Source organism: Cheilinus undulatus, linkage group 3 (assembly GCF_018320785.1).
Source record: "Cheilinus undulatus linkage group 3, ASM1832078v1, whole genome shotgun sequence".
NCBI classification, from domain to species: Eukaryota; Metazoa; Chordata; class Actinopteri; order Labriformes; family Labridae; genus Cheilinus; species Cheilinus undulatus.
Genome location: NC_054867.1, coordinates 25,930,678 through 26,036,539, shown reverse-complemented (window position 1 = coordinate 26,036,539; position 105,862 = coordinate 25,930,678). Strand labels below are relative to the sequence as shown.

Sequence of the window (105,862 nt, the reverse complement as noted above, 5' to 3'; positions counted from 1 at the left end):
TCAAATTTGCCAGAGGATATTTATTTCTAAATCTTTTTAGAACTTTCATCTCAGTTCCTTAAATTAGCCTAAAATTTCTAGGCAAAACAAAAAACTGAAACATTTGTTCTTAACCACAAAAAAACGTGAAAATGACATTTTTGATCCCTCGTTTATCTTAAGGCAAACTACTGCATTCCTTTATGCATTGAGGTAGCACAGGGGGGGAAAGGGGTACTGATTACCCGGGCCCACAGTATGGAGGGGCCCTTGAGAGGCCTGCAATGAAAAGTGTGTTTTATTTATTTTTTTCTTGGTAATTAGTGTCATTATTGAATCAAAAGTGACTAAATGAGTCACTGAAATTGGTATCAAATAGAGTACATAAATACTGGTGGGCCCCTGCTCCTCCCTTAGAGATGTCCAAATGATGTTGTCTACCCCTGTGAAATTTGCAAGTAAATTTAACCATAGTAAAAATATTGCTCATAAATGGGCTCATATATTTGTCCATCAGATTTATTTGGACTTTTTCCCATTCAAAGCTTGCCGCAAAATTTCCCACTTTTTACTGTTTTCTGCAAGGGTTGCCACTGAAATGATGAGTATATGTCGCTATTGATGTTGAATAATGGTGTGTGTGTGTATAAAAGGGTGTGTGTGTATTCATTTGAGTTTTTGTAATTTTGTACTATTAACAACAGTGGAGTTGTTTAAACATGCTGGCCTTTAAATGGTTAAATTCCCCAAAATATGATTAATATATGTATTACTTTTACAGCAGTTTTTGTGAAGCAGACATTTTTTTTCCCTTAGGGACAAATGTGTTAGGATATTAGGAGGAACTCTTAAGGGTTAAAGCTCCAGTCAGTGTTACATATGTAGGACGTTTGATTTTTAGTAGAAAAATAGACAGCCAATGTATGACACCTAGTTAACGCTTAAACGCATTATATGGACCAAAACATCTAGGCTGTCTACTTCTTTGCCAGTGACAATGATGGAGGATGTTTAGCTTGTCGAGTTCTTGTACCAGTATTCCTGCTTAAATAATGGACTACTTTGCATTTTATTGGACATGGAAATTTAGCTACTGTATCAGCACTTCCTTCTATGTTTGTCGTGAGAGGTGTTTTTTTTAATTAAATAACTTAATATGAACTGGTGGGTCATCTAATAATTCGTTTGGTATCCTTTTTCTGTTACAACCATTTTTTTCTGTCTCAGTGCATATGAACAAGGCCACCCATGAAGGGGAATAGAGAGGAGAGCTTTCTAGGGCCGAGCCAAACTGGAGGCCCATGGAGGTCAGCAAAATCATGGTCCATTATAAAGTGAATTTGTGTACATATTCTATCTTTAACCTTGCATAAAAAACTCATCCATTTTCTATACATCTTATCCCTTTGGGGGTCACGTGTCATGTCTGTCTGCTAAGTATCTGTTTCTTTATTAATTCCTCATGTTTCATGTCTTGTATTTCCTGTTTTATTTTGAAGATCACTCACCCTTGTTCTGTTTCAGGTTTGTGTCCCATCCCTTCCCCCCGTACTGTTCCTGATTGTGCCTTCCCACACCTGTGTCTCATCACTCCCCATTACCTCTTGTATTTAACCTCTTGTCTAACTCAGTCTCATTGCCAGTTTGTTGAACCTTTTAATCACGTACCAGCACTCTATCATAGTCTCATATTCTCGTTAGTTCTGACCCTGTTTGTTTATCGACCTTGCCTTTTTTGCCTCACGTTTTTTGGATACCTCTACCTTGTCCTACTACCTACCTGTGTACTGAACCTGACTTGTTATTAAACAACATTTTTTGGAACTGTCTTTCACCTTGAGTCTTGCATATGGGTCCTATCTTTGGTATTGTTCATGACATCACGATGGGCTGGAGCCTATCCCAGCTGTCATTGGGTGAGAGGCGGGGTACATCCTGGTCTGAGCACCAGTCAATTGCAGGGCTGATGCGTAGAGTGCATCTACGGCCAATAATCTTTTAACCTAGTTGCTTGGAGTGTTCCTTTGTCTCCATGGTGTAATGGTAGCCAGGAACACTGATACACCAGTAACTGGACCTTCCAGACACAGTTGTCTTTATGCTACAACCACTCCAGACACATTCACTCAGGTGATCTCCATTTTACTAATTGTGAGAGTACTAGCACCAATTGGCTGGACCTCAGTTGAATAAGCTCACTTTAAAGGGGTCAGTATTTATGCAGTCACTTACTTTACCTTGTATATTTTAGTTTAATCGACATTACTTTGTAGAAATCTGTTTTGACTTTGACATTAAAGCGGTTTTTAGTAAAAACTTTCTATCAGAAAAAAAACATATTATATTGACCATAGTTGATTTAAGTATCATATGTATGTGTCTTAGTAGGACTTTTTAAAGAAAAAAAAAATCAGAATGCTAAATTCTTGTAATGCAAATCCATGTCTTTATTTTAGTGTATCACGATGTTAAGAATTTTCTTTAAACAGGCCAAGTTTGTGTCTCGGCCTTAACAGTATAACCTTCAGGTCATGAGTCATCAATAGTAATGGTGGTGGGCGGGTACGTAAAAAACAGACCTGAAATTTTTTCACTGGTAGATGTGTGGATTCTAAGGCACTTGCCTAACTGACATGACATTTACCTTGAATGTGAGAGTGAAACAGCCTGCCTGTAAAAATCATTAGAAAACTACAATCAGTTAGTGAATAAAATATATTTGGACTCACCAGAACAAATGTCATCAGTTCTCAGTAATTCAAACAGAAACATCGTCAAAGGTTTTTAGAGCATTTATGGCCACAAAGCTACAAAAAAACCTGTGAACCACAAAAGTTTACACACAGTTTGGTAGATGACCACATGACCTTTTTGGCTTTTAATTTCTCTGTCTTTGGCTTACCTTAAACTGGAATATGGAAAACTAATCAGCCTGCAAAAGAGGGGCACAAAATTCTTCTTTCTAAAGTGTCACTCATTCCTTCATTAGGTCAATTCAGATTGGTCATCATCCTTTAGCTTCAGTGAACTACAGTAATTGAGATCTTGTATTTAAATGCAGACTTCTACTTGTTACTGAAGAAATGTGTTTTGAGATCTCTTTGTATATACAGTATAATCAGACCTCTGCTTATTTAAGTGGCTTTGATTTCAACATCTTCAACATCCTCCTCTCTCCCTTACAGGCCTCGACTAGCTGGTTTGATTATGTTTTCCACATTAAAGCACTCTACACTAATCCGCACAGACCTGCCCACAGATCTTACAGGGTCGCTGATAAACCCAGAGAATGGGCCCTCCCCAGTTGTAGTTCATTAATAGTGTCAATGTTTGTGTTTTAGGTCAGTAGCATTGGTGCTAGCATCCTGGCTAACAGTTACCTTATTTTGGAGCTGAAAAGTGTGTCCTGCTATTATTGGGTTCTGATGTTGATATTATCTATTTGTTCCCCTTTTTAACCACTCATTTCTTCTGTCTTTTTTCCACTAATATTTGCCACTAATATTTTCATAATTTTTTGCATCTGTTTACCCCCTTTTTTTGTCACTTGGAACAATTTTTTGTCACATTTTGACCCAGTAACATCACTTCTTGGGCCCTTTTGCCACTTTCAATTTTTTTGGCCATTATTAACCCATTTTAATTTGGTCATAAGAAAAGGTGGTTGCATTTTTAAGAAGACAATATATTAGGAAATAAATAAATAAATACATGTGTTGCTTTGATAAAAGTAGTTATCATTCAGGTAAAAAAAACATCAAATGTGTCAGATTGCACATCATCTTTGCACAGCGCTTAAATTACCATGTGTATATATGTTGTGAGTTAAATGTGAATCTGATAACCAATATTTTGACATCTATATTTGAGGAAAAAACATTAAAATGTTGAATATTAAATCAGGTTTTATTTTTTATTTTTGAAATGTGACCTACTCTACTTTTAGAGCTACATTAAGGAAATATCTCAACAATTTAAGTGGAAATTGTTTTATTACCTAATATTGTTAAATACGCACTGCTTCTTTCCTTGTTGTGAGTGTGTGAATAAAAAGCGGTTGTGGTTTTCTTGCAAAAGCACACATCCTGTAAGGTGTGAGCAGTTCTCTGAAAAACTTCATCTGTTGAATCGCATCACAAAGCATAAACAAGTGGCATGCCATGTTCTTGTTCATTATATCGGCAGTACAGAGACAGAGACAGTCATACTTGCTTTAGGCTTCATCAACATGGGAGACTGCTGTAATTGGACATTCAAGAGTAAGTGCTTATAGATAAAGAACTGAAACTGACTTTAATGTAAACGTGATCATTCTTGATGTGTCAGGTTAATGCGGCATTGAAAGTGCAGTCATGGCTGTTGTATTTAAGAGCTTTATCTGCTCAGTATTCATAATAATAAGTAACCACAATGACTTTAGAAGAGTTCAGGTCAGCATACAAAGAGAGGCAAAATCAGCTCATCACAGGTGGAAAGAAACTGTCACAACAGAGTTGAACTTTTTTCTCTTCATGTTGCAGTTTTAAAGATTTCCATTCTCTTGTATAATGTGCAAATAACCAGGGGCTGCTTTACTATAAGACAAAGGTAGAAATTGCCTATAGGGCCTTGGGATCCAAGGGGCTTCAAAAATGTAGTCTTTGTTGGTGCACATCAGATATAAGGTACATGGTTTCATTGGTTTGTATTTTGAATATCAATAAGGAAACAAAAGTGAATAAAGTAGCATCAGAATAGGTTTTGACTATCCAAAAACATCCCTAGGAAGGACATCGGGCCCAACAGCCAGGTCCAAGCCTGTCTTCATAATAAGCGAATTATGTTAGGTAGGTCCTAGACATGTTGAAACAACATGTTGGTGGATTACTGTGAGGTGAACTGGCATGCAATAAATAATAATCATGACTTGTGGCTAAAGAATAGATATTGAACCAATACTGAGCATATATTTTATTTTAAGAAGTTTCACCTGGCTTTGGGGCACATTAAAATATTGTGGTGAGTTATGATGCACTTCTAAGAGCTGATGAGGTACTGTTGGATATTTTGGTGTTTATATTTTATGTATTTCACTGTGGTTCTCAAGAGATGCTTAAAATATTCGTTTACTCACTATGATTATTTTTAGATAATTGGTCTCTGCCTGCATGTGGCCTTCAAATCACTAAAAAACATAATGGCACATTACCAATCTCCTTGTTTTTGACCTACAAAATTCTGATTTTCAAACTAAATTACAAGTTTCCACTAAAAGCAGGCGGTTGGTTTTTGCTTGGAAAAAATCTTGTAAAAAAATAAATCATGGGACGATTTGAGGAGTTGATGATTTATGCAGAAGCAACATGAAATATGTATGCATATAGTGTAAACCCGGATTTTGTTTCTACTTAAACTTTTTAGTAATCTTTACTTATTCTTCCGAGTTTTGTCAAAAAAAGTTGACATTACTAAATCAGATTAGTTGTTTGTGCTATTCAGCTGAAAGATGCAATGCAATGATCATGTTAAGTTGAGATAACATAATATATTTAGTTCTTTAAGGGGAGGGGCTATTTCAAAATTTTCAAAAACCATGGGTGAGACTGTCAGTGCATCTGATGGGACTGGCAGACAATGCTTCCATCATGACTCCCACATGTGGATGCTTTCCCTCACCGTGCCTCCTCTCCACCATGGAGGGAGTAATTGGCTGAACCAGTTCACTGTCTGGATCCAGGAATGTCTTGAAAGGAATCTTCACTACTGGGAGATAGGGCAGAAGTCTGCATTTACTGAGTGCTTTCTAGTTTTATACTGTAGCAAGCAGTGATGAGAAATGGCTCCCAGACAAGTTGAACAAGTTTGACAAGCTCTGACACAGGAAGCAGTAGCAGCTGTTATTTATAGCCTAACCCTAATCACAGCTGTAGTCACGCATAGACAGTGTGGTCTGCAACATTGACCCCCTCACTCATGGTGTCACACTTCAAAAAACACTTCTCACTAAAAACACGAACTAACAGACTAAATGCAATTAACATGAACATTACAGAGCGGCGCAGTGGTTAGCGCTGTTGCCTCACAGCGAGAAGGTTGCTGGTTCGCTTCCCGAACAGGGCCTTTCTGTGCAGGGTTTGCATGTTCTCCCTGTGCACGCATGAGTTCTCTCCGGGTACTGCGGCTTCCTCCCACCACCAAAAACATGCTCATTAGGTTAATTGATCACTCTAAATTGGCCGTAGGTGTGAATGTGAGCGTGCCTGGTTGTCTGTCTCTATATGTCAGCCCTGCAATTGACTGGCAACCAGTCCAGGGTGTACCCCGCCCCTCGCCTAATGACAGCTGGGATAGGCTCCAGCCCACCCCCGACCCGGAATGGAACAAGGGGTATAGAAAATGGATGGATGGATGAACATTATAAAAACAGTAGAAGAACAAATTCTTACACACGAAGCACTCCCAGAAGTCCCTGCTCCAGGTGACTGCTTCCTGGATCACCACAATATATTTTTATGTAAGTTAAACTTAGCATTGTTATTTCATACAACTTAGACTTCATTTATGTCAACTAATGATTTTTAGTAAAGACTACTAATATACACTTAATATGCCTTCTGCATAAAATTAAGGTTCTATGTTAAAACAACTTGACCTCTCAAGTATCAGCTTGTGTAAAAACTAAAGTGGTATAAGGCATTCGGTTTACTCGTGCTTATAAGTAATGTCAACTAATTCAGGTTTAGAGTGTACACATGAGTGAAAAGCATTCTTTTACTCTGTCTGTCACTGCTCTTATCTATTCCAATCTAACTCAATGTTAATTATCATATATATATATATATATATATATATAACATTTTATATCATTATTATATGTTTTTTTTTACTTTTACAGACACAAAAATAAGATGTACAGTGCTTAACAAATGTATTAGACCACCCTAACCCTAACCAAAGTAAGGTTTATGCCCCAGCTGCCCTAAACTAACAGCATTGGTAATTACCAAAATCATTTTTTATGTTCTGCAATGGTTACCACACCAATATGTAGAAGCTCTAACCCAAATGATATTTTTAATGCTAAAATATAATTATTATTGTTATCCATGAATTTTCATATTTACTGATTTACAAAAAACCTGAAAAAATAGTAAAGCACATTAATATTTCTTGATGAATATGTCAAATTATAGTTATTTACTTGCATTCCTGAAGAGAAAAATGAGTTTTAGTGGTTGAACGTTGTGCTAGATTAATTTCTGACTACTCAGAGAAGCCCAGTGAGCCGGCTCAAATTTGTGTGAATTCAGTTTGAAATCTCTCATTCCTGTTCAGAATGGTAAAACATGGAGAGCTGACTGAAAATGAAAGAGTCCGTATTAAAGCACTTCATGATGCTGGATGGTCTCTGAGACAAATATGACAGGTGGTCTAATAAATTTGAAAGTCTCAATTCTACGTATTAACTAATGAAAATCTGCAATATAATAATGCAAAGAATAATTTAATAATAGATTTTAATAAATTTCTTTTACACATACACACAGTGGTATACTATTCATTTATCCACTGCTTTTTTAAGCAGTGCAGCGAGCAAAGGATAACCTCCCTGTGTTATAAGCAAAGATATTTAAAATAACACAAGCACTGATGTGTTTTATCGTAGTTCAGTCAGATACTTCAGTGTACAGCTGAAAAAAAAACCATTAAAATTTTCACTACCTCTTTAACATTTATAGCCACAGACACAGAAACGGAACAAGAAATCGTTCTGAGAAGGGCTGAAACAAAGGGCTTTTTAGACATGTAAAAATCTTATACTGGCGTGTTTTTTCAGCAACAAACTTCACAGGCATGTTTTGGTGACCTCTGAGACCAATATAAACTTCTCTTAAAAGGGTAAAATATGTCCCCTTTAATACTTTTTTTGCCTTCACTAACTTAGAAGAGGAGATTTTAAAGTGGGTATACTTTATGGAAATTAAAAAATAAGTGGGTGTACTCCTAGGCCAGTGATCATCAACTGGCGACCCGAGGGCCACATCAGGCCCCCCCAAAGCTTCCCATCTGGCCCCGACCAGATGATTAAAATCAGACATATGATGAGGAAGAAAGAGTGGGGTTTAGGGTATCCTTTGTCCAGTCTTAAATAGAACCAGTAAAAACTCCATGTTTTATCAGTTTTTACAGATATCCATCTGTCAGCCATTACAAGTAAAATGATGTATGATATACAGACTTAGAAGTCCAGTCCTGATTCATTCTGCAGTTCTTCATGTCAGCTTTCCACTTCAGGCTCTCAGAGAGTGCCTGCCTGAGAATTAAAACAAAGACCTGTTTCATGCACATTTTTTTCACCAATCACGCCACACATATTAGCATCAAACCCTGTGATAATAACATGGAGACCCAAGAAATATGTCATCAAAAAACCTCATTGCCCACTTGTGGCTGGCTGTAGTGTAGGCAATAGGGTTAATTCCACTTTTAATGCCGAAAAATTCTGACAATTTTGAAAGTAAATACAAATATATATATAAAGTAATATGGTAATTTGCCTTAAATATTTTATTTAGTTTATTTTAGTTTAGTTGACAGTTTGGCCTCCACAGCATATGTCAAAACAATATTGTACAAATGTAGTTGATGACACTGCCCTGGTTTTGGATTGACGCGGCTTTGAAAGAAGAAATCTTGACTGCATGAAGCAATAAGACAGGAGCATCTTTAGGCCTAACTGGGCGGACTAGCATGGCTTTTGCACAGATTTAAAGAATAGTATTATTGGGGAGCAGGTGGCCTAGTGGTTAAAGGCGCTCCCCATGTACGAGGGCGGCTCGGGTTCAAATCCGGCCTGAGGCCCTCCACCGCTTGCCTTTGACCCTGTTTCCAACTCTATCTAATAAAGGCACAAAAATGCCCGAAAGTAAATTAAAAAAGAGAACAATTTCAGTATTTGAAATGAAGAAATATCTCTCTAATCCTGTAAACGTACAGTTGACTTCTTTGTTATTATTAAAGCGAGCTGTTGACGCTTTACAATTAATACATTTAAATACAGAGATCATTACTACCTGCCACAGTTAGAAATCTTTTACAAAGCTACTGTGGTGACAATAAAACATGATTACATTCCTCTCACAAACTTTTTTAAGTAACTGGAGCTGTGACAACAATCAGTGAAACACTAAGGTTTGATACGTTGTTTATGGTGGTACTGTGTCTCATTCTGGTGTATTTAATAACAAATTAGGCATGCTGTGGAGTTAAACTAGGAGCACTGTCTGTTAAAGCCCTATAAAGTGTAGGAAAACTATGATTTAACAATCAATATATTTTTTTACATACTACTATTAATCATGTTCAGCTGAACTCTATTTAAAATGAATTATTAGACAACAAATCTCAGCTTTTTCCATTTGTTGTTGATGTGTAGTGAATTTTCACTGTGTTGGTTTAATAATGCACTTTGGTTAAATCACGTCAGATAGTCTAAAGTACAAGAGGTCACAACAAAGCTTTGTTTTGTTTTATGAGGGAGGAAACGCCTCCTATATGGTTTGCTGATGGTGTTTGTTGCAACCTAAACTTGCTCATTACTGCACACACACTTTTTGCATATGTGTGACTGCAGTTGTCTCCGTAAAACCACACGTTGTTCTGCAGATTACTGTGCAGATCCACTAAAACGACAACATGAATACATAACCTGATGTATTTGTCCTTATAATTTGCTCTACTGACCTGTTTTCAATGACTTTACTACACAGAGAGGACCAAAACCACACTTGACCCTGTCTCTCTTTCACTCAAATGAACCTCCCTCCCTGCCAGTCCACATGGCATTAAATCACGCTGAAAGACAACTTATATTTTTCTGTCCTCTGCATTGAGATTGGAAACTCTCACTGTCTCAGCTGTTTTTTTTTTTTGTGTTTTCTTTGTAGAATAAAAGCTTGTACAGTGTGTGATAGTGTTCCTAATTTTTCTGTACTTGCCAGTTACCTGATATCTCTCTCATAGGTCGACATATACATTTTATTCCTTGTAATTAATTGAAATTAATAATTAATTAATAGGTAATTATAAGACCTTTAAATATGCTTAGAAATGTAAGTAACTCTCTAAGAGTTTAAAACTAAATAAACCCATTTTATTTGAGACAACCTGGGCTTTTATTAGTTCACCATGCATATACCATGTCATTCACATTAATAAGATGTTTATTTGTTTATATTTATTTATAAGACTTTATAAGCCTTAATTGAAGGATAATCAATGTACTTATTATTGACTTGTGAGAGACTTGAACAGGCATAAAGGGAAATTGCTTTATCAATAGCTTATAAAAACAAATACAGTAAATACACAGCAAAAACTGGAGTGTTTAATTCTTAGTGTCAAATATTTCAAAAGTGTCATATTAACTCCATTCTGAGCGCACTGGTCTTCAGTACTGCAGTAATTTGACAGTGTTGATCCATTCAGAGTTACTACGACTCTGTAGAGAGTCAATTGATCTAAACTCTGCTCACAGCCATTTCAAATGTGGGGAAAAGAGTTAGAGTTAGATGTATTTATGTGTTTTGATGTTGTCTGCTGTACAGTGATCACTGTTGGGATTCCTTTGCTCATGCTTCTGTTGGGTTATTATAGTTTGTAAGTTAAACACTTCTGCAACATGAGTGAAGTTGTTGACTGAGTCGGTAACTTCCTGTCTGTGGTAGAGGATGGTAAATAATAAAGATAAGAGTGCATGGTCTCAACTCAGGGCAGCTGTCACTTTACTATAGTTACCCAATGTGAGGTAGCAGTTTTATAAGGTATAGAGGGCTTTGCACTGTGTAAATAGTTAAAATTAAAAATAGTACAAACTTACAACCAAAGTGAAAAGAAATAACACAATGTTGTCTTAAGAGTAGACTTTAATGTGTAAAAACACTGTTTTGGAAATTACAACTACAAGAGAGTCAAAATTTTAACTCTGTCCAAAATGTTAGCTGAGCTCGAAAGCTGTGAGAATAAAACTCACACTATGGGAGTGAACTGACACTGAGGATTTTGCTTTGTAATGACCCTAATCATTCTGATAAGTGTAAGTAATAATCTAAAATACATTTATACTGGCAAGTGAGCACTTACTAGAAACTTGTAAACAGTGTTTAGACTACTTACTAACATTAGTAAGATGTTAGGGAACACTTGAATCCCATCACAGAGGGTTTTCTATCAAACCTGGAACTTTGGAGACTCTTTGGGGGATTTACAGATTAAACCAACACCAGTACATCTGACATTGAATGCCAGCTTAGCCTCTATGCCAACCGCTATATTGTTTTCCCATAATGCTTTTTGATGGGCTTCGTGGCAGGCTGTTCCATTGTTGCCCCATTCTGTGTTGAACTGCACGTCTTCCTGAGCAGATCATGGTGGAGACGGCCTGAGTAGCTCATAATGGAGAGAAAGAGAGACAGAGAGCCTGTGAGGTGGCCGTCTGTTCTCAGACAGGAACTGCTTTAAGAAATGGCAAAATAACTTCCACTACAAAGAAGTGCAAGGAATTTTTTTTTTTTTAATATGCAAATATTGTGAATTTTTTTTTTCTTAGAACGATTTTATTCCATTTTTTTTGTCACCAAGACACAGGAGAACAAGTTTATGCAAAATAAATAAATAAAACTCATAGTTATTACTGTTTACTATGTTTCACACATAGAAAAGTTTTCATTTCCATTAAGTGTTTTCTTTTGTCTTTACAGTCCCATAACTTTTACAAAAATTCAAGTGACATTACAAATATTCATAAAGCCCTGGTCATCCTGAAAAACAAGATGTTTAGATCTTGACTGCTCACCACAGGATTGATGATTTACCAGCGTTATAAGACAGTAAGTCCAGGTTAGACAAAATGTTCAAAGAAGTTTAAGGCTTGAAGGATTAAAGAGTTACCCTCAAATTTCAATTGTTGCCAGTGTCTTTTATTCAGTGATGCAACTATGAATTTTAAATGCCCTCATATATGAAATCTGCTCTAAAAATGAACAATTAGCAATTAGGGTAAACTTCGATTTGTTGTGTGCTGAGTGCCACAGTGGTGCATTGGTTATCCCTCTAACCTCAGTGTGTGGGTGGCAAACATTTCCTGTGATTTTTTTGTTCCGTTTCTTTTAGAAAGTCCGAGAGAATTGTACTAAAGGTGTCTGCAGGCTATCTCTACATTTTTAAAAAATTTAATATTCATTCTCTGTTTTTCTCCAGGCTTTCCCCACCTCTGTAATCCACTCTGGGTGATCACAGGCATCAGTGCAATACTGTTCCTCTCGCTATGTCTGAATATATATTTCTGTGTGTCAAGATGTCGGTCAGGTAATAAACCCATTTGCTTTAAAGGAAATGACTGCAAAAAAATTGATGTAGTGTATCTGGTGACGCATTATTTCATATACTGTATTCTGCAACAGGAAGATGGACATGCAACCCGAGGAAGAGACAGAGGTATGGCATTTAGTTACTTCATCCCATAAAATAAAAATATAATATTCTGCACTTAAAGAAGCCATTGCCAAACTAGAAATTAAACATTTTCCCCTCACATTTTAGAAGAGGCCCAAGGCAGATGGAGGAAAATCCTATTTATGGAAACTTGGGCTTTGTGCAGACAAGTAAGGGCCTTTTTTTTTTTTTTTTTTTTTTTTACACCAGTGTGTCTGTGTCTTTGCTTTTATCTGAGTCTACTGACAGTGTGATGTCGTTTTCCACAGGCACGACTTTGTTCCCCGACACTGATCCTCCACAGAGAGTCAATTCTGACACACAGGTAGTGTCTTTAAACAACTGAAAAATAGATTTTGCCTGTACAAGTTTGTGTACATGACTTACCTTTACAGCAACACTCTTATGACAGAAAGAAGAAGTCACAAGTAAATGCAAATGATGGATCATTTTTGATCATGTTGGATAACTTTTCTAAGCTAAAAAACTGAACCTCTGAAGCTGGGAAAAGATGTTACATAATAGGTTTCTCTATCTCCTGCCAGTCCAATACTCAGGACTGCTACGCCAACCTGACCCTGAAGCCTCCCAGGCTGCATTCTGGCTGCAGCTCTCCTCAGATCCAGTTTTCCGACGAGATTCTGTCAGAGGAGCAGCTGGAGATGGAGAAAGAAGATGAACCTTGCACGGACGCCGTCTCCACCATGTCTGATCTTTATGCTTCTGTGCAAACTCAGCGCACCAAAATGGTCCATGCAGCAGACAGTGGGGAGGAATATGCCAACCATCTCTGAGAGAAGCATGACTGCTGATGCTGAGGAGCCAAAAATAGTCTTTGTACAGTTTGACCTACAGCCACAGGATGGCACTGTTAGTTCTTTGTCTTTATGTCAGAACCCACACTTTATTTTCAAGTATCTATGAAGAGAGTCACATCCAAACTTAATGCATTAAACTCATTTTATGTGAAAGTTGGACTTTGTACTTACCCATGACTCATAATATAGATCACTGCTGCAGTGTCAGTGTGAGTGAACATTTCTTAATGTTGTTTCCATACTTTATCATCTTAGGATGTGTTGGATTAATCAACATAATGCCCAAACACGCTTTGGGACCTTAAAATATACGTTCAGTGAAAGATGTTTTGTAATAATAATCTAAAAAAGTTATGACCTCTGTCCTACCCAACTAAAGTAACACTGAAAACACTCACATGCTAGTGACAGGGAGCACTCTGAAAATTTTCCTACATGTCCATAGATAGATATGAGGTAATTAAACGAACTGCTTACTCTCTAATTCTCTGAGATAGCATCAAGGTTTTTACACATTACTCTACCATAAACATTCCTCTTATTTTTGAGGTTATCATTTAAGGCATAAATCTATCAGAACTGACCCATTTTACACAGCACCACATCTTCCTCATTGCATCAACACATACAATGAATGTGTTGGAGTCTTGCAATATCAGTCAGTTGGTCTTCGTGGAGGACAGGTCATTTAGTCTGTACTTGGATTACATAACATTATTTATGGTGGCAGTTAAGTAAGCGTTAATCAGTCTAGAAGATAATAGGCTTTTATAATGATTGATGACTAGCTGCAGGACAACTGAGAGATTGTCCCCCCACACAACATGATAAGTCACTTTGGAAGGAAATGCACTCTTGCTTTTTCCATTTTGATCTCAGATTGGTGAGGAGTTTCTGAAGAACTGTAAAATAAAATATCGAACACAATGCTGTTTAAATAATTAGGGATTTGAGTGTGACAGGATTCAATTGCCAAACTCCACAGGTAATAAACACAACAATACAAAACTAAAGAAACAACCGCATAAAGAAAAAAGAGACATGCATTATATTAAAGATTTAGTTCATAAAGATTGAAAGTTGAAGAGCTGTAGACCACCGTTTTTTGTGTGCTTAAATGAAAATACACTGTAAAAACTAACAGCAATTTTAATTAGAAACACTGAGTTGAACTAACTCTGTTTTTTAACCTGTTATAAACAACTATTATAAACAAGTTACTTTTTAAAGCTAAATAACTCAGTTAACTTACGTGCTCTTGTTTCAAACAAATTAAGAATTTAGAACTTGCAACTATTTTCACTGCAACAGCAGAGATGGTTAAAAAAGTTGAATTTTGTTTATCTAAAAAATCCAATACAGCTAGTTTAACTCTATTTTTCTGATTTGTTAGAACTCATTTTTAGTTAAAAGTTTACTTTACTCAAACAATAAAAGTATTTTTGTGTCAATGTACTCAAATTATTCTAATATCATCCCTTAATCTGCATAGTTTTCTCAGAATATCTCTGTGCATTAGACTGCCTTTTTGCACCATGAGTGAAGTTACCCACTCAATTAAAGAGATCCTGTTTGAACCATTGTAAGTATTTTCTTTGGTCATTGTACTCAATTAATTTGACAATCTATGCCTATAGTCTTTACATACTTTTGCACCATGAGTGAAGTTGCTGACTCAGTTAGATGGCTAGAGAAAGTCCCACCTGTGGGGAGCAACCATGACACACAATGGATGGTAAACTGAACATGACGAAGAGGACTTACTGGTCCAGTGTACAACTTTCAGGTTCTGTCACTTGTAGTTACTAGAACTGGCCTACCTTGAGTGGCATAAATGTTCAAGATTGAAGTATGTGATACAGGATTACACTCAAATGTGAATTTATCCAGTTCTGAACACTTAAAACAATACATTTCAAAATTGTATTGCACACTTAAAACAATAAAGTTAGCATCAACAGTGAATACTTCAAAAGATTAAGTTAGTGTTATTCAAAATAAACATGTTATTTGAACTTACACTTGTCAAGTTTAGTTTATTTCTAATTTTTCCACATTTTTAAGTAAGCTTAACTCATTGTATTTTACAGTGTAGTGTATCTGAAACTTTTGTTACCATACTGTATTACAGCATACTTAAATGCAGTACAGTGCACTTAATCACAGCAGGTTAGTATTGTCCTAAATCATGCATTGTTGTTTTGCATTTACAGGAAGTGACGACAGTTTAAATACCTCTGTTTTCTTCTTCCACTTCTTTTATTAACAGCAGACACCTAACAGATGTTAGGTGATTATAATAGAAATCTGATGGCTATTTTCTCTCACTATTAAATTGATATAAGTTGAATTTTGTTTTAACATTATTGGCTTCAATAAAATGAACTTATTTTGCAGTAAATGCATTTTTCTTTATTGAAATGTGCTGCCATTGCTAATAGCATATTAGCTAGGTAGTGATTGTACTGTTAGCTAGCGTGCTGGCATGCTAACAGTACAACATCACCAACATGCAGTTTATTGATGGTGTGAAATCTTAGTAAAAATCTTAGTGAAAATAAAGCATAATGTAAATAAATAAGCTTGTCTAAATTAATCACCTAGATATATAAAAGAGATTTATTTTATCTACTCAAAATAAACCTCTCATCATACATAGGGAGTCCATGGAGTCCAACATCTTGGCTTTTTGCATCTTGCATGTAAAACTACAGAAGCGACCAATGAACAGAAACCCATATTCTCCAATTCTACACACGGTACCTTTAAAGGTAGAAGGAGTTGCTCTGTCTTAGCTCCAGGTAAGTCATTCATCCCATTTGTACCAAAAATAGAGTGTAGAGTACCTACAAAATGTTCAGAGTTATAAAGTTTTTCCATGTTCCCAACGTCCCACCAGTTAGCTGCTTGCTAACTTGTTAGCAAGGTCAATATAGGGTCAACAGGGACTTGGGGGCATATTGCCATCTACTGTAACAGACTCGGAAATGCTCCTGTCAATAAATTGATACCCCTGCTGTACATGCTGGGGCAATAACAGCAGTACTGTTAAATTGCCTAATTGAGCTAACCATCGCTTGACTTTACCATGCATGTGATGAAGAAATAACTGAAGTCCATATTCTGTGGCTGGTTCAAGTGAGTTTTATTCCCTGCACAATGGAGAGAAGAAACTCACAGTGTGGCTGGTAGGGGTCTCTTTCTTCTGAGCAGGTTTGAGAGGAGATTTTTACGCAAGTTTGGATGTAGCATCAGCCTGATCAAAGAGGCTGACAGGATCAAAGGAGATTGGCGAGACAGCATTAGGTTACATGCAGCACAGGATACAGTCAATAGAAAGATATACAATCAACACCTAACATTTGCATTTCTATGTTGTTTCCTGGTCAAATTGGCTGGGAGACTAGACTGACGAAGAGGTTTGAAGAGTGATCAGATAAAAACGATCTGACAGGGAACATTTGGTTTCTTATTACATCACAAAGTGATACATGGGTTCACTGAAAGAGACATAAAGTTCTACTTCCACACATGTAAACATACTCATTATTAGTCATTTTTAGCCTTATATGTATGTATATGTATGTCTATACGAAGTATAACCATATAAACATATGATTTGTATCAGGCAACAGCTGTCTTTAGCTGTCAAACATGCTAATGTCAGCTGCTGATATGAGGTAACAGTTGACTGATAGGTATTATAAACTCTTGGAAGTGTTAAACAATAGCCAGTAAATATGCAGCTGCTGCAGTGTCAATGATGAAGTGGTTGAATGCTAGCATAGCTACTGTCTGCTGGCAGCTTATGTGCTATCAGAAAATTTCTTTCTCATCCATTTTCTCAGCATCTTTCAGCTATTTAAAAGCTGTGTAATGATAAACATATCTGATGCTATGTCTGCTCTTCCTACCTTTTTCTGAAGAAAAAACACAACGTTGTGAATGTAGTGAATGGACACATTTTTTCCCATCATTCCAGATGATGAATCATGCAGTATTTTGCAATCATTAGACTTTACTTCTGATGTAAGGATGACATAGTCCGTAGGAAAATGTCATTGAAACTAGTGAAAATATTGCTATGAGTGATATTAAAGGCACTGGAGTAACCATGCATGAATCATTATAACTTTGATGATATTGTTACCTTTTCTTGTGCTACCAAGTCAAATTGTTTTGTTTCAATACACTGTTCTTCAATTGTAATTAAATCCCTCTAAGGCTGCAAAGCAGATTAATTTGCCAGACTTTCATCAGGCAAATCGGTCGGTGTAGTGGTCAGCCCAAAGGTAACTAGAATGGCAGCAGTTGTAGCAGAACTGGGACACTTTTTTGTTTGTTTGTTTGTTTGTTTGTTTTTACAAAATAAAGAGCAAAGATCAAAACTGAAAGTTTTTCATGACAGAAAAGAGGTGTTTTCATTCTTCTGCTCACCTGTTTCACCATTAGTTTACATTCATTACTGGTGGGGTTAAGTTGTACTGTAAGCCGGTATATACAATGGCTTTCACCAGGGTAGCGATTAGCCTGAATGTAGCTGTAGGAAAGCAGTAGTTTATTCAGACCTGGACCACATTTCTTTTTTAGAACAAGAGCAAAGAGCCAAACCAAAAGCTTCTGTTAGCAGAGAAGATTTTGCACATCTCTTGATAGGCTGTGGCATGAGTTTTAGCCACCGACAAGCTCTGCTGGTCAGATACAACGGCAGTCCTAGCCAGTATAGGTCAGGTTAGTACTGAAGCTGCAAGTCTACTACAAACTAATGGGGAGGAGATGGCCTAGTGGCCAAGCTCATGTTCTGAACAAAGTTAGTAAACATATTTAACATTTACTAAAACCCCACATGTTGGCATTGTGACCATTAGCAGGAAATCTTAATGTTTAACTTAACTCAACTTTGTTTGTTGAGTATAACGTCAGTGAAATTCAGGACTTGTTTGAACTGTGTGAAAGGCCTTTTTAAACGTGAGAAGTATTGTTTCTGAGCTTTTGAATTAAAATGTATTTAGATAATAGTGTAAATAATTTGCTGTTTTCAGCTTGAATCTGAACTGAAATCTCTCAGGACTTCCAGAAGAAGTATCAGAGGTCAGTTTGGTTCTTCACTTATCAAACAGCCCAGCAAAGTTAGTTATCATGGGTCCAATTTCAAAGTTATCAGAGTCACAGCCGGGTGATGTTGGTGATAAAGCTAAGATACGAAAGCGGAAACGGGTACTCTGTGTCCCATGACCTCTTGACAATGTATGTCTTATTAGGTACTGTATTCAGGAGAGGAAACATCTTTAGATTAAATCAACATAAATCTGCACTCTGTGACTTATACACTTTATACAGAAAACAGTTTAGTTAGACAGTGAATAAAACTATGCTGTCCTGTCATGCATGATTAGATAAGACACTTTGATGAACCTATCAGTTAATAAAAGACTCTATGATGACAATTCTGTAACCTTTGTATCCAATGACAGGTCTAATAATTCAGCCATCCTGATGAGCCAGCGCAACACTTGGTTTCCCAGCTTCTCTTTCCTTAAGGACTTAATAAACCTTTTTGTGGAGTGGAACTTGATGTTTATGAAGTCGTGCATCATATAAGATTGAAGTATAAATAAATAAAATGGGTTAAAACGTGATCATAAAAATGGCAGCACTTATAGCATACAGATATTCGTATTGACAGAACATTTTTTCTTTATGGAAGGTGTTATCGGTTGTTGAGATGCTTGATGTTTTACACTCTTTTATTATCAGTTGTGGGAGAGATTGTACTATTGGTGCTGGATATCAAAGACACAGAGGTCTAACCACTAAATACTCAACTGTGTTTTCATATTTGTCATCCTGTTTGCCGCCCTTTTGTTGAAGCAGAATGACCTGTCTGCATCTCTGCTCATTATGTAAAATCCTCTTTGCTAAATCCAACATACTTAAAACAAATCGCTACATCTACAGTTGAGCACAAAGATCAGTCTACATTAGAGTAACATGAGTTTCATTCAGTAGTTTCTGAACTAACTATTTGTTGCTTAATCCGCTTAATCTGAGGGGTCAAATCATCAGTATTTAATATTTTCAATGAAGAAAGAGATAATTTTGTACTTCACCATACACATGAACCTGCACACTGTAGGGGCTCCACTTATACTATTGTGAGCTGCATAGTTTTATTTATTGTCTAGCTAAAATGTTTTTTCTATAAAGTGTACAAGTCAAAGAATCATCAGCTCCCAAGATGCTCTGGGACCTCGTGTCTCTATGCAGAGTATCGGCTCTTAACATGTGGAGCGTCTCACGGAGACTGAAGTGTACCCGTCTGTAAATCTTCATTGGGAAGATGACCAACGTGAGGAACCAGATGATGGCGGGATGTCCTCAGCTGCTGAACAAAAGGCCAGAGCCAGCAATGCAGATGATAAACTGGAGAAACTGCGCCACACGAGGAAGTCTTGCAAATAAGTCAGTCGTGCAAACACAAGCAGCAAGTAACAAGCAGCAGGAAAAGTGAAGGAGCTGAGATGGTGAAATATGGAGCAGCAGTTTTGGCAGATCCAGACTCAAGTTGCTGAGATGAGAGCAGCAAGCAGCAACCCTCCAAGCAGCAGCAAGGAGAAGAGGAAGGTGTAGAGGAGCAGTACTGCCAAAGCAAAACAAACTACAATGAGCACCAGGATGAGAGGGGTGAGTCCAGCCACCAGATATTCAAGTCCTGCCATCCCCACCTAAAACTTCTGCCACTGTCGCCAGAAGATGATGTCGAACACTTCCTTACCACCTTTGAAAGGATGGCCCAGGTCTGCCATTGGTCTAGAGAGGAGAGGGCAATTTGACTGGTTCCCCTTTTGACTGATAAGTCACGTAGTGTATATGTGCTAATGGATATTGAATTATCTGAAGATTATGATAAAGTGAAAGAGGCTTACAGACGAAGATTCCCTCGACATCCATCCAGGAGAGACACTGTGTGAGCTGTATGTTCGCCTTAAAGACAAACAAATGAGTTAAACCAGAGACCTCCACCATCAAAGACATCTCTGATGAAGTTGAGCTTCAGAGACAAGACCCCACACTTAAACAGTGGTCTGGTAAGGTGTCACAAGTTCAGGGGTGCATTCAGGCAAGTGCAGGCTGTCTGGAAGATGTAGCTTTACATCACTGAAAATTGTATCCTGTACCAACGTCAGGGTAAAACTCAGACCTTAGCAGTAGCACAGTCACTCAGGTACACGGTAATGGAGTTATGTCATTCAGTTCCTTGGGCAGGGCACATTGCATTCATGCATGGCAATACTTTTCACGTAGGACCAGATAGGTTTAGATATTTTTTCCCTTCATAAATAAACTCATCACATAGAAACTGCATTTTGTATTTTCTTGGGTTGTCTTTGAGAGATGTTAAGATTGGTTTGGTGATCTGAAACATTTTAGTGTGATAATTATGCAAAAAACTCAGGAATCAGAAAGGGGACAGATACTTTTCACGGCATTGAATATTACATGAGTTAATTTAATCAAAAGAAATGGTGACTTGACTGACGGATTAAATTGTTTAAATATCTTTAATAATTTTTGTGTTTCAATAATATGTCCAAGTATACTCTATGAAAAGTTATCAGTTTCAAGAGCAAGAAATATTCGACAGTTCTATTCAATATTATTACTGACCTCACTGTTCTTCTCAAAATAACTGAGTAAGAGGGGCAGAAGTGATTGATGTCGTTCTCCAATGGTTCTGATTCAAACGGTGCAGTTTTGGTGGGCCCAGTTACTCTCAGTCTGACCAGACTTAGGACTACAACAAGACTACAAAGTCATTTTAAATGAAATTATTTTTTTTACATACATGGCAGTTACAGAGGCAACACCTATGCACACTGTAAGACTGAACAGATGAAGGCTGTTAAAAACAATAGGTTGTGTTAACTTAAAAATCCACAATAGCTATTTCAACTGTATTTTTCTGAGTTGCTGAACACATTTTTAGATTTAGGTAAACAGCACTCAATCATTGTAGTTATTTTTGTTCCCGAATGCCTATGGGCATTAGACACTTTTGCACCATGAGTGAGGTCTCTGACTCAGTGGGACAACTTCCACCTGTAAGGGGCAACTGGAATAAACAGTGATGGTAAAGTGAAGATGATGAAAGGGGACATTGTGATTCAGTGTACTTTTCACTTAATGTCATTTGTAGTCACTTTAATTAGACTACCTTGGTAGGCAATGCCTACTAGGCATTAATATTCAACATTGAAGTATGTGATAAAAAATAGGGAAAATTGCAGTTAATATAGAACATATAGCTTTATGAAAAGTAACCAACATAACCTGACATTGATATATGAGTAATGATTACTCAAAAAAATCCATTCCAACCACACAAAACTATAACGAAATCAGTTTTAACAAATAATTTGAGCAGTGTGTACTTAATCCTTTTTGTATGGTTGACAAAATATTTCAAAGAAATTTACTCAATTTAATTCAGCAATTCTATTAACTGAATTTATGTAGACATAATTAAAAATATAAGTTAGATTTACTCATGATCAATTATTTGTTTTTCTTAATTCTGCTTTTTAATCTACTCAATATTTTGAGTGTATAAATGTTTCACTGATTTACTAAAGTGAAGTGCACTACAATAATTTAGAGTGAAAGCAGGTCCGTATCAAAACTGGAAGTCAGTTACCCACTGAGACAAAAACTGGTTTAAATGTTAAATAGTAGAATTTTAGAATGAGATTGAAAGAGTGCGATTAATCAAAATTAATTACAGAAATCTTGAGATTAAAAATGCTAATCTTTTGACAGCCCTAATTATATTATATTATATTATATTATATTATATTATCATTGTCAGTATGATTATATTACTGCACTTTAACCTTAACGTTTGCATTTGACTTCCACGGTAATATTTCACATCATTATCTTTGTATTTATACCCGTAAAATAAAGATCACACTTTTCTGTAGTGTTTTACCAGATGAATATGTGTCTTTCCCCACTTACATTGCACATATTACATCTTATACCTTTATCATATTGGATTATTCCACACTATCTTGTGTTCATATTAATATTGAATAACTCACAGCTCTTAACAGTATCACATTTCATCATCATCAGAGAATGGCAGTTTTATGTACCTTCTTTTTCTTTCATTTTGATTTCCTTGTATTTTTTAAAGGTGTTGTGGGTTTGAAGTGTAAATTTCATTAACTGACCACAAGGAGGAAAAATATGATCAAATAATGTATGCTAATTACTCTCACAGTTTAAGTAGCTTTGTTACTTCAGTTGGAACACATGTAAAAGTTCTCTGTGCTCTTACTTTTACAGTTTTAAGAATAAAATCCACAGATTAACACCATCCTGGATTGACTAGTCTCATCTTCACTTCTTCTGTTTCAAAAGCTAATTTAAATTTGTAAAGGCATATAGACACATGTCCTTTATTATTATGTTACTTTAATTATCAAATCTACCAGTAATGCTATCTTTCTCAAATTATCAACATATGCAATTAATTGCAATAAATTAATTGCAAAGTATATAATTAATTTTATTAATCGCCTGACTACACTATATTGTTTTAAACGCCTTTCCTTTGTCTTGTGTTGTGCAGTGCCAGAGTCTCCTTTCTGGGTATCAATAGCAGTATTATCAAATCTAAACCTCTTTTTTAAATGTGTTTCATATTGCAGCATAATAAAAATGACCACATTTGCCAGATGGTTTAAAAATATAAGATAAAATGTCAAGAAAAAACAAAAAGTGTATTTTCAAAATAATTTATTTCAAATTGAATTTATATAATACAATATTATACATTATTATGCATATCCTTCTATAAGTTACTGCCATTTTTTCAATTTTAAATAGAAAACTTTTAATGCAACAGAAAACATCTTCAGCTACGATTTAAGAAACAGTCCGCTCAGCCCCAAATATATTCACTTCTTCCACAGATAAAATGATCAAACTAGCATTTACAACACTTTCAAACAGCAAGGATAAATATCTACATTCTGAAATAGTTTAGTTGACAGTGATTTTTAAGAAAGGAATGACTATGAATAACTTTCTTTAGCTCAGCCTTTGGTCTCAGGGTTCTCCTTTACGTTTTCATCATTGTTCATGGTGACCTTCACATCTTCTACTCTCTCAAAGTCAGAGGGTACATCAAAGAAAAGTTCATCATCGAAACAGTCTTCATCAGACGGGGACGCCAAGAACGGCAGGTTCATGATTAAGCCAGTGATCAACCCACCAATTGTAGACGCTGCGATAGTGGAGAAGATAGCTGCCACCTGGAAGAGAGCTTGTTCCTGTGCTGTACGACCCAGGCCGGGTTTCAGCCCTGGGATCAGTTGCTGCAGCTCCAGCAGCTTCGGATCTCCCACGGGTGGGGCACGGTGGGAGAAGATCTGGTACATGCTGGGCCCGTAGGTTTCCTCGCTAGCTAGAAGAATGGCACAGATTCCTGCTGTGGATGATATGAGGCCGGTGAGCCCATGGAGGTTGTGAATACCACACTGGTCTTGAATCTTTAGGCGTCGGGCCATGAAAGGGGTCAGGTACCTGTATCCGAAGAAGCAGGCGGTACAGCCCATGATACCAAGAGCATAAGCAGCAGCAGGGGAAATCATCATGTCCACAGAAGCTCCCACTGTCACACCACCTGCCAAGGTTACATTCTGAATGTCAGCCATAGTGAGCTTGCCTCTTTTGTTGAATACGGCAGAGAGGGCAAAGGCCGTCATAGTGGATGAGCTTAGACCGATAAAGGTGTGGAGGATCGCTCTGTGTTGATCATCACCTTTAATGGTCAGAGCAGAGTTGAATGAAGGCCAGAACACCCAAAGGAACAGGGTCCCCAACAGACACAGGATGTCAGATTGATAACTTGTGATTTCTTTGGCATGCCCCTTATTCAGACTGGGCCGAAACAGCACAAACGTGACCCCAAGACCAAAGTAGCAGGCATACAAGTGAATCAGAATGGACCCCCCTGCATCATTGATCCTGATGTACTTCAACACGGCCCACTCTGTCACAGCGAAGAAGGGGACCTCCAGCAGAGCCATGACCAGCAGCTGAACCGGACTGGTCTTCCCGATCACAGCACCAAAAGAGATGAGGATCACAGCACAGGCGAACTCTGCATTCAGCAGGTTGATGACTCCCAGGTGAATTTTTCCGTTGCTGAAGAACTGGAAGAAGCCTTGAATCAGGATGGCCCACTGGATCGTGAATGTAGCAGTGAGAAAGTTAAAGACCATCCCACTGAAACCGTAGAACCTGAAGAAGGCCAGCAAGCAGCCGAAGCCTACGAAGATCATCACCTGCACATCTGCAAAGTATGGATAGTCTCTGTACAGGGAGTTATCCATTGGGTTGGTTTGGTTGTTTTGCAGCTTAGCGTTTGCATTGTCGTCGTAAGTGACAAACACAGCGTAAAGAGCTAAGATGGTAACCTCCAGCACTGCTATGAAGACTGGCAGGCGGACCCTAAGACTTGTAGACGCACTCATGGTGATCACAGCTCACATATGCTCCCCCTTCTGCAGAAACACCACCATTTATACCTCTAGTTTATCAGATAAGAGATGCTAATGGCATTGGGCAAGGAGCATAACCCCACCCAGGACAGGACACTGTTATTTAACACCTCAGCACATCAGTACGGACTGTACTTTAAACCTTCACAATCCTTGAAATTCTCTTTTCTCTGTTTCTCATCACAGTTGTATCACACATGGAGTGTATGATTGTAAATGTCAGTGGCATGATTCCAGGTACAAAGGGGAAAAATTAAAATATCACTTTTTGACTTTATTTGACAACACTAACCCTCAGTAGTTCTTCAATGTGAATTTTCTTGCCTTACAATTAGTTTGAATTCAATTTCTGACTTTCTCTGCCTACAAGAAGTGTCACTAATGTGTGTCTTACAGTTGAAATGTGATAATACACAGTGACAACTGTTTATTTTCTCTTTTTACATCAAATTAAAGCTTAAACACAGAGTTATTTCTTTGACATTAAAGCTTCCACATGTTCTCAATTCAAAATGTTATAGCCTCTTTAATGTTTAGATTTTACGGACAAAGATTTGGTGATTGAAAATAATGATTTTGTACAGAAAAATGTCAAAAGTGAGATCTTTATTTTAAAAATACTCATTTATGTAACATTAGTTAACACAATGTATATATTGATCAAACCTGAGAGAGAGTGTTCTTGCCATACTTTGTCGTTTAATCATTTACCTGATATTAGAACACTATCCATCACCTTGGCTTCATCATGATTACATTTCCCCAGTCATTAAATACTGATAAGGAATGTGGATCATTGAGTATAACTCTTAACTTATCTCTAACATTATATAAATAAACTGATTTTGGCAAGTTTATTTATCTGAACAGATAAAACAACACTTCAAAATATAAACTCAAATGTTCAGAAACACGAGGAACAGTAAAATGCAGCTATCGCTCAAAGATTATTTGTAAGAAAACTATTGAAAATCTGATAACTGCCCTCATATCTCCAGAGATTTTCACTCATAAAAATACCACGTCAGCTGTGGCAGACAAACTAGGCAGATTTTTAAATGAACTTTTAGCTGGGTTGTAACACTTTTAAGCTTAGAAAAACTACTTTAAGAATTAATGCATGACCTTTTGCCTCTATGTGATAGGGGTAAACTGCAATTACTTTATTATGAGAAAAGATATATTGGAAGGAAATGCATACCCAGACACTAAAATTAGGGAATGGGCCATTATTGTGTTTGCTTTTTTTGCTGAGTCTGCAGTGTTGGTCAAGTACTTCTTGCTTTTTACAAGATTGCTAGAATCAGTCTTAGTGGACGCTTCATATTTGACTAATGCATTAATGAACATCAGTATTCAAGGACTGGCTGAGCATTCACAAAGTGTTCAGACCCCCATCACTTTTTCAGTGCAGCCAGGTGCTACAATTCACTTTCCCCTCATTAATCTACACTCAGTACCTTATCATGACAAAGTGAAAATTTATCCAAAGAAAAGAAGAAGAAATATCACATTGCCATGAGTATTCAGCTCTGCCTACAGAGCTCAGACAGGGTTGTTGCAAGGCACGGATCCCGGAAAGACTACAAAAATGTCTGCTGTTCTGAAGGTTCCCAAGAGCAGAGTGTCCTCCATAATTCTCAAATGGAAAAAGTCTAGCACAACCGGGACTCTTCCAAGAGCTGGTCTCCCAGTCAAACTGAGCAGCTGGGGGAGAAGGGCCTTTGTAAGAGAGGTGACCAAGAACCCTACAGTCACTCTGAACTCTAGAGCTCCAGTGTGGAGATGGGACAAAGTTCAAGGAGGACAACCATCACTGCAGCACCTTATGGCAAAGTGGCCAGAATGAAGCATCTCCTCAGTGCAAAACACATGGACTCCATTTGGAGTTTGCAAAAAAGCATCTGGAGGACTCTCACACTGTGAGAAACAAAATTCACTGCTCTGATGAAAGCAAGATTGAATTCTTTGGCCTCAATTCTAAACATGATGTCTGGATGAAACCAGGCACTGCTTATCAACTTCCCAATACCATCCAATAAGTGAAGCATGGTGGTGGCAGCATCATGCTGTGGGGGTGTTTTTTTTTTAGCAGTGGGGACTGGGAGACTGGTCAGAGTTGAGGGAACACTGAATGAAGCAAAGTACAGAAATATCCTCAGTGAAAACCTGTTCCACAGCACTCACAACCTCATACTGGGCTGAATCTTCACATTCCAACATGACAATAACCCTAACGACACAGCCAAGACCACACATGAGTACCTTAGGGACAACTCAGAATGTCCCAGAGTCACTCTACCAAAGCTCTGACCTGAACACAATTGAAAATCTCTGGAGATACCTGAAAATGGCTGTCCACTATCTAACCTAACTGAACTTGAGAGGATAGAAGAATGGCAGAAAATCCCTCAATCCAGATGTACAAAGCCTGTTATGTCATGTTCAAAAATACTTGAGTCTGCAATCGCTGTCAAAGGTGCTTCAACTAAGCACTGAGTAAAAGTTCTGAATACTTATGACAATGTGAAATTTATGAGTTTTTATTTCTTTTTAATAAATTTGTGAAAATTTCTAAATTCTGTTTCCAGATTTTCTTAGTGGGGTACTGAGTGTAGATTAATGAGAGAAAAGGTGAATTTAAACGCTTTTGGCATTAGGCTGCAACATCAAAGGATTTAAGAAAGTGAAGGGGGTCAGAATACTTTCTGAATCCACTGGATACAGGCAAAGGTGATTTTACCAATGGGTAAAGGTAGGCAGAGGCATATAAGGCCTCAAGCTCCAATGTTTAATCATTAAAAACATGCATCAAATGTTTGGGGTATGTCTTAAACTGCTCTAAATGATTTAGAAGTGTATTTCGAGTGTAACTAAGGGGCCATTAAAGAATAAAATTGGATCAAAGTAGATTCTTATTACACAAAAAGTCCCTGGAGAAAACCCCTGGAGCCAATAACAAGGCCCAAGCTCATCAAAAAACCCTCAAAATGTGATTATACCAAGTTAATCATAGTTTGGTTGATCCACACACTGTAGAATTATTGAAACAATTAGTTGATTGATTACTGCTTGGTGAAATGACATGCAATTAAAAAATTTCAAGGAAAAGATATTGCAACAATATTGAACATATATTTTTATTTCAAAAGTTTTACCTGGCCTAGAAAATGTTGAAATATTATGATGTGCTACACCTTTAAGTAAGGATGGTCCTCTAAGAGCTGATGAATCACAGTTTGCTGTATCAGCATTTCAATTTCACATTTGGGTGTGTTCTGTAGTTTTCTGACTTTGATAGCAAAAACAGACGCCTCAAAATATGTTGTTCACTTGCTGTGATTGCCTTTAGCTGAATGAAGAAGGACCTGATACTAGTCTTTGCTATGGGCCTCCAAATCACTGAAACTGTTCACATGCCTTGCAATTTAGTATTAAAATGTATTTGAGGCAATGTTTTGTAATATCACATGCATTATGGACTAAAATGGATCTGATGTGAATAAACATTTTTCACCTGGGCATGACTAAAGTTAAGTGAGATCAAGATTGACAGGCTTAAGAAAACTTTTTTTTAGCCATGTTGCTAAATTTCATACACTGTTATTATTGAGGCGGGGTATGACTTAATAGCCAAAGGTGATTTTGATTCGGCAGACTTTAAGATGTCTTTTTTGATGCATTTAAAGACCTAGACATGCTTTAAGTCCATAGCACCATGACAGCGACTGAAAACACTGCAAACAAAAGAGGAAAGAACTAATGGAAGCGAGAGCGAAACCGTGAAGGGGAGCGTGACGAGGAATAAGACGAACTCCCATGATGCTTTGCACTGCCAACGTATGCAAACAGGAACATGGCTACCGGTGTTTAACAGCAACAGTCCATCGTTTTAATACATTTTTTCGGCCTTATTAAGTCTATGAAGGTAAAATATATTTTTCGGAGCCCCTGCCAGAGAAGAAAAATCTTCGTATAGTATACCGGCAGAGGCAGCAGACCCTCTGAAAACATCGTCTTCATTTCCATCAATCACAGACAGGTAACGGATCGCTCCACAGCTAGCTTTAGCATTGCCACTAAACGCTAAGTGCTAAATAATTTCTCTTTATAAAGAAGGTACTGGTATTTTGTCATCTGGAGAATGACAGTGAAATGAAAGGTTAAGACGAACATCCCAACGCCACCGTAATGGTTCTGACGTCCAACGATAAATGTAGACTAAAAACCCTTTTGACATCTGTAGCTAGTGTTGGTGATAAGCATTGACACGACTGCATTTTTGAAACGAAACCCGAACTTCTTTTAAGATAAATGATTTAGGTTAATTTACCTATCTAACTTAAATCAACACGACCTGGCGAACAGTTGAGACATGTTAAAGTCATTATTTCACCATTATTGTAACACTTGCTAAAAGGCCTTGCGTTGAGAAAATACAAATCCATTTAGCTATCCATCTGATTAGCTTCACCAGGAAACAACCATGCTCTGGGAGACAAATGTAAACAGACAACAGGCCACATTCCTGGTCTGAAGATTGTGTGACAAGTCAGCATTTAATTGTGATTTTTTTCTGTACTGATACTGCCCTCAGTTTAGTCTTAATGTCTGTATGGATACAGAGGGCCTCTCTGTCAAAACATTACACCTGCCTGAGAATTCACTCAGAGGCTGTGCTGTTTCAGTGACCATTGGATAATGATGGTATTTTACAGCACAAGATTAGTGTGTTATCAAATATAGTATGAAAGTTTCTTTGGCTTGGGTCAGACAAAGTAGTTTTCACATGCAACAATAAAATTTGTGAAACTGAGCCGATTTGTTTTCCAAGATGTAAAGGACGTATCCAAAATCCTCTGTTTTCAGTGTTAGCAGACATTTCAAAATTGAGGTAAATCTTTATTGATAGAACAAATCTATTACATATCTATTCAAGTTGTCCCATTAGCCTAAGTGTTAAAATTTTACACAAAGGTCATCAACTCCCCTAAATTGGTATTTAGTGCAACAGTGGAGTCGCTGGGCAGTTTTAATGTCATAATCAGTGGGGTCTATCACTTCAAGAAGCCAACCCACTGCACACTGGGCATAATATCTGTGTATTTAATCCTGATTTTCTTCTATTTCTCCTGTACCTGTTTGGTCTTTGATGTAGGTTTTACCACCTTAATTATTTTGGGTTCTACTGTAGCCAAAATATGGGTGGAACTTCTGGTGAAGTAGTGATAATAGAAAAAAAGACATTTTTGTCAAGGGCATAATAAAGTGAAGTCACGCCAATGGCAGTTGCTTTGAAAGGAAGTTATCCTCAATTTAGTAATGTACTACTTAGTTTTTTAAATTAAACACCCAGCTAATGTGGATATAGAATTTTACATTTACTGAGTTGACACATTAGAGACTAGATTTTTCAGATGTAAGGCGCTCTGCAAGTTATTCTGGATCCAGGGAGCGAAATAGGTAAAGGACTAGTTAGTGAAATAAGACTTTCAGCAAACCCACAAACTAAAGAGAGTAATCGTTGATGCTCGTACTGGCTCTATATTTCCTCTCAAGTATGTAAGGCAGTGTCCCAAGTCCTTCAACAAAATCTGATCAACCTTTATACTATGCAAATACAGATATGAAGGTAGTAAAGGTAGCTACCTTAACAGAGGCAATGTCAGCATTTTGTCCTCTCCATGAAAAGGTGGATGAATGATGATGGCATTCTCTTTGAGGTGGGATGGATACAATTACACATTTAATCCTCAAATTGCTCTAATAATCAGGATTAACATACTATGCAAAGTCTTGACAGAGGGGACCGGAAGTCACACCCACATTTCATGCAAAGTATCATAGGGGCTAGGAATAAGGTGAATACTGTGTTTACATACATTTGCTTCAATGTAATGTAAGATGATTTTAATATTCAATATAAGTGATATACCAGTGTGTTGGTTTAATATGGGCTCTGCTGATTTATTGCTTTAGCAGGAGTCAGCTTGATTACTATTTTAATTTTTAATATCAGTATTGACCCTAATTTACACAATTGGTGCATGTGTATTAAATCAGACTTTTTAATGTATGGCTATAGACTTTCTATAAATATGAATACAACGTTGGTTTAAGTCTTTAAATTAGACTAGTTGATGAAAACAAAAAATGGGATAAAAACAGACATGGACAAACATGTCTACTCTTAAACAGATATGCTCAAAGACTGAATTGCAGCAATCGACGTAAGCAAGCAGCAACAAGAGGCTGGTACAATTATGGTGGAAGACATTGCGTGGATGCTGCTAAAGCGCTAGTTTTATCAGAACTTGACAACATTTCTTTGTTAACAGAAGAACAAAGAACAGCAGTGAGTTGTTTTCTTTTCAAAAACGTCAAAAGTCCTGTACTGATGTGTCTATAGTCCCCATGGTTCACGTTATTCCTCAGTAGCTGCGCACGCCAACCTTGGTTGCAGCTCTGTCACGTGTTTTGTTGCTCTTATTGGCCCCTAAAGATGTGACAGAATGCTCATCCAATTACCCTCCGTGTTTTTTCAAAGCCACTGCCCTTTCCCAAATGCCGTCTATGCAAGGTTTTCCAAATGGATGTGTTAAACAAATCCATCTGTGTCAGGTTAGCGTTTAAAGGGACTAGGACAGATTCCCAAATTAGGACTGACCCCTGTTAATATGGAAAAAAATAGTGTTTCAGATCTATTTTAGTGCAGACTCTTGAAGAGTTTGTCTAGTAAGACAGCGTGCTTTGTGAAAAGTTAATTCAACCTTTCCTTAAGATGTTGCTTGGTAACAGGAAAACTGAATTAAGGAGTGTTAATCCCTTCCTTATTTTTTGAAGAGGTCTGTGGTAATAATTTGCTGCTCTGTTGACTTGATGTTTTACCTATGATCTTCTACAACAGTTTTTCAGTTTGGGTCAACATGGCGAGTCCAAGGACCAGACGAGTTCTGAAGGAAGTGAGAACCCAAGAGGGGAATAATGTAAGTTGTTATGGCAACTAACTCATGGCCTATGTTCATTTTTTTGTTGAAATAGTGCCACCTCACTGAAAACTCAAAATTCACATAGCAAGTAGCAGGTGTTTGGGAGGCTCTTCATGTCGCACCTTCCCACTTCCATAAGAATTTCAAGCTTTTATCCATGTTCAAACAAACAGAGGGAGCCATTTTCGCTGTGAAATTCAGTGCCAGTGGACATCTTGCTACCCTGAATCTTTGGCAGTAACAGGAGAACAGATTAAAAAAAAGCTCCCAACTTAAAAATAAATGCATGTATAAACAAATATACAATTAGTTCCTTTTATCTTTGTGAAGTTCTGGAGAAGAATACTTACAGTTTCTGTGTTGTGGGATAAGACTTTATATAATCTTTACGCACAAAAGTGTCAAAATGCATCTCTGTGAATTGAATTGAAAAGCTGAGTGAATGACTCTAATGTTTTAATATTTTATTTCAGCTATGTTTTGAGTGTGGGGCTTTTAATCCTCAATGGGTCAGTGTCACCTATGGGATCTGGATTTGTCTGGAATGCTCTGGAAAGCACAGAGGTCTGGGAGTCCATCTCAGGTGAGAGCAGGGGGATATTTTATGAAGCCAGACTTTAGGGGATTACATTGATGGCTTCATGTGTATTGGCATTAGTGTGTATAAAGGTAAATGACATGATGTACATATCTTTGTGTCTGGATCTATTGTTTCCTTTTGGAAAAAAAAACAGTTCATGGCATTTATATATTTGTTCTATGAAGTCTAGTCTATTTGAATATGTTCCCTGTATATTTGAATAACATAATTACTTCCATATTTTGGCATCTCAAACCCCAAAAATGTCAAGTGGCATGACTGGCGCTATTAAAAATGGCATTTTAATTGTGATAAATTATATTTAGAGTACTTAAGCCTGATTTTATGGAAACTTTAACAAGTGTTTCAGATGGTGAAACTGCAAAAAGTGTCAATGTATGAAATAGATATGAAATAGAACAGAAGTATTCAATATTCAAAGCTCTAGAAATATTCACATTACTTCTAATAAGGTTAATGAGGTATTACACATTTAAATAGTTTTACTGAGGTGAGTGCATATACTTTCCATGTCAGGTGGTACAACAAAGGTAAAACAACTAAATTTTGTTACCATAAGTTCTTGATTTTAATTTAAAAATATGTGTCGACTTTCTAACAAGAATAAAAGTAACTGCATTTGTCAAAGTATTTGACTTTTTGATTTGCAATTAGTTGCAAATTTCAGGTGGCGCAACTGCAAATCAGTAAGGCCTTATCTGTCATTGAACTATGTACTGTTCAAATAAACATGTAAACATGCATTAAAAGGAAATAAAATAAAGGACTTTACATTGCTTTATGATGAATTTACCCTCTAATGTTAAGTCAAACTCTGTTTGGGTTTGCCATTTACTATCACTGATCTATCACAGCCTATATTAACAAACCCTCTGCTCTGTCTCTAGTTTTGTGCGCTCAGTCTCCATGGACAAGTGGAAGGATATTGAGCTTGAGAAAATGAAAGTGGGAGGAAATGGAGAATTTCGTCAATTTCTTGAACTCCAAGATGATTATGATCCCAACTGGAACCTACAGGAAAAATACAATAGCAAAGCAGCTGCTCTGTTCAGAGACAAGGTGAGATGTGAAAATTTTCTGTTTTTGACAGTGAAACTAGAATGGAAAATTTAGAATGATTATCGTCTAATATATCAGTATGTTTAGTTTAAAGATGTTTACAGCATTGTTTAGCTTTAAGACCTCTGTGAGGTTTCTAAGGGTTGCTCCACATTGGGGACCTGGGCCCAGATGTGAGTACACTTAACCCCAAAGCCTGATTCCATTTGATCAGTGTAAATACAAGTGTACTGTAGTAGGGAACAGTGCCGGAGTCCACTTGAAGAGGTCATCTGGGGCACATACTCCTGAGAGAGAGGAAGAAAAGAACACAGTTGTGCCAAAGTACGAAGTAAGAGTACAGGGCAAGCAGAATTTTATAGGTAATCCTTAATGTCTCCTTGAACTCTGTAAAGTCTCTTAGAAATCCTTGTATCCATGCAGCATGGGCCCACTTTATCTGAGCTGCATGCTAGATGTGGAAGTAGGAAGAGGGTCATTTTTAGTGTCTTTAAAATAAAAATACATCCATTGTAGTCTGCAGGATGGACTCCATTATCTACATGGGGCAGAAAGGATTTGATTGCCATGGCTGCCTCTTCTTCCTTGTTCTTGGTGGATTTGGAGACCAACTACTTACATATATTTATAATCACTTATTGTGTCAGACTGTATACATGAAGCAAGTGTGCTGATCCATAAAATAATGTTACTATTGTAAAAGCAGATTGTGCTGGCCCAGTACAAACCAACCTTGCTTAAAGTGAAAGCACTTTCCCTTACCCCCCTCTGTCTCTGTACATGACAGGTGGCAACTCTAGCTGAGGGTAAGGAGTGGTCTATGGAGACTTCCTCTGCCAAAAACTGGACATCTCCTCAGCCTAAATCTGGCCTTTCATCCTCTCACCGGTAAAAGTGAAAGATGTCTTTAATATACTCAAGCTAAACAGATTGTCGGACAACAGAACAGGCATATAATCATTTAATCTATGTTTCTGTTTTTTAGCTCTGGAGGAACTGGACAAAGTTCAGCAAAATCTGGTGACAAAGCTTTTGAAGACTGGTTGAGTGATGATGTTAATTCATATCAGAGGTGAGAGCCAAGCACAGATTCATAGAACATGCCAGCATTATATTTCAATATAACTTTCAATTTAAATTTTTTTAAATACATCTGCAGTGGAGGGGGATACAGTGGGAATCAAGAGAATCGCTATGTTGGATTTGGCAACACGGTGACTCCAGAGAAGAAAGAAGAAGACTTCATTAACAATGCCATGTCTTCAATTTACTCAGTAGGTCACTTTGTGGAACTTTTAGCCCTGAAATGCACTTTAAATTGTACACTTCTTTCCCTGTGACACCTTTTTCTTTGTTTTGGCAGGGTTGGAGCAGTTTTACTGTAGGCGCTAGCAAGTTTGCCTCATTGGCTAAAGACAATGTAAGTGTATCATACAAAACCATTAAGAGGCTTGGTCACAATTTAATGACCCTTACATGGTTTGGTCACAATTTAATGACCCTTACATTAATTAAGGAAATGTTTTTCAACTTTTATCCTAATTCAGACAACTAAACTGGCTAACCAAGCAACCTTAAAGGTAAGAGAGTCATTGTTAACCTGTTACCAGGACTGCCTTGAAAGATTGTTGTGTTTAAGCCCAGTTCAGACCAAAGATTTGTGACAGGATGAGCTGAAAATTGCAAATGCTCACAACAGTCTACTTTGCAATGCTTTAAAAGCATACCAGTTCACAATTTTTCTGTTGCATTGACTCCAACAGTCACTCAGTTTCAAGTTGATTATTTTGAAAATTGTCTTAGACATGGCTGAACATACAGTGCAACATACGAACAAACAGCATTCCTAAGAACAGAATGGCTAATGCAAATTAGACAGATAAACGTTCTGCACTTCAGCTTTTTTTTCTGTATCTTTATCATCATGTTAATGCGTACCATTAGGCATTATTATTCCTGCAGGAGGCTGATGCAGCACTGGCTTCCCTCTGCATCTCTGTTGTAGAGTGGTAGCGGAATTTCACAGCACATAAATACCCCAAAATGCTTTGTGAGCTCAGCATTGTTATATAAAAGATATCTGCTGAAAACAATATTTAAACATAGTCAAGTTTAGCTGCTACAGCCTTACATTTCTCATGCATTAGTCAGTATAGTGCTGTGTGTCCTGTATTTATGCACAGCTGTTGGCTAAAGTTCCTTTGTGAAAAGTTTATTAAAAGAATGAAAGGTAGATGTAATAATTTACAAAATGTACAGCATCATTTGATCAAACTAAATATTGAACAAATATTTGTTGCCATTTAAAGCCTTTTAAATCAAATCTAATCAAACTTTATTTATATAGCACATTTCATACACAGGGCAACACAGTGTGCTTCAGGGACAAGATTTCCGTTTCCCTTTTATCAGCTTGCAGTGTTCTAAAAACAACCTAGGTTTTGTCTACTTAAACTGATTTATGATGTTGCTAGATACATTAAGAGATGAACATGATTGTTGTGGTTTCTTTGGTTGATTCTGTGATTTATGTATACTATTTGATTACTTTTTTTAATACAAGTACTGTATTTCTTCTATCATGGTCTGAACTTGGCTTTAGGAAGCATTTACACTGATCTCTCTTTTTTCTGTCTGCAGTACTTTTTAAGAGAATTACACACTGTGTGCCATTTTGCTTGATATATTTCTTGAAATGTAATGTGAACTTTCAAGCTGTAATAACTGTTACTACTTCAATATCTCTTTGCCTTCTGTGGATGTAGTTAAGGGGCTATAAAGCACCCCCAGAACCGGTAAAGCAGATAATAGTAGCATGGCGCTTCTTCTCATCATGTTTTATTTTAAACACATTTCACATTTTTATTTTAATTTAGCTTGTCAGTTTTTGTTTTTGTTTCTCTTCTCAGTTAAAAAGGCAAAATGGTGAATTCACATACGTATGCTTGGATGTATTAAAACATAGCATTGTGCTTGTTTTGATATCAGCACTTTTAAGTTTCTGGACAACTTTAAAGACAGTTTGTAGCTGCACTGTGGGATGGGGAGAATTGGTTAATCATTCATGCATGACATTTTGGTGTAAACTGTTTCTAGAGTTCTTGAGGTGTTGTGGTTTGCTTAAAAATCAGCATACTATTTGGACCAACCATTGGAGAATCATAAATCTAGTAAGAAACATTGGACAGGTAGTATATCGTCATGTACAGGCTTTAACTGTACGCTGATGATGCCACTTTGTTGAACCATTGCACCCTCTAGTGCTCACTCAGTGTCATGGTGAATGGGAATGATCAGCCACCTCATGCAGAACAAGCAGCTCAGTGTCTTGCTCTACTGTGAATGTTAAACTGTGTTTCATTCAAGTCAATTTTCCCCTTTGACTTCCAACTAGGCCACAGAGTTAGGACAAACAATAAATGAGAATGTTATCAAACCCACCCAGGAAAAGGTAACATTGATGTTTGAAGTTGTCAACTTGGTGGTGGAATAGAGCTCTTTAGACACAAATTAACAGCTTCAGATGTGAATGTGCTATTTTCTACACTGCTCGTCTGTGCCAGTTTATCTGCTTTATGCCAGCTTACATTAAACGACAATAGCTGTGTTTGAAGCATGCAGAACAGAAGTCAGAGCTTTGTTTTTTCCAAGTTGGTGACTCAGCTGTGGGATAAGTAGGAGCCTACAGCTGGGAACTGTTTATTTGGGATCAGGTATGAGTCAGTGTAAACTTTCTGTGCAGTCACTAGACTAGGCTTGTGGCCTGTCTGAGTATTTTTAAGAGCCAAAGCTTTATGAAGATATCTTGACTTAAGCCAAGTAAAACAACAGTTTAACTAGATTTTGCAGCATGTTCTATGTAGATTAAACATTTAGTCTTAATATAAAGTCCACATGAAAGTCATCTTTAAGGCTGTGCCACAAACAGTTTTATTTTATAAGGTAACTTAATAAGTCATTTCTATTTATAGTATAAACTGCTGTCAAAATGTAGCAAACTGCTGTCTTGGTTTTTGACCAGTTAGATTTTCCTGCAGACTTCTGTGAATGATTCAACTAAAGTGTGGTAAAGTTGATAGTCAACCCTTATTGCTCACTGGGTTTGTAGATTCAGTTCAGTGCGACTGATAGAGAACATGAAGATGTGCAATAATAAAGATATAGGGAAATTAGATTATACATTTTTTTGAAATCTCCTTCACTTTTCTATTTATTGGTTAACTTTGCAGGCTTGGCTTATAAGAAGCAGACTGCCCAATGACTTAGAAACACTGCTTTAAACAAAGGTTTCTGTCTTCTAATGTAAAGCCGGCATTGGTGCATTAAGCTGTCTTTAGTATGTGCTGCTGTATCTATGCTTTTAATCTCTTGCAAAAATTGTTTTAACTGCATTACCTTTAAGCTGTTTTTATCTTGACGAAATCCTTTTGCTGCGCTCAGACTGAATGTTGTTAGGGATGCACAATATCATCAGAATAATATTAATATTGAGAGACAATAGCTTATGTATCAGCAGATATTTACTCATGATATATTGACTGTACACATCAATATACATCGGCATTGTTAGGAGTATTAATTTTAGTAGCTTGTTTTTATTGTCAGTGTTTAAAATACCTTTCGCATATAATGTGCGAATAATCCAAAGAACCACACCAAATTGGATATATCTTAATTAGCCTGTGTTTAACAGAGGTGGAAAAAGTAAACAGCTATTGTATTCAAATGAAAGTACAGTTATTCTGGTTAAGATTTACTTACTTAAGCGTACTATTCTATAAATCAAGTAAAAGTAATAAGTGTTTTGTTCAAAGTTTACTTTAAGTGCCGAGAAGCTACTGAGGAGTTGTAAAGTAAAATATGATCAACAAGAGTTGATCTCCAACCAGGTTGTTCAGGTAAAGTTACACCTCTATAATAAAGTAAAATACACAGGATATTCATGGTGTTATTCAAACTCATATAGAGTAAAATATAACACTTTAAAGTGACTATATTGGTCCACCCATTGGTCTTTAATATTTTACAATGTGACATCTTAACATCTGTGGCAAGGTGTGTCTCTTCTGGTAGGGAGGCAATGTCCTAGCAAGGCAGTGTATACTGATGAAGAACTTGCACTCTAAGTCTTTTAGGAACACCTAAAGTTATAGGTGGGAAGGCTTACTCTGTGGATAACTTTACTCATGGTGCAAATGTGTCCCATGTCAAAAACAACAATCCATCAGAAACATGAGCGAAAGAGCCCCAACAGGGGTCATTGTACGACAGGCAAGATCCAAACACAAATAAAACACATCTAAACACTGTGCCCAATGGCTTAATGGGAAACTCTTAAATAATCTGCACTGCTAAAGAATTCCAGCCAATCATGGCTCTGTACAGGACTGTTCTTTGTAAAAATAATTTCTTTATCTATATTTGAAAAGAATGCATATATAATTTATTGTTTAGTTAAATGTAGTTTAATTATGTTTTATGTTAGTTTCTGAAACAAATAGACTTTCACGATTACAGGAACAGGTAAATACTAGTGAAGGAGAGGTGAAAATACAATACAAGAACTTTATTTATCCCCGAAGGGAAATTCAGTCGTCTGGGAGTCTCATCTGTTTACTTTAGTTAGAGCTTTAGTTAGAGCTCAATCCCAATACACCCATCACTTAACCGTATGTTATGTGCATGGGTTAGGGTTTCCTGATACCTGATGGATAGTGTGAAGCGCTTAGTCTACAAGACCCTTCAAACAGAGATTTACCAGAGGAATGCTCTAAATGGAGTGATATAGGAAATCTCCCAGAATGCCTACTGAATCATGAGAAAGTGTTGAAAATTGCAACAACAATCTAATATCATGATTCATGGTTGTTTAAATGCACATTTTTTTAAATTTTGATTTGCCATTTACAAAAAAATCACTTATAGTAGAGATGCCCAGTAATGTTATGGTGTTAGTTTATGTAATGCTGTCAACAACTACTGATGATGTTGCAGGAACTTGAAGGTTTGTCCCATTTCATTAGGGAGGATGTCACCATTGCCTCTTATAGTTCTGTTTCAAGGGGCAAGGGGGCTGTCAAAATCAAGGGATAGGAATAAAAGTTAGAAGCTAGGTGTTGTTTTTTAGAATAATCAGTTCAAAAGGTGTGCATGTACTTTTTCAGTGTTAGCTAAATTAATTTTGAAATATCAGCAGATTGGATATAGGCTAAATCCAGTATTGTGCATCCCTAAATGTCTTCTCTGATTATCAGCAACTTTAACAAAATGCAAATCACTTTTCTCACAATCAAAATCAAATTCAGGCTCATTGTGTATTCTATTATTGTTAGGACATCATTTCTCTCAGTTTGTAATAATGATTTGGCTTGTTCAGGTGAAAGATGGCAAATTGCTAGATGAAATGGCCGTCAGCATGTCTGGGCTGGCAAACAAGGTAGGATGGGCAGACCTCTGCCACACTGAACCGTTGCAAAATCAGTCTTCTTAAGAAGGAAGAGCAGCTGAGTGGATAAGTTAGATAAGTTAGATAGTCTTTTAGTGCTGATATGTAGAAGCTGCACAGACTGCATCATAACCTCTAAGGAGACTGGTTTTGCTGCGATAATGAATGTTTGAACAATTCTAACTATGTGTGATCTCTGTTTTTTATTGCTGCCATTTATAATCTGGTGGTGAGTACTCAGGAGTTAGCCTCTATTATGTAAAATGCCAGAAGACAGTTTTGTTTTAACTAACCCTTGACTTTAGTTTTAATGTTAATTCAGCAGAGTGATTGATGTTTTGTGGATTCATTTATGTTAAATGTTCTAAAATACCTTCAGTTATCAAGTTTAACAACTTTAATTTAGCTTTTTTCTGTAATAATATATCAGTCGTTTGTTTTACTAAGGCATGATTTTTAACAGTTGAAGCAATAACTGCATATATCTATCTAAAAACCCTCTCCGTCCTTTAGGTTCAGGGAGCTGGAGCAAAATTGACAAATCTTTTCTCTGGAAAAGCCGATGATGGGTAATAAATGCAACTTAATGGAGTTCAAATCTACTGGCCAGATTGCTTGTAATATTTGATCACACAAAACAAAGTGCTGAAGGATTTTGTATCTGTATGTGTGCGCTCAGGTCTGTTGGAGAGAGTTACCAGAACATGGATGCCACTGAGGGATATCAAGGCAGTTCTAGCCAGCCTATGGGAAAGGACTTTTGGGAAACCTTTGGCAGCAACACCTCCTTAAAGGCTAAGAAATCCCCCAGCAGTGACAGCTGGACCATCGCTGACAACTCTGCAAAGAAGAGCTCTGACAGTTGGGACAATTGGGGCTCTGAGGCAGCATCCAACAACAAAAACAGCACAGGGGATAGCTGGGAGGCCTGGGATAACAACTGGGAGAATGCAGATGCTAAGACAAAGAAGAGTCCCACAAAACCTGCCGAGGAAACTTGGGATAATGCAGACTGGTAGTGACCTCACAACCTTACGTCTCCTCTCCTGTTCCCCACTGTTGCATTTCTCCTCCATCTCTCCTCATCTCCCTGGCACTTCAAGGGAAAGAGCCACATCAGTCTGTTGATCCATTCAAAATACATTTATAATAAACCCATGAGATAAAGACAGGCAAAAGCTGAGCTTGTTATGAAATGAAATTCTTAAATGTAAAACTATAGTGACATGAGATTTATTTTATTGTAAGTAATCGTCACAAAGAGTCCTGATAAATCTGTGTAAGTACGATCATGAATGACTGCTCTGTCACCTTGTGTTTGAGAATAAGCCAGTGATAATTCTGTATCATGGGGGTAATTGTACTGGTTTCCAATTCACCTCATAAAAACATGCATGACAGAGAAAGTCTTACATTGTAAATATAATTCCTTGTAGATACATTGTAATTAACACTAACAACATTATTTACTGGGTTCATTTAAATTCTGGCCCTGGATCTTTTGCACATTTTCTAAAATAACATTTATTATTGAAATGTGCAAACTGTCAAAGGTCCTAAAAGTAGAGATTTGTTGTTACAGCATTATCAGTAACCATGATTTGAAATTGATACAACAGGAACCTTAGAAGTAAAAATGTTTATTTTATAGAATTTATCAGAAGATTCTCCCTCTAGTTAAATTTATATGTGTAGAGTAAAATAAATACTACGCTCATGGTGACTGTAAAGTTTTTGGGTTATGTTAAGTGGCATCAATCAGCTGCTGAAACCAGTTTAGACTAGTCCAAACAATGCTCAGCAGTGTGATTCCATTCTTTTACCTTTCGTAAAAGAAGAAGGTTAAGACCAGACCAAGACTTCCATACAAACTTTCCCTCTGAATGTTCAGAGGTCCAGGTATTCTTTAAAGGAATGTTTTTTTCTGTATGCAACTCCTAAGATAATTTTTAGCAATGAATGACACTGTATATTTCTTACAGGATAGCTAAGTCTAATGTATCATTATCTTAATGATCTGCATGGAGCAAGCTAAAATTTCCCTGGAATTTAACAATTTTCAAGCATCATAAATAAGATTAGTGTCCCAAAATGAGCTGAATATCATCGATGGACTAGGAGAGAGGAAGAGATATATTTTTTAATGTTTTATGTGTTTCTTTTCTTATTTTTCTGCCCTGAAAGCTGGATGACTATTTTAATTGTGTTATGTCTGTCAGCTTTCAAATGAGAGCTTACATTGCAAGGATGGGCTTTATTCCTTTGTCACGTGTGATATCAGACATGCTCACACTGGGCCATGCATTCAAACTCACATTCACTTATGGCAGCATAGAAACAGCATGTACTAGCCCGTTTTAAAAGATGCTGGCTCAACTGATGTCACTGTTATCCAAGTCCCTGTAAAGAGATTAAAAAACATGTATTTTAAGTTTGTTGTAGGACAGGCCACTGTGTTACGAACAACCATGCCAAATTTGAGTCATGACAAACATCTCTAAGTTTATAAAATTAAGCTTCAAAATCATGAAAAATGAAGTGGTAAAATCTGCTCTAGGATGGTGTGGGCGTGTCTGCTCAATGAGCTGGAGCCACGCCCAATAATGAGAATCACGACCCTTTAAATGAAAAATTAAAAAAATGCTTTTTGTTCAAAGTTTGGATTTCACTTTACAGGGACTTTAATAATTGTCTTCTTCATGATAAAACATTTGAGAATTTTTGATAACTTCCTTGTTAATGCATCATGGTCAACACATGTAATGAAGCTCTGATATTACACATTTTCACACCATTATTGTGAAGATTGAAATGTACAGAGCTCTTAAACACTCACTGAATTAACTCAAGCATGATACTGCAACTGCACTCATACATGCAGTTTTATCATTTAAAAATATTTTAACAGGAAGAATATGTTAAATTGTGGATTTTATCAAGAACTATGTGTCTAAAATTTGAAATGAACAGCTTAGGTTAAGGATGAGGAAAAAGTTGCAACAGCAACCCTTCTTTTGTGGCCTTTATTTCTGTGTAAGTTAAAACTTTATCGTACTCTAAATGCCTTTAAAGTTTCATTACTTAGCACATTTAATAACCTGCAGAAGTCTTTGTAACAGTGCAGACCCCAGAAACTAAATTTAGACACACAAAAACAGGTAAAGCTTTGAATTGTTGTACATTTGTTTAGATCAAGCCGAATATCAAAGCATTTTTGACAAGCTGTGAGTGCATCTAAAACTTTGAGGCTTGGTGTTTGTCTTCACTGACCAGTAGCCCATTCTAACTGCTCACAGAGCAGTGTACCAGTGCAATACAGCTGCTGGATTCATGTTTGTTATCAACGTGTTTTAACACTTTTGTTTTACGTCTTTGTCGTTGGGCCTCATGATTGGTGAATATCCAACTTTACTCCAACAGGTTATATCATGTGAAAGATAACATTTATTCCATGCCCACTCTCTACCTCTGAGGATTTTTGGTTTACTGCCATTTTTTGTAAACTCTGAGCATTGTTTTGTTGTCGACTTCAGAACAGTAGGCTTGATTTGACTTTGCTAAGGTCTACAGTGTTGATTTGTTCTTAGTCACAACACAAAATGTAAAAAACAAAGATCACTCCTGGAACAATTGTGTTGCTGATCCTTGCAGTCGTGTGCTTGTGTGTGTGGTGGTGTGTTACACACTTTGAACAGCTGTGATTGCTGTCTGCTAATTCTGATGTCAGTGTGCCTATGTGTCTCTGATGCAGTGAGGTGTACATGTCAATTTACCAACACAGATAATGTCAAATGATACATTTTCGGGCTCAGTTTTCTTGTATTACTGAAGCTTTATGAAAGTTTTTGTTACTGGAGGACTTTAGGCCAGTGTTCTAACAGTCCTTTGCCTGTATTCAGCCAAAAAGTTCTGATGCACCACAACTTTTTATCTGTGAACGTCTTGGTTAGATTGCTGATGCGCTTAGTTCATAGATAAACTATTGACTGATTGCCATCTGACATGCATATGGTGATGATTCTTTTTTAAAGAATTTTGATGTTATCTCATTCTGAACTTTAACTTTCCAGAGCAGCGGTTGAGCTCAGTGTCTGTGCCTGTCAAACATGTCAGACTGGGATATGTTCGTGTTTGTTGATCCAACTATTATGTCAGAAATACTATTTTTGATGTAATGCATGAGATGTAACATGGAACTAAAAACATTGACCTTGTGTTTAATTTGCGAACGCAGTTTCCCGCTGTGAATTTGAGTGCAGTTGTCTGCTTTACCCCTTCAAGTTTCACCAGCAGCCATCCTATGAGGTGAGCCAGTGTTACCTATTCAGCTGAGGCTGTGGATGTTTTCCTGTACAAATGGTTTCTGTGTTCAATAAAAATGTATTGTGTTGTGAATGCAATGGAATTTCAGTAACTGTCTTGTGCATCAGGTGCTTTTATTAATCCTTTTTAGAGGGAGAAAGTTCATTTCCTTTCTACAGTTTAAATAAAAATTGTTTTGGGTCAAAGAAGTTGACCCATACACCATGAGAATTTTTCAGTAATGCTTAATGTAACAGTAGCCAATACGTGGTGTTCTACCACTTTTGAAATTGTTTTTAAGCAACTATAAGCCAATAAGAACAGGGCTGTTCTTCTGAACACAACAAGCCAAATCACATATGAGTTCATGCCAGACTTGAGTAACAACGACCCTTAATTATATTAATGAAATAAATCACTATCACACAAAAGTTTAATCTGAAAGGGCATGAATTACACTACTTTAAAAACTTAAATACAGGAAATACATATTTGATCAATGAGAAGGAGGGGTAAGGGTAATAGTGGGTTATCTGGGAATGTCATAATATGAACCAAATGGAGTGACAGTGGGCTATTACCAGAAATGTAAGTTTTGGCATCTTTGTAATATTTTGCAAATTCAAGAGTAACACTTTATCGGCCACAAAACAGTCACTAAGTAAAATTATATATCCTGGATCACTGAGGTTCATAGACTGAGAAATACAGATGTACACAGCCACTTTGACATATCTCGCCTTTCAGATATTCAAGTTGGTAGGTTAAGATATGCTTCATATTCTAATTACCTTTAAAAAAGAACAGCTTTCACAGCTTTCATTAATGGCTGATGAGGTAGATAGCCTATCATTGCTAAGGACTTGGGTTACCCTATCTGATTTCAGGGGAGCTCCAGTTGTCCCCTACTACTACCGACTCCACCTCTGGTCAGGATGAGAATGCATCTCCATGCAGCAGAGAAGGTAGTTGCTGACAACACATTTCCACATTCAGGCACAAAACAAAAACAAACAACATAAAACAAGCCAAACTTTATAGGATTGTTGGTGCAAAACAAATGTGTGAATCAGACTTTGAGCTGGAGCAGATAGCAGAGCAAATGTGCACCATTTATGCTTCCATTCGTTGCTGTAATTTTATTTCCCCACAATATATTTGATTTTGTTTTGCAAAATTAGGTATCCATTTTTAGATGTGAGATAATAACTGTTAAAGAATAGAAATATATCTGTATGTTTGCATGTTTACAGATACAGTATACAAATAGCTATACCTATAAACATTGGGTTCAAAATAATATGGAAGAAGTCTATATAAACACAAACAACTTCAATTATTTTGACTTTATTCATCAAGGTAACATAAACTGAGATATCATATTCATTTTGGTTGCCAATATGTTTATCATACCTTTCATCTCCGTTTAGTCACAAAAAAGCATGCCAATTAATTCTTGTCAATATGTTTGTTTATAGAATTAACACAATAGCATCACCTAGTGTTCAAACTAAGAAGTAAAATACAGTTGACCTCAAGCTACATGTTCCAGTTGGGGCCATCTTTCCTTTTAGAATTTGCTCTGGGCTGTGGGATGCAATACAAAAACATTCATCATTAGTTTCCAACTGTGTTAGATATAGAATCATCCAAATGAAGATCATACACAGAACATATACTGGATGACACCATATAAATTTTAAAAAATGAACACAAACACTTCTGAACTGTACTGGCATGGATGTGGTGGGACTGGCACACTTATACATCTATTGTGGTCTTGCCCTATGGTAGAAAAATTCAGGACCCAGGTAGTCGATGCCCTACAAGTGTTAGTACATGAACAATGGATGTTTGTGTACCTAAACGCTCTGATGTGTGCATCTAGATCTACACAGCACATTGCTGCTTTAGCTTTCCTATCTGCAAAGAGGACAATACTTATGAATTGGGAGACTCGTAATCCAGACTGCTTTAACATACTTTTTGGACTTGCTGTCAGTGGAGAATGTCGCCTAAACTTTAAGTGGTAATAGCAGGCTGGATGCATCGTGGACTATTTTCAGAGAAAAATTAAATAATGGAATGACAATCTGACTGCTCTCCAATTATGTACGCACACCTGCATATGTAACACAATAATGATGATATGTACCAGTGCTACCCCCCTCCCCTTCTTTGTTGTGGTATGTATGCCATGTGTTTTGTTGATGTCATTGTTCTGTTTTGTCTTTTTAACTTTGAAATAAAATTTAAATGGGATAAAATAATTTGCTCTGGGCTGATTTAAAATTAACCACAGACCCATGGGCCATAGTTTTGGACACCCCTGTCCTAGATGTTAGCATGATTTTTTTGTTGCTCAACATAAAGCTGCATGTTGTAACATATCTGCAAATTGTTGCGTGATATAATGTAATAAATGTTTGTGGAAACGGGGCAGATATAAGATTATTCTTCATTCTGCTTCTTTTCATTCAAAGTGGAAGATTTTATGTTGGATATGAATTGTTTTGTTTTATTGAATGAGATAAACATAAATAAATTAAATATAATAATAACATAGAAACACCAGAGGCTAAGATTTTACCTCACTAGATCGATACGTAAACAACCTGAGCTACTGCCCTCTTATTTTGGATCTGGTATTTTTCCACTGATATTCTCATTTTTTTCTGAGTTTTTCCTTGAATGATAAAAAGCATCTTGAAAGAAAACAGAATTCTTAAATAGAAATTTAGTTTATGAACAACCAATGTAACCCTGTATGTCACTTCTTGTTTTAACAGGGAAATTATTATAAGGCCTGTCAAAAGTCTTTCCCGTCAATAGCCACAAATAAGGCAGTCACACTAACATTGACCTTGTAAGAATTTAACTTTTGTTTGGGATGCATTTTTAATTTTCACCGCTTATTTGGGACTAGTGGGACCTGATAAGAATAAAACCTATGTTCTGTCTTTAAACAGTAAGTAGTTTTCACCACAAAATATTGTCTACATATCAGAGCAATAGACCTTTCTTACTGCACAATACAAAAAAGAGTTGTTTTTACTTGTAGGAGGACATTTTGACAAAGAATATGTTTTTTCACTAAAAGTTATTGAGGTCTTGGAAAATTAAATTTAAAATTATTAGAGACTAAAAAAAAAAAACACAAAAATCCCCTCAATTTCATGAAAATTTCCAAGGAAATTACTAAAAATTTCTGTGAAAATCCCATAAAATTTCTATAAAAAATTTCTTTAAGCATACCCCATATTTTTCAGTGGAAACTTACAAAAATTCCCCATAATCCATGGAAATATAATGAATATTCCCAAACAAATTCCCCCCCAACATCCAATCCAAAGCCCCAAAATTTCCATTTAAATTTAGGCAGAATAGTTTCCAATTTAAATCCAAAGCAATTAGAAAATAACAACAACAACAAAAACAACAACAACAACAACAACAACAATAATAATAATAATAATAATAATAATAATAATAATAATAATAATCCCCCAGCATTCCTAAAAAAAATTACTTTCATTCCTATAAAAACTCAGGGAAATTATAAAAAAACATTCTAACAGCATAATTTTTTACCGTGTTGTAGGAGAGCCTAAATGTACTGTCCTCATCCGTACATCCAGGGTCTAAGGAGGTTAATGTCTCATTATCCCTACAGTACTAGCTAATATTTGAAGATGACACTTTGAGTGTACATTAACGATGGAGATGAAGGGCATGGTTTGTTAGCAGACGGCGACGTTTACACTGTGTCCCGCCTACAAGGCGTGGAATCGTGTCTCCTTCCCAAAAACTATTTGACTGGAAAGAGAGAGAGGGATACTGAGAGCATCATCGATGGCCCAGTCACAGGGTGAGTAACACCGAACACTAGCATTAGCGCCTAGTTTAGCCGCGTTTAGATAAATAATATACAGCTATATTTAAAGCAGGACCAGTCGGGACACAGTGTGAACAGCTGCCGAGAGACAGGCTGCATCATGACTGCAATGGAGGAACAGACAGGGACTGGCTGGATGACTGAATAACATTAGCCACCTTCAGAGTGGTAGCGTAACAGCGAGTGAGTCTGCTCTTTATTAATTTTGAAACAGCGAGTATTAACATGTACGTACTGTCTTTGACACTCGCTGTTTGATAATCGAGTATTCTAATCCCCGGTGGTAATTGATTTTGCTAAATGTTTCAAATGAAGCCGTTGCTGCATCAATTCAGCTTGAGTCCTCTGGTCACGAAAGCTGAAGCTGAGCCTGATCGATAACCTGTTATCAGGCCTTAAACCTTTTAAAGTTACGGTAAAAGTAGCGTGTATTGATGATTTAACAGCGACTGTAACGGTCATTGAGTTGATGGTTAACGGTCCATCTTCTCATACGTTAACAGGCTGCTGTCACGTCAGGCTAATGTACTGTATATTTCTTTAAATATGAGTAATTTAACATTCACATAAGTTTTATTGAATGCCAAATCTGTGTTTCTTCTCAAATAAAGCAGTCCAAATTTTAAACGAGCAAAACGAGAGGGGGCGCCACTCCGCATATTCAACAAGCTAACTAGCTATGATAAAAGTTAGACGCTTCTCCGCTGAATATTTTATTTGAAGCATCCTTGACAGCCAAAGCACATTATAATAGAGATAAAATGGCGTCAGAAACATCCGGGTCGTGGCGAAAAGTAGCCGGTGGGGGACAGAAGAAGTTGGGAGTGTTTTGAAAGGAAGCTCAGACCACCACAGCGTGGGATCTCTATTCAGGCTCGAGCTCCTTTAGCAGTTGTTGCTATGCTACCGCCACCACCACAGCGCGTGCAGTCTAATAACTGTTGCTAAGTGGAAAAACCTCCCAGTACAGGAGCTCAGTACCCACTCATACACCAGTTAGATGACAATAGTGTCAAGCCGGAAACACTGGCTGTATGAGAGAGAAAACAGTGTCCATCACTTTTTATGACTGAATGCACCTCTTGTTTTTCCTCTGTTAGACAAGTAGACTTTTTGTATGGCTGTATGGTTAACCTCGACATCGCAGATATTTGGATGGGCCATATGCTGCACAAGGTGAAGTACTGTTGAGTGTATATCAGCCCAGCTTATTATACCCAAGATCCAAGTCTCATGTTTAAGTTTATATAAATGCAAAATCTCACTTGAAGGAAGGTCGTAAATATACTCACAGGATTTTGAGAAGATAGGCAACTAATTTAAGACAATGTAAGACATAACTTAGGCTACAGAGGGTATTGGTGAAAATATTGTTAGTAACCATGTCAGTCTTATGTCAACAGAAGAAGGTCCTGCAATGTATGGACTTTATTTTAACTTTGTGGACAGTTAAGAGTTCTGTGATCTGAGATCAGTGGAATACACATTATGTGATCAGTTATTAACCCTCTATGAATAAGCCTGTAACCTGAGATCCTCGATTTGGGGGCTGCTGGTCCTTCCAAAGTTGAGTCTTTATACTAAATGTGACTGGGTGTTTTTCATCAGGGCTCCTCGACTTTGGAACAACCTACTCGAAAAGTGCAGAAAAAATGTCTTGATGTCTTCAAGTCTTATTTGGTTTTTTATTTTCTCACTTTGTTGTACTTTATTTTTCATTTCTTAGTATTTTCCATTTCCTCTTAATCTTTTACTTGTCTTTATTCCCTGTTAACGTCATTTTATTTGATTGCCCCTTTGGCTGTTTTTAATCGTTATCGTCTTTAATGCTTGTATCTCTTTTATTGCTTCTCTTCTTTATACTGCTTTGCTATCATATTTATTAATATCACTGCCTTTTACATTGTCGAGCTTATTTTGTCTTGCCTCCCCCCTTTATACTTAATTGTTTGTTAACGAGCTCTCTTTACTTCTCTTGGCACATTTTACTGCGTTTTCTTGTTTTTATCTTGCTTTTTGTTTTTATTCCACTTTGTTTCTTTTAAGTTTCTCAAATCATGAGTGGGTGCAGCTTCAGCTCATTCAACCGACTTGCCCACACCATCCTAGAGCATATTTTTACTGCCTCATTTCATGACTGAAATCTGGCTTGGTTGATAACACAGTGGCCTATCATACAGCAAACCTAAAATAAAGATCTGTTGTTTTATGACTTTACAGGAAGCTTTACAGGGAAGCCTGCATGTGGAAGATACAGGTACTACTTGCAACAATGTGGTGCAAGTGTAGTAAAACTCTCTCCTCCTGATTTCTAGTCTATTATCTGTAAAAGCACCCATATTCTAAAAATATTGGGACAGTAGTGTTCAGTTAAATTAGCTACAGTTAATGTAACTGCAGTATGTTTACAGGACACATCGGGGCAAAGTGTGCTGTGCTGGGCTCTGTATCTCTAAATAACTTCAATACATCAGGATAAGGAATGCTTTATAAACATACATTTAGCTTTACTAATTACTCTCTGCAACAATGAATGAACCAACCCTAGCTTGTTTTTAGCAGTGATTTTTCCAGATGTGGCTTTGAAATTATCGTTTTTAGATAAATATCTTTGGGCCTTGTAAGCTGTACCAGGGACTTGGCAGTGTTCTTCTTCTTGCTTGGTGGTTAGTAGTGACTGCCAAAAGCCATATTAATTTTTGCCCTTCGATTTTAACTCATGCCTCCCCCCTTTTAGTAGAGATCAACAACTTTTGAATTAAAATAAAACACATTCATGAGGTTCTTGTCCGAAAATACACTAAGATGTATCCTAGTTGGTACATTTTTAATATCCTTTTTATCATGCTGCACATTATTGGGATACTGATGGTCTCTGCAGAGGAAAGGCAATAAATAATTGATATCTACATACTTATAAAATGGTTTAACATTAATTAAATCTGAGACTTAATCAGCCAGTCATGAATTACAGATTAGAATCAAAACTTGTGGGAAACATTCAGACTGCATGTTCTTTTAAAACTAGAACAAACTTTTCATGAGGGCAGCCTCAGAGTTCACACGTTACAGGATGTGATTGACAGTTGGCCTGAGGATGCGGAGGCGGTGCAGCCAGCTCTCCCATCAGATGGCAGCTTCCTTGAATCTGAATGTAATTGGCTGTTAACATGCTGTATCATCTGCAGAATCCACCTTAATTTGTTGTAGCTGGTGTTAATCACATATCCGTTAGCTTACGTCAGTTTGCTAATCTCTCCAATTTGTGACAAATGAAGTGAGGAATTTTTCATGCAGCGATCCCATGATTCAAACTTGTTCAGATGAAAGGATTCAAGCATGTTTATTATTCATACAGATAAAACTTTCATTCCAACTGTGGGACTTTTTCATCATGAGGAGCACGCAGCTAAAGTGCAATGATGTGCCGACATCTGAGTGAGCTCCCCTGTTTGATATCAGAAATATCCTTTATTTTATGAGTGATCAAAGAGCTCCTGTTGATGTAAACCCAGAGCTGAATATATTTATAGAAGCAGACAAACATTCAGTCTTTGAGCTGCAGAGCTGGCAATGTACTCCATCACTTCAAAATCTCCAGGGAGGACAGCTTTTGATTCCTGCTGGTTTCAGAGTGGCTTTTTGTTTCTCCCACCAACAGTTTGTTAATGATTAAGACTCTTTTCACACGAGCAGCTGTGAGTCGCACAAAGTGTTTTGTACATTGAAAGCACCTAGAATGCAAAGAACCATTTGGAGAATAGCAGTGTCTTTTTCTGTTTTGCCATTTTCTTCCAATCAGCAGCGGGGTTTGCCACGCTGCTTTTCATGCTCACTTCATGTCAGAGCAGAGGAGGAGATCTCTCTCTGTTGCCAAAGATAGTTTCCTTCTATCTGCTATGTTGCTCTCGCTTTAGAATTTTTAATCAGTGTGTTGCCAAAAGTTAACAAGACCGTATAAATGTGACCTGAAACACAAGTAAGACTTTGTTCCTGTGTAGGTTGATAAAGAAATTTCCAATATTCCTTATATTTCTAATGATTCATAAATGTTCTGTTAAGCTAATCCAAGGTCCCAGGTCACACTGTACGGTCAGGAGTGGAGACTCCAGGCGTCTCTCCTCTTCTCCTGGGTTGATAGTCTAAAGTCACATTCAAGAGTTAGATAAAATGCTGTTTGTTCCTATAGTCATGGATTGTTTCCTCACATCTTGTGTGACAGAGACAGTCTGGCTCCAGTACGGCAGAGGCTGTGGATCATATTTTGAGTTATGATCAAGATCAAGGTTTACCAAAGGCATAAGAGTGTGAACTACTTGGGGCTTCGTTAGAAATCTGCCGTCAACTTCTCACTGTGTTGATGTCACTGTTTCTCCTTGGCCAAGACTAGTAAACAGCTCAACCTAAGTCATCTCGTCTCTCGTGTCTTTCTCTCACCTCAGTTCTTGGAGTATTTATGAAATATTTCTTCATCATAGATAAAAGTAGTGTTTTTGCAGTGTTAACAGTCAAATAATCTACAAATAAAATGAGAGGAAATGCGTTATGTAGTAAGTGATCAAATGCAGGCAGAAAAAAATCTTATTATTATTATTAATGATATTATTATTATTATTGTTATTTTATCTTTCCCAGATATAGTGGTTTTAAATAGTATATAAAACCAGTATACCAGTGGTAGTAGTTTTCTTTCTATACTTTCTAGAGCTTTGCTAGATTTCTTTGTCAGCTTTATCACAAAAACAAAACAGAATGGAAGAAGGGATAAAAATGACAATTATATCCCTGTTTATGGCATGATATCGCGTATTAAAGAGCTCTGAGTAGGGATGTACTTGAGGTAGTATATCAGCTGCTGTTGTTAAATGTGCATTATAATCTGCCTGACCCATTACTATATGGGCCACATGAGAGGGTCAACGTATCAATGAGCATCTCAGACTATGTACTGACTATTTATTATTACTGTCTCTGACATTTCCTGTTAGTAAATGTATGTATGGGCTGGGCCTCTGTTGAATTAGGTCAGTCACTTTGAAGGGGGATTTTTTTTGTCAAAAAAAGCCAAAAGGGTAAAACATTGGGGGGGGGGGGGGGGGGGTGTTATTTTTTTTTGCACTGTATGCACTGAAATGCCAACAATAATTAAAAATGACTGCTCTTGTTTATAGTTAGTATAAGCTGAGTACTTGCATTATCCCAAATATTGTTATAAGTTTTCAGAGCAAGATACCTGTGCAATTTTTATGGTTGCAATGGACCACATCTTATCAAGCCCTCCTACATGACAGTGCCACAGTGATTCACACAGGATATTTATTAATATGGTTGACACACCGGACGCAAGGGCCGAACAATTTGGAGAAATAATCTAATTGCAATTTTTTTCCCCAATATTGCGATTTGATATGCAATTATTTCTTAAGTTCTTCATCTCATGTGTTTTCCCAGAACACAAGCAATAAATCAGTCTATATTAAAATCAACACAATACTAGATTAAATTAGGGCTGAACAATTTAAAAAATATATCTAATTGTGATGATTTTGACTTGTATTGCAAATTGGATATGAATTGTATTGAAGGGAGTGATCATTATTATGTAATCCTCATATTTAATAAGAAAAATGTACAAACATGAACAAAATAGGATTTTTTCTAGACTACTCCAAAAAAAAAAGGCACTTGAGTGATTGCGTGATATGTAACACATAGCATCTCTGCTGCAAAAAAAAAGTTTAAAACTGGTATTTTGACGCAAGTTCCTGTAGAAAAAATATTATACCTTCTGCAATTTAAAAATTGCAGAGGTCCACATAGATCTAATTTTCGATTAATTGCCCAGCCCTACTGGATGCTATGTGAAAGACTGCTACATAAGGAAGCATAAGGAATCATGTTTTGTTCTGCTTGCTTTGATGGACCACCATGAGTCTCTGCCATCAGCATTTTAACTGAGGAGTCTTTTCTACAAAAACCTATAAGGTGCTTTCACTTAATAAACCATGATTATTTGTTTCAAAATATGAACTTCATATTACAAGAGAGAAAAGCTGTTGGCCTTCTTTTACACTGCAAATCTTAGGATTCTTTGCCAGTTGCTGGCAGCACGAACCAGTCAGGCCACTTTTAACAGCTTTTCTCCTTCACGAGATGGAATTCACCCATGAACATGCTGTCCGTCTAAAATTAAACCTGCATGATGAAATAAAAAATGCGGTTTCTGAATTTTCTGAATTATATCAAGCATTTTAATTTGAGTTAATTTCTCATAAAATGGCAGCTTCCTTAACAAAAGAATTGTCTTGTTTCTTTTATCTAAACAGAGCAGGAATACAGTTTGACTTTCTCAAGTTGTACATGAAGCAGAAACCATTTGGCACATTTTTTGTTGAACACATAAGTTAAACATCAATATGGTTGCAGAAGAAAGATGTTCTACAAATAGGCTGTATAGAGAATTGATTTACTTATTGACATAATAAAACCAACATATCGAGGGATATAAAAGGCAGCCAAAAAGCTGTGTGTGTGTGTGTGTGTGGGTTGTTTTGTAAAACGGTCATGCATATCGATCCGTTTACTGACAGATTCAGTTCAGAGAGGAGAAAGGAGGGCTGAAACAAACTGAGCTTTTAGACTTTGAGGAAAATGAGCTTTTGCAGAGACGTGACTGCAGTGTGTTTGTGTGTTCACAGAGGAGCTGACTCAGAGGTTTACACAGCAGAGCCTTGAGACTGATTGACCCCTCGAGACACTTCAACATCAGGTGATGCCCAACCTTCAGTTCATTTTATTCTGAAGATGATCATAAATAAAACAGATTTTTTTTGACCCATCTAGGATTAAAATGTTTTTTACTACTTAGAAATTTTAATAGCATAATAAAATGGTAGCATGTATTGTTATGATAAAGTTTATGGTGGCCATTTCTTGAATCAGATTAAGAGTCCCAAAAACACTAAAAGAAGTTTACACAGTTTCTGTGTTTCTATAGTGTGCCATCTTTGGACAGTCATGCCACCACCAGCTGACATTGTAAAGGTGGCGATTGAATGGCCCGGTGCTAACGCTCAGCTCATAGAGATGGACCAGGTCTGTATTCACATAAACTGCACATTTCATGTTCACTATAGGAGAGGAAAATATTTCTTAGCTGTGCAGCAAAGACCTCCGGGGTTGTTATAATATAAGACACTCTGTAAGTAATTAATTCAATAATGCCATTTTTTTTTTGTAATGTATTCATCTATTATTTGTTGTCATTTTATATATCTTGATTGTTTTTTTCTGTCTGCAGAAAAGACCTCTGTCTTCAATAATACGGGAAGTGTGTGACGGGTAAGCATGTAATAACAGGGTATCCGCGGGGTCTTGAAAAGCATTAAAAGGTGATAAATCAATTTTGGGAAAATTAAGACCCTTAAAAAGTATTAAAAAGTCTTATCACAACTTTATAAAGTCTTAAATTTTGAAAGTATTTTTCCTGAATTAGCTGTCGAAGAGTTTGAGTCCCCAAAACATTGTAAAAGTGTGTGAATTTATTCATTTTTATTAAAAAACAAAGATGAACAGGTACATAAAAAACTAGGCTATTGTGGGTGCATTCGTAAATTGTCTCTGAGAGCTGCAGAGCGAGCGGGCGGGTGGAAATTCAGAAGCACAAAGTACGCTCTGGCACTCCCAGTGCATATTACGAACGTACCAAAATGTTACATGAAGCTCCACGAAAACAGAAGAGAAGGCTGGTGAACACATGGATGGCTGAACGGTAACATAATGGGAAAGTGCAAATTTGCTGGAAATGCCGGACTTCAAAGACTGGTTGCAGCCAGTCGAGGGGAATGTCAGGGAGGCATATTGTACATTATGCAAGAAGAAGTTGTATCATAGTGGTCTATAGTCTTTATCACAAACTAAAACTGTTAAGTTAAAAATATCACTGATGTAAATGGTTACAGCTTGAAGTGGGGGTGAGGTATTAAAGAAGGTCTTGAAAAGTCTTAAAAAAGTATTAAAATTAACTTCAAGATTCCTGCATATACCCTGAATAATGTCATTTTAATATGATTTTAAATGTCTTTTCTGTTCATTTACCAGAAGACTAATCTTGGGAAAAAATACCACATGTTGATTTATTTTGTCTTTTCTCTGTTTACCTTAAAAGGAACCCTGCATGATCAGACAAGTTCATCTTGTTGGATAGATATTTTTGTCGCTAGTATGTATATTGAACTAAAAAAACTCACTAGATATCTGCATTTTGAGTAATTTGAGTTTAAAAACTCACCAGGAGGCTGCCATGTTTTTGTCCAGGTTGGCACTGTGACGTCACAGTTCCGCAGGGCTCCTCACACATATACAGTGCTTAACAAATTTATTAGGCTACCTGTCATATTTGTCTCAGAGACCATCCAGCATCATGAAGTGCTTTAATGCAAACTCTTCCATTTTCAGTGAGCTCTCCATGTTTTACGATTTTGAACAAGAATGAGGAATTTCAAACTGAATTCACCTTTTTATATATTAAATAAATTTGAGCTGGCTCACTGGGCTTCTCTGAGAAGTCAGAAATTAATCAAGCATAACATTCAACCACTAAAACTATTTTTTCTTTTCAGGAATGCAAGTAAATAACTATAATTTGACATATTAATCAAGAGATAATAATGTGCTTTACTATTTATTCAGTTTTTTTGTAAATCAGTAAATATGAAAATTCATGGATAACAATAATAACATTGTAGCATTAAAAATGTTATTTCGGTTAAAGAGCTTCTACATATTGGTGTATTAACAGTGAAGAAACATAAAAAACTAGAATGGCTGTCTGAGACGGCAGACCCACGCCTAAGCAGCGCCACCGAGGAACTCATGCTCCCATTGATTACTATGATGTTCAAAATTCGAAGTGCCAGAAAAACCGAACGGGTGCGCGGATCATCACCAAAATCTAATCAATTCTTCCCTGTCACTATCCCAATATTCCCTGAAAGTTTGGTGAAGATCTGACTTTCTTGAGTTATCTTGTACACATACAAACAAACAAACAAAGAAATGAACAAAGATACAGAACCCAATACATAACCCCCTGCTGATTTCATCGGCGTGGGTAATGATTTTGGTAATTACCAATTCTGTTAATTTAGGGCAGCTCGAGCATAAACCTTACTTTGGGTGGTGGTCTAATGAATTTGTTCAGCACTGTATATATATGTTTTTATACCTTTTTATCGTTATGAGAGTATTTTTTACCATTTAATGCGACCTGGAGTCAAATGCACCACAGGATTTAAAAGTGATGTCCCGTTTAAACGTTGCTGATCAAGACCATAATTGCACGTATTGTTGAGATAACATTTAATCATATGTAAATAAATTTAGTTGATATTAGTTAGTTTGGCTTTACAGATTATTTATAATGAAGGATTAAATCAGGCTAACATTGAACTGAGTTGCTCACCAATGCGAGATACGATGACTACGTTTGTGGCTGATGGACATTTACGCAGGAAAAGTAATTGCTGTCATGAGAGCAGCTGTTTTAATCCCCCACAGGGATAGAAGTTTGGTTTTAAAAGGCAAAAACCTCTGAATTTCATTAAGGTCTGAGATGCAGAAAACTAGTCAGAGGTGTGGGCAGGGCTGGACTCTATGAGAGTCCGTGCAGCTGCGCATGGTGGATAAATTCTTCATCTTAAAAAAAGAAAAATCAAAATTAGCCAAAAAAATCCTTCTCCTTCAGTATTAAAAGTCATGCAGTCTGTATCAGCCCCTTTGTGGACAGCATGTTTGGAAAGCTGAGCTGAAGCTGTTGCACTGCTGTGCGCTCTGCTGTGCGCCTTTTTACGATCAGAGTTGGGAAAGTTCATTTTCTACATGAACTACTTCAAAGTTCAGTTCACAGATTTTAAAATGAACTAGTTCAGTTCATAATTCAAAATTTTGAACTAAGTTCAGAGTTCCAAAAATGAACTAGTTCATAGTTCTTCTTCTTTTTTTTTTTTTTTTCCAATATGTTGCTGCGAGCTATTACCCTTAGAATACTGGCATTTCCCCATTGTAGCCACCCATTCAGTCACTTGCACACAGGGCCACCCCTGGCCAAAGTGAGGCCCCCCCCCACACACACACACACACACCATCTTGGTATAACAATAACACGTACAGAGTCTGTGCAAATTGCATTTTAGCCTGAGTTAGTTAAATATAAAAAAAAGGCCGGTCTTAGCCCTACTGGAGTCATCACCAAATATAACATACCAAAAACTACCACAGACCTGTGTCTTTAAGCAAAACTAACTTTTATCTGAAAAAAAGATCATTACTTTGATCATTGCTTTTAATGATCATATTCCTTGCTGCAAAAATAAAGATAATATTTTTAATGTTTATCTGACTTTTTTAAGAGTTGTATTCATCATAACATTAATCCCACATTTTAGCTCTGTTTTATTGGGGTTTTTCCCTCAGAATTAAACTAGCATAAACCAGTGATTTGGCCCCTCACCCCCCTCAAACACTTGCCCACCTAGGTTTGGATGTGTGTGTAGACTTTTTTTTATGACGTCAATTAGAACCAGCACGGGAGCTTTACGGAGTTTTACCATAAATTCACAAACTAAAGGATAGTATGAGCTGACTTTTGACAAGAGAGGTTGCAGAGTACCAGGTGGATATACAGGATATACGTGATTAGAGTTTCTGTGCTGCAAGCATCAGGAGAGCGAGCGCACACGGCGCACACTTCATTGATCACGGATGGCACTGATTTCCAAAAATAGATATCGTGAGGGTTGATTTACTAATGTAATGACCAGGTAAAGTTTCTGTTTGGTCAACATTGTGTATACATTACACATTGTGTATACATTATACAGCACAACACTGTTTACAACGTTCCTCCCTATTTTAAAAAGAGTTCAACCTACCATGTCTAACTCGTTTATTGCAGAGTATTACGACTTTTCCTTGCTATAATTATAGAAAGATCACAAGAAATGAGTGAAAACTTGTATTTTAAACACATAAGAAGGTAAATATTGACAATGAATGTATTCTTAAAAATTCCATCTTTTTTCTCCAATGTCTCGTGGGCCAGGTGACACCTGCTGGCGGCCCAGAAATGGCCATTTGGGGATGGCTGTTCTAGACTGTGTACATGTGAACTAGGCATCCCACAATCCATTGTGCTTCCTTTAATGAATTGCTTATGATATCGTTTCAAACTTTCAAATTGTCCAAGGACCTTTCTACTTTTAACTTTCTTATGGCTTTCATTTTTTTAATGATACAGTGCCTAAAAAAGTATTCATTCCTTGGATGTTTTACCCTTTTATTGCTTTTATAAATCAATCATGGTCAATACAATGTTGCTTTTTGATTAAAAAGTGAGAACAGATTTCTACAAAGTACTGTCTGAAATATAAATATGTTATGTAAAATAAGTGACTGCATAAATATTCAACCCCATCAAGTCAGCGGTTAGTAAACGCACCTTTGGCTGCAATCACAGCATTTAGTCCATGTGGATGGGTCTCAGTCAAGCTTGCATATCTGGACACTGCAATTTTGCTTCATTTGTCTTTGCTCAACCTCTGTCAGGTTGCACAGGGACTGGGCATGAACAGTCCTTTTCAAGTTCAGCCTGAAATTCTCCATTGGATTGAGGTCTTGGCTTTGACTTGGCCATTCCAGAACATTCACCTTGTTGTATTTAAACCATTTCTGCGTAGTTTTCGCTGTATGCAGCAGGTCATTGTCTTGCTGGAAAATAAATCTTTCCCAAGCAATTCTCTTGCAGACTGAATAAGATTATCCCCCAGGACTTTCTTGTATTTTGCTGCATTCATTTTATCCTCTACCTTTATGAGCCATCTCGGGCTGGCCCCTGAGAAGCATCGCCACAGCATGATGCTGCCACCTCCGTGCTTCACAGTTTGGATGGTGTGTTCATAGTGATGTGCAGTGTTTCGTGATTGCCAAACTTGGCCCCAGAAAGCCCCAATTTGGCCTCATCAGACTAAAGAACTTTGTTCCACTTGAACTTGGGGTCTCCCACTTGTTATTTCATGAACTTTAGTTGAGATTTGATCTGAGTTTTCTTCAATAGTGGCTTTCTGTTTGCCATTCTCCCATAGAGCTTTCACTGGTGAAGAGAAAGGGCAACAGTTGTTTTATACTACATAACTTTGTAGGAATCTTTTTTCACTAAGATATTAGAGAGGTTAAAAAAACAACTTTATATATGCACTGTTTATGTTATTGTAATGTATTGCAGTTTTTTGCATATCCTGTTTCATAGCATGGCAACATGTATTGTCATTATCAAAAGCATGCTCCACCAATCTGAGAGGTCGTTATTACACTTGTGTAGTGTAGATTTTTTATGACTGAGATTGCGTTTAAACTGTTTCTCTTAAAACATGACTGAGAACACACAAACTTTTGTTTCCTAAATGAGCATAAACCATGCCTTTACTCTGAGGTAACCTATGGCACCTTTACCTTGGTTGACAGTATGATATTATGGCTAACAGTCAAATCCACTCTGGAGAAAATAAATGGGGTTTTTATTTCCAGAACCACAATGTTGAGCTCTATTCAGACTTGTATAAACTCCAGAGAGGTCTGTGAAACCTTATAAACCTTATATTATGTCTGGTTCTTAATTCTGTGTGCAATAAAATGTTTGCTCTTCTCAGTTGTAAGAAAAAAATGCAGCTGTTGTTGGTTCCACTGAGAGTTTGTGTGTTATTATGACCCTCCTGTGGGTTTAAGCACGCACAGATGTGACTGTTGTTACCTTACATAACAATGATCATCCATCCCTTCCCTCTTTTGTGCTTTTAACTTTATTTTGCTTTTAGTTTTTGTCTTTTTTTCCCGCTCTTTTGTCTTGTACTTAGGGATGGATATTGAAATTTGTTCTCACCCCTCCACCTCGTGGCTGTATCTGCCCACTGCCTCCCATTTCCATTTGAAACTGAAAATTCTTTGCACTTTACTGTTAACACCCACTGAATATTTCTCCTCCGCATTCTCTTTACTGACACTCGCTGGAGGGACCAGTCTGACTTTCAACAGCATTTTTGTTTTAGCGTTGAGTATGATGCACTAAACTTTTAACAAGTTTACTTCTCGTCCCACTGCTTCTCGAGTGGGAGTTAAACAACAGACATAGTTTTATTCCATTTTAGTCCTAAACCTACCTTCTCTCTCTGTCCTTAGCTGGTCTCTGTCTGGCTCTGAGCAGTTTGCTCTGCGTTATGCTGACGGCCCTCAGCTTTATATCACTGAACAGGTGAGCTTGAATGTTTTCACCACAAGCGCCATATATGAAACTTCTTCATAGGTGTTTAATTTGTAAAAGCACCTCTGTTTTTTTTTTTTATCTTTTAGAGCCGTGGTGACATCAAGAATGGGACGATCCTTCGGTTAGCAATATCCCCTGTGAGTCCCTCTTGTTACCATATTTACTTGGGTTTTAACCATGATGTTTTGAAACTATAGATCTCTTTATACGAGATACAGCAAACTGTGAGCGTATGCGGTCTCTCACTTGTGTTACCACTGGTCATTGAAGGTTGAAAAACACCTAAAAACAAGCATTATTTTGCCCTACTTTTGTTCAGATCTATTTCTTATTTAGACACGGGTCTCTACTTTCAATAACCTGACTGTCAGTAAAACTTAGTGTGAGAGTTCTGCTTTTAAAAAAATATAAAAGGAGATGATGTGATTTGCCATGGCTGACACCGGCCTCTAACTGGCTCCATTATAATGTATGATAATATATTCTTTTTCCTAATACCACCCTGCCTCCAAGAGCACCCTGAGTGCATCTAACGCCTCCGCCACCAAAACACCAAAAGTGCCTCCAAATGCACTGCGGCAAAAAAGTGGTACTTAAACTGCCTGACTTTAACAACCACAGCAGTTTATGAAATATATTTCTTGCTCAGCTTTAATCATGGTAATAGCAGTTGTGTTTGCACCAGATTATCAGCATTAAAGCTTTCTACGTTTAATTTGGAAGAGCCTTTTATTATTAACCACAACTAGCTACCATGGTGCTTGAGAACCTACAGAATTTTACGTATTGCAATTTTTCCAAACTAATTATAATTTTCTTGAAATACTGAAAATGGAAGCAAATGTTTCCTTGCACCGACATAAAGACATAAAAATAACAAGCTTTTTTCCTAAACATTCAAACACAGTACATGAGTGTTACAGTATACTAAAACTCCTCAACCAGTACTTCTACACCGATTGTTTTTGACAGGCTCGAGCTGCCCGTCAGCTCCTGGAGAGGATCCAATCCCATGGTATCGACGCTCGCCTGGAGGCTCTAAAGGAGCTCGCCAAGCTGTCCGCAGACCCGACCTTTGCCACAGAGTTCATAAATATGGAGGGCATTGGAACACTCGCACGGCTCGTGGAGAGTGGAACACAGTGAGCTCATTTTTTGTACTTCTACTCCCATTTATTCCTGTGTGACTCATTATCAGTAACAAGTGCTCTGCCACATTCATTCTTCATTCACTAATGAAAATGTTACAGCCTCATTCAATATCTGAGCTGAAGCCAAAGTTGTATTTGGCTTTACTTCTTTATTCTTCTTTATTTCCTTAATGCTTAACCTTGACCAGGCTAGATGATGCACAATAGTGTGAACGAGATGTTCTCTTTGTCCTAAAGCTTTGGTGAAATGCTGGCCTTCACTCTCACCGCCTTCCTGGAGCTGATGGATCATGGCATTGTGTCCTGGGACCTTATCTCGATCTCCTTCATAAAACAGGTACCTCCTACAACAATGAAGTAATTCATCAGCAGCATTATACTTTCCCAGAGAGCCCTTTGGGTGAACATTTGTTCTTAAATTTTCAAAGTCTCTCATAATCACCTTTGCTTCATACAATTCTTTCCCTTTATTCATACACTTTTATTTATTTAGTTTACCTTCCAGTCCTCCTACATGCTGGATATAAGTGGGTGTGGTTGCTTAGCAACATCACACACCACTATTATGAGGAGCTCCTTCAGTGTTTATGTGTCTAGTTTTCCGCTGGAAACTTTAACATGACCTTGACAATCACTTAGAGATACACTTCCTGAGCTTAACATAGTTAAATTTATTCTTTCTGCCAGAGAATAAAAAGACTCCTCTTTTGATCATTTGATCTCTTGAAAGTTCCAGCAGCCAAGATCATTTAAATGCAGAGTGATCTTTCACTGTGTCTCTTTGTCTCCTCCCTTGTTCACTTACTCAGATTGCAGGCTACGTGAACCAGCCGATGGTGGACGTCTCCATCTTGCAGCGCTCTCTAGCCATTCTGGAGAGCATGGTGCTCAACAGCCACAGCCTGTACCACCGTGTGGCTCAGGAGATCACCGTGGGACAGCTCATCGGGCACCTGCAAGTGTGAGCACACACACACGCACAGGGGCTTCACGCACTCTGAAATTGGGGGATTGGAGTGAATATGACAGTGTTGGGCTTACTCCAAAAATTAGAAGTTTAAGAGGGTGAAAGGTGTTTCTGAGATGGGTGCCATAAAAACCAGAATTATGTTAGTCTCTTATCCCTGTGCTACTTTTCTATCATGCTAGATCCTCATAGTTTGTAGCTCTTTTTCCCAACTATTCATACAAAGAAATAGTTCACGCTTGTTGTGAATAAATCCTAAAAATGGGACTCCCTGATTGCATTTTTTTAATATTGGTCATTCATCTATTTATGAAATCTTTTAATCCAATACTGATTTGTTTAGTTAAAGCAGCTGGTTTAGTGGTTGATCAGTCTACTTGGCTTAGTTTGTAGTGCATCTAACACAGATCTCTTACAGCTGTCAGTATAACCTGAAAAGGGAACACAAAATTCATCATTATTCAGTTGTAAAAAAAAAAAAAAAAGCAGAAATCCAACAAGTATCCTGCAGTAAGGATGACAAAATTGCACAGTGTAATGATTCATTTATTTGTTAATGTATGTGATAACCAGGTTATAAGGCAAAAAAATGATAAAGCCTATTCAAGAGGCTTAACAGTGCACATAGTCTAGTAAATTAAAGGCAGTAAGTCTTAGAACATCAAACTCATTTATGCCCCTTTACATACCATATTTCAGGATTTGCCCGTTTGGGTGCCCTTGAGATGAAAAAAAATTAATGATTTGCCCTCTTTAATGCCCTCTTAATAACCATATTTGACAATTTCCACTTTGGTGCACTCCACATGAACAAAATTTGCCGTATATGCCTCCTCTAGTGTCCTCTAAATAGAAAATATGTCGATTCACCCTCTGTTGCACTTTAGATAGACAAATTTTGCAGATTTTTTTCTTTGCTGCCTCTGCAGTGAATAAAATTTGGCAATTTACCCTCTTTGGTGCACTCTAAATGGACAAAATTTTATATATTGCCCTCTATGACCCATCTTAGAGTGGAAAAATAATAAAGTGTCGTAAGTTTCCTGACATTTGCGAGCTGAAAGTGATGCCAGTGCATACCTTCTATTAACAAACAGTCACTTAATAATCTTACACCGTTTAAGTCATGACAAGGTTCTGTACATCACACAATATAAATAATAAATAGTTGACACTGAAGTCAAATCTTGTGACAGTGTTTACTTGATCCTTGGACTATTCTATCATTTAAAATATTGTTTAATCTCTCAAATTAGGATTTTTTTTAAATTATTGAAAATTATTTCTTGCAGCACCTGTAGAACCTCTGGGTCCCACCACAGGACCTCAACCCACACTTTAGGAACCACTGATCTAGAATACAGACAGAAAACTCTGTCCTTATCTATATGAGTTTTAAACATAGAGCACAAATGAGCCTTAACTCACTGCTTTATGCAACTGATGCAATTCTTTTATAAATAGCCAGATATAAAAAAAAACATCTCACCTCCAAACAACTGTATTTATTTAAGTTTCTCAACAAAACCTGTTTTTTAGACATATTTGACGTGTCATTTACAGACCAGACCTTAAACAAATCATTATGTAGCATCATGTTGTCATGTTTAATTAGCTGACTAGCTTTTCCTGCTGGTTTCAGCATGGATTTCGACATTGGATCCATATTTTTAACTTACTGGACTTACCAAACTTTTGAGCAATTTTACCACGGCCACTTTAAGCAGAAGTGGATGACCGACCCTCAATAGCAGCAGATAAGGTGACTGAGCTCTTTTCAGATCGACAGTCGGAGGCGCTGCATGTCAGATTATCGTCTACCAATCCAGCATTTTTCGACTGCCAATCAGTCAAAACATCTCCTCCTAAAACAGCAGAGAAATGTAAAATCAAATCAAATCAAATAAAAAAGGAGATGTTTCTTTCAAAGAAGATAATGAAACACTTATTGGGCAGTACTCTTAGCAGCAGGATGGCATGTGTTAGTTGAATTGATGTAACAGTTGCAACCGTAGGGCTTTTAATTTTGTTTTTGACAATTTCAGGACAACTTTGAGGCTTTGTAAATGTACAAAAAGCAACTTTCAATAGGTTCTGGCAACATTTCCCAACATTGTTAGCTTAGGTTTTTTATGGCCATGTAGATATTGTCTATGTCCTTTAAAAAATGTCCATGATTAACAGCTTGCATTAAAAAAATAAAATGGAAAGAGTAGTTTGAGTGTAGGGGCACTTCTTCAAAATCGAGTGGCCTCTAAAATTTCCGTATTCACCCATGTATTTATTGTGAAAGTGATTACAGTAAGATGAATTATTGTTGTTGTTTGAATCCTTTTAGGTGAGTCGTGGAACATGATGCTTCTAACTGGATGTTTTGTGATTTGATATATTTCTTTAGGTCGAACCAGGAGATCCAAACGTACGCCATTGCCCTCATCAATGCTCTTTTCCTGAAGGCACCGGAGGACAGGCGGCAGGTCTGTGCCCTTGTTCCCACATCAGAGTATAGAGTGTAATAGAGAAAAGCATGTGATAGTTAGGCAGAACTATAAAACTAATCATGCTCCATCTTCACATTAAACTCTAAGAAAATCTGTCAAAGTCAGACATTTATCCATTATAGCTGTACGGTTCTTGGTGTCATCAAGCTGCAGAATTTGGTGCAGCAAATGTTTGCAGCTGTAGGTTAGTTACTAAGGCTAATCTCACAAAGAGATGTCTGTCTGCCAGCTGTCCTGTTACGGTTTCCATGTGACAGTCATTGCTGTATTAACACACTCAAAATAGTGCTTGCCGCCCTTTGAAGTTTGCACATTTGTTATGCTGCAGATATTTCAGAATAGTTCAGAGAGATAGAGCAACTGTAACTGAAGGATGACCTGATAATAAAGGATTGATTTGTAGATGTTTTTTTCTGTTAAATCAGTCTACCAAATGTTGTTGCTATGGACTTTTGATGGAGCATTTGAAATAAATACTGATAAGATTGGGTGAAAACTGGCATTGTTGGCAGGTGGTTAGAAGAAAATCAAATGTGGAATGAAAATGATTTGAACATATCCAAGTAAACTGAAGAATTAGATTATCTTAGACAGAAACACCCCAAATTGATACGTTCTGATTCTGAAATGTCTTTGCAGCAGGGCCAAATGTGTGAAAACTAAAGGAAGTGAGTGCGTCTTTGTCTGTCCGGTCTGTTACTCATCACTGTCATGATGTCTCATTCATCTGTGCTGTTCTCACCCAGCAGTGATGACCTCTGTCAGTTCACATAGAGCATGAGCCCATATTGTTTTCTATTCTGATTCTAGCTCTGTGTGTGCGCTCTTTGATAACCATGATTCTACATGCTCAACTTCAGTTTCTCATTTGTACAGTGCCTATGAAAAGAAGTCCCCCCCTTTGATGTTTTACCTTTTTATTGAGTTTGTAAGTCAATCATGTTAAATTTAATTTGGCCTCATAGACAAAAATATTACTCTTTCAAAAGTAATGTCAATTAAACAAAAACATGTCAGGTGAAATAAGTGACTGCATAAATTTTCACCCCCTTTAAAATGACTTGCCTAATTAAACAGAGGTCAAGCTAGTTGAAAAATGAGTGAAATGGAGATCACCTGAGTGCAGTGAATGTATCTCAAGTGATTGTAGCATAAAGACACCTGTTCCTGGCCACCATTACACCATGAAGACTCATTGATGTGAAAGGACTGCATGTTTAGAGTGAAGAGTGTAGTGTTTTCCTTCATTTTTGGAGGATGGAAATATCTTCTGCTTTTGGCAGTGTAACAGTGAATTCACACAGTTGACCATGAGAGTGTATTTACCTCCGGATGCTGTTATTGACCACTGGAGGGCGGACTGAGTCAGTCCTTTTGAGAGACATACAGCAGAGCAGCATGCAGTACAGACTCAGTTATAATGTTGAGTTAATTGCCAACAGCACAAAATGCCTGTTTACAGTAAAGAACATAAGCTGCAGTTACCGATTTAAAATTTGGATTAAGGGATTTTCACAATTTCACAGTTAAATAGTTTGTAGGCTTTTTATGGTTTTCAGTTTGTTGAGTTATTGCAGAAAAGTGAACTCTTGGGATTATTACATGATAAAATCCTACAGCTTAATTGGATTGATAAACGTATCTTTTGTCATGTTTACTTATTGACTTAATTTCACATTTTGCTGTTTCATGTCCGTATTCTTTTGCATGCTGTGCCAGTGATGTATCTCTGTATCTCATTGTCCTTGTGTGCACTCTTTGTTTCCATCACTGTTGCACCCACGTCCCTCCTCCCACCCTTGCACCTGTAGGAGGAGTATACTAACCCGCTGGAGCAGCACCTCACTGTGAGTACACATCCCGTCAACATCTCATACTGTCCTTTCAACCCCACAGCCCTTCTCCTACCTCGTGCTCTTGCTCTTTCTGTGTCATACAAAGCAGCTTTGTAATCCATGCAAATCAAGTTTCTCTGCAGCAGCAGACAGACAGAAGTTAGACCATGATGTTATGTTTTACTAAAGATATACTGGAAAAAAAATCAAAACAGTGCAGAAAAATGTGGCTTTAGAGTGTGTATGTTTTAAGTAATGCCAGAAAGCTCCATTTAGTGTAGGCTGTTCACATAGAGGTACTGGTTCTTTGATGCACTTCTTTGTATGTTGTGTCTTCCCTTGTCTGGCTTGCACATTATACTGATGTGTCTTTTCATCTTCCCTCAGGAAATGGCAAGCACTTTGGCTCAGAAACATTTGCGATCCATCATCCTCAATGTAAGTGGAGAGTCTGAATTGCTAAAAACAAAGTGTTTTCTGGTGAATTCAGCTGCATGTCAGAGCTAAATGCTGTGCTTTACTTGCTATTAGGCTTACAGACGTCTCAAATATCCAAGTGTGAATGCAGGAATAGAGCAATTCACCAAGTTTGTGCTTGAAAGAAGAAAAAATCCTGTATTTTTGACAATGATTTAAAGGGCACTGTGAAGAACCTGTGGAGATCTCTGCTCTAACAGTTGTGACAAACTTTAATCTCAAAAAACAAACTAAAGGTGCACCAGACATTAGATTTTAATTTATGAAGACCTCCTGTAAGACAGCAAACACTTTTTAACAGATTCACTGAAATAAAACAGAGGACTGAGATATTCTTCAAAATACAATCAAGAAATGTTTTTGCCACTCTTGGGTGATTTATAGGTTCATCTCCAGGAAATTATTAATATAATCCTCGTATGTAAGACTCTTCTACTAACTAGCTTGCATAATCAAATAAGAGATGCATGTAATCATTACACATCATGTACATAAATATATAAAATATGGACATGACTAACGTAGGAAATGTATTTGCCTATGCACGTACTCTGTGACTAATGAATGCAGCTGCTGAATTATTAAACTAACTAGTGAGAAGTGTATAGCATTACTCATTGCTTCATCACAAATAAATGGTAGATGATTATGTTCTTGTTCTTTATCTCTTAGATGGATATTAGACTTGTGAGATTTTACAGACTTTTTTTGTCTAACATAAGTCAAGATTGTCTGATTATTTCTATCAGCATCTGTCTGATGTTTATTATTCAACTATCTCTGCCATTGGCACACTGTCAGACAGCAGGAGACTTTGCAGTTTCCACCACAGTTATGGCGGTCACCCAAGGTAGCAGCACCCTCCAACAGGTTAAAGGATCCTTCTATATCAGCGTTTGGTGGTTCTTGGTGGCTGGAAGTTTCCTCCCAGTTCAGAAAGTGCACCCTTGTAGGGAAGTGACGCAGAACCAGCAAATGTGATGTGACAGGAAATCCGTGAATTGAGCCAAAATCTGCTCTGAAATTGATTCCTTTTGGCACTGACTCCTCCTGACTGAACTGGTTGCAAATGTCAGTGAGGCAGACTCTGCACTCGTGCTCCAGGAAGAGGAAACATCCTGAGGCAGCTCTGGCACTGTCAGCCTGGAGTCTGAGCATAGTTAATGACACCTGTTTACCTGCTCTTACTTTTACTTTGTACTCTTCTTTTTCAGCATGTTATCAGAGGAAACCGACCCATTAAAGCAGAAATGGCACACCAGCTTTATGTGCTGCAGGTTTTGACTTTTAACCTTTTGGAAGAACGCATGATGACCAAAATGGATCCTAATGATCAGGTAAAAATGTAGATACTAGTGGTGTAAAGATAAACCGATATGGATCGGTTTACCGATCTTAACGTCAAAGGTCTGAGTGCATCAGCCCGTAGAGCCCTGGGGTTGGTAAAAATGAAGCATGAATCGGTCTTTGGACCAGTTTTAAAGTTAGAGATTGGTTCACTGAGCCTCTGCAGCATGTTATCATAGCCCGTTCTGCCATGCTCTGGCTCAGCGTCTGTAATCAGTTACAAGTTACAAGATCAAGTGATCTCCAGTGAATTAATTCAAGAATGAAAACAATCAAGAACGGTCAGATACAGAGAGAGGAGATAACAGTGTTTTGGTGACATATAGACTAAATATTCACATTAAGAAGAATTATGAAAGGAGACAATATCATGGAAAGAAATTTTATTTTACTGTTATCAATATTATTCTAACCCCCGTGTTCTCCTGTATTAGCAGACACACAGAGCTCTGTCTATCCAAATCTTCTTTTGATTTTTAGATTAGCTTTAATTTGTGCTTCTTGGGCAGATTTTATATTAAGTTGTTATTTAGTTTACTGTTATCAGGATTAATATTCCAAGTAAGTTACAAGTACAGAGGGGAAAAAGTTTATGTACCAGTGAAAACTCATTTTAATATTAATCTTCCAATTAACTGAACTAACTAAAAATATCCAATTTGAGAGTGTACAATAGAAGTGTAGTCTTGGAACCATAAAGCACAAAGTGGATTAAATGTATCTCACACAATATAAACTTGTTAAAGGGCCAATGACAAACATAATTTTAGTACTGAATTATTCTTAATCCCTTTAAAGTCTAATGTCACAGTCAGGAATGTTTCCTGGCCATTGGTTTACTTAGGCCATTTTAATTGTCCTTAATATTTGCTGACATACTGTTAAATGTGCTTATAATTATGCTGATAACATGTTTGCTGTTGTGCAGACTCAGAGAGACATAATTTTTGAGCTGCGTAGGATCGCCTTTGATGGAGAAAATGACCCCACTGGCACAGAAAAGAGAAAGGCCATGTACACCAAGGACTATAAAATGCTTGGGTTCACTGTGAGTTTCCATTATCCCTCCCCTTTCATCTTTAATACTTGTAAACCAGCTGTGTAAACAGATTTTGACAGAAGCATATACATTTTTAAAAAACAGCCTTATTTTCTGCTTATATAGAACCATGTGAATCCAGCCATGGACTTTACACAGACTCCCCCAGGCATGCTGGCTTTGGATAACATGCTGTACCTTGCCAAGGTTCACCAGGACACGTACATCAGGGTTGGTTTTGCCATCAGGTGTGATAAAGTTTGTCTCAGAGGGAAAAGGTCAACCAGTCCTAATGTATTCTTTTTTTCCACAGATTGTTCTGGAGAACAGCAGCCGTGAGGACAAACATGAATGTCCATTTGGGAGGTGTGCCATCGAACTCACTCGAATGTTGTGTGAGATACTGCAGGTTGGAGAGTTGCGTGAGTAGATCCTTGCTTTAAGGGCTGACTCTGTTATGTGATATTATGTCTCTAAAATAGTGCAACATCAGAGAAAAAATTAGCAGCAGTCATCTGACTTTTGTAAGTTAAGGATAGTGGAAGTGGAAGAGAGGAGTTAAGGAATGTCTTTAAAATGGTTAATTAACGTGTTTCCCTTTAAAAATTGAAAAATATTTTTCCCTGTGCAGCTAATGAGGGCTGCAATGACTACCACCCCATGTTTTTCACTCATGACCGAGCATGGGAGGAGTTCTTCTGTGTCTGCATCCAACTCCTTAATAAAACCTGGAAGGAGATGAGAGCCACAGCTGAGGATTTCAATAAGGTCTGATACTTAAGCACTCTCACAGTGTTTTTGAGAAGCTCATATTCATGTAAACATGTTTACCTTCACCCAGACCTCACTAACAGATATTTAACAACAATGAAGGCCTTTAGAGATTAGACCTGGGTCTATTAGAGATTAAGCACCTCAGGTTTTAAGAAAGTGTAAATGAATGAAATTTTTCACAATCTGTTAATTAAAGCAGAGTGGCTGAGATTATTGCATTACCATGTATGATGGCAGTAACAGCCTGTCAAATGTCCAATGTAATCCTTCTTAAAGTTACCTGAAATCTTGAATGAATGCCGACTGAATAGAGCAGGGATTATGAGATTAAGAGTGTCAAACTGGAACAGTAATCAGGCAAGAAAACTGGCTGTATGAGGGGAATTATAAAGTAAGGCTAAAATAATGGAATCAATTAACTTAATAGTCAGATTATGCACAATCTCCCTCACATTCTGAACAAAAAAATCAGTTTAACCCTATAGGGCTTTCATTGAAAAATTTGAGACCTAGAATATTATTGGTTGATAGCCCATGATTTCTACTTTTGTCACTTTTCTATATATTTTATATTATAATAGAAATAAAGGTAATCAAAGTGAACATGTATGGTTCCTTGCCCATTTATGACAAAAAGGTTTCTGTGAAGTGTATTCATATTCAAATGTAATTTATTGAAATAAAAACCACATAAAATGTCACTTGAGTATTTACTCAAACATTACGATAACATCTCACTATAAATATTCATCTTATACACATGATTATCTTTGAAGTACATAATGACACTTCAGCGATTAATCATCATGCTGCTTTTCCACAAAACTTAGGACACAGAACAGGGACAGGTCAAATCTCACAGTCATCTAAGATGGCGTAGGGTCTCCTGACGGGTTCAGGGACGTCAGAGTTGGTGAGGTTGTCTTTAAATTCTGACCTCTTTGGGGGGCAAGACATGATTGGCTTCTGATTACCATGTAAGTAATGGTGGGACCACCAGTTTTATCTCATAATTCCAAAAACAAACTTGAAAAAAATACAAAAATATTGAATTACTAAGTGAAAATTAGCAGTGATAAGTCACAATTTAAAAAACTGAGTAATGTAATTTTATTAGAATAGAATTATGTTATAAAACTTACTAAAACCATATATATTTTACTATTTATACCATCTATTTTTCCTTATAATTCCATCAGGGAAACCTTATAAAAAATCCCAAATTTTGAATCTCTTAATTATTTTTGTTTTTTATTTTTCAGATTTATTTCTGTGCTTTTTATGCCTTTATCGACTGAGGAGGATAATGTACAGAATTGGCAGAAATAAAGCTCATTGAAAAAAGCCTTGACATAAACCCAATAATTATATATCAAACTGTTACAGTTTTATAAAAATGGCCAAAACCCACTCCTGTTTTAAAACATATTCCTTGAAAATTTCTATAAATTTGTCACAAGCTGTTCACTATCAGTGGAGCTATTTGGTAAATCAAACTCTTCTTAAAGCTGGCCAGAAGAGGAACAAAAAACATCTTCTCTATTAAGGAAAGCAATCTGTGCAGTTCTTTTCTCTTCCTTTCGTTAGGAAAAGTGTTCAAGTCTGATAAAACTGCCTCTATAACTGCAGTAGTGCTAATCTCGTCAATGACAGCCATTGTTTACAACCTTACAGTACAACTAAACCACATCCGTAGCTAATGCCTCATTCTGCCTGATTGGTCCACTCATTCTTTGACCAGGAATCAGTGTTTTAGATTGAAGTTCTGTCAGATGGAGCTAAATCTGGCCAATCAATCAGTTTTGCAAGATTAGAATGGTAGCCTAAATAGATCAAAATATTGTTGACATTAGATCTGCTGAAAATAATGGGAAGATAACACTAACTTGGCATACTAATGGCTTGATTAAGCTCGAAGTATTCTGTATTCTGTGGTTGACTCTGTTTCCCAAATGCCCACCATGTCCTAAGAAGAGGTATGCTTGTGTAAATGTGAGTGAGGTCAGGCTTCACATTTAATTTTCTGTTCTTTGTTTTAGTGAGCAGCCTGCTAAAGTAGACACCTGAAAGGAATCTGGTTTATTAAATAATATATGATAGTTTTCATACTTCAGCTCAAGGTTCCTTTCTTCAGAAGTTCTCATTAAAATTACTTCTCATACAAAATTCACTTAAATACTTTAGATGTCTGTCAGCAGAATGAGCAAGGCAGGGGAAACCAGTTGTTGAATTATTACTTCGACAATGTTGTTCATGTTTCACTTAAAAACAACTTAGGCAGATCCTGAAAACAGTACAAAAATTCTCTCAAAAAGTCCACATGATAACAGTGCCATCCCTCCTTGTGAAGTCTCTTTCACTTGTCAATGTTATGCTTGTCAGGTAAGGTTTATCTCACATTTTCTTAACTCCATTTATGTCTGTGTTTTTAAAACTTGACCAGGTGATGCAGGTGGTACGTGAACAGATCACCAGGGCTCTCGCCATGAAACCATCATCTTTAGACCAACTGAAGAACAAACTGCGAGGCCTTAACTATTCTGAGATCTTGCGTCTTCGGCAGTCCGAGAGAATGAGCCAGGACGACTTTCAGTCGCCACCCATCATGTCAGTAACTCTACACTGTGTTTTACTGTTCTAGTTGTATCTTGTTGTTATGGTTTTCTGCACTCAAGGCAACTTTAAATTTGCCTTTATCCCCTTTTAAACAACAGATTACTTCAGCTGTTTTTTATCTATCTCACCACTAAACCTCTCTCTGTCCCTATAATAAGTATTCTATCATTGTTCACATTTGTATGCATGTGTGCTTGTTGCTCCATGCTGTGTTTGTGCTGCAGTGAGCTGCGTGAGAGAATTCAGCCTGAGATCTTAGAGCTCATCAAGCAGCAGCGACTGAACCGGCTGTGTGAGGGGAGCTGTTTCCGTAAACTGGGGAACCGCCGAAGGCAAGGTACATGTAGTATCAATACAATCACTTTGTTTTCTTTTTTACCTCTGTAGGAGTGCTGGTGGTGTTGATTATCAGCTAAGCACTGAGTTCCCTGTCTCGTCTTTTGCAGAGAAGTTTTGGTTCTGCAGACTCTCGCTGAATCACAAAGTGCTGCACTATGGGGACCTTGATGAGTCACCTCAGGGTGAAGTGCCTTTTGAGCTACTTAGTGACAAGAGTAAGAAACCCTCAAACTCTTACCTCTTCAAGAGTCCTTATCTTATAGCTAATAACTTTTATTTTCAGTCAGCTCACAAGATGACATACACCAGCAGACCATGCTGTATCTGTCAGCAGGCTGACCTTATATTTATCTAATTATTAAGCTGTGTGTTTATGTTCTCCCTAGTCCCCGTCTCTGACATCAAGTCTGTAGTGACCGGGAAGGACTGCCCTCATATGAAAGAAAAAAGCGCTCTGAAACAAAACAAGGTAATATGATTTCATTTGTTTTTTATTGCCTTTCTTGTTACATGGCTTTACTTTTCGTTCTTTTCTGCCACTGAGCATAGGAACAGCTTTATTTGTCCTGTTTGTGTCTCTCAGGAGGTGTTGGAGTTAGCTTTTTCTGTCCTCTATGACCCAGACGAGACTCTCAATTTTGTTGCACCCAACAAGTATGAGGTAAGCTCAGCAAAGGTGAGACCTACACTAAACCTTATAATATTTTCATTTATTTATTTATTTATTTTATATAACCTTTATTTAACCAGGAAAAAAACCTCATTGAGATTAAAAATCTCTTTTGCAAGAGTGTCCTGGCCAAGACAGCAGCACATTCAAACTTTATGATTTAGAAAGGCTTGGCTCGTATTGACAACCTCACAGAGAATAATGGACCAATTCTACAGCTGAACTTGCTTCTAAGTTACATTTTGTCCTTCTTTAGCTCATTTTTTAACTTTCTTGCATAACTTTACTGTGCACTATATGGGCAAAAGTATTTGGCTACCCCTGTTAATTATGAATTTAGATGTTTCAGTCAAACCTATTGCCACAGTTGTATAAAATCAAACATCTAGCCATGCAGTCTTTATATGCAGATATTTGTAACTTCAACAGTGGTACTATGATGGATGCCACCAGTACAATATGATACTTTGTGTTATTTCATCCCTTCTGGATATTCTACTGTCAGCTGAAAGAGATATTATTAGAAAATGGAAGAGTTTAAGAACAACAGCAACACAGCCATGAAGTGGAAGACCACACTAAGGCATGGTGTGTAAAAGCTGCCAACACTGTGCTGATTCCATAGCTGAAGAGTTCTGAACTTCCACCAGCATTAATGTAAGCTGTAAAACTGTGCCGTGGGAGCTTCAGAAAATGGTTTTCCATGTCCGAGCAGCTGCATACAAGCTTCACATCACAAAGTCAATCCAAGCGTCCAGTGGAGTGGTGAAAAGCACACTAACACTGGACTGTAGCGCAGTGGATACATGTTCTCTGGAGTGATGAATCACACTTCTCTGTTTGGCTGTCAGATGGGCAAATCTTAGTTTGGCGGAGAACGCTACCTGCCTGACTGCACTGTACCAGCTGTTAAGTTTGGTGGAGGAGGGATAAGGATATGGGGCTTTTTTTCAGGGTTTGGTCTAGGCCCCTTATCTCCAGTGAAGGACAGTCTTAAAGCCTCAGTATGCCAAGACATTTTGAACAAGGCTATGCTTCCATCTTTGTGGCAACAGTTTGGGGGAAGGCCCTTTTCTATTCCAACATGATTGTGCCCCAGTGCACTAAGCAAGACACATATAAAGACACAGTCTGATGAGTTCTGTGCAGAAAAATTGGAGTGGTCTGCACAGAGCCCTGACCTCAACCCCAGTGAACACCTTTGGGATGAACTTGCAATTGCAAGCCAGGCCTTCTTTTCAAACATCAGTGCCTGACCTCATAAACGCATAAATGTACAGAATGAATGGACACAAATTCCCACGCATCATTCCAGAAATGCATCCAGAGGGCAAGTCCGCACTGTCAGTTGAAGCAAACCACTGCACAATTGGAATGCAACTAATGGGAAGTATGTTGAATTTAAGAGTCACAGCCTGCAAGTCACTTTGCTCCCTTCTGGCTGTCACTTGTATGCCACGAAGGGGAAAAGCATTTTAAGAGTGGTGCCAAACCCTGCCTATCTGGTCTGTCATTACATATTCCAGAATGTTCTGAGCAGTGAAGCAGTTGCTTGCAAAGCACAGTGAATGGGGTATATTTTTAATCACCTTAGGTCTTGAGCAGCATCTGACAGTGGCATGCGCTTGCAGTAATGACGTTATGTGTCACAGCATTTTTTACCGGTATATCTAAGTCGTCCTGGGATTTAAGGTGCATCTAGCTTTTTAGATGAAAAAAGGTATGAAAAGTGCAGGTTATACACCTGATTTTATGGTAGTTCTACTCTGACTGCTTTTCTGGGTTGCACTTTCTTGTGCAACCATAAAAAAAGAACAAAATCTGCTCAAGCCTTTTCTCAGTATTATTCCTTTCACAGCAGAATGAACTGTAGCGTGGCTTTCATATGTACCTGTTTGTGTTTGTTTTGGGAGCAGTACTGCATCTGGACCGACGGGCTATGTGCACTGCTGGGTAGAGAGATGGGCAGTGACCTGACACGCAGTGACCTAGATACTCTCATCAGCATGGAGATGAAGCTCCGCCTCCTCGACCTTGAGAACATCACAATCCCAGAAGCCCCGCCCCCTGTGCCCAAGGAGCCTAGCTCGTACAACTTCACCTATAACTACAGTTGAGATGTATGTACGTGTGCGTGAATGTGAGTTTGCTCTGCATGTGTGCGTTTTGTCAAGGATGAGTATTCTTAATCTTTTAATGAGTTAAGCTGGAGATGTGTCAACAGAAAAAGGTCATTTGGATTTTTTTATTAACATTTCAGAGCCCAGGAGACCCTCTGAGAGTTTGATGCTCTGTGGTTTGTCAGATGTGTTTATAGCTCCGCAAGAAGTTCAGAGGTCGGGGTCCAATGTAGAGCAGCTCTCCTTGAGCTGGTAGCGAGCTCCAGTGAGTGAATTTAGCAGTGCAGTCTCCAGGCAACAATGCTTTTATTCCTCATTCATTACTATTTAAAGGTATAAACCTGCCTATGTTTCAAGGATACTGTGCCTGATGGTGGAAACAAATCTGCTCATTAGTTTTCACTCAAGTTTATTTTAGACAAATTGCAGTTACAAAGGTTATTGTGGTCTCTATAGCAACAGAAAACAAGGTAGCTACCAATACAGTTTTAACACTGTTGACTTCTCTTCTTTCTTTAACACAGTAGATGTACAGTGGATTTGCTACAGAGATTTAAATAAACACACTACACCTCTCAGGATGCTCTACTAAAGGATATTTGACACCACATGGGGATCAAACTCAATGTCTCTACTTAAAGGATGATCTCCTTGATTCATCCATGTAAAGATATTTGATCGGTGCTTCAGTATTTGGCAGTGCAGAGGAAAACTTCATTGAGAAAAAGAGCAAGAGGCTACATTTAAACTAATTTGATCAAAGTAAATTCCTATTCTCACCATGTGTTTGCTAGAGTCTGTCGTCCTGAGCCTGCAGTTTAAAGAAAATAATTGAAGTTTACTTCATTTATTACATTATTTTTGGTCTTTATTGACAGAACAGCTGAAGAGAGACAGGTAGTAAGGGGATGTCTACTCCCCAGAGTCCAGGCCAGGAGTTTAACCAGAGGCCTACATGTGAAGGACTGTAACCTTTTGGGGCTTTTCCATTACATTGAGCGGCTTGTCTCCACTTGGTTTGGAATGGCAGCCAGCATGGCAGGTCAATTCAAATGTTAGAGCTCATGCCTCATGCATTTGATCTGAATAAAACTGCTCTGACATGTACAGAAAATTCTTCTTTTGCGCCATACTTGGAAACTGTCACCATACACCATCAGATCACACATTTTTTCAACTCCTCCCCCACGTGAAAATATCAGATTGTTCTACTCTCTCATGTCTGTCCCCTATATTGTCTTTATTTTTACTTTATTATTTAAAAAAAAAGTCTCAATAATAGACCTGTTTTGTTTTGCTCCCACCGTGTTTTTTTTTTTTTTTGCTGTTTTGGAAATAATGAAGCAGAAAGATGTTCTGTCACATGGGTGGACATACGCAGTAAGACAGTGGCTGTTGATTCGAATGAGAATCAGTATAAACCACCCATCTCAATCATAATGAAAAATCTCTCTGAATGAGACAGATCAGGGAATTTTATTCCAAATGAAGTTTTTATATGAAGCATTTTTATTCAGATCAGGCATTTATTCAGAATACAAGCGGTTCATGTAAACATAGCTAGTGTTGCTACTTCAAAGTTTCTTCTTCTATTGGTAGCCCAGCAGGTTTTCCAAAGTTTGGTGCAGTGGTTCCTACTTAAACACATCTACGAGGCATACTCGAATGTTAACGAACCTCTGAGATGTCATTGCTGGGCACTTGGAGGCAGAGCAGTCTCACCTGGGCCCTGCTCCAGAGCAGGATCATTCTGGCTGTGGCTCAGTGTAGCCCTGTACAGCCAACTTGGTGAGGGAAAAGTAAATCAGCATGGCTTGGTTTGGATTGGCATGGTCAACTGTCATCTTGGAAAAGCCCCAGTTGTATATGACGCACCTAGGCTAATCACTGGACAAAACCAGTAACCCATTAACCTCCCCTTTGTTGATTGGTTCGCATTGTTGACATCACCAGACCCCATTTCCAAAAACCCAAGGGAACTTTTAAAGTTTTTGTCAGGATCAAAGCTCCAATATCCAAAGAAATTAAATTTGTTAGGAAAGACTCTGGAACTTCTGGAAACAGATAATTTAGGCAAACTAAAAACTGCTTATACAACTAAACCCTTCAGTATTTTTTCTAATCCACTGTCAACTGTTCAACAGTTAAAACACTAAATGTAATTATACTGCTATAGTAACAAAACAAACCTTGTGCCCTGACATACTGCATGCGATTGTGTTTGTTTTTTTGTGTTTGTCTGAATGGGCAGAATTGAGCCTTGTGTAGGTTGTTGATGTTGAGGGATGGCAAGAATATTAACATGAATATATTATAAAATATAAATAAACTTGAGCTTACGAAAGCCTTGGCCAGAGCTCTGACATGTAACACATTAAACAAGAATAATTGACCTTTTTTTGTTTTTGTTTTTTTCTTAAATCATACTCACTCCATGCCTTATTAGTCATACTCAATGTTTGTTTAAAAATGTGACATTAACCCTATCAAGCAGTAAATGAATGTTTATAGATATTAAACCATTATAACCATCTATAAAACATTTTATGGAGTAAATAAGAAACCTTTTTTAAATGTCCAGTAATGTCATAACAATTCCAAAGAAGAAGGTGTATAATCTGGTCTATGTGAATGCTCAAATAACATTTTAATCTTGTAAACTATAAATATATAAAACTATATCCACTAAAGCTTTCAGTATTTCACACCTTGGCTTGAAGTAAAACAATTAAACCATGTATAATAAAGCATATATTATGGATAATATGAATTGTATACTAAATGAAGCAATTGTATTTAAGAGTCCTAAAATACATGATTACATATGATGATAGCAGATATTAGTTTGAAGTATATACATAGGTTTTAAATGCTTCTAAGAAGGAGTTAAATCTTTAAAATGCTCCAGTATCATCTTAAACTTTGTTAAAACAATGTTATAAAACCCTTTATTTGTTGTTCAAATACTGCTTGTTAATTTTAATTTAATTTACTTTAGTGTTTAATGTTCTTACATTTGGAAAGATCAGTCACAGGCTATATTATTGTGTCTTTGTTCAGTGCCATTTTTTTTTTTTTTTTTACTTACCATACATTCCAGGAGCGTTTGATGCAGATTTTTGCATAAATCTTCAGTTTAAGGCCCGATTTAGGACTTTTTTAAAACTGCATGTATAAGAGCAGCTAAAATGGCTTGCTTTCATAAATATAGGGTCCCAGCAGGTCAGACACAGCTGAGTGGTAAGGCACCTGCAAATGGTATTGTGTGCTTTGTAACCAGTAGTTTAATTGATAAAATGTTGCTTGAAGTCATTTTTAAGTCCATAGTGTCTGTAGTTATGTAATTTTTCATGACACTTTTTCATGTTAACTTGCCACAACACTCATTTGTTATTGAAAATAGAATTATATTTTTGTAAAAGACTGAACAATCCTACCAGCTGTGAAGAAAAAGGGTATCAAGCTGTCATTTTAACTTAATGTCATAGTGTACAGTACATCCATAATGCTTATAACTGTGAGAAGACATTGCACACTCAAAAAAACAAGAACAAAGTTTCCATATTTTTTAGTCACATCCAGATTTTCATACCACGAGCACCTCATGTCGTTTAGAAATGACACCTACTCAGTCAAGCACCTAATGATGATGTCAGTGTTAATTTTTATTATACTGCTAATGGGAATGATGCAAATTACTCCCTTTCTTGAATTATTGTCGATGCTGTTTGTGAAAAAGAATATGTTTGAGTTTTATTTTCAAATCGTGTTTTCCTGTTGATGTTGGAGGTTTAAAGGGTTCCCTGAGGAGTTTTCAATCTCTAGTGTGAGCTGTTTTTGTGTAGGTGTGTCTCCCTTTTAGATTTTTATATACACATGCATCAGTGTTTCCAAATACTTACACAACAATCCATTTAGAAATGTTGCAGCCATTCACCAAAGCCCATTTCATATAGAGATTCCTGAATGCAACGCTTTTGTACTTCCGTGCACCGAATCAAACAACGCTGTCATAATTGTCCAGGAGTGTGATTGTAAACAGTGTCACAGCATTGTGGGAGCTTTACCTAAGTTTCTTTTACAAAGCCAAAGAAGGAGTGTTGCTCCTCTGTTACACCTCACTGTCTGTGTTAGTTATGGAGGCGAAAAAGAGTGCAAAGTTATCCGCAGCTGAGCTGACAGAGGAAGTAGCAGCAGAGACATAGCAGAGGTGTGAATGTCAGAGCTGAAATAGCAGTCTGTGTATGTGAAGATAGTGCTTTTTCCTTTACTCATCCTGCCAGTTATGTGGTGTCAAAATACACAGTTAGACAACTAAACGGTGCCTGTTTGGTTTGGTTTAAGCAGGGCTGTCATAGTTAACGCGTTAATATCGCGTTAACTCAAATTACTTTCTAGAAGGTAATACCTTAAAGGGAGTTAAATGTCCAAACTACACAGCAAGTGTTGATACTAATTTTTTGTCGCACATGCGCGTTCTGTGTGACCCTTGACCCATCCTGTAGTTTGCCAGATCAGGAAGCACCGTCGTGATGCAGTGCAAGCGAGCAGAAATGGATAAAGGACAGAGACTTTTGAATGGCAGGTTCAGATTTCAGATCATGCAGGATAAGACTAAAGTTATTTGCTCTTACTGTCAATGTGAACTGAGTTACCAGGAGTTCATAGAGTCTTAAATAGCCCGTACCACTTGCTGGCCTAGCACACCGCCAATGCAGGGTAGTTAGTCAGAACAGTGAAACACCATTAGATGTGTCTGTGCCTTACTGCTGAGCTCTCAGCAGAGACTAGATTTCTTTCAGTAATCTGTAGTGTAATTCTCTAACTGCATTTAGTCTCTCTTTTTGTATCATCATGTTGTGAGTCCTCTTGGTGTAAAGGGATGTTTCTGTGAGCCTTTATTTCCCTCATGTGAGGCTGAAATTCTCTGCTTTAAGTGTGAAAGATCAAGAATGATCTTTGAGTGGTTTAAACTTCACTGACCGTGTTCTTTATGTACATGTGTGATGATGAGATCTGTTGTTCTGTGTTCAGCTGCTGAGAACAGAGGAGTAAACTTCTAGAAGTCTGAAGTTGGACACTACATTGTGGTATTATTCAGTAATGTTACATTAAGGTTGGTCATCTGTTGGCCTTGTTGGGCTTGAGTTTACCATGTTATGCTCTCAGCATATTTTTGGAGCGTTCAGTATCTTTGAGCTTAGTCTAGAGAATTTTTGGACATTATCTGTCGTTTTGGGTTGTTGCCATGAACAAACATTTGCATACAGAAAGCATTTTTGTCCACTTGTGTTGATAAAGGTATTTAAATTTTTGAGAAATAGTCCTGTACATCTGTACATTTAGAAAAGATTTAAAAAGTGTGATTAATTTGCAACTAATCTCAAGTTAATTATGAAATTTGTGAGATTAATTGGGATTAAAAATTTTAATCCATTGACAGCCCTAGTTTTAAGCATAAGTGACGTTATTTTGCTTCTGTTTCACCTCATTTTTCTAATGTGTCCCTGAAGGCCAACAGGATTAGTATTTCAAAAGTGCAAAATACATTTCACAAAAACACCAATACATTTCACAAAACACAAAAATATTTCACAAAACACAAAATATTTTACAAAACACAAATACATGTCAGAAAAACACAAATACATTTTACAAAACACAAATGTATTTCACAGAGCACAAAATACTTTTCAAATAGCACGAAATATATTTCAGGAAACCAGAAAGGGTAGGACCCTTATTTTGCACTTTTGAAATATTAATCCTGTTGGCCTTCAGGGCCTCTGTATTTTGCCCTACCGCTTTACCTCAGCAAGGCAGGACACAGAAGGGGAGGCGTAACAGTCCAGTTTTAAACAGGCTTTGTAAAAGGGACTTATAATTCACATTAATGAACCAGTAAGAGCAGAGTAGGCAAGGGCTGCAAGCAAATAAACAGTACATGGATACACAATTATGAATGCTCAAAAAATGACCAATCAAATGTTTTATATGTAAGAAAAGGCACTTCACATGTTGTAACCTCAATGGTTTACACGATGCATTTTAGTTTGAACACTGAATGTAAACATAACGTGTTTGTTAACAGAAAAATAGCCCCACAGGGTACCTTTAACTGCTTAAAGGGTTATTTTATACTCCGGTAGCTGCTCTCAGAAAACCACAGCTGCAGCTGAAATATGTATCAGTATCACAGTGAGTGAAGGATTGTCGCATTGGATGTACTAACAGTATGACTTGAAATTTATGGTACTCTTTTACATGACTTGCTAAACTATTTATTTACACTTGCTAGAGATAGTAAAGAATGACATGTTGTTAGTCAAGGAATAACACCATAAACTCTAAATATGGTATACATCTAGATCATTGTATGTATATACAGTATTGTGCTGCCTTATTGAAGAAATGTATTATGTTTTGTGTGAATAAATACAAAGACTACTGTTGAAAGTTTTGGACTGATCCTTTTGCTGTTCAACTTTGAATCCATCCATTCTAACAATGATTTTCCAACTTATGATGATGAATGAAGCTCTTGTTACAATTCATATTATTTTTTTCCTTCATATCAATTTGCTTGTTAATTTCAGTTGATTTAAGTTTTAAAAGTTTGAATAAAATCTGATGCACTCAATCCTCAGAAACAATTTAGAAGTTTGGCTGCCAATTGCACATTTTGTATGTAAACCCCTAAGTTTAAGAATAACTATGAACTGTTTTCCCTCTGACCTGTAGGGATGGCCCATTACATTTCATAAGACAAAACAATTAAATATATTAAAGTTATGGCAGGTTTTATGACCTCTTGCTTCACGTGGTCACAAATGATATATTTTGACAATTTAATACAAAAGCAGAAAAATACCCGACATCATTTATTTCACTTTTTGATCACCACAAGTTTTAATGTAGCAATCTTGTATCCTCTGAACATATTCATATTGACAACAGTTTTTACAGATTATAAGTTGCTCAAATTTTCTTTCTGTCAAACAAAATATTTTGCCTTTGTTCCTTCCTCTCTCAGAAACATTGTGTTCTCAGCTTAAGCCTAAGTTGTGGTGTGCTTACATCTCTGAATTAAAGCAGTGAAGCGAAAAACAAGTAAAAACATGAAGTCTTTCAAGAGTAAGCTTCCCTGTATTGCAATTCAACAAAGAAACTGGACTACTGCCTGTGTACACAGTCGGGTCCAGGTGTTTAAATATGCTCCAGTCAGTGTGTTCGAAGCAGTCCTGGAGCTGGAGGAGTGCATCCTCAGGTGATGGTCTTTGTGGTGATGGTCTTTGTTGCTGGGGCTGTGCTTCTTCTCAGAGGAGACACTAATGGCTGTAGAGTATTATGAATAACCACTTCCTCCTGTCTAAATACCTTCACCACAAACCTATTAATAACATGAATTACCAGCAAATGACTTTCATGCAACACTGTGCATTGAAAAGTAGGTACACTGTAAAACACCTGTGACAGAGTAGAGTGTCCTCTGGCAGGGGTATAACAGAGGCACAGACACAAATACTAGTAATTTTTGTGACAGCACTTTTCCCATCATTTAAGCCCATTCATTTCCTCAAGTGGTGAGTCAATAACACAGTGGATAACTTCACTCATGGTGCAAAAGTGTCCTACACTTAAAAAAATAACAACAATCCACCAGAAAAATCCAAACACATCTAAACACTCTGGCGAAGGGCATGATGGGAGACTCAGCCCACATTTCCCCACAGATTTGATCACTGAACATTGAAGATCACTGAACTCAGAATGGAGTTAAAATTACACATAAGGAGTTAAAATCAACTCTGAAATGTTTTAAACAATGAAAAATCAACACTTGCTGTGTAGTTTGGACATTTAACCCCCTTTAAGGCATTACCTTCACAGGCAAGGGATGAGCCAGAGCCCCATGACCTTGACCTTTTTACTTAAAAAACTGAATCAATGATCCTTGATCAGGATGACCATTAGTGCAAAGTAAGAAGACAATCACTGAAAACATTCTAAAGCTACTGCTTTAACAGGAATGGTCTGTAGAGCACCAGGATACACAAGCGTCTGAATGACCTTGATCTTTAACCTTGGAGGTCTCATCAGTTCAACCTTGTATCAGGGTGGGCTATATGCAGAGTTTGAAGAAAGTACCTCAAAATGCTTTGGAAAAATTGCGTTCACAAGAGTGGCCTAGATGATGTAAGCAGAGGCAGAACTGAGGTAAGTACAGATTGATCGACAGAGAACCTGAAAATACATTTCCTCTGGCCTCGGTTATCGCGTGGCATAAAAAGACGATAACATGTCCCAATAAAACTTAAAGTTGTGAAGGTATTACCTGTAGCTTTGTTTTTTTTTTTTTTTTGGAGGCCATCTCTATACAATAAAGCACCGTGGAAAGTGTTTCTCTCACTGAAATAATGTTAGGATAATAGTGTGTGCCAAACTAAATAACTCTGTACTAAATACTAAATATTTCTGAGTTCACAAGTGTACACACTGATAAGTATACTCAAACGCAGTATACAACTGCAAAACTGTCCAAGACTTAAGTGTAGAATGATGAACACTTACCATCCCAAGTGAACGCCACATTGATGACATAGCTGATTTTATTAGCAGGCAAGCGTGCTAGCTAATGTTAGCATACGCTACCTAGCTAGCATGTTATAGCTACAGCAGCACATGCCAATCAAGAAAACGGCATTTAAGGCAAAATAAGTACATTTTCTTTGAGGGAATAATGTTAACATAACATACAAGTTACATGAATCTAGAATTGAATGAAAAAAGGCTGTTTAATTTTCAGAATACACGCCTAATGTCTGCTTATGACTTACTGTAAAAAATAAAGTAGAAAAAGGAAACAGAAGCATCGTCGTCACTTCCTGGTTTGGGCAAAACGGCACTGTGGGATTTGATACTAACCTGCTGTGATTGGTGCTCTGTACACTTAAACACGGTACACATACAGTATACTTAAAGTATGAGAATTTAGACATTCTGCTAGTTGTGGGCATGGATATAATACAAATTTACATAAAGATTTACAAAATGTCTGCAGAGATTAATATGAAAAATAAATACATTTTCAAATCCATTTACAAGCACTTTGCATTAATATTATTAAATAAAAATTTGCTCCGTTTTTCTAAATTTGTGATATCATTATTGAAATAAAAAATCCTAATGAAAATATTATTATTAATATTATCATTATTAATATTAATATCATAGAAAAAAGAAACTGAAACACAGGAAAATTTTAACCAGGAAAAGTAGAGAAAAAAAATATCTGAAAAACAGAGAAAAGAATCTCAGTTCTCTACAAACCCTAGCTACAAATTTCCATGCCGAAATATTTTCAGAGTCATACTTCATTGCATCTGCGTTTTTCTTTACCTTACCTGAGCTCAGGTCATCCTAGCCAATAAATGGTTAATTCGGTGACATGTGATTAGTAATAAGGAAGAGTTCTGTCCTCGACGTATGATGGAGAACGATAAAACACTGCAAAAGACGTTTTTTCATCTCATCCTGCTTCTCAACCCAAACTCCAACAACCGCTGATCAAACAGTCATGCTACACACATCGGGAATATCTTCAGTGTCAGTCTGGAGAGGAAGGTCAAGTAACCAACTGTTAGCCAAAAAAGGAAATGTAAATATTGCATGAAGACACTTTTAAGAACTTGTAAACCTATGACTAGGGTGAACGGCTCCTCTATGTTCCAGGTCTTCTCCAGCAGGGGACACACTGTGCTATTATCATCTTGAAGCCTATTGTGGCGCATTGGCAGCTAGCCTTTACAATGTGCATGCATAAGATGCTGGGAGAGACCACTTGGTTATGCTATGCTGAGCTCCCACCAGTATAATATATTCCACCCCCTATCAATTAATCTTATTTTCTCTACATGTTAAACACAGTTGAACAACATTAAAAATCAGTAAAGAGTAGAAGTTGTGTAAATTAAAAAGGTTTTTATTGTGTAATAGCTCAAAATAGAATTTAACACAATCACTTTTAAGATCACTTTTATGCTGAGATAGGATGTGGGGACTTTAGGCAGGGAATCTGGATGAATATGCTGTATATGTTGTGCAAGATTGACAACCCAGTCCAATATACTGAAAGCTAAGCAAAAAGGTTGTTAACATCAATGCGGAAACTTCATTCAGTCTCAAGGCAGAGTTACATCTGCCTGGATAAAGTCAGTGTCCTGTTTAGACAGGAAAGATGAAAAATACCCTGGAGGTGTGAGCCGCTGTCCTCTGCGAGTATCAGTCCCTGTTTTAAAGCAGGTTTTCTTTAGTTCCAGCTCAGTGGCCATGGGCAGCTCGGATTCATTTGTCTCTCCTGTGTTTACTCACTGTGATGCAGGAAAGTGATTGTCCAGTTTTATTTCCCTGTATAGAGTTTAGGCATTCTGTACAATACATCTTTACACAGAAACAATGTCAATATATACTTTATATGGTATATAAAATAAATACAAATCTTTTTCTACACCATTGCTCTGAGCTATGACTCCTCTCTTCTAGCTGTGATTCACAAAGTATGTTTTTTTCACATTTGGATGTGTCTGAGTATTTATGTGTATGTTTTAAACTGCACAAAGAATAATCTCAGCAGCCCTGATATAATAGAAGCTTTTCACTCTGTTTGGACTGATTTTCATAGCTCCCTTCTGGTTTTTGATTGATGATTAGAGCCTTGGGACTTTTGATTTCTTGGAGGATAGTGATGTGGTGCTTTCCTCCCCCCTCGCCAGGCTCCGTGTCCCAGCCCTGGCCTGCCAACAGCATCAGTATGAGTGCGAGGATCAGCAGTGTGACTGCTGTGGAGGTCAGCTCAGAGCTTATCTGCAGGCTGGGCTGAGGCTCTGGTACATCTTTTGTTCTGAATGAAATACACTGAGGCTTTCTGCTCTCACTTGATCTCCTGCTGCCATGCTTGCTCCCCTCACTGGTCCCTAAATGTAGACACACTCTGTAAAATGTTTCTGCCTGCAGGTGAGTCAGGTTGAAGCTCTGTGTACCCGCCAGGACACGTGTGGTATACGTGGGGGTGTGTGCATTTGAATATATGGCTTGCCAGGAGAGACGGGTTGAAGGGAGGCTGTGCCCACTATGCCAGGAGAGGATAGCATAGTGTTCCCCAACCTCTCTCACCTCTAACCTTGCATCTACTCCAAGTGTCTGATATCCCTTCAAACTCATAGCCACTCCCTTCTTTCTTTTCTTTTCCCTGCTATGAACACCCACAGTAACACTTCGTGTATCAGCACCCAGTGCATTCTCAGCTACACAGGTATACAACCCTGCCTCGCTGAGAGTCACCTTGTTCATCTCCAGAGTCCCCTCGGGCAGTAGCCGGTAGTGTTTGGAGGAGTTACAGGGAGTATCATTCTGAGTGTAGCCAGGAGAGACGCCAGGGGCATTTTTCTGGTTGAATCCCTCAGAAACTGTCATGCTGTGGCAGGTATTTGGAGCTGGTGAGCCTTTAGATAAACTACTTGGTACAGGACCAAGTCTGAGCCCAGAGGGAGTTACCCAGTACAGTTCAGGCTGAGGATCTGCAAGAGCCCGGCAGTGCAAGACCAACTTTCCTCCCTCTCTTACCCCAACATACGAGGGGAGGGAGCTGGTAGGGATCACAGGGAGGCATGAGGCCGACATCTCCCTGGAGGAGACCTCTCTAACCCTGCGAGCTCTCAGCTCTGGAGGCTCAGAGCACAGCGTGGCCTGAGGTTGGATGAAACGCACCATCCGAGGTGTTTGTGTTTCTTCAGTGGGAGGGTGAGAGGTTTCTTCAGCGGCCCAGTGGAAAAGGCAGTCACATCGCAGTGGGTTTGAGTGTAAGCTGACCTCCTGAAGACTTGGCAGTGAGAGCACAACATGCTGGTGCAGAGCACTGAGAGAGTTGGAGTTGAGCATGAGACTCTCCAGCCTGCCCAGCTGGAGGAAAGCTTGTGGATGTATGTAGGACAACCGTGGGTTGTTGGTGATCTCGAGTTTGGTGAGCTCTGGAAGGTTGTCTAGAGCTCCTCTCTCTATGGACACCAGTTCTTCCATGTTGTTCAATCCAAGCTCCTTCAGGTGGACCATGTCTCTGAAGTCTCCCGTCTCAATCAGCTTGATGCGGTTTTTGTTGAGATCAAGGAACTTCAGTCCTGGCACTCTCCTTAGAGCCTGAGTGGGGACTTTAGTAAGCTTGTTATCATAGAAAGAGAGGCTCTCTAGGCCCTCTAACCCTTCAAGAGCCTTTTCTGCCAAACCTCTTAGTCCCATGCCGCCAAGGACAAGACTGCGAAGGGATTTCAGGGCCTGGAAGCCTTGTTCAGGCAGAGCCTCTACAGGGTTCCCCCCAAGCATCAGAACTTCCAAACGAGGCAAAGCCTTGAACCACCGAGGGTCAACTGTGGTGAGTCTGTTGTTATTGATATGCAGTCGCAGCAGGGAGTCGAGTCCTGCAAATGCTCCAGGTGCTATTGAGTGTAAGTTGTTATGGCTGAGAAAGAGTTCCTGCAAGTTTGGCAGTGAGGAGAAGGAGGCGTCAGGGAGGTGACTGAGATGGTTTTCCTCCAGATGTAGGGACAACAGAGAAGGCAGGGAGGGGCTCTTTGATATTGACCTAACGCGGCTGAAGCGATTCTGAGAAAGGTCAAGGTCGGTGAGGTTGGGTAGTCCATGCAGCACGGCAGTGTCTATCTCAGACAGAAGGTTACTCTGCAGGCGTAGGGTGTGCGTGTCAAGGGGTATGGGCTGAGGAAGTCTGGTCAACAGCAGGTCGTTGCAGTCCACAGTGGGTGCTTCATGGTAGACAGAATCAGGGGAGAACCAAGGCTTGATCTGACACACACACCGGACCGGGCAAGAGACATGCCAGGGCAGTGCGTGAGGTAGTGATCCTACAACAACAGCCGGCACGCATACACCAACAAACACACACAGGAGACACTGTGTCTGCAGAAATGCTGAAGTCGGCCTCATAATCCTCACAGGTCACAGGACCAGATTCAGATAAGGGGAGGTTTATGAGGAAAGAATCATTTGACCAGAAACGTTTGTGAAGTTTTTTCAGTATTGCTTCCTTGCCATTCCTTCAAGAAAAAGTTCAGTAGTGAGCATCTATACCGTTGACAGCGTTCTTCTGCAACAAGGACTCTGTTACAGAGTGTTTTTATGTGTAACTTTGATAGCAGTGGCAGAACAGGGACTATGCAATGGCTGTTGCTTGATAACAGCTTTTGTTGTCACACCATCGATCTCATATCCTGGCCACAGGTGGAGGATTCGTGGCTCGCAGCATGGCAGCTCTCTGCTATGTCAGAAACACAAGAGGAAATAAAGAAAGAGATTCAGAGGGATGTAAAAGCATCCAAAATAACCAAGGTCTTCAGCTGAAACACATTTGAAAACACTGCCTCATCTTTTTTTCTCTCTAAAAACATCTGTCTTCATTAATTCACATGCACATGAATGTAATTTGCAGACTAACAAGCATGAATTTTGAGCAGAAGAGATAAATTCTGAAAACGTTTTCAGGAAGAAAAAGCAGAGTGATAAAAGCTCGGCTCTAATCTCTAGTGTTTCTTTCAGCCCGCAGTAGAAGGTAAATATGCAGGAGTGATGAAATTGTGTTTCTTAAATATTTTATATCAGTGCTTCACATTCATCGCCTGTTAGAACACAGCGCCCCACAAATGTTATTTATTATGTAACAGTTAAAAAGACCCCAAGGATCTTTTATATTATCAGCGCTCTGTACTTAAGGCTATTATGGAAAAGACTCAGTGAGGTGGCACTCACACAGTCTGTGAGACACAAACACCAGTTACATCAGAATTGCGTTTGTCGCTTTTGGCAGACTTTATTATCAAAAACAAGTGACAGTTCTGCTCAGTATTCATTGCACCACACCAGGACATTAATGCATCATGGACATTTTGAGAAAATTAGATCATCAAAATAATTTACTGGCCAGCTGGGCTAAAAGGTCTTACAGGGAGGAATCTTACACGTCAAACAAACAACTATCAATCTGCTCTAAAATATAAACATATCTTTTTTCAAAACCTGCATTAATTGGTCTGTTGGCCACTGGGGGAAGCTCTATGTGAATGCAAAATGGACATATTATCTCTTTGAAGAGTTTCAAAGCTACCTGTAAACAAACAGTTTCAGAAGTAGTGCAGTGTAATAATAAATTTAGAGTCTTGGAGATCTTGAGTATTGTTGTTTGTCATGTCGTCAGAAGGGATGTCCTGATTGATATACAACACTGATCATCAACTGGAGGCCCGGGGGCCACATCAGGCCCCCCACAGCTTCCCATCTGCCCCCAAGAAGCTCAATTAAATTCAGAAAAAGTGCTGAGGAAATACATATATTGCTATATTTAGGGAATCTTTCTTTTCTTTCTGTTCGTAATCCCCACAGATATTTAAGAAAATAAGTGAGATTGAAACCCTTTTTTAAAAGATTGGCTTAATGTTTGATCAGTTTTGCAAACATCCAACTATTATTAACTATTATCAGCAAATAAGATGCATGACAAACTTACTCATTAGTCCATTCTTGATTAAAGCAGCAGATTTCTGCTTAAATTTAACAGTTCGGGTGGGTTGAGAGTTTATTTTTTTTACTTCCTGAGAATTAAAAAGAAAATCTTTTTCCTCCATGTGTTTTTAACCAGTGGGGATGCAGCATACTCACTTCAAAGTACATGACACCCAGAAATATGTGGCTTGAATATCTCAATCGCCCCCTTGTGGTTTGCAACAGTATAGGGATTTAACTGTGTGAATGGGGACTGAGATCACTGCTAAAGGGTAAAAATAAGGTCCATTGCAAAGAAAACACAATTATTTAGAAAAAAATGTTTTTTTTAAATCTAGTTCTTGTAACGCACCGACCCTCACAGTGTCTGCATACACATAAGCTGACCCTTGTACAAATCTAATTGATGACCCTCTGATCTACAAGCTATCATTATCACCTAATTTTCATCAGAAATAACTGATCAGTAGATTAGAATTCATATTTCGAGTCACTGATCAGCAAAACAGATCATCTCTGGTTGAACGCTGTGTGATGTAAATATACAGGAAAAAGTACATGACTACTGTACTCGAGTACATTTAAAGTTACTCTGGTTAAAATATACCTAAGAAGAAATAAAGTACTGTCTATAGATCTAGTAAAAGAAAAAAGTATTTTATTCAAAGTTTACTTCATACCTCTATAATAAAATAAAATTCACAGCAAAATTGCAGGTGTTAATTAAACTCATATTCTGTTAAGTTTCACTCTTTAAATGTACCTACATAGGGCCACAATACTTAAAGTTAATTTTTCAATTTTGAAAGAAGAATTAATTTACAGTGAGAGCTTCAGTAACTCTATTGAGAGAATCCACTTCATAGTCAGGCAATGCATACTGATGAAGAATAGTCATAATTCATCCCTTAGGAACACCTAAAGTCACAGATGTAAACTCTAACTCAGTGGATAACTTTGCTTATAATGCTTATATGTGTCTCACGTTAAAAACAACAATCCACCAGAAACATGAACAACAGAATTTCAGCAGTCATCAGCTGTTTCGGGATGTGATGTTGAATTATTCTCACGCTATGTGCTACTGTGTTGTTAACAGAGTTGGAAAAAGAGTTGAAGGTAGGGTCTTTGCGTTCAGCATTTCATGGTATGTTCAAATGTAACTTTAAGAAAAGAAAAGTTGGGTTAAAGAAAGAAATTTGGATTAATGAATAATAAATGAATAATTCTTGTGGCTGGTGTCAACATGATTAAAATCGCACCGTAGCCTCCCAGACCCTGAATCTTAAAATCAAACACGTTTGATATTTACGATTCTAGGTCATAATGCCTCTGACAGAGAGCCCACAACAACGAATGAGAGTGAGCAGACAGGGTAAACGTCACCAGCTAGATCATAGATTCTTTCACCGCTCACAACCATAAACTGTAGCTTCATTCCAGCCAGGATTTCATCCTTAGTCTTTCCCTTGTTTTAAGATTTTGTTGCACCTGTAACACATACCAGGGCAGCCTGGTGTGGAGGGACAGCAAGAGGGTATCGCAAATATCCGTGTTTGTTTGTTTTTTTTTTTTCTGAAGTCACATGAGCACCCGAGGTGGTTGGCAGGTCGGCAGGTGTGTGGTCTCCAGTTTTGTCTGACAGTCTGGATGAGTTGTCTAGTTTGTGTGTTCAGAGGACTAAAGATAAAAAAATCTTTTGAAATCATCCTCATGTCTGTGGTCTCCCACAGTTTTAAAATAGTTTCAGATTTAAAAATTGTCGAATGTGTGGCCGTAACATAAGGACAATTTAAACAACTTTTAATCTTGTGATCTTCTGGATGTACACACCAGACAACTGGACCAGACCATCAGACCACTTACCTGTCAACCTGCCAACGACCTCACAGTAAAGATTCCCCACACAAGGGATTTCACAGAATTTGATAAAATGTGACATCAAAATAAAAATAAACATGGATGGCTATAGATAGCCTGGGCTTGCTGTTCCTTGGCAACAGGACCAATGTCCAGACCAAGGTTAGTTTTTTGTTTCATTGTTTAAATTTGGTATGGCTGTTATTATTGCAAACGGATTAACAGACTTTACAAACCTACGTGAAGTCGCCCTCAACTACATGGATGCATGCCTCTATTGTTAAAATTGATTAGTTTGTTTGGCGGTTGACATCTGGCATCAGCACATTGAATTACACATGTAGCTTGTATGTTGTAAACAATAAATGAAATAGTCATCTCGCCATCATATTATTGTTGATTTACTGCCAACTTTGCCAACTCAAAGAGCAGTACGTAAGGATACCCCGAGTTTTCCTTATGAGCTTACTTATAGCCATAGGCAAGAAAGGAGGAGACAGTATGCAAGCCATTACAACGCTGACTCAGAAGAGAAGGTGAGTGGTCTGATTCATGGAAGCACCAATTTTTCGTAGAGTATCACACATCTTCATATGCTGCAGTTTCTTTATCTTCAGGTAGCACTGCTCCCCTGTCCTCTTGTATCGTTTTTCATCCTCTCAGAAAACAGTAGGAAAAATTCCATTTATTTATGTTTTTTTTTTCCATTTTGCCCCCAATAACATTTTCAGACCAAATGCCATTAAGACATCTGGTCTTTGGACTTTGGTTCAGTTTGGTCCAGACTGAGACTACTTTTTTTGATCGGACCAAGGTCAGACTGTTTGATCTGGAACCAAAGGGGTTTCATAGATGCCAGTTAGGTTTGGATCAAACAGAAAGAGTAAAAACAAGTCCAAACCAATGCTGCTAAATTAATGATGTGAGACTCCTTGCCCTTTGCTTAATACAGGGCCTCCCAAACTTTTCAGCCCATGACCCCTCAAAAAATGGTGTCAGAGATTGGGGACCCCCATCTTTCCTTGAGGGGGATAAAGTGTACAATATTGCACAAAGCATCATGTACAAAATTAGCATTTTATGTTGTTTTTTGTAACTTTTACTTGCATTTAAGCACAAATATCACTTAATAACTATGTTTTGATTTTAATTTGAACTCATTTTAACATAATTTTATAGAATAACAGATAAAATTAACAATTTTAAATCATATGAAATTTCTCTCTGTTTCATGGAAAGCTTCCTGCGACCCCCCCTTCACTGTCTCGTGACCCCACTAGGGGTCCTGACCCCCACTTTGTGACTCACTGGCTTTGTAGACTGCTCCATTTAGCCAGCTGGATAGGCTTTAAAGTGTCTGTCTGTTTATGAGTTGTATTTATGAATTTGCTCAGTGAAACCATCCAATGAATGAATCATCATTGTGTAATTAAGTCGTTCGTTCTGTGGGATACTTGTTGCTTCTTTGGAGGCTTTTGTACTGTCTGTTTAAAAAATCAAGTCATAGCATGTTGTTGAGTGAATAGTAATGACTATTGTGCTTCTGTTATCCAGTTACACTGCCACCTGTAGGAGGTCTCTGTACACTACAAAGTTAAGTAGACAAACGCAACCACTAAACCAGCAGCTATTTCAAAATAGAAAAGACAATTAACAGTTGATTAACATTATTTTACATTTTCCCAAATAATGATTGTAATAAACACTTTAAAAGAGATGCATCTTTATAGAATAAGTTGAAGCTCTGACTTTATAGTCATTCAATTTTAAACTTGGTGGTAGCAAACGTCTCCAGTCTCCAAAATATTTATGTCACTTTTTTTCTGTCTGCTTTTTGGTGCTGTAGAGCGTGTTAAGCCATCACATGTTACTTTAAGTTTGTCTTTTTTGTGCCTTTGCTCATGGAAAGTCATGTTTGATTATTGAATTATAATTGTAATGTGGACAAAAACTCACTGGTTTGTAGCATATCAAATAAAGAGCTCTACACTTAGCTTTTGTTCTAAATATCTTGTGACCTATCATCAGTAGAAAATTGTAATTTGTCTGGATATTTCTGTTGTATTGTCCTTTGTCTTCCTAACAGAGCTTTGTCTTTTACCTAGATAAAGAATTTTTAAAAATCTGTGTTTGATATTGTGCTGTCAGGTTCACACACATGCCAAGGAGCTCTGCAAGCCTTACTGCATAGTTGCCATGGAAACAAATCTCCAAGCCTCACACTGTCTGGGTGTTTTGAGAATTATTTTGGAATTGATTTTGATCTAATCAGTGTATCAGGTGATAAGATCAACGGTGTACAATCACAGACTGTGACGTGTGTATCACAGCTGCATTTCTGAATTTCTCATCAAATGAACCAGCATCTTCTAGACCGTCTCACTGAGTTATCATTAGATAAACTTTGAACTCTCCCTAAGTGTTTCCATCCTGACAGCTGGTGTGATTAAACTCTTCATCAGCAACTAACATCCGCAGTCAACATGACTAACAGGAAGAAGCTTTAGCTTCTGTTAACTAAAGGGGAGAAGGAATAAAGAGATGATTGACAAGTTTTTTTTTAAACAAACAGAGAAAAAGGATGGATTCAGTTGCACTTTTTGAACTGAGGCCAGTATTATCAGTCAAACACTATGCAGTTTAGTGCAGAGTGTGTTCATATGATTCTGTGAGCACTAAGAGCACTTTGTTATGTAACAGTAAAAACACAGGAGCAGGTCTCACCTCCTGGGACTCGTCTTTCTCTTCTACCAGCTCTTTGTCTTTACTCTCTTCATAACTAACCTGCTCAATAACTGATTCATCATTTCAGGTATTATTTTCATGATTTGATCTCAACAGGCCAAGCTTTTTCCTGGTATTGTTGGTGTGGTGTGCATTCAGAGGCTTTGAGCTGCTCTGTAATTTTAATGGTTAAGAAAAGAAGACTTAAGAGCTCTGTATGACTCAGTGGCTTCTTTCATAATACTGCACTCTTCCTGCTCTCCTCTGTCTGCTTGTGTTGTGGATAAATAGAAAATAGTTCTGCTCTCAGTGGCCTTATTACTCCTCTGACCTGCTGTGACTCAGATTTCTTTGAGAGTTTAGTGTGACTGCAGAGGAACACAGAAACACTGGCCATCATATAAATCAGATGTTTCTGCAGTCACCAGGTGTGGGAGTCTGTTAAGACCCCAGCTGTAAGTTCCATAAGGAAAGTATTAAGAAAAAAATGAAGCTGTTGAGGATAAATGCACATTAAATTTCCTAATTTTATTGAAAGCATACATAGATGCCCAAATTTTCCTTGAAACTACTTAACTTCTATTAATTCAAAGGAAGCTGAAGATAAATGTTAGCCGGTCACAGACACGTCTGCCATTGTTGGACCAACTGATTAACTTTTTTTCTCCTGGGAAACCTTGAAAAAAAAATCAGTTAATCATTTATCATTATACATGATCAAACTCTGGCAGAATTTACTTTCCAGGTTAGTCTCATTTTATGGATGGCACTTATCATCGTACCCCTATAATCTTCCATCAGTCCTCCCTCCATGTTCAAGCCATGTGCCTATATTCTCAAAAACAACAACAACAACAAAATCACATGATTTCATTTAGACATTTGGATCTTAGGCTTATAGCAGCTAATTGTTGCTGTCAGGCACAAAGCTCTTATCTCCAAAATCACTACTGTGATAAAATAAATCACTGCATTGTTAATGGCGACATTATATTGTAGGAAGTGCAATAAAATTATTAATTTTTCACCAAAAATCAAACTAAAATTTAGTGGTACCAAGGTTTAGACCAATGAACATGGACATTTTTTGATTTGTTAGTTCCTCCAATTCAGTGGATTTACATGGTTTCGGAACAAGCTCTTTCCACTGGTTAAAATGTGTAAAACCTACAGAAAGAGGAAGAGGTTGCTAAAACGTCACTGCTAGCTTTCCAGACTCACCATATCCTATTTGGTTGAAACAAACTCTGATACTAAATGGCAGTAAATTAGAAAGCAGTAATAGCAACGCCACGAAAAGATATTGTGACACATTTTATGCCTCAAATAATTGAAACTGTGCTCTAGTAGATTTCTGTCTTTGTACCTTGGTGAGCTAACATCACTGATATGTTCACATTTTTTGAACAACTCACTCAATATTCTGCAATATTTCCTCAGAAAACTCAGTTAAGTTCCTCCTTTTTTTCAAAGTATTCTTTTTCGTTGCGTTTTGCTACTCTGGGTTGAACTGTTGGCTGCATTGCTCAGCAGCGCCCCCACGATTCGCGGTGGTATTACAATGTTTTGTTCGTATCCATAAGCTTCGAGAGAACAGACAAAAAACAGACGAAATGATTGCACAGTATGAACAGAAAGGTCCGTCTGTATTCATATGTGTTTCAAATTAAAAGCATAAATGAGCCTGTAGTCCACCTGCCGGTTAACAGATTCTTCACTGATTCATTAATGTATTAATGAGGTTATTCATTATCATTTAACATGGTTGACACATAAGGCATGTGATACCATGATTAAATGGAACACATCATAAATTCATGTCATGATTTTTAATCTACCCAAAGTTCCTTGTTTTCTTTCAAAATAAAAGCAGGTCTGTGTTCAAACAGGAAGTCAGTTACCTAAAGATTAAGACAAAACGTTGCAAACAGCAAATTGCAACAAAAAGGGAAAATATCAACTACAGAAATTCTAAATGTAGTTTTAACTGTTTCACTGCCCCAGTTTTAACTATTGATGGGAATTTCCTCTCATTTCAGTGATCTGGATCATTTGGGTTGCTCAGCAAGAAGAGACGGTTTCTCCGGCTGCTCTTCATTCAGGTACCAGTTTGGCTTCATTTGTCCTGCCAGATTTAGCCATGTCATGACATATAGTTGATAATTAAATCCATCTATGCTATTTTTTTAAATTGATGAAAATATCATGTAATTATTTTAATACATACTGTCTCTTCAAACACCTACAGGTCAGATGAAATATGCTTAGTGGTTGGGCTGTGTGATATAAAACATTAACGTTACACTGTCATGCATCAGTCCTTAATGCATGGTGTGCCGGTGGTCGAGGAATGTGGAGAAAAGATCATCCCTGTTATCAATCACATATCACACAGACACATAAAACATATCTAAAAATAACAATAGCAAAAATGATATCAAACAGTTCTCAGATGGGATCCTGATCTTATTGTTTGTGTAAAAAAGTTAGTTAGTTCCCGAATGACCCATCATTAATTTTAATGCATTGGCCATTGGAGTTGGATTGAAATCAGTGGTTATACTGGAAGGTTTTTGTATTTTAAGCTTTAATAACACAAAAGACACAATCTTTCCCATTCACCTCCATTCATTTAGATAGATTTATTCTAAGTACATAGTTGGTTGCACATATCAATAATACTGATTTATGGGAATTAATGGAACTCATGAAAAATGATGATACAGGGTCTCTTCCCAACGGTGGTATAATGTAGCCCACTTGTCTAAAGTAGACCTGATACTTGGTCCACATAGGTCTTATGGACCTCCCTCTGGGGCTTTATGGCTTAAAGCTGCAGATGTGTTTTTGTGCATTATATTAAATTATCTAAGTCTTATATCGCTGGTGTCAGGCCAAAACTCGTATCTCCATTTTTCATATTTTTTCCCACAAGTGCTATTGGTCCCCCTCTGCATCTGTCACTGGGTTTTCACAATCTTTAAAGCAATTAAAGAGGCATCAAAACATGCTGACTATGACTATTCAATGCTCAATTATTATTTGAAAAATACAGATTTGTTTTTCATTCACTGAAAGGGGATTTTGGAGATAGGAGGTTTTGGCTTGACACAGCTATATACATTTAAGAACATGCTGTTCTACTAAACATCAGACTTCAATTTTTCTCTATTATTAGCCTGAAATCCACGACTGCACAGATTAAATAGAAGGCCTCCTTGATCCGTGCCTGATACAGCCATCTTGTTTGAAAGGATTTTTTACTAATTTCTTGACATTTTTTGCAAATATTGTACATTATCATGTAGCTACTACATCTGCCACACACTCATCCACACATCCTATACCTTTACATTTTTTCAAAATCTACAGTATTTCTTGTGCCCACCTTTGGACTCAATAAAAATCCAAAATTATATCAGATTAGTCACTTTTGTTGGACTTTTCCTCTTCCCTTGATACCAATATGCCAATTTCAACAACTGAGCAAGTTCCTGTAAAAATCAAGTCTGTTTGGTACATTTAGTGTAAGGCACTTAACATTTTCTGCAAATATAACCTGTTAAAAAAGCCCTCACACTGTAATGCTCCGATCTTTGCTTTTGTGAATAAAAGACGTCAGCTTTAACTCTACGTCCTTCACATTGAAAATCTGGCATGTGATGCTTTAAAGAAAACGTCTTTTTGAATGTAAATCCTATGCCATAAAAATCTGCTGGATAAATGATTGCATTGTGATCATCTTCTTCTGATGGGCAACCATCAGGAAGTTCTCCCTCTGACCCTTGTAGGTTGGAAGACACTTCAATTGAAAGTCTGTTGTTTTAGATGAGTCACATTAATGCTTCTGCAGAAGTTCAAGTCAAACATCACTGTCCTTCGGCTCCATTTGACTCTGCTTGCTAGAACCTAAGAGAGGCAGAGCCCAAAATGGAGTTGGAGAAAAGCTTTTAAGACCTGAACCTTCAAATGGATTGAGGGGGAAATTGTAATGGACTATAAATACATGCATGCATGAAACAGTCCATTGCATAAGGTTTGTTTGTGCTGTGCAGCTACAGCATAGAGAGAGAGAGACTCTGCAACAGGGCGGAATAAAGAGAGAGGATTTATTGAGAGAGAGGGATGTTGGCAGAGAGAGACAGAGACAGAGAGAGAGGTGCTGGATGCAGATCCTGATTATAACCGTACAAATAGTCAAAAAAAGAGACACAGGGCTATGTGTTCCAGCATGCACACAGACACACAAACTTATGAATCATTCTCCCCCTTCTGCCAAAAGAAACCCCTGAGCTTCTCTATTTGTAACACAAACACACACCTGCTGCCAACACCTTGCATTAATAGTGCTTTCATCACACCTCTACAGCTGCATGCATGTACTGATGCCTGCATATCTATGTGTGTGCTGCAATGTCCTGCTTGCCTTGAAAATATTCCTCATCTCAGGTTTCTTACCTCGGCTGAAGTAACGGCTACATCTCTGTCTGTCGCTCCTTCTTGTCTTCATTTGTGTGTCGTTTTTTTCTGGTTGCTTCATGTGCTCCTCTTCTCCCTCTCCACACGTTTGTGGATCTCTTAAGATTCCTGAAATATCACTTCTCTGCTCTCTCCTCTCCGTCACTGGAGCTGAAGAGCAAATTGACACTGGCTCTCTCTCCCTCTCTCTCTCTTTCCCTCTCTCTCCCTCCAGCTAAAATGGAGATGAGGTGTGTTCTGCTGCAGAGCTTCTGTGCCTCTCATCTCTCCCCCTCTCTTTCTATTGCTGCCTCACTCTCTCCCTCATTCTCTTTTTTCCTGTCACAAGCTGAAGCGGGGTCTCTTGCGTTAGCTACGGTGTGTCACTTTTTCTGCATGAGAAGTTTTCTTTGGATGCTTCTTTGGCATTTTTGTTTTTCACCATCGTCTGCAGGTTTAAGACATACTTACAATGTGCGGTCATAGCTTGCTGTTTACATAAAAGATTTTTAAAAAATCATGAGAGACACAATTGAATAGCACAAGTCATTTTTCTGTACTTCAGTGTTTTTCATACTTAATCGTTTGCTACAAAATTGACCTTAAACTTTTCACTGAGCTGCAGCTTTGTCTTATCTCTTCTCCAAACACTTGTTGAGTAACATCCTTTTCATTCTGCCTAAATGGAGCTTACAGAAATTTGAGTGTATCCTTTATATTTTAAGCATCTGTATTTATCATTAGATGTCATATAGTTTTAGTAATCCTTTTCCTAATGCTGCACAGGGGAGGAATCCTTCATAAGGCATGTACAAAGATTGTTTCTTGATTTCAATCTAGCATTAAATGATAGAAAAATTGAAAAAAAATTCCAAAACTCATTATTTATTCAAAGAGAAGGGAATGTTTTGCCTGCTTTCCTTAAAGACTCTGCATATTGGAAAAGTGACAGGTGGTTTCTACTGGCAGTACTGTATGCATAAAGAGCAGGAATTTATATAGTATGTGCATTTTTCAAGAGGCTCTTTACTGCATATACACTATATTGCCAAAAGTATTCACTCACCATCCAAATAATTTAAATCAGGTGATCCAATCATGTCCATGGCCACAGGTGTATAAAATCAAGCACCTTGGCATGCAGACTGTTTCAACAAACATTTGTGAAAGAATGGGTTGCTCTAAGGAGCTCAGTGAATTCCAGCATGGCACTGTGATAGGATGCCACCTGTGCAACAAGTCCAGTCATGAAATTTCCATGCTCCTGAGTATTAGACAGTCAACTGTCAGTAGTATTATAACAAAGTGGAAGCGACTGGGAACGACAGCAATTCAGCCACGAAGTGGTAGGCCACGTAAAATGACGGAGCCGGGTCAGTGGATGCTGAGGTGAAAAGTGTGCAGAGGTCACCAACTTTCTGCAGAGTCAATCGCTACAGACCTCCAAACTTCATGTGGCCTTCAGATTAGCTCAAGAACAGTGCGTAAAGAGCTTCATGGAATGGGTTTCCATGGCCAAGCAGCTGCATCCAAGCCATACATCACCAATGCAAAGCGTCAGATGCAGTGATATAAAGCACGCCGCCACTGGACTCTAGAGCATTGGAGACGCGTTCTCTGAACGGAATGAATCACGCTTCTCCATCTGGCAATCTGATGGACAAGTCTGGGTTTGGCAGTTGCCAGGAGAATGTTACTTGTCTGACTGCATTGTGCCAAGTGTAAAGTTTGGTGGAGGGGGGATTATGGTGTGGGGTTGCTTTTCAGGAGCTAGGCTTGGCCCCTTAGTTCCAGTAAAAGGAACTCTGAATGCTTCAGCATACCAAGAGATTTTGGACAATTCCATGCTCACAACTTTGTGGGAACAGTTTGGGGATGGCTCCTTCCTGTTCCAACATGACTGTGCACCAGTGCACACTCAAAAAAATGAACTAGAGGAATTGTTCACCTTAATAATATTTGTTATTTTCAGGTAACTCAAAATATATGCTTTTGTTAGGTTTACACATTATTTTTTATTAAAGTCAATGTAAATCTATCACTTGTTCCCTTTAAACTACATCTATGTGTTTGGTTGACATAAAGCATTTAAGTTACCTCAAAGAGGGCTGCAATACTTCTAAAATTTCCGTTGGTGGCAGTAGTGCTGAACAGAAACCCATCACTGCCAAAGAAGAAGACGTTTGAAATGATGACAACTGCACAGGTGCACAGCTGCTCCATTGTAGTTCAGCTTCATATCTTCACATTTTGGCGGACTATCTGACTATCCTTGAGCTAAAAGAGGTAAGAGAAAGCTTCTCTAAATCTGAATATTTGCATGAGCATGTAATGTCACTGATATTTCATCTCAGTTGGCAAAAACAGTTTGATAGCAAATGAGCTCTGTTGTAAGTGAAGGGGTCCTGTCTATGTAATGAGTAACTAGTGATAGATGCTTGATATTATTTACACGTCAACTGACTGAAAACATAGAAATAAAGTCCCAAACTGTTTTCTGTCTGTAATTAAGCTACAGATGCCCAGTAGGTCATAAGCAGTAAGAGACTCAGCTGATGGAGTAGGGATCTAGTCAACATGATTTTAAGGTAACACATTAAACAGTCATTTCATGTTTTGTGTTTGTATTTCTGTTTTAATTTTCCTGTAGGATCACTTTTGTGATTTACCATGATTTTAATGAATGTTTAACTGTTTAGTTAAGGTAATGAAGCTCAGTTTGTTTGCCCTGCTACACCCTGCTGAATGAGCTGGTTTGTGAAAATAATATATATTTAACTCTGTTGTAACTCTTGATAGTGCAGCCACAGAGGAAGGATTATTGCTGATAAATGGAGTAAAATCTGTACAACTTTGCAATATTTTATCACTCTCTCAGGTAGATGTTATCATGAAGAGCTAGCTGTGCTAGCAGACTTGCCTATCCTACCAGAGGTTAAACAGTCCCTCCGAAATCATCCAGCAAGAACCAGGGTGGAAACCAAATCTGGCCTGCAGTTCATCAGAGAGGAGGATCTCCCTGCCATCATCACACCTCTCCAGTGTCGGAGGCTCCTCAGAACATGGCAAACTGAAGTTATGTTTTACATGGTTTTAGTTGTACTCCAAAATAGAGAAGCTAATTAAATAAAATAAAAGTTATCTGCTGTCATTCACTTTACACATTTTATTTAAATTCTTCAGATTAAGTTTGAATTACAGTATGTTGAAGTTTTATTTTTTTTATTATTCATTTACTGCCAGCAGTAAAGCTCAGAGCAGTGACTTTTAATTTTTGATTGCTGTGTTTTTCTCCTTCTTTGTCATTTCATCAGTTGCTGACACTGAGGCCTCCTGACTGTCCAAGACTAAATGTCTGAGGTAAGCAGACCTTTAATTTCAATTTTTGTCACCTAAGTTCATATACGAGTCAAGGCTGAGCGAATACTTTTGGCAATATAATGTTGTTTCAATAGCATTACCATAAAATTGTAAGTCAAAGTCATGCATGTCATTCCCCCTAGAGTGAAAATGATAAAGCCAGTACAGAATGACTGAGGTAAGAGTCCTCTGGGATTGTTCCAGCCTACAATAATACAGCAGTAATATGGTAAGTGGCATGCATTCAGCAAACAATCTGCCTATCAGACGATTGGTGTAAAAATAGAGACTGAAGTGCAGCTTTGTGCATAGAACAACTGCAGTTGTGTAATGTAAATGTTGACAGTAGATTTTACGTGGAATCCTCAGGGAGACTTTAAAAGGATGTGGTGAGTGAGCTTGTGCAGTATAATATGGTTAAAGCAAGTTTCAAATTGGTCCCAGAGAAAACAGGCATGGATGTGTTGGCTGTGATAAACTTTTGGCTTGAGTCTTGAGCAGTTCACTTAGATCACAAGAACTCCCTCCTCTCTTATCTGCATTTTTCTCTCCTTATTTTCAGCATCCCCTCCCTATCCCTTTCTGCATCTCCTTCTGTCTTCCTGCATCTCCCTCTCTTTTCCTGCATCTCCCTCCCTCCTCCAGCATCTCCCTCTCTTTTCCTGCATCTCCCTCTCTTTCCTGCATCTCCCTCTCTCTTCCTGCATCTCCCTCCCCCTTTCTGCATCTCCCTCTCTTTTCCTGCATCTCCTTCCCTCTTCCTTCATCTCCCTCTCTTTCCTGCATCTCCCTCCCCCTTTCTGCATCTCCTTCTCTCTTTCTGCATCTCCTTCCCTCTTCCTTCATCTCCCTCTCTCGTCATGCATCTCCCGCTCTCTTCATCCATCTCCCTTCCCTTTTCTGCATTTCCCTCTCTTTCGGCATCTCCCTCTCTCTTTCTTTATCCCCCTTCCCTTTTCTGCATTTCCCTCTCTTTCGGCATCTCCCTCTCTCTTTCTTTATCCCCCTCTCTCTTCTTGCATTTCGTTCTATTCCTTTCTGCATCTCACTTCCTCTTTCTGCATCTCCATATCTCTTTCTGTATCTCCCTCCCTCTCTATTTCTGCATCTCACTGTTCTCCCCTCTGCATCTCCCGCTCTCCCTCTGCAGTTCCTTTCCTCTTTCTGTATCTGCCTCCATCTTTCTGCATCTCCCTCCCTCTTTCTGCATCTCCCTCCCTCTTTCTGTACCTCCTTCTCTCTTTCTGCACCTCATTGTTCTCCCTTCTGCATTTCCATCTCTTTCTGCATCTCCCTCCCTCTCCCTGCATCTCCCTCCCTCTTTAGGTATCTCCCTCCCTCTTTCTGCATCTCCCTTCCTCTTTAGGTATCTCCCTCCCTCTTTCTGCATCTCCCTCTCTCTTCCTGCCTCTCCCTCCCTTTTTCTGTATCTCCCTCCTTCATCCCGCATCTCTGTCTATCCATCTGTACCTCCCTCTTTCTGGATCCCCCTCTTATCTTTCTGCATCTCACTCTCTATTGCTATGCCTCCCTCCCTCTCTCCTTCCGAATCTCCTCTTTTTAGCTGTATCCCCCTCAGCCCCTTTTCTGCCTATCATTCCATTCTTTTTCTGAATCT

General features: G+C 37.8%; 4 protein-coding genes across 9 annotated transcripts; 2 read left to right on the top strand and 2 right to left on the bottom strand.

The window, feature by feature from the left end:
- Window positions 1-23,368: 23,368 nt before the first annotated feature.
- Window positions 23,369-24,811, bottom strand: rh50 (Rh50-like protein). Its single transcript, XM_041782650.1, has one exon. The coding sequence runs from the start codon at window positions 24,809-24,811 to the stop codon at window positions 23,369-23,371; it is 1,443 nt and encodes a 480-aa protein (XP_041638584.1).
- A 3,868-nt stretch (window positions 24,812-28,679) lies between these two features.
- arfgap1 (ADP-ribosylation factor GTPase activating protein 1) lies at window positions 28,680-44,332 on the top strand. Of its 2 annotated transcripts, XM_041779932.1 has the most exons (13): window positions 28,680-28,880; window positions 31,746-31,824; window positions 32,301-32,410; window positions 33,316-33,487; window positions 34,275-34,375; window positions 34,473-34,559; window positions 34,647-34,761; window positions 34,851-34,907; window positions 35,035-35,067; window positions 36,882-36,938; window positions 39,864-39,923; window positions 40,446-40,501; window positions 40,612-44,332. In XM_041779932.1, exons 2-13 carry the CDS (start codon window positions 31,765-31,767, stop codon window positions 40,949-40,951), a joined length of 1,248 nt encoding a protein of 415 aa, XP_041635866.1. In that variant the 5' UTR covers window positions 28,680-28,880; window positions 31,746-31,764; the 3' UTR covers window positions 40,952-44,332. The 2 variants fall into 2 exon arrangements, with proteins under 2 accessions (XP_041635866.1, XP_041635875.1); XM_041779941.1 differs by lacking the exon at window positions 36,882-36,938.
- A 3,716-nt stretch (window positions 44,333-48,048) lies between these two features.
- LOC121505339 (engulfment and cell motility protein 2) lies at window positions 48,049-83,736 on the top strand. 4 transcript variants are annotated; one of them, XM_041780564.1, is made up of 23 exons: window positions 48,049-48,102; window positions 54,828-54,898; window positions 55,127-55,224; window positions 55,430-55,470; window positions 61,360-61,432; window positions 61,531-61,581; window positions 62,417-62,586; window positions 62,833-62,932; window positions 63,405-63,556; window positions 65,961-66,039; window positions 67,875-67,910; window positions 68,286-68,336; window positions 69,590-69,712; window positions 70,651-70,770; window positions 70,888-70,992; window positions 71,075-71,183; window positions 71,393-71,529; window positions 73,979-74,142; window positions 74,376-74,488; window positions 74,598-74,705; window positions 74,877-74,959; window positions 75,074-75,151; window positions 77,077-83,736. In XM_041780564.1, exons 3-23 carry the CDS (start codon window positions 55,147-55,149, stop codon window positions 77,275-77,277), a joined length of 2,172 nt encoding a protein of 723 aa, XP_041636498.1. In that variant the 5' UTR covers window positions 48,049-48,102; window positions 54,828-54,898; window positions 55,127-55,146; the 3' UTR covers window positions 77,278-83,736. The 4 variants fall into 4 exon arrangements, with proteins under 4 accessions (XP_041636498.1, XP_041636516.1, XP_041636488.1 ...); XM_041780554.1 differs by lacking the exon at window positions 48,049-48,102 and adding an exon at window positions 48,186-48,312; XM_041780573.1 differs by lacking the exons at window positions 48,049-48,102; window positions 67,875-67,910 and adding an exon at window positions 48,186-48,312.
- Window positions 83,737-87,327: 3,591 nt separating this feature from the next.
- LOC121505326 (leucine-rich repeat neuronal protein 2-like) lies at window positions 87,328-101,029 on the bottom strand. Of its 2 annotated transcripts, none has more exons than XM_041780531.1 (2): window positions 100,885-101,029; window positions 87,328-90,604 (listed from the first exon to the last, which is right to left on the bottom strand). In XM_041780531.1, the coding sequence occupies exon 2, from the start codon at window positions 90,271-90,273 to the stop codon at window positions 87,907-87,909; it is 2,367 nt and encodes a 788-aa protein (XP_041636465.1). In that variant the 5' UTR covers window positions 90,274-90,604; window positions 100,885-101,029; the 3' UTR covers window positions 87,328-87,906. The 2 variants fall into 2 exon arrangements, with proteins under 2 accessions (XP_041636465.1, XP_041636474.1); XM_041780540.1 differs by having other exon boundaries at window positions 87,328-90,601.
- Between the last annotated feature and the right edge of the window lie 4,833 nt (window positions 101,030-105,862).

Bases quoted from the DNA above. Each gene is read 5' to 3' on its own strand.
- rh50 (XM_041782650.1), bottom strand. From the start codon at position 24,811: ATGAGTGCGTCTACAAGTCTTAGGGTCCGCCTGCCAGTCTTCATAGCA.
- arfgap1 (XM_041779932.1), top strand. From the start codon at position 31,765: ATGGCGAGTCCAAGGACCAGACGAGTTCTGAAGGAAGTGAGAACCCAA. The intron at 32,411-33,315 runs GTGAGAGCAGGG...CTCTGTCTCTAG, and splicing joins GGTCTGGGAGTCCATCTCAG to TTTTGTGCGCTCAGTCTCCA. The intron at 33,488-34,274 runs GTGAGATGTGAA...TGTACATGACAG, and splicing joins CTGCTCTGTTCAGAGACAAG to GTGGCAACTCTAGCTGAGGG.
- LOC121505326 (XM_041780531.1), bottom strand. From the start codon at position 90,273: ATGAGGCCGACTTCAGCATTTCTGCAGACACAGTGTCTCCTGTGTGTG.
- LOC121505339 (XM_041780564.1), top strand. From the start codon at position 55,147: ATGCCACCACCAGCTGACATTGTAAAGGTGGCGATTGAATGGCCCGGT. The intron at 62,587-62,832 runs GTGAGCTCATTT...TTTGTCCTAAAG, and splicing joins CTCGTGGAGAGTGGAACACA to CTTTGGTGAAATGCTGGCCT. The intron at 70,993-71,074 runs GTTGGTTTTGCC...TTTTTTCCACAG, and splicing joins ACCAGGACACGTACATCAGG to ATTGTTCTGGAGAACAGCAG.